Below are 120,164 nucleotides of genomic sequence, written 5' to 3' on the forward strand. Positions count from 1 at the left end.
GGAATCAGAAAATCCATGTTTACATTTGCCCAGATGTCTATAAGGCGGCCATATTGGAATTTCCAAAATGGCCACCGTAAAATGTAGGTTTTGTAATATCTCGGCTTCTAAATGAGCTAGAACATTGATTTTAACTTCTAAACCTACATTTTCAGGATCAAGGAATCCAATGGTGGTAGTTACAAAGCTTCTACATTTTACATTAACCCTTCGATGCATGAGTGGGTCGAAAATTACTGTAGTCATGCAGGTTCACTTTATACTTTCGTCGGATTTTCTTGGGGATTTGCAATACTATACATTTTTGGAAAGGATATTGTATAAGGATTCAGAAAATCCATGTTTCCATTTGCCCGGGTGAATTTTCAAAATGTCCGCCGAAAATGTAGGTTTTGTAATATTTCGGCTTCTAAATGAGCTAGAACATTGATTTGAACTGCTAAACCCACATTTTCAGGGTCAATGAATCCAATGGTGCCAACAAAAACGAGGTAGAACTCACCAAAGTGCATGTTAACATAACTTTTATTGAGGACTTAACAGATAATTGACATTAACGGATTGGCAACTGACATCAACTTCAGTATCATGACCACAGAAAATAAGTAACCTTCTTCATTAGACTATTATGTGATAGATTATGTGAATGTATACACATCTATACACCATCATCATCACTTTCATCCATCACGGCATAGGAATCATCGTCATTCTGGCACTGGCTACTGCACTGACACATGTCAGTACAGGCTAAGTCTTTAGCTCTGCAGGAACATCTTCCAGAAGAACAGTTCGTTTTACATCTGCATTGGACCATCTCAATGATGGCCTTCGGGGCTGGGAGGACCTCTCTGGTTGTTGGCTTCATGCCATCTGAATCTTCGAAGTACCCATTGTGCAGGGGGTCCAGCTGCGGATCTTGCAGAGCAATGGCTGCCTGTGCCCATACCCTGGTTTGTACATGGACCCTCAAGATATGCTGCTTCAGAGCTCCATGTGTTGGAGGGAGCTTGTCACTCTCTGCCCTGTGTTTACAGAAGAGATGCCATCGCAGTTCAGGGATTGTCTTGATGTTGATACCCTTGGGTGAGTAGGCTGCACATACAAAGGAAGCCAGTGTGGACAGCATTCCTTCTGTCACTTCTGCTTCATCCAAAAGCATCTGAAAACCATTGATAATGTCTTCATCTGCTTTGAGATAGATCTGCAGCCAGGTTGCCTTGCCTATACGGGAGAACCTCCCTGTGTTGTCGGCCCCAGTGAATGCATGGAAAGCTGGCAAAGCCTTTGCTCTTTCTTTTCCTAGAGCGCGCCACAGTGGTTCAATCTGCACAACACCAGAGGCCATCGAAATCAATGTGTTCTTCAGCAAGAGATCATAGTTTGCTGTGACTAGCACTAGAACGTCTGTATCTGGTGAGAAGAACATCAACTCTGCATCAGCTGGGTTCCGGTGTGTTGCCAGCACAGCTTGGTGGATCAGCAGTGTCTGCTTCTTCATGGTTATTTCCTTCAAAGAGTAGGTCTTTGTTGCTTCTAGTGTGCCCAGAAGCTGACGTGATGATCAGCTTGGAGGATCCCCTGTTGTATTCTAGCATTTTGGCTGCAAGATAGTCAGTCAGATCGGCCTTTGTTTGGTCATGAGAGAGGAACCTGCTCAGTGGGATGTGTTTGATGTTGGTGTCATCTCTGACTTGGTATTGGATAGCTTTTCCTTGTCTTCGTTTATCTCTGGTTGCACTCTTCAGAGAATCTGTCCTGTATGTGTCGAATACAAGGATTATTTCATCATAATCTCGTGTTAGTGACATCAGTCTGTCATTGAAGCAGCCACTCAGATCCTTGACTGTCACTACAGTGGCTAGTTTTGTGCTCAGCCTCTGCACAAGCACCATGCCATCCACCAGTGCTATCTTTCGAATTGGCTGATCAGTAGATGTGGGGTCTGTGAATCCTCTATCCATTGCATCCTGGTGGGTAGTACTTCGAGCTTGAGGAAGCTGAGGATCTTCATGGGGCATATCTTCTCTTGTCAATTTCTCAAGGAGATGGATTAACTTGGACTTGTCATAGCATGGCAGGATTGTTCCATCAGGAGCGAACAATGCCCTTGGTGTCAGAGTGAATCATAGTTTCCTATGGCCTCTTTCTGGTTGATGTCTCGGTTTGACCTGGCAAGTACCATCAGCCTTGCAAACAGGTCCTTGGTCTCCTTCAAATCCACAGTATTGTCTCTGAGTTTCACTGTAATCTTCTTGTTCCCAGACAGGAACATCTTATTGTTCTCTTTTTTTACAGGGGCCCAGAGGCTGACATCTCCATTGATCCGCACTGACACATAGTCTTCATACAACTTCTGGCCAGTGACATCAGCATTCAAGATATGTGGTACATACTCATCTGGGATGTAGGCATGCGTGATTACATTGTGCAGCCTGTCACCTTCAGTAGTAAAGGGGTTTCCATGACTGAGTATGGCTGCCTTGATCTTGTCGATTGTACCATGTGCCCTCTTGACTGCACTTGGCCCAAGCTCATGGTGCTGCGTGGTTCTGTCAGCTTCCATGTCAAATTGACTCTTGAACTCTTTCGACAGATGTGAAAGTTCTGGTGTGACCAAGAAAAATCTCTGCCTGGCATTGGCATTGTTAGAGATGCCAATAATCCCAGAGCGAATCTTCATCAGCTTGTTCAGATGTTCGCATGCGTGGTCTGCCCCAACAGACACAAAGGGAATGACACTCTTGGTGACTGATATATTACCTGCCCGTAGTTCCTCCCAGGTCTGAGGGTGATTGAGCCTCAAGTCATGCATGTCTGCAATGTATCTTGGCCAGAGTCTTTTGTACTTAATGCGATCCATTGCAAAGAACAGCTTGCTCAGTGCTTCTCCAGCCTGCAGATGGAGTTCAAGGTCAGCATTCCGAGTTGCTGCTACGAAGAACAGGATTGTTTGTAGGTAGCTCATCATGGCCTTGAACATTGCATGCCTGGATTTTTGTTCCTCCCATTCTTGGAATGCTGTGATGAATTTAGCAGTGGTCAAGGCTTCCATGAGGGTGCTGTTGACTTGCTTCACAGATTCAGCCTTGATGTCTATACCTACCGAGCAGGCAGCTTCTACTCCCTCTGTTGTCTTCAGGCACACATGTTTCAGTTGTGGGTTGTCCTTGAAGAATTCCTCTAGAGCCATTTCATAGAGTGCTACATATGAGTAGATGTGGGCATGGAGAGCTCGCTTGTAGTGTGTGCATTTCAGGATTTGCCTTGTTGTGGCAGGACCATACACATCTGCTTCCATCCAGGCATCATCTAAAGGCACCAAGAGCTCTGAGGGAAGCCATGACGACATGCAGCTCACCCAGTTGTGGACCACACATATAGTAGGCTATGTGTGGTCCACAACAAATATTAGGAGAATATCTGAAGAGAAGTCTGAAGAACAAGGCCATTGGTATAGGGTGTGGCCTTGCACCTTTGAGGGCGGGGCTCGCATCAGATTATAATTGTATTGGCCTTTTGTATTGGCCTTTTGCTGAATTTATAGATATTTTACATGTATATATGATAATGATTTATTATAGACTATTTGATGAAAGATAATCAAATCTATTTGTTTTTGTATACTTAAAAAGAAATCATGCATTTTGCATTTCTCCCAGTAATTTTCGACCCACTCATGCATCGAAGGGTTAATGTAAAATGTAGAAGCTTTGTAACTACCACCATTGGATTCCTTGATCCTGAAAATGTAGGTTTAGAAGTTCAAATCAATGTTCTAGCTCATTTAGAAGCCGAGATATTACAAAACCTACATTTTACGGTGGCCATTTTGGAAATTCCAATATGGCTGCCTTATAGACATCTGGGCAAATGTAAACATGGATTTTCTGATTCCTTATACAATTCCCTTTCCAAAAAGTATAGTATTGCAAATCCCCAAGAAAATCCGACGAAAGTATATAGTGAACCTGACTAACAAGACCACTGTTTGATTGAAGCCTGTTGATCAAAGGCCGTGTGACAAGACCAGCTCATCTTGAAAATCTGGGCCAACAGTTTAGATATAAAAACGATGTTCAATAGCCTATTCAATAGTTTTAGAAGGCTATAGCCAAAGTTGCCTTTTACGCACCGCGTAGCCTATATTTTCCGCACTGTGTTTAGCCTATATTAAATAGTCGAATTGTTTTTTCAGCCTGTTATTCGTTTGAACTTTCAGCCTGTTAATAAATATGTGTCGTTAATTCAGTATTTAACTTCTTGAATTCATATTTATTTAGGCTATGCTAATTAAAAACACAAATGTTATGGACATCTAATTTAATTCTCTGCTTATTTATTAATATATTGCTGACGCAGTTTTTTTATTTTGACGTGGCATTGATCCATTGTTCTATTGAAGCCCATTACCACCATCCTCACCAGTCTTCTGCCCATAATGTCTATCAGGGCTTTCACCTCGTCATTCGCCCACGTCTGTCCACGAGACATGTTTACCGTGTGCTTGTTTTGCAGTGAAAAACAACTGCTGTGTTTGTTTTTTTCCTTCTACCCAAGATGCACAGTTTATCAGCCTATATTTGGTCCGCGTTTGGTCCGATGAAGCGAACCGAGACCTACGTTTTCAGGCGGACCAGAGTTCGCGTGTTTGGTCCGCACCAGAGTTCGACTGAGCATTCACACCACCCCAAAAAAAGCGGACTATCCGAGAAAACGAACTAAACAGCTCTGGGCCCTGTTTCTTGTACGTGGTTCAACTAAGTCGATCAAGATGTCATTATCCAGCTTCAGTTAACCCGATGTTTGAAGCCGGGATTTTCCTGTTTCACAAAGGTGGATTCAGTCTCGTTAACTCAAGCCAGACTTGCGACTCAGGCTAAATGCGCGCGGCCGTTTTAGGTGAAAAGCCAGCACGTATCGATGGCAGAGATCCTGATTCTCAACGGCATTGATTGATTAATTGATTTAAGACTTTATTGACAGATTGCAATACGGCTCAATCGCCTCGCCGACAAGTTAAATGCGTTATCTATAGGCTAATTCTAAGTCCCTCATTACCTCAATCAATCAGATTATATTTCTTTAAACTTGCCTGCTGGATTGAATAATCAAATGAGATCTTGCTAGCGAAAATAATTAGTTAACTGTTATACAGAATTACGATACGGCTCTCTTACCCATTGATTGATGTATAGTCAATCTTTAACTTATTTCCAATGTGGTCTAACGGGTTGTTCTTTTGACTTTCACACGGACGACCGGGGTTCGAGACCCTAGTCGTCTCCTACTTTTTGCAATATAGGAATAATTCAATTTGGTGCACGTTGAGAGCTATATAAAGAATGCCATCCTCAATGCATGTAGATTTATAATATTTTAACTTAAAACCAGGCTACTTTGGCGTATAATCATTAATATTATATTCAAAAAAATCATATTGGAAACACCGGGATTTGAACCCCGGTCGCTGGGTTGGCAGGCTTGAGCACTACCGCTGGGCCACTGGGCCAGATGGGATAAATTCATTGTTTATACATTAATGAACGAGAGACCCGTGTTTAGAATATCCTTTGTTTTGAATGAAGTGTACATCGCACGAGCGAGCGCCACCGTCGCCACGGTATATATAACGTGCATTATTTAGGACAAAGTGAATTTAGTATCAGCATTTTGGGTCTATTTTACATTTCAAAAGCCCCCTCTGGAAGAATGGAGCACAAGAACGTAATTCAGAATGGTATAATGCAGATCGTAGACTGTGGGAATAGTTTCAGGAAACGGGCCGTCACTTCTTTGCGGGGGCGTGGCGATGGTTCAGGCTAAGTTGAACTTGAACTCTGCTTTCGACCAGGCTCAAACTTTTGGATATGTTGTCATGGTGATTTGGAAAATCCACGTACATGAAACCGGAAAGTCCGGCTAACCCAGTTATCCAGTTAAAGTTATCCGGCTAACTCAGTTATCCAGGTACAAGAAACAGGGCCCAGGTGTGAAAGCACCCTTATACTACTTTAGATTGTATATTGTATCTTTACTTACTTACTTTTTTTTACTTACTTTTTACTTACTTTCTTACTTACTTTTTTTTACTGTATGAAGCACACTCTCAGGGGCTCATACAGAACCAAGCATTTCACCGTAAAGTACGTGTATTTTATTGTGATATTTAATAAACAAACTTGAAACTTGAAAAGGGTAATCCTATTTTGACGGAATGACAACACAGTGCCATCTAGTACTAGTACTTTCCTTTCATTAAAGGGGCACCTCACCAAAAAACAATGCTTATTTATTTTGCACATAATCTCACACACATACAAAAACTCTGAACAGTTTTGCACACATTCATTTAGTTTGACAGCTATTGAGAGTAAATTAGTTTGAATATGGTCACCAGTGATGTCATCGGGAACATTGAATCCTTGTTTTGTGTTAATTACAGCTCAATTAAATGATAAGGTAGTCTCTACAAGACAAGTTAGTGTTATTTTCTCATCTACACCATTTCATGGATGTGTGTGAGATTATGTGCAAAATAAATCAGCATTGTCTTTTGGTGAAGTGCCCCTTTATCTATCATCTTTCCCAACATTGCTGGTTTGAAACAATTGTTTGGGGGGCTTTAGCTTATACCCAGAAACATTTACTACCATATTATTGGTAATATAGGCTCTGCCTATACTGTATCTACCTAACTACTACATCATATTAGATTTGTGAAGGAAGGATAAAAGGCTCTGGAATTAAACACATTCAATGTTTCCTATAGATTGGTATTAGGGTGTGAGTTGATGTGCAGAAATAAGAGGCAGCATTCAACACTGTCCATACATATCCCTTGAAGAGGAAACCTTATGACACCTGACCTTCAAATGTCTTTGTTTCATTATGTCTTCTTAGCACAGTGTTGAATGCTGCCTCTAATATGATATATATACACTGTCCTTGATAAAAAATTAACTATTTGGGGCCCAAGACTGACCCCTGTGGGACACCACAGTTATATATCGTATAGCATCGCGTCCCGCTCTGAGCCTTACGAGATACTCATATCTCCTGTGATACCTAATGTATCTCCCACGAACAAAAACACATGCACCCCACCTGTATGGGGCCCCGCCCCTTATGGTGGCCACCGCCCATATAACCATGACCCTGGTCATGAAACACCCTTCCTCTATTTTCGTCCCAGCGTGTTGGATGCGTGCACCATACGAGCTAGCGGAATGAAAAGATTAAGGAAGATTAATAATGTTGGAAGCTTACCGGAGGTTGCTGGCCCCTGGCATCTTCGACGCATGTTTTCGGCGACACGACAGGCCTGTGATGTTCCTCGTTTGATGACTGCACATCGAGGTTCAGCTGTACAAGGCTGGCTGTCGGGCCAGCTTGTACTCAGGTAGGCCCTGTGTCTTCAGGCATGGGTATTAGTGTTAGTAATGCTGGTTTGTGTTGTTAACACAACCTTGTTGTGTGTTGGCGCCAGGGGCAAGATGGTTTGGTGAACGTTCTCTGCAGGGAACGGTTTCCAAGCTGTCTTGGGCGTGCTGCTAAAACATCTAAAGCTATGCTAACATGCTATCGCTACTGCCGCATGCTATCACTACTGCTAATTGCTATGCTGTTTTAATGTCTCCGCCGTGAGATGTTGTCACTCTCCCGCCTCTTGCCCGGTTCATCAATGAAGGTCAGTCGGTAGCTGTTGTGGGGTTTTGAGTTCTATTTACCTTTTTCGGGTAAATGGGTTGACAACGGGGTAGGTCGTGGCTAGGTTCTAGCCAGGTATTACCTTGTGTTCCGGCGGGGTTTGTTGAACGGTGTTCCCATCTGGGTTGGCGTCGGGTAGTGGGGCTATGGGTCCAGCCGACATGGTAAACATGTTGCGTGTCTGTGCACAGGCAATTGTTGTCTTGGGTTCCACATTGCCTGGCGTTAGGCTGCAGTAGTATAAGGGCAGGGCCGCTTGGGAGAAATGTGAGGCCCTGTGCGTTTTTAGACGCGAGGGCCCCCATCTCCTGGGGCGGCCCTGTGTAGGGGGCTATTGTTTCATTTTGTCACTCTGCTATGAGAAGGTCTGTCTTGCTACAGCTTTCTCTCCTCTCAAACCATTCATACTGACGGTCAATCGGTATACTGGGGGAGTAGTGCGGGGGGGGGGCTTTGTTTACCTTTTTTGGTAAATGGGCTAAACTAGGGCTGGTGTTCTGTTGTGAATATTTTGAATGAAGACGGGTCTGGTCCGTCTCACCTTAAACTTTGTGTGTATGGGTTTGCTCATTCTACAGTTTTTGTGGTTTAGCTCTTTTATTCATTTAACCTTTTCATGGTCCACACCACAGTGGAGGGTGCTGTTTGCAATCACCACTGGTGCTCCATGTTAACGTCAGTCCTTTGTTTTTGATATATTGAAACAATGCCCCGCCCGGCCGACACCATGGGTCGGCCTGGCGAGTGGCTGGTGGGCTGTTAAGGCTTGTACCGCCACGGTATGGAATTGGCAACGATTAGAACTGTGTTCGAATTGGTGTTTTTTCTATTACAGAAATGGTGTCTGGTGGAGGGGCCTTGAGGGCCGGCCGACGTCGACACATCGCGCACGGTGTTGGTAAACCACTCCGTCGAGGATGTTGACGTTATTAGCTTTGACCCAGCCGCAAGCTATAACCGCTCAGGGTTCCCCTCTCCGCAGGGGATTTTGGTCTTCTGCTGGAGCGCGGGCGGTATTGTCCTAGGCCCTACACCGCCTCACACCGCGCAGCCAGAAGAAGAGAGAGCACGGCCTCGTCAGCGGCGATGACGGGGCCCTCGACAGGCGGCCATGTTTCCCCCGCCAGTGGTGCCCTGGTTGGAGAATCGACAGGGTATCGCGAGGCCGACAGTCTTGGCGGCCGAGGGATCGGCCATTTTGGGTGATTTCGGTGTTGGTAAACCACTCCGTCGTCATTTTGCCGCGAGCAGCCCGCTCCCCGTTCAATCCTCTCTCTGGTATCCCCAGAAGCGGGGCTCTGAGCGTTCTCCTTTGGCTGCGGGCCGCGAACCTTCATTGAAGCGTATGCGGCCCCATTCTTCGCTTCTCATGGAGACAGGGGCTGACACCCAGTTGATGGCTGAGCCTGGGTCTGTCCGTGAGAATGTTGTGCTGTCAAGCGGCTCCCACACCTTGAACTGTGTTGGTTGAGCCTGGTGTTACGTCTGTCAACTTAAGTGTTGTCAGCAGGGGGGCTCGAAACCTTTTGAGGCACACAGTGCGGGCTTCCCCGGCCTCGCCTTCGCCAGGCCAGGTATCATGTTGGTGCTCCCACTCCTGGAATATTGGCAAGTGGTCGCAGCTCACATGGTTTGGGGTGGTAGTGATATCACTGCAGGGCTACGGTGTGTAGGAACCCATGGGGGCCTTACACCTTGCATGTCCGGCTGCAGAACGACTCCTTCAGCATGTTCTGGAGGGGTGTTCAGTGGGGGGGCTTTTTTGATCGGAAGCCCCCCGTATCAGACAGGCCCTTTTTCTGTCGGGGTTCCCCCTTGGGTGCGATTGCCTCGTGGGTGGTGTCAGGGTCAGGTGTTCCGACACGGAACGCGCTCCTCGCACGATTCCAGGGTTGTCTTCGCACAGCGGGGGGGACCGGGCCAACTATCTACAGTTCCTGGCGGACCTGCGCCACGTGACGGCGGGTGCGTTGGGAGTGTCGTCACATATGACTACGGCAGTACCATATGTCGAGGTAGATGGAGAGAATGGTGAGGCGGGGACTTGTGTTTACACAACCCCACCCGTTTTCAGGTTTGGTACAGACCCTGTTGTCGGGGTCTCCAGCAGGGACAGCTCTGGTCGACGAGATCCAATCTCTGTGGACGAAGCAAGCCATCGTCGTGGCGTTCTCCTCCCGGTGTTCTCTGCCCGAGAAGTCGGGAGGGAGGGGTGTAAGACCCAGGCTGGACCTGTCCCATGGGAAGGTTCAGCATTTTTTGGATCGTCTCCTACCTGTTGAACACTGTCAGGTGGGGGTCTGGTTCTCCTCCATAGACCTGTAGGATGCGTATGCGCATCCCCGATCTTCCATCCTAGGGCTTACCTACGCTTCCTTTGCAGGGTTAGCGTATGAGTACCAGAGGCTGCCGTTCGGTTTTCTCTGGCTCCCCGCATCTTCACCAAGTGCGTGGAGGCCGCACTGGGGCCTCTGCGTCATCCGGGGTTACGGAGTGTTCTGCCCTGATGATGTTCTGGTCCTTCGCGGTCAAGGTGGATCGTCAGGTCTCGTACCAGGCAGGTCTCTACCAGCCTGGGGTTGCTGTACACTGGATGTAGAGTATTCCTCTTCCCAGTCAACGGTTGGAGGGCTATGGGCATCCATCTCGGAGCGTGTTGTCAACACGCTCGGGAGGTTCCGTCCTAGGATGGTTACGGCGCTGTCTCACGTCGCGTTTTCACCGACGCCTCCCTCGCTGGTGATGCGTCGGGCCAACGCAGTAGGGGGCAGCTGGCAAACCATGCTGCCCGGTCTGCGCTACGTTCAATGTGTTGGTGTTGAAAGCGGTCCTTCTGGTCCACAAATGGTGTTGATCAGGACGGACGATACGACGTCAGTGTCGTGTATCGACAGACAGGGAGGAGTACGCTCCCCCTGTCTGCACCAGGCGGCGGGCGGCTGGCTATGGGCGTCCTCCATCTGCGCGGCCTAAGGGCTCCCCACATCCCCGGCAGGGAGAATGTGGGTGCAGGTGTACTGTCGCGGGGCGGCCCTCATCCTGACGGGTGAGGATTGCGTCTGGACATGGCCAGGCAGGTCTGGGACCGATGCCGTGCCGCCAGGGATTCTTCCCCATACATCTGTTAGGTCAGTTGTTGGGACGGGTACGTTGAGGGGCGCAGGTTCTTGATCCTGATGGTGTTACCATCTGGACTGCACATGCTCCCTCCACTGTCGCGCTTACGCGGGCAGATGACGTATGTTCCAAGTGTGGTGTAAGGCGGGGGGCCTGGACTCAGTCTCCTGCCCCCTGGTTGCTGTCCTTAGTTACCTCCAGTCTCTCCTTGATAGACTGTCGGCTTCGACGGTGAGGGTATATGCAGCAGCTATATCCTCCTATCATGAGGGGTTTGAGGGGATGTCTTGTTCAGCCACCCTCTTGTGAAGCGTTTCCTGCTTGGCGCTCGACGCGTTAAGCCGGTGCAACGCTCCTTGGCTCCGACTTGGGATCTTCAATTGGTCCTCGGTCGGTTGTCCTTGGCCCCGTTTGAGCCGCTCGAGCGGGCGCCGTTGGGACAGCTGTCCTTCAGGACCGCGTTCCTTCTGGCTGTCACTTCCGCTAAACGCGTAGGTGAGCTCTGTGCTCTCTCGGTACATCCAGAGTGCCTGTCTTTTCGGACCGATTGCGGTGTCACTCTGCGACCTAATCCTGCTTTCGTGCCTGAGAATATCCGGAGTTCCTTCCGCTCCCGGGATATTGTGGTTCAGGCGTTTCGTCCTCCTCCTCACACTGGTGAGTTAGATGCGGGCCTTCACCTGTCATGTCCAGTCCGTGCTTGGGGATTTACCTCAGCCGTACTCAGGATTTCAGGGTTACCGACCAGCTTTTTGTCTGTTACGGTGGGGCTCGTGCTGGTAAGGCACTGTCGGAGCAGCGCCTGTCCCATTGGTTGTGCGAGGGTGTTACCCTCTGCTACACGCTGGCTGGGCAGGATCCCCCTGGGGGCGTCAGGGCGCACTCCACTCGTGGGGTGGCTGCCTCTGCCGCTCTCCTGGGTGGGGCCTCGGTGGAGGCCATCTGTGCTGCAGCTTCATGGTCCTCCCCGGGCTCCTTTGTAAGGTTTTTCCTCATGGACATGACCGGGGGTTCTGTCTCCCAGGCGGTTCTGGGGTCTGTGGCCTTTCCTGCTTCCCGTCCTTTGGTCGGGTAGCAGGAGTGTATGGGTATGGGCCGCAGTGTGTTGAGTCACACGTGGTTCCGCCTGTACGGTGTGTTCAAGGGGTTCTGGCTCCCTCTTGTTCGCATTCAGGTGGAGTTGACTGCGCCCCCCCTTCGTTAGGAAGGATGGGGTGACAGGGCTCCCCGCACCCCTTGATGTGGGCTTACGGGTCCTCAGGGGGTACATCTGTCGGGTCTCGCGCCCGCTCTTCCCCATTATCTCGTAAGGCTCAGAGCGGGACGCGATGCTATACGATATATAACGATAGGTTATGTAGATAACCTAGTTATATTAGTATAGGCTAAGCGTCCCGCTCTGCGCGCCCTGAGTTCCCTCTTGAGGGATCTTTTCCTGGGACGGGTTTTGGCGAGGAAGGGTGTTTCATGACCAGGGTCATGGTTATATGGGCGGTGGCCACCATAAGGGGCGGGGCCCCATACAGGTGGGGTGCATGTGTTTTTGTTCGTGGGAGATACATTAGGTATCACAGGAGATATGAGTATCTCGTAAGGCTCAGAGCGGGACGCTTAGCCTATACTAATATAACTAGGTTATCTACATAACCTATCGGTAATGTTGAGACACATTGAATTTTAGTGTATGATGATCCATTTGAACAAATTGCTGCCTGTTTTCAATATAGCTTTTCAGCCAATCGAAAGCCACCCCTCTGACCATATTTTTCATTTTATTTTAGTAGTATCTCATGGTCAATCATATCAAATGCTTTTTTTTAGGTTAATAAATATTCCCACTGCATATTTTTGTTATCAATACAACCAGTTAATTCCTCTACTAACTCCATTAACGCCATAGAATAGATGTTGATCTGGTAGATATAAAACCAGTCATTTAGTTATTATTTTTAATTAAATTGTACAGCCTTGCAACAAAAGGTTTGCAAGAACTGAGAACGTAGATACAGGTCTGTAGTTATTAAAATAATGTTTGTCATCGGCTTTATATAATGTTGTCACTTTGAAACAAGTCTTCTCCATTTCTGTTGTTACCATGGCAACAGATGATTGCAGGATGAGAGACAAGACCTCAACACACCATCACTGTAAGTCAAAGTGACTTTATAAACATCCATTTTCACCAGGAGACTATTTGTTTATTTGTCACTGTGTCTGTTTCAGACCCAAGGCCAAGGGAGAGCTAGCTTGCGTAGTGTTCCATGGGTCTGACATGTCAGGCTATAATAATAAACTGGACTTTTTTGAAGAAGTCTTTATTCATCATGCAGTGACACACACAGGAACACACAACATTTTTGGGTCAACGATGAAATTAAGTCTCTGCGCTTGACCCATCCCGTCGTCCTTCCCCCCAAGGGCAGCCGGGAGCAGATAGGGGCTGCGGCGTGGGGCCGCAACCCGAGGACCAATCCAAGTGCTCCTGTCCGCGTCTATACTTCCCACAAGCAAGTTGTCCTTTTGCGCAATCTGATTGGCCACTGACGTTTCTGGTCATGTGACATGTGCGCCCAATCGTGTGACGGCAAGTTCTTTGGACGGTTAAGCTTAGGCGCTCTTTCGAAGTTGGTTAAGGTTAGAGTTTGTCTTAGAGCATGGCGATAGAACGTCAGCCCTGATTCCAAACTCTAACCTTAACCAACTGCGAAAGAGTCGCCTAAGCTTAACCAGTGATAAACTAGGCGTTAGGTCGTTTGCAGGCTGTTCGACGCGGAAATGGGCTAAGACACTGCTCGTCATGCGATTGGGCGCACATGTCACATGACCAGAAACGTGCGTGGCCAATCAGAGCGCAAAACGGGAACGCGGAAGGACAACTTGCTTGTGGGAAGTATAGACGCCTCCTGTCTATCTTCATCAGGGAACGCGACAGCGTTAGTGATCTGTTGTGCATGTTTTTCCATTGGGTTTATCTTATCGGGAGGGGAAACCCTTGAGAGCACGGGGAGAAAATACAAACTCCACACTGAAAGGCCTGGGAGATACCCCACCTGGGTACCTGGGAACACGGAAACCTGGTCCCCAAGCGGGAATCGAACCCTGGACCTTCTAGCTGTGAGCCGACAGTGTTAACCACTACACCACCATGCCGCCTACAAAGATGGGTATTCTGTCTCGACCCAGTGAATTTATTTTTTCTTCAACAATAAAAAGGAATATGATTTTGTGTAAGATGGATATTACACAAATTAATCTAAGACAACATTTCTGTATTTTCTTTCTATTGGAATTCATGGGATCTGCTTGTAACAGATTTAATCATGAATTTTGCTGACCATTTTGTACTGTAATCTTCATACAATGTTCAGGTATCCTACATTGTTTTTTAATTGAACTTGTTTTCTAACTCACTCATGAAGTTACATCGTTGAAACTATAAAACATAGCGTGTGTCGTTTAAATGAAAAATATATTGCAAATGGGGTTTTATTCAATAACAAAACAGCTCTTGTCATTTGTGTTTGAAGATTTTATGTTATAATGTCCATTTGAACAACAGCAAATTGTGTACAGAGAACACGTTAAAACACTTTTTTAACCCTAATATTTGATAGGTAAACTAATAGACTACAACAATACTACTTTTAACAATAACCTTTTAACCTTTATTCTTGCTCAAAATGTTGCGTCGACTGACACTAAAGTTCGGGCTGTGGCTGGTCCCCTAGCAGATTTTGAAGGAGGTGAGTTGGAAGTCTCCTATGATTCGGATGTAACTGATGACATCCATATCATCACGGTTGGGGAACTGGACTTCCTGTTCATCAGGAAGCTCCACCTCAAACATGTCTCCAGTCAGCTTCACAACAATCTTGAAAGACAAAAACATGTTTACAGCATTACTTTGTTGTTGTTGTTGTTGTTGTTTTTAATATATTTCCAGTACTCTCACCACCAATACTGTATGCCGCCATTAAACCCTTTGATCACACCTGTGAGATTTCATTCAACATTCTAATGACAATGTCACATTATTTTTTTTTATTTTTTCTAAATCTGTTTATTGACTATTTCTTAATGTACATACTTTATAAAAAAATCTAAAGAAAATGAAACATATACACCCACAAAACTGAATTCTGAGGAAACACTAGAAAAAAACTCAAATAAAATCATATATCTGCTGTTCCCATATGGCTATGATACAATACATGGGCAGCAGACTGAGGTAATGAGGATGGACACAACCCTTACAAAAAGGTATGGCGGTAGTTTGATGTTATCATCTGTATATGTATACACTACAGTATATAATAAATAATTTGCTGTGTTGCTGCCATGGTAAAAGTTATCCATGGTACCAATTTCCCTCCTAAATAAGTCCATAAGTATTGTCCAATTTAAACCATGATACCAATAGTAATATCATAGGGACTATTTTCTTCAGTAGGAACATGGGTTGGGAAATGAGTCAAAATCAACTGATAGATTGAATCGAATAAGCATTTAGAAATAGGCTGCTATACTATCAGCACTTTTAGAATTTTCAATAATTTTATTCCAGACAAAACTGTCCCCATGTGTCCTCTCTGCCTACATCCACCATCCCTTGTTTCGTGTCCAGTCTCTCACCTTGACTTCGGAGCCCCTGTGTAGAGTGTTGTGGGTCTCCCTTTTCTCACTGCCCCAGCAACCACCAGTCAGTGAGTTGCACACGAGCACCGCTCCGTCTGTGTCGTCATTGAAACGGGGGTTAAAGTGCAGTGCCAGGTCATCAGCACTGCAGCCCAGGTCAATCTGGAACCTGGATGGATTGAAGATTAACACTTTTAAAGCTTTGTGGACAGGCGACCTATGTAGTACTTGAAATGAAGAATAGTATACGTAGGTTATGTACAGCATCCAAACTGAAATTACTGAATTCCTATGTTGATTTACCCATGACACCAGCAATGTAATTATATGAGTTCTCAGAACAGGTATGCCTACTGTATATTGAAAGTAATTTTAACCTCTCAGCATCATGCAGAATCAGTCCCTTCACTTTCAGCTGGTCTCCAGCTCTCAGTGTCACATTCTTCAACTCAAGTTGCTGAAAAACATACAATACAGGCCAGGGTTCATTCAGAGTTAACCATAATAATTTGGTGTCTTATTACTGGATCTTCTAAATTACAGTGAAACAATAACATCATGCCTTTCCGGTATTTTACCTGCTCTACCACTGCAATTTTTTTTGGCATTTTCTTGCAAGGCCTCTACTGTCGGAGGAGAACATCTACACAGAGTAGACTCAAACAATATAAGATACAATAATGAGAGCAACACTGAATCAACCAACATACCATATTTATGTTGAGTGTTGTGTTGGGGAATAGACCTGGATCTGGTTGGAGTTAGATGGTCTGGAATCAGATTTTTAAAGGAATCATTAAATGGTTAATGGTTGAACATGATCATTATTGAGTAACTCGTTGAATACAGTGACAAGCTGATAATGCAGTTTGTCTGATGGCTGCTGCACTGAGGAAGCATTAAACTGATTAGACTTATTTGGCCTATACCAGATTAATCAACACTGTGGCTAAACAATATGGTTTTGATTGATTGAAAACTTTATTAACAGATTGCAGAATGGGTACAATACAGTACAGCTCAATACACACAATTGTTAAGGGGATGCAGACCAGAGAAAGACTTTCGTCTTGTTTACATCAGGGTCCCCCATTTTCAATTCTTACTAGTTAATACAGAATATCAAATATCAAAATGATGTGATGTCGGATTTTATGAACCAGGTTGTTTTGGATCGGTGGATCTCTCGGTTTGCCTCATCAAGAGTAGAAACCCATTGGTTTCTGCAAATAACTTCCGTCTGGCGGTAATGCACCAAAACGTTTGTGCCAACCGCCAATAAAAAACAGAAGAAGAATAACTTCCGTCAAGTCGCCGGAAGTGACGAATGAAAGTAAACACAAGCGCTGTCAAATGATTCAGATATGAAACGTTTGCGAATAAAATAAATGTTTTCAAAAAGATAAACTTTGTTATTCAAGAGACATGAGGATAACGGTTGTGTATTCTATTCTACAATAAAGGTAAGTGGTTGACTCTTTATTAAACCGCTGTCACTATCTAAATGCACCTGTTTTTAGCCAATTAGTTAATATAAGGAGCTAACGTTGGCTATTCTCTTGCTAGCTCTCAAACGTCAGCATATGGATATCTTGACGATAATCAGCGAAATACTAGCGAGTTTTAAGTTATTTGACTTTGGCACACAAATCCATGCTTGCATTCTCTAGCTATTAATGTTACGTCTTTATTTGCTTTTTTGCTGGGTAACGTTTGCTGTCTCACTGGAAGTTACCAGCTGTTACCCATCTCCAGCTGCAGCTTCCTCCCCCCTCCCAGTCCTCAGTACTGACTGCCCAGACAAAAAAAAATCAAGTTAGCGCAGCTGAGGCCATGTTAGCCGTAGCTGGTTTAATAGCTGAGTTACAAATACATGAGCATCTTCCCGCACCGTTCTCAGGCAAATGACATGCTCAGCTGTATCCAACTCAATACCGTTTATCACCCACACAGGGACAGGACTGACACGGGCCTGTAATGTTCACAGACATGGACTATGAGTTGGAGGAGGACAAACTGTAAGTTTCCAACCAGCTTCCTATTTTATAATGCTATTCCTCTTCAAGTGTCCTTGTTTTGAAGAGGGTTTGCACTTTTTTCACCATTTACCACCATTTACCAACGACTAACGCTAGGAGCTTATATGACAAGCTAAAAGCAATTGGTTTTGATAGTTTATCAGTGAGCTGGATGCAATCCTACCTGGAGGGGAGAGAACAGATGGTGGAGGTAAACTAAACGGTACCCCAAACTCAGCAAGGCCGACGGCTTCTCAGTTACAGTGGGTGACAATATTGTCACAAGGAAAGATGAAATTACATACCTAGGTTCCATCCTAGAGGCTAATCTTTCCTGTGACAAAATGGCATCCAATGTAATAAAAAAAGTCAACCAACGAACTAGATTCTTGTACCGGATCTCCTCTCTGGTAAACAAGAATACCCTGAAGACTCTGGCAGGAGCACTCATCCAAGGGTACTACGACTATGCTTGCACCTCATGTTACCAAAAGCACCTCAAAGGCGCTAAAACAAAATTACAAACATCACAAAACAAACTGGTCAGAGACTACTGCTTGACTCCTAGAACCCACCTCACCCCTGCCCACTTTGACAACCTAGAATGGCTTAGAGTAGACGACAGAGTACAGCAACTTGCAATGGGCCTGGTCTACAAGATACACTACACGACTAAGGTACCCATGTACATGTCAAAATACTTCCCAAAGGTCAGTGAATACCACGACCACAACACCAGAGGGAGTTCCACAAATCATGTTAAACCCAGATTCGGCTCAAACAAGGGACTAAACACGTTTTGCAATTATGCCACATCAATGTGGAACGCCCTACCCACAGCTGTAAAGGAATGTGAATCACTACCCACTTTTAAAAACCACTCAAGGAGCACCTACGGGAGACTGCAATTCGAAACTGGCCCCTGTAAATGTCCTAACTCAACCCCCTCCAATGTAAATGTCCTATGTATGATAATGCAATGTACAGTCACCCCCCCACCCCACCCACCCAACCAACTCCTATGTACTGTTCCCCGCCGCCCACCCACCCCCACCCACCCCACCTCATCCAATGTAAAGTTTCTTCGTCAATGTACTGTTTTTTAAACTCTTTGTATCACAAACAGTACTGTATTTCTAAATCTGCTATGTCATAAATGTATAAGATGTAGCAGTACTGTCTATCTGTATGTCATGGATGTCATATGTTATGATGAATTGAAAATGGGGGACCCTGATGTAGTCTCTCTGGTCTGCATCCCCTTAACAATTGTGTGTATTGAGCTACTGTATTGTACCCATTCTGCAATCTGTTAATAACATTTTCAATCAATCAATGGCAATACAATCTCAAATATCTTCCTGTAATGTCTTCAACTTTACAGCTTTCTTTGTGTGGACCATTATAAAACGGACACAAAAGCCGTTGTGTGGAGATACACCATTGTGGAAGTTGACTCCTGAAAACAGGTGTATATTGTCAAGTGATGATTTCACAATATTCCCACACCAACAGGGGGATACCCACAGTCCCAGGGACAGTGACTCTGAAGAAAGATGCTCAGAACCTGATAGGAATCAGCATCGGCGGTGGGGCTCAGTATTGCCCCTGTCTTTATATTGTACAGGTAGGTTAATGGGGCAATTCACCAAAGATTGATACAATATTGATTTATTTTGCCGATAATCTTACACATCCAAAAACTCAATACATTGTCTTATAGGGACTGCTACCTTATAATTTCATAGAGCTGTACGTTTTTTTTTATAAGTGTCCCTTTAATCCTCTAATCACTGCATTTGATTTCATCAGGGTTTATCAGCCTCTATGTATAGGTAATCCATCACATATTTTACTTCATTAAATGTAATTAAAATGTCATAACAAGTGTCATCCTATTATGTGTGCCATATATTTGCAATTAGTTTGATATGTGTATAAATGCACATTTGATTGAGTTAGGAAAAACATCCGTTTTCAGCTCATCTCTTGTCATCATTAGGACCTCCAGTATCAGTGGGTGTCATTGCTACCTGTTTGAGTGTGGTCTCTCGTTATCTTCCAGGTCTTTGACAACACCCCTGCAGCTCTGGATGGAACTCTGGCCGCGGGAGATGAAATCACAGGGGTCAATGGCAAACCTGTGAAGGGAAAAACCAAGGTGGAGGTGGCCAAGATGATACAAGCTGTCCAGGTACAGTCATCTGGCAACGAATCACAGTCGCCGCCACTCATTCAGTCACTCACTTGGACAATACTGGGCTACACCAGGCTAATTCAATGGATAGACCCTATAGTATGGTAGTATAGTGTGGGGGGTGACGGTAGCTCAGGGGGTAGCGTGGTCATCTAGTAATTGGAAGGTTCCCGGTTTGATTCCAGTTCCTCCCGGCAAGCATGTCAAAGTGTCCTTGAGCAAGACACTTAACCCCCTTAACTTCTCCTGATGAGCTGTGTGAATGTGTGAGTGAATGTGAGGAATAAGCTGTAAAGCGCTTTTTTTAAGTCCATTTACCAAAGAATATATAAATTCAGTCCATTTTCCATAGTACACAACCTCGTTTAGGCTCATAAGCCGACTTTCAAGTGCATGAAACTAAAATAAAGTCGATCATGCAAGTTACTGTATTAAGTTAATTTTAGCAATGCAAGTCAATTATTACACTGAAATTATTAATGCCCAGGAAAATAATAAAATGTTACTCACGGTTGAATGCGGTAAGTACAGAGTAGTATATGTCCCCAGGTTTTATTATTTATTTAAATTAATCGCGAGGCTACAGCATGTGAATTTGGGTGCAATCCCACTGCCAGACAGTGAAGGAAAGGGACTTTGCCGAGCCAGAGAGATCTGGACAACAGACTGCAGCATGTGGGGTAACGTCACTATTGCAGAGTGACTGTGTTGTTTTTGGGATCCATTGTGAACACACAGGAAGTTGCATGACTCCCTCCATAGTGGATTAAAGAGAGGGTCCACCGTGGGAATTAAAGGATTACATTGGGTTAGGGGGTAGGATTAGGTTGTTTCCCCGGACACTGCAAAGACTGCACTTGCAGTTCAGTTTCATAGTAGAGTGGTTGTCAAGTTTGCAAATAAAATTATTATATAATTTAGTGTTCTTTAAATGATTTGCTTTCTGTGTAGAACACTTCCAATAGTACTTGAGAATTTCATCTTTCAGCAATTGAAATTATTTATAAGATGGACGGTGTGCTATTAACAAACTAGGGATGCACGATATATCGGTACTGGCCGGTATCAGTGATTTATTTTTCATTAATTTGTATCGGTCCAATGAGCAAAACTGGGCAGATATATATCGGCAAATATATATTGGCTGGTGATGTTTTTATTGATTGCATTGGTCCGATGAGTAAAACTGGGCCGATGTGAACAACTGATGATTATTTGTGTTTCTTTTTTTTAATTCAGCATGTACGAAATCAAAGAAATAGAAATGGTATGGATATCATAGAAATTTGTTATTTATTTACACAGATCATATCGACATCCGATATATGGGTTATCGACTTAACAGAAATGTTAATATCGGTGCATCCCTAACAAAAACGTATTGGGACAGCGACACAGTCACATACATTATGTATAACGTTTGGTGTCAAGTTGTATGCGTTTGTTGAATATTGACCTTGTGCTCCATCCCCAACTTGGAAGGATGTTTGCTTGCTCACCCGAAGGGTTAACTGGATTTCACTCAAGAACCAGACCGAGAGTCAAGAATGACCTTCTTTCTCCATTTATTGATATTCAAAGGTTTTTTGCATTCCTTCCTACTTCAGCCAATTTGCCAGTAGATGGTCTTTATATGGTTCTACTATTTGCATTTGGCAATTAGCAATTTAGGTAAAAAACCTTGGCACAAAAACACAGAAAAATACAAGAAATAAAATACACATTGGAAGTTGAAGTTAATTAACACTTTCAGAGCCCAAGCTTAATCTTGATTTACCGGTTGAATGCCCACCATCCACTTCAATGTTAGCGTTAATAAAGCCTAATCTATGTTTTAAATTATGGCTAGGGATGGGAATCGAAAACAGGTTCCCGTTGTTATTCAATAGATTAAATTAGTTTAAGAATAAAAAAATAAATACATTTTAAGAGAATCTCAAATACATTATTTTATTTAAGTGTAGGCTATAGTTAATGTTTTATTTTTTTACAGTTTTTGTATTTTTCTGACATGGGGGCTCAACAATAAATGACAATCAGAAATGTCAAGTTGCATGTTGTTATTCTAACCAGCTTAGTTCTGTTGCATTTTCCAATTTATTTAAATTATAAATTGACCAGGTATCGATAAGGGAATCGATAAAGAATCGAATCGATAAGCAGAATCGATAATGGAATCGTATCGATAAAATCCTATCAATTCCCATCCCTAATTATGGCTGTGTCTAATCTGCCAGTCGCTTATCAATGACTCGTTTTCCAGTCAACATTGTTGAAGCGGATTGTTTTTTTATCGGTTCATTTTAGTTTTATAGCATTTTGAAAAGCCCTCGTTTAAGGAAAATAAAAAGATTCCATGATAAACGCCCTGTACTGGAATATTCTAGAATACAAACTGTAATTTTTCGGCCTATTTATGAATCGTTTTCTAATAAACGCTAGATTATCGATAGTATATGTGTACGTATATGCACGCTGGGGCCGCAAGCTGAAAATCGATTCTCTGATTTCCTCAAAGCGATCGCACACACACAGGGCAAACGCTGAGATCTCAGCGAATACAACTCTGATTATCCCAAGACTGGTCAAATAGATTCCTTACCTCAGATCAGATGTTCTCCAAAAAGATCATTCCAATTCCTGATCGCCATTCCAAAAATCGATCACTACTGTCTACTATCGATTGGCTACTGTGAATATATATTCCAGGCTGATTCCCGTCACACGATCACTTCCATGTTGAGCAGACGGCTTGCCACAGCTCAGGGAGCCAGCTGGCCCTGCCTCTACATATCACTGATCCCAGGTCAGTCCTTAGGCTATGGTTAGACTAGTGTATTCCTGGCGTTTTTTTATACGTTTTTGACGACGTTTGATGTCCTATCTACACAGAAATGCGTTTTTTTTTGCGTTTTTTTGTGGATACGGCTGAAACGCAAAATTGTGTTTGCGTTTGGAGATACGCAAAAAAAACGCTTCGACAACAGCGTGTAGTCAGCACGGAGCAGTTGTTGCGAAAACGCCCATGCGCAGTAGATACCATCTGCGTGCCCTTCCGATGACAACAGTGTGTGTGTTTGGGACAGAGGCAGAGCTCCGTGTCCCAAATAGCTTCAGCTACCATGTGTTGTCAAGTTATTGTTATAAGGACCCCAGTCCAAGCTACAACAGTCTGCATTCCCTTAACAATTGTTTGTATTGAGCCGTATTGTATTGTACCCATATGCAATATGTTAAATAAAGTTTACATCCATTCATTCTGCTAGCATTACCGATTGCATGAGCAGCTGGCTAACGTGAGCTATCAGGATTCAGACCCCGTTAGCTCAGAGTTCCTCTTTCAACTTAACAAGCATTAAACAAAATGGCCCAGTCATCTATTCACCTTTGTTTAATACACACAGCGTTGTCTCTAATGTTATCTAACTACTGATAGCTTGCGATATCATCAGTTTTGATGCTGGCTAAGTAGCGTGAGCTAACGTTAGCTTCTAGCCACAATGCTATATTGTTATAATGGCATACTCCATTGACGTTAGCATGCAGCTAACAATGCTACCGAGCGTTTTTTAGACTAAACTATCCGCTCTTGGTGGTCACTTGTGTTGATGTTAGTTTTGTTTCATCAACAAATGACAGGCAGAACACACAGTGAATGTATCCGTTTTGTTTATTGCACTTTTATTAGGCTTTGCTGAAAAATTATTGCTGCATTGAGTGCATCTTGCATTGCAAGATGGTGGCGCGGCATAGGCGCCTGCCTTATTGACATTTTCTTTGCTGGAGCTTCCACCAGGAAGTGTATTGGCACATTCGTTCTGATTGGTTGAAATTGCCTTCATGTTTGCCACCTACTGCCACCTACTGCTTTGGCAGTGTACTACATCAGTGTGCTCGGCTGACAAAAACGGAAAAAAACCGAAAGTGTGACTCGAGGCGCATGACGTCGCGGCGATACGTATAAGAAAACAATACGAAATGATACGAAAGGTGTAACCTCAGCCTAAGCGACTGACGTGCAGTTTTCAGGGATAGACGATGGGGGGCGCTTTTTTCCATTCTGAGCTGCTGGAGGAGCTGGTGTACCAACGGGAGACTCGGTTGATGAAATATGAATTCAGATTGCTAATAAAAAAACGATAATTGTCGTCGTGGGCATTCAGGGGGGGGGCTGATAAAACGTCATTTGACGTTTTGGGCATTGAAAGTGTTAACCTACTCCACCATTATGCATTATACCACTCTAAAATCTATGCAATGTACAAAGATAATTACTCTCTTGTGACTACTTTAAATGTGGGCTAGTGAGGCTAGTAATGTAACACACTTTAATGTGGGCTAGTAATGTAACATACTTTAAAGTAAACACTTAAACCATACATAAATACATTCCCAACTTAACACTTAAACCATACATAAATACATCCCCATATATACACACACATATCCTTACCGGCTGCCTATGCGGGTTGTTAGCAAAACATGCACAGTCCATGGAGAATGTCTGCAGACTGAATCTGCTAAAAGCAGTACTACCAGCTGCTGCTGATTGAGTCCTGATTGGGGTGGCAGTCAGTGAGAGTTAATTGGTTACCAATCAGCCCGTGTGAGAGCTGCAGTTTGCCCTGACGGTGTGTTAGTGTTTGTGTGTGTGAGAGAGGGAGGGAGGGGGGGGGGGGATGCCATGACTGGGTCATGTGTGGGTTCAGGAGGTTGGGAGATCTAGTTTGACATGACACCTCCCACTTGATCTCTCCATGGACCATTGGGGAGATTGCCAGCTTCAAAAGGCAAACTTGGTGGTTCTTGATCAAGTTAAGTTGGAAGTTGGAACTTTTCTCTTTTGCCAGTAGGGGTCTGGTGGCTTGTTTTTTGGTCTTCTTCGAAGGCCTGCACTCGGAGGCCCGCAGAAGGCCTGCACTCTGCTACCACAAACCAACAGCCCAGATTCTTGGTCCTTGTAGACTACTAGCTTTTCTGTAGTGGTGCTTGGGAAGGTTGTGCCCTCTTGCACAGCAAGGAAAATGTCTTTTAAGGCATCCTCTTGTTCTCTTCCCGAGATGACTCCTGCTGGTGAGACAGCCTCCCACTTTGGGCTGTCCACGGCCCTTGGACTTTGTCTAATGAACTTTTTCGCTGCCCTCCAGGTCCATGCGACAGTTGGGTTGGTCTCCTTTTTTCTGCTTGGACCTGGTTCTGATTGTTTTGGTTCTTGCTCCTTTGCCTTGGCCCTTGTCAGCACAGCAACAAATGCCTTCCTTTGCAGCTCATTGATGCTTTCCCTGGCAGTGGTTGCTAGCTCTTTGGCTGATCTGATTGGCCAATCATTCTCTGGCAAACTCAAGAACTTTGGCCCATTTTGCCACTGAGTCTTCAACTAGGTCTTGGGGGCCGGGTCTTCTGGTGATTACATCAGTAGTGTTTTGCGGACCAGGAATCTACCACCATTCCTGGGTGCTTGTATTGCTTTGGATCTCCCCGATCCTATTGGCAAAGAGTTTGATAGCCATAGCTTCCTCGTTCTCTGCGTGTGAGGGGGTTTGGTGTCTGGGTTCTGATTTGCTTTTGCAGGGGGTCTTGGCCAAGTCGCATCTTTTGCTTTCTCTTCGAGAAATTGATTGCAGACATGACGTGTAGCTTGTCTTCCTCTACTATGTAACCCAGGCCAAGTGCCTTGTTGTCGTCACTGCACATTTGTTTTGGCAAGACTATGGTTTTCTCCAACTTGTCGTTGCACTCCTTCCTCCCACTTTGCCTAGAGAAGACCCAAGGTTTGAGCTTGAAACCTCCAGCTTTCAGGATCCGCTCCATATTCTCTGATGGTTTCCAGCTGGTCAAGGTTGTTGTGGGATGTGAGAATGTTATCAATGTAGCTATCATGGAGTACATGACGTTCCTCAAGATTTGTGGTTGAAGTCCTTGACTCCTGGATGTCACCTTTGGTTGGTGGGAGTTGCTCTGGGATCTTTCTGGTGAGCTCCTCATACTTTACAGCGGCCGCTCTCATTGACCTTGCAAAGTGTTTTGGACATGTGGGCTGACATGGTGAGCTCCTCAAAGAGATCAGGATGAGTTCCTCCGATCATCTTTCCCAGTGGTCCATCCCACAGCACGAGGTCTCTGACAACTCTGATCCTCTGAGGTGCTAGTCGACCTTCCCTGTGGCTGATGAGAAGATCTATGTCAAGTCAAGTCAAGAGTTTTATTTGTCACGGCATACAAGTATACAATGAACTGGGTCTTTTGAGTTCTTCCAGGGATATGTCTGGAAAGAGTTTCTGCAGTCTCTTGGGGGTCACACTTGTGGACATCTGCAATGCTGTCTAATCCATAACAAACCAATCGGTGTGCTCTCCGAGTGCCTTTTGGAGTGCTCACTTGGATCTTGAAAAGGTACCGCTTTGTCTCCACTTGAACTCTCATCCCCCCGACTCCATGGATGATGAGGGTGATCTCTTCACTTCTGAGATTCAGTTCGCTTGCAGCCTTGTGGGTTATATAATTGGTGTCTGAAGCTAGATCAATTAATGCTCCAATCTTCTGTCCAGCATTTGCAGTGACCTCAAGAAGCATCATCATAACTGGATGCTCTTGTAATCCACTCTTCACTAGAAGGCCTGGCTGCTCATTGGCAGCCTTTGTTACCATGTTTGAAAAGGCATCTCGACACTGCTTGGCCAGTTCTGGTGACAGCTTGTTGAAGAACTCCTTGCTTGTCTGTATACGTCTTCCTGCTTTTCCCTTCGTCTGAACAAACCGTGCTCCTCTGACCTGCACTGCTCCTCCTTCTCTCAGCATTAGGACACTGACAGTAATGATGCTCAGGAGTGTGCTCCTCCTTGCAGATGTGGTTTGAACACAGTAAGCCAGGCTTGCAGTATGAACGGTTATCATGAACCTCGAGACACCTCTTGCATGCTCCCAGCTTTCTTACTGCATTATTTTTATCTGCCAACTTGAGCGCTCGAAACTGGTTGCAAAAGTATAGCTTCCTCTTATAGGCGAGTCAATCTATGAAAAAAAAAAGCACTTAACCCAAAAAAAATTGATACAAAAGGTTTTTCGATGGATTCCGATAGTATTGGGCGTGCTAAATAACATACTAAAAGTCGACCAATCGACCCCCCCGAAAGCCGCCATTTCCAAGATGGCGTCCCAGATGGCGGTGGAGATATTAAAATGGCTATATCTCAAATTGAGAATATGGTGCAAAGGATTTCTCAACTGATTCTGGTACCTCTGGGCAAAAATCTAGGAAAATACACCTTCCAGAAAGGCTTAATTTTCAAGATGGCGTCCAAAATGGCGGCAGACCAAGCTTAACATGGCTATATATCTCAATAGAAAAAAATATATAACTATGATTTTTCACTTGATTCTGGTACCTCTAGACATGCTTGTGAACATACTAAAAATCTAGGAAAATACACCTTCCGGAAAGGCATCATTTTCAAGATGGCGTCCAAACTGGCGCCCAGGAGCTTAAAATGAACAAATACAAATAGCTTACTAAAAAAGGTGTTTGCACTCTCCAGCTCTCAAGCTAGCATAGTTGAAGCCTTATTTTTGACCATTATAGTTGTTATAGTTAGAGGTGTTTGCACTCTCCAGCTCCCAAACTACCATCGTTGAAGCCTTCTTTTTCTATCAGTTTGTAACAAGATGGTTGATCTGCTTTGGGAGTTATCGTTCAATTTCAAACAGCCTGCACCTGGTTGGCAGGGGATGATGCACATTATTCATAAGGGAGATGAACATCCAGGGCAGTCTTCAGTGAGATACTTACCAATGATAGACATGTACTCCGGAGACAAAACATGCATTCTGTCAACACTGGAGTTCATTTGTGGTCTGGCATCCAAACACCACCCAGTAGTTACATTTGACCAACCCCTATATTGGAAAGCAGCAGAGATAATCCTAGATTCACCACAGTGCAGTCACCTCAAGTCCTTTGTCCTGCTCCTAGGAGGATTTCACACATTTATGAATTTGCTAGGAGCAATTGGTACACTGATGGACGGTACAGGACTTAAGGACATTCTAGGGGTAGTCTATGGGGAGAACTCAGTAGCCCATATGATGACAGGCAAATCAGTTCAGAGAGCATTCCGTGGCCATCTTCTGGTTGACAAATGTCTTAACCGCATGATAATATCAGAAATGGTAGATGATAGTCATGAATTTGCAGCAATGGTTGAACAGTCTGAAGCAATGTATACCTCAATAGTTAAGGGTGAAATGCCATTGGAAACAGTGTTCACATCAGAGACCCTCATTACAATAAATGAAGAGCTGGGAAAAAGGAAGATGGAACTGTGTGCTAGATCCAAAACTAGTCAGTTGTGGCTAAATTACCAACACATGTTAGAAGTTGCTAGGTCACTGATAACAGCAGATCGCACAGGTTCCTGGCTTTTGCACCTACGCGCTGTTTCTGAATGCATGCCGATATTCGCTGCGGCTGGGCATTACAATTACTTGAAATCGGCACACTTTTATGTCCAAGAGATGAGTCAGCTTCACATCAACCACCCAGATGTCTTCAGACAATTTGAAAAGGGTTTTCATGTTATCCGTCGCAGCAGCCAATCATGGGCAGGCCTCAGCTCAGATCTTGTAATCGAAACAACATTGATCAGGTCATTGAAGACTACAGGAGGGATGACACATGGAAGTGGAATGACCGACAATCAGAGATCCCTTTGGACAATGTCAAAGGGCATAACATCAGAGTATAACACCGCAATGCAGGAGTTCTCAAACCAGACATACACAACATCAGAACAGCACAAGGATTCAACAGAGGCAAGGATGAAAAGGGATGCTGCTGACCTGGAGAAGATCACTTCAAAACTTGCTATATGTTCACCTTTCTCTCCAGACTCTTTAAGGAATGTTGTTACAGGTGTTGTCGCTGAGGATGGAGTGAACGTGCATGATTATGACTCTGTTGGACGCAACATCATGCACAAAATTATCGGACAGCCGGCATTCACATTTTCATTTAGTAGAAAGGATAAAGCCATAACCCTTGGACAAAAATCGTCTATCAAGGTTGCTCCTGATCGAATCATTGATTCTGCACTTCTTTTTCAACATTTCCTTATTGTCTCCCAAACTGGAGAGCTGTCATTGGAGGAGGTTATGCGTTACGAACTCAGTCCTTTCCCTCCTGCCCTCTTTGAAGCCGGAAACGTCTTCCGCAAAGCTGATAAACCACAACTAGCGCACGCGATCTGTGATCATGCAAGTGATGCAATCCTAGATTCTGTACCAGAAACGGAGCATTATGTTTTTGATGGTGGTTCACTCCTTCACAGAATACAATGGAAGCACGGACAAAGCTATGGTAAAATTGCACAGTCATATGCAGACTTCACCATCCAACATTATTGCTCAGCTACAACCATTGTGTTTGATGGCTATGAGGATGGGCCATCCATTAAAGACAACACACATCAAAGAAGAGGAAACAATATTCATCCCATTGTCAACTTCACTGCTGAGACAGAGTTCTCAGGTAAGAAGGAGGAGTTCCTGTCAAGAGATCTGAATAAACAGAAACTGATCCACATGATAAGTGATGAACTGAAAGAACGGGATTGCACTGTGGTCAATTCACTTGGAGATGCTGATGTAGACATAGTAAGGGCCGCAGTGGGATCATCTCTTCTTCACACCACAACGCTGATTGGAGAAGATACTGATCTCCTCGTCTTACTTCTTTACTATGCACAGAGAGATAGCAAGGGCCTTTATTTCAGATCAGACAAGTCGAAAGCTGATGGCAGTTTTAAAGTGTACGCCATAAACCATTTGAAAGAAGTACTCGGACAGGATGTGTGTTCTCAGTTGCTGTTCATCCATGCTGTGACTGGCTGTGACACAACTTCCCGGATCTTCGGAGTTGGCAAAAAGACAGCATTCCAAAAACTTGTAAAAGGGGATCCTGTCCTTCAGGCTTGTGCCAATGCATTCACTGTACCAAACCAGACAAATGAATGAATGAATGAAAACTTTATTTAACAGATTGCAGAATGGGTACAATACAGTACGGCTCAATACATACAATTGTTAAGGGGATGCAGACCTGAGAAAGACGTTTGTCTTGTTTCCATCAGGGTCCCCCATTTTCAATTCATATAGACATATATGACATACATGACATACAGATAGTCAGTACTGCTACATCTATACATTTATGACATACCAGATTTGCAAATACAGTACTGTTTGTGATACAGAAGGAGTCAAGAAAAGGGAGTATATACATTTGACGTAGAAACTGTACATTGGAGGAGGTTGGGTGGGGGGGGTTGGGTACATTGGGATATTGACAACCATACTGGGTAATTTACATTGGAGGTGGTTGGGGGGGGGGGGGGGGCCGGGGGGCACACTGTATAAACAAGTAACACTGTACATTGAGGGGGGGGGGGGGAGGAGACACTGTACAAACAAACACAAATGTACATTGAACTATTGACAACCATACTAGGTAAATGACTGTACATTGGAGGGGGTTGGGTTAGGATATTTACAGGGGCCAGTGTTGAATTGCAGTCTCCCGTAGGTGTCCCTTGAGAGAGGTTTTGAAAGTGGGTAGTGATCCACATTCCTTTACAGCTTTGGGTAGGGCGTTCCACATTGATGTGGCATAATTGCGAAACGTGTTTAGTCCCTTATTTGAGCCGAATCTGGGTTTAACATGATTTGTGGAGCTCCCTCTGGTGTTGTGATCGTGGTATTCACTGACCTTTGGGAAGTATTTTGACATGTACATGGGTACCTTGGTCGTGTAGTGTATCTTGTAGACCAGGCCCATTGCAAGTTGTTGTACTCTGTCGTCTACTCTAAGCCATCCTACTCTAAGCCATCACAACAGATGTGATCGATGACCTTGGGTGCCAAGCAATGGCTGTCTTTTTTGGTGGAAAGTGCACAGATTCGCTTGCAAAAATGAGATAGAACATTTTCAGCAAGAAGGTTGTCTCAGCTTCATCAACGGTAACGCCTGAACGTCTACCACCAACTGAATCTGCTACCAAATTCCACTGTCGTAGAGCATACTACCAGGTCATGGTCTGGATGGGAACAGATGATTGTATAGATGCTCTAGACTGGGGCTGGAACCTGCAGGACAATAGATTTGTCCCACTCATGTCAACAATGAATGCTGCTCCAGACAGTCTCTTGAAGGTCATTCATTGTAACTGTACCACTGCCAGCAAGACACTTCGCTGCTCATGCAGAAAATATGGACTACCTTGTACTACTGTCTGTGGACCATGTCAACTTCATGAATGTGACAATCCACATAACAAGTTTCTCCCAGAGGATCCTGAAGATGATGATGAGTAGGCCTAAAGACCACAATAAGTGGGTCATTTATTTTGTGTTCAACACCAAAGCCAGCTTTCTAGGTTGAATATAATAATAACCAATTTTAATTTTAGCCAAAATAAGCTACAGGCAGCCATTTTGATGATGCAAATGATGCATTCCTAGCAGATATATTTAGCTAGATATTTTGCTCGTTATTAATGTATAGAGGTGCCAGAATCAGTTTATAAATCCTTTAGAAATGTTTTCCCATTTGAGATACAGGCATTCTAAGCTCCCAGTCGTCATTTTGGACACCATTTTGAAAATTAAGCCTCTTCGGAAGGTGTATTTCCCTAAAACTTTAGTATGTTCCTAAGTATGTCTAGGGGTACTTGGGGTACCAGAATCAAATGACAAAATCATTTATATAATTTTTATATTGACATATATATATAGCCATTTTAAGCTTGGCCAGCCGCAATTTTGGACGCCATCTTGAAAATGAAGCCTTTCTGGAAGGTGTATTTTCCTAGATTTTTAGTATGTTAGTGAGCATGCCCAGAGGTACCAGAATCGGTTGAGAAATCCTTTGCACCATTTTCTTAATTTGAGATATAGCCATTTTAATCGCCCCGGCGCCATCTGGGGACGCCATCTTGGAAATGACGGCTTTTGGAGGGGTCGATTTTGGTCGACTTTTAGTATGTTATTTAGCATGCCCAATACTACCAGAATCCATTGAAAAACCTTTTGTATCAATTTTTTTGGGGTTAAACCATATATTGACTCGCCTATTATGCTTTCCATCTCCACAGACTGCACCCTTGGTCGTTGTCTGACTTGGTAGATCTTGTTCTGGCAAACCTTGGCTCAGCCCTGGTCTCCTTTCTACTTGGCTCTTCATCCCTCAGTTGCTCGAGCTGCTCATATATGCTCTATGAGGAATGCCAAGAGACTGTCAAACCGATTGGCTGGTGCCACAGCATTTCTCCCGTCAGCGACATAGACAAGCCACTCCTTTATTAGAGAATCTGGTGGCTGGTGCCACAGCATTTCTCCCGTCAGCGACATAGACAAGCCACTCCTTTATTAGAGAATCTGGGAGTTTTCCTTCAATGGATTTTGTTACCAGTGGATTCTTGATAGCACCTGTATTGCCAAGGTCACTCCAACTATTTTCCGTGGCTGATGACTTCTGACAGCTGGTATTCTCTAACTCCTCCACTATTTCAATGGCAATTGCCGTTTGGTTGCCATAGCGGTTTCCTAGGACACGGAAGATATCATCTGCGGTGTTGTAGGTGCTGAGGCGGAAGTCCCTCATGATCTTGTCGTCTAGACTGTCGAGTAACTGGACCTTTTTCACCTCCTGTTGGCTCATCCTGCCTCTGGAGTGCTTCCCAATCCTTTTGAACATGCAATGAATACAAACAAACAATAACAAAAACAAAACACAACTCAATCTACATGTTCGAAAAGGAGTAGGAAGAAGTATACACTTATTTAATCCTACCCCTTTTCCACTACTCAAATTAGTGTACTATTTTAAAACATAAAAAAGAAAAAAAAATATATATATGCAAAACAAAAAAAAACTATATGTAAAACATGAAAAATAAAATAAAAATGTAAACACCCGTGAATATCAAGTCCCTTCCTCATCCCTGTACCTTGTGAACATCATTTCCTTATACATCAGTTTGAATTGTCTCATGTTTGGCCATTTCTTTAGCACCACATTTAGACTGTTCCACAGTTTCACTCCACATATCGAGATGCAGTGTCTTCTCATGGTAGTGCGTACATTTAGCACTTTTAAATTGTGTTCTCCTCTCAGATTATAACCCCCCTCCCTATCAAAGAACAATTCTTGGAAGTGCATGACTTTTTGCTTTATATATTAATTGTGCCGTTTTAAATTCCACAAGATCATTTAACTTCAATGTCTTTGACTCCAAAAACAATATGTTAGTGTGATCACGATAACCTGCAATGTGAACTATCCTTATGGCCCTTTTTTGGAGTATAAAAAGTGGTTGTAGTGTAGACTTATAATTGTTTCCCCAGACTTCAGCACAGTAATTTAAATATGGTAAAACTAGTGAACAGTAGAGAATGTAGAGTGATCTTCTATCCAGAATGTGCTTTACTTTACTCATGACTGAAATGCTTCGTGAGAGTTTAGATTGGACATGTTTTATGTGAGGTTTCCAACAGATTTTATAGTCTATTATTACACCTAGGAATTTATTTTCATAAACTCTTTTAATAATCACATTTATTTTAACTTGTACCCAAGTTAATCTACAGTATCCAATCTACAGTTTCCAAACAACAATTTTAGTTTTGCTCAAGTTCAATGATAATTTGTTTCTATCAAACCATTCCTTCAATTTCTTCATTTCAGATGTGATGACCTCTAAAAGCTGCTGGACATTCTCACCAGAAAAAAAAATTGGTGTCATCCGCAAATAAAATACATTTAAATATATTGGATACTTTACATATCTCGTTAATGTACAAGATGAACAGTTTTGGACCCAACACTGACCCCTGGGGGACACCACAAGCAATGTCCAAACATTCAGATTCATAATCTCTCATTGTCACAAATTGTTGTCTTTTATTTAGATAGCTTCGCACCCAGTCCAATACTACCCCAAGTCCAATACTACCCCCCTGATCCCATATCTCTCCAATTTCCTGATTAATATATCATGATTAATAGTATCAAATGCTTTTTTTAGGTCAATGAATACTCCAGCTACATGTTTTTTTTTTTATCTATGGAATTTGTGATTTTTTTCAATGAGTTCTATTAATGCTAGTGATGTTGACCGGTGTGTTCCGAATCCATACTGGCTATCGGTGAGTAAATTATGTTTATCAATGAATTTATCTAATCTGTTGAGTTTTTCTAATATTTTTGAAAACTGAGGAAGTAGAGAAACAGGCCTATAATTTGTGAAGTGGTGTTTATCTCCAGTCTTACAGGGGTATGACTTTTGCTATTTTCATTTTATTCGGAAATCGACCAGTTTTGAATGATAAATTGCAGATGTGCGTGAGTGGTTTTGAAATCCCACTAATGAAATGTTTTACTATTTTCATATCTATTTCATTACTGTCTGTAGATGTCTTGTTTTTACATGTATTAGTAGTTTCTATAATTTCATTTATCTACCGCTTCCAGAAACATTGAACTAGGATTTCTTTCAATATAATTGTCTTTTATGTCTTCAGGAGTCACTGGATCTGGGATTTTTTCCCGCTAATTCTGGTCCAATATTTACAAAAAATCTATCAAAGTTGTTAACACTTTGATCGCCATGGGTTAAATTCATAATTTACCATCCCTCGCCATCTCTATTTGTCTATGGAGCAGTTCCCCTTCTTTGCAGGGCTATAACTTTTTAAATTCTATTGCTAAATTGCCATTATTATGGCCCATTCAATGTCCTATATGTATTGTTCAGGGTGTAGCAACGTTAAACTTTTTCATTCACATTATTCATACTAAAATATGGTCTAAAGTATAAGTGTTTTTATCGTTTTCTGCAGCTTTCTTCAGAACGTGATTTATAGCCCTAAATGCATTATATTGATGATCAAATACAGTTTGGTAGGAATCTGTGCGAGATCAAAAATGTCAACTGGATGTGCTTCTAGGAGTTACTACATATCATCTGATGATGACCGGATGGGCGGGGGATCGTTTATAATTCCGTGGGCAGCGTTAGATGATTCATCCAGAGTGGGTCATATGTTCATCATAGCAGTTTATATGGAACACGTTAGAATATAACGCTGAATCTTACCGTGGCTTCCTCGCGCCGCTGGCAGATGAGCGTGGAACAGAATTTTTTCTATTATGGGATGGAGAAATGCCCGATCCATTTCCAGGTTTTATAATAGTATATACGTCCAAATCATGTTGTTTTTTCGAGTTATTTGCACCGATCGATGTCCACTGTATCAAGACGGAGTCTCTCTAACGATAGCGAGTGCCCGGACCACATATGGATGAGCACTACCGGTTCAAAGGCTCATTTCCGGTTGGCGATCTGCCGATCGGCCACCAGATGGCGCTCTTGAACCGCTAGAGAGTTGAGTGGAGCTTTGCAGTGTGTCTCAGGGCTCCGGAAAGGAAATATGATTTCGATGACAGATTTTTGAAATATTGACATCAAAGACTAGTTACGGCGTCTTCGGCAGAATAAGCATGGCTAGGAATGACATGTAAACTCGTCCACGGCGATCAGTGTTAACCACATCATCCATATTGCTAATAGTTTGATCATTTTCCATAAAATACTGAGGATAGTTTATTTGTCTTGATCCATTCCTGATAATACCATTTAATCTTCCAAACACCTTTAATATTATATTTGTTGTTATCTAATATTATGATCCTTCTTACATCTTCTCATAATATTAGTCAACTTATTTTTATATCTTATATTTATTTTCTGCCTCTTTAGTTCTATGTTTTATAAATTCTCTATAGTGTATTTTTCTTTTTACATGCATTCTGTAATCCCCTTGTGATCCATGGGCTGTCTGAGTGTTTATGTTTACTGCTATATTCTTTTATTAGACAATGTTTGTGATATAATAAGTTAAATATAGATAAGAATGTTTCATATGCTTTATCAGTGTCTTCCTCTTTATATACTATCTCCCAATTTTGTAGTAGCAAATCATTTTTGAAAGCATTCATTGATTCTTCAGTCCTTACTCATTTAAATTGTAGTTTATTGTCCTGCTTGTTTTCTGTGTAGTTGTCATAAACTGTAAAAACTGGTAAATGGTCGCTGATGTCATTTATTAGTAATCCACTCACTGTATTGTTTTCTATAATGTTCGTAAATATATTGTCTATCAGAGTGGCACAATGGGATGTGATTCGGCTGGGTCTTGTGACTTTTGGATAAAGGCTCAAACTATACAATGTGTTGATGAATTCCGCAGTAATTTTATGTTTGTTTGGATTTAAAAGATCAATGTTAAAATCCCCACAGATGAAAATAGCCTTTTGATTATTGTTTATATACATTTCTTCCACCCAGTCCTTAAACTTCAATATTTGAACCTGGTGCTCTATATATATACAGCTCACAATTATATTTATTTTTTTCTACACATTTCTATTGTTATACATTCTAATAAATTATCAATCACATTTGTCATTCTTTCTACAATCTTATAATTCAAGTTATTATCCACATACACAGCCACTCCTTCCTCCACCTATAGAAGTCTCGTTTATTTCCAGTGAACCTGGGAAGGGCTGTTGGCTTCAACCTGATGGCTGGCATTGGGTGTGTGTGTGTGGTGATGGTGCCGGCGTCCTCTCTGCCTCCTCTATTGCACTGGCCTGTATGATGTTGGCCATTTTGGCAACCAATCTGATGACGTGGAGTTTGAGATGCTTTAGGCGATTCTGAAAATGAAGCTGCCCATCTGAAGGGATCCATCGCTTCCACCGAACATAGGCCTCTTCTGCCGTCTTTACCAGTCCCTCTAGGTGCTTGAGTGTGAAGTTGTATGCCTCCTGTTTGCAGTCAGGTTTTATGTTCTCAGCGTGTTCACACCCATTTTCTGCTGCCTGTAGCACTGTGGACATTTCAGTGTCCCCAAAGTTGGCCCATAGTGTCTTCTTAATCAGGTTTGACTCACATTCATTTGCAGTCTTATCTAGGTCAGCTTTTTGCTGCTCTGACACTGCTCTGACAGCCCAGACTTCCCCTTCAATTCTGTAATGAATGCGGATGTCAACTCGTCATTGATTTCCAAGATTATATTGGCTCCTGCTGTGAGTTCATTGAAAGTGTCCTTGAGCTCCCCTTCAGACATGTCCTCATGGGTCCTGGCGATGCGGTTGGCCAGACGAGAGAACACACTTTTTGTAATTGTTCTCTCTCCCTTGATATCCTCAACAGACTTCTCCTCAATCTCAGACATGTTTGCTTTGGGGTGCGAGTTGAATTAAATTGTATTGATTTTCCAGGGTTTGGGGTTGTCCTTCTTTCCTGCTTTTCCAGTTCCCCGGCCCCCAGTTTTTTTACTGTCAAGTTGTATGCGTTTGTTGAATATTGACCTTGTGCTCTATCCCCAACTTGGAAGGATGTTTGCTTGCTCACCCGAGAGAACCAGACCGAGAGTCAAGAATGACCTTCTTGGCGGGTTCCGGTTCCGGGTCGGAAGGATGTGAACGTCTTTGAGCCACGCTGCCACTCCCGTACTTTTATTTTACTTTAAAAAGCCTATTTTTTTTTTATTAAGATAATTGAACCACTAATATACATCATCCGTATCTCTGCCTGCATTATTCGACCCAAAAGAATAACGAACATGTTGACTGCGCGAGTCTTGAGAAGCGAGACCGCCCCCGTGGATGGGGCTACCATGGCTAAGCTAATGGAAGAACTCAAACAGGCCTTCACCAGAGTTCAGAATGGAGTTCAGAGCGTTTACTGCCTCGCTCGAGTCTAGACTTGACTGCTTCCAACAGGAGATCGCAGACCACACCCAACGCCTGACCTCCGTGGAGGGCGGCCTGGATATGTGGTCGGATAGGATGGTGGAGCTGGAGGCCAGATGCACAGCTCAGGATGTAGTCATTGACAAGCTAAAAAACAAGCTAATTGATGTTGAATCACGCAGTCGGCGTTCTAACATACGCATCCTAGGCCTGGACGAATCCCTACACAGCAACCGTCCTAGTGTCTTTTTCGCAGAGGTCCTGGTGGAAATCATGGGGAAAGATATCCTCGCTACACCACCGGAGCTTGACCGATGCCACAGGACGCTAACACCCAAACCAGCGCCAGGCTCCAGGCCTAGGGCCGTAATCGCCCGCTTACATCACTACAAGATTAAAGAGACTATTATCCTGGAAGCTCGCAAAAGGAGAGGGAATCTGACATACAGAGGGAAACCAGTCTCGATCTTCGAAGAGTATCCCCCCGAGGTGGTCGAGCAACGATCACAATATCGAGATGTCATGGGGCCCCTGTACAAGCGTGGATTTAAACCGTCGCTCGAGTTCCCAGCGAAGCTTATTATCCGAGCCAAGGATGGCACGAGGATGCATCTACCATCGCCCAAGGACGCCGTGGACTTCCTGAGGACCCGGCCCAGAGAGACCCCGACACCGGCTTCACCAGGGTGAGACGCGGACCTGCTACGCATCCTGCTACGGCTATCACACAGAGAGGGGTTGCATTTAATATTTTATTACATATGTGATTATGGATGAATACTTGACGTTAGGCTTCGCCTGGAAGATTATCTCTTTCTTTTCTCTCGCTATCTGACGTAAGGGGAGGAGGGGGACAATTCTGTTGTATATGACTGTACTGTTGCATGACTATAGCCGCGGGCTAGGATGCTAACTGCTAACGTTCCGTTTCGGAAGGAGCGGGACCTATTCTATTTTGTTTCGGATATCTCTGCCACGCTTATAACTCTTACGCGCTATACCAGCTCCCGGCCATGTTTTTGTTCATTGCCACCGGGATGCGTTTACGTCGAACGAACTGGGATCTCGTGGCTGCGCCAACCGGGCCGCGGCTATTCGACTCCCAACCAGTTCATGCGACCCGCATGGCTCCCATCAATGTTTTACTGCTGACAATGTGCTCGCTGGAGCGGAAGACAGCCCCCTGCACAGCGCCCTCCTCTGGCGGGGAGGCCTAACTGTATAGGGTCAAACCAGCATCAGGGGAGATAACAGACTCACGGACAGGGTATCGCCCCCTCCCGGCCTGGTGGATGTACTGCACGCCTGTTTTGTCGCAACATGCCTGGCAGATACACCCCCCCCCTTTTTACCAATTCTCCACTTGCACAATCTCAAAGTAGCCATTTCCGGCTGACTTCCGGTTGCCAATGGCACTTCCTGTCCCATCCAAATACATTGGTTTTAGCTACTTTTCTCCCCTTATTTAAACAACTTTGTCGTCACAGAGAGGCAATGAAACGTTTGTATTATTATAGTATAGAATGTATTTAATAAGCAAACGTTTGTCAGCAGGGTTTTTGGGCTGTATTTCATGTAAAAACGTTTACTGTTAGTTTCCTTGCTCAGCCAGCATTAGCTAACAGAAGCTAGTGGTTAAACAGGCCGGATTAGCTTTGAGCTAACTATCTTTCCCGACCCATGTATTCATTCCATTCTAAACATAACGTTAGTTTACAAAACATGACACGTCTATATAACGTTGAGGAACAAATTATATAGACGGGTAATGTTTTGAACAACTAACGTTACGTTTAGAATGGAATGCATCGGCAAAGATCCGTTAGCTCAAAGCTATTCCGGACAGTTTATCAACTTCCTGTCATTTAGAAATATGATTTATAGTGAAAATCATTACCAAAACGTCCGGAAAAACCTAACGGGAGCATTATAGACGGTCATACAAATGTACAAATGATATAAGGTGGCAAGAAATGCACTATAAACAATACTTTGCGGCGTCGTTTCTTGCGCTAGCCTCTTGTTAGCCAGCATTAGCCTTAATAGCTTTGAGCTAAGGATCTTTGCCGATGCATAAAGTATTGTTTATAGTGCATTTCTTGCCACCTTATAGCATTTGTACATTTGTATGACCGTCTATAATGCTCCCGTGAGGTTTTTCCGGACGTTTTGGTAATGATTTTCACTATAAAATCATATTTCTAAATGACAGGAAGTTGATAAACTGGCCGGAATAGCTTTGAGCTAACTATCTTTCCCGACCCATGTATTCATTCCATTCTAAACATAACGTTAGTTTACAAAACATGACCTGTCTATATAACGTTGAGGAACAAATTATATAGACGGGTAATGTTTTGAACAACTAACGTTACGTTTAGAATGGAATGAATACATGGGTCGGGAAAGATAGTTAGCTCAAAGCTATTCCGGCCAGTTTATCAACTTCCTGTCATTTAGAAATATGATTTTATAGTGAAAATCATTACCAAAACGTCCGGAAAAACCTCACGGGAGCATTATAGACGGTCATACAAATGTACAAATGCTATAAGGTGGCAAGAAATGCACTATAAACAATACTTTATGCATCGGCAAAGATCCTTAGCTCAAAGCTATTAAGTCTAATGCTGGCTAACAAGAGGCTAGCGCAAGAAACGACGCCGCAAAGTATTGTTTATAGTGCATTTCTTGCCACCTTATAGCATTTGTACATTTGTATGACAGTCTATAATGCTCCCGTTAGGTTTTTCCGGACGTTTTGGTAATGATTTTCACTATAAATCATATTTCTAAATGACAGGAAGTTGATAAACTGGCCGGAATAGCTTTGAGCTAACGGATCTTTGCCGATGCATTCCATTCTAAACGTAACGTTAGTTGTTCAAAACATTACCCGTCTATATAATTTGTTCCTCAACGTTATATAGACGGGTCATGTTTTGTAAACTAACGTTATGTTTAGAATGGAATGAATACATGGGTCGGGAAAGATAGTTAGCTCAAAGCTAATCCGGCCTGTTTAACCACTAGCTTCTGTTAGCTAATGCTGGCTGAGCAAGGAAACTAACAGTAAACGTTTTTACATGAAATACAGCCCAAAAACCCTGCTGACAAACGTTTGCTTATTAAATACATTCTATACTATAATAATACAAACGTTTCATTGCCTCTCTGTGATGACAAAGTTGTTTAAATAAGGGGAGAAAAGTAGCTAAAACCAATGTATTTGGATGGGACAGGAAGTGCCATTGGCAACCGGAAGTCAGCCGGAAATGGCTACTTTGAGATTGTGCAAGTGGAGAATTAGCAATTTAGGTAAAAAACCTTGGAACAAAAACAGAAAAATACAAGAAATAAAATACACATTGGAAGTTTAAGTTAATTAACCTACTCCACCATTATGCATCATACTACTCTAAAATCTATGCAATGTACAAAGATAATTACTCTTGTGACTACTTTAAATGTGGGCTAGTGAGGCTAGTGTGGGCTAGTAATGTAACACTTTAATGTGGGCTAGTAATGTAACATACTTTAAAGTAAACACTTAAACCATACATAAATACATTCCCAACTTAACACTTAAACCATACATAAATACATCCCCATATATACACACTAGGGATGTCCGATATTATCGGCCGATATCGGCGTTAAATGTGATATCGGAAAATATCTATCTTTTTTTTTTTACATTTCTATAACCTTTATTTACCCAGGCAAGCAAGTAAGAACAAATTCAGATTTTATTTATTGTCAAAAGTATGCATAATGTTGTGTTAATTCCACAACAAGAGATATGTAATGTTAATTACCTGAAATTATTCAATTTTTGGGGGGGGGGGGGGGGGGGGGGGGGAACCCTGCATATATCTGTATCGGTTGATATCGGTATTGGAAATTAACAGTTGGACAATATCGGTATATCGGTATCGGTAAAAAAGCCAATATTGAGCATCCCTAATACACACAAATATCCTTACCGGCTGCCTATGCGGGTTGTGAGCAAAACAACATGCACAGTCCATGGAGAATGTCTTCTTCTTCTTCTTCGTGTACTTTCCGGCAGACTGGACACCTTCCGGCGTATTGCTGCCTAACAGATTTATCCGCTCACAAGTTCTCTTCTCCTTCTACTCTACCGCCATCTACTGGAATCCTTCCTCCCCCACATTGTCCAATGATGTGCAGCTAACACTGCTTCCTCCTGACTGACTCCCCCTCTGTGACACATGCTTCGCCCCCCGTGGCCTGACTCTGTCCTACTCGCTCACTCACACCCCCCTTCCCTAACGCTACCTGATCAGCCACCCTGTTTAACTCCGTCAAAACATCCTCCACTGTCAACCCCTCCATACCCAAGTGTCCCACTGCTGCTAAAACTATCAACCTAGTCCTCTCTGTCCTACTACTAACCGCCGCTGTCGTATTCACTACTCCTGCCACAAAGGCCACCATACCTAACTTCTCCCTAAACACCCTCTCTTTCTTCGCCTGAACTTCCTCTACCACCCGATGCCCTATCCCAAAACCCTGCCCCCTACCTTGCTTTCCCTGACCCTCCTGCACTATCCTTACTGCCAACTGCCCTTCCCTAATCCCCTGTCCCTTGTCTTGCTGTCCCTGTCCTACCTTCCTAGCTGCCTCCGCATATGAAATTCTACCTTCCCTTCGCACCTGCTGGACCATTACCTCTACCTTCATCGCCTCACAACCCCAATACGCTACACTATGCTTCCCACCACAACTACAACACTTTGGCTCCACTCCCAGCTCACACTCCCCATACTTATGTTCCCCACTACACCTACCACATCTCTGTCCCTTCCTACACCACTTAGCTACATGACCAAACTCCTGGCACCTATAACACCTCAACGGATTTGGCACAAACTCCCTAACCCTATATGCCAAATACCCTAAAAACACCACTCTCGGACTAACCTCACCCTCAAACTGAATAACTATGGTCCCTGTCTCCTCCTTCTCTGCCCCTCTCTTCATCCTCTCTACACTCTTAACTTTCCCATTGCGTTTGTCACTCCTCAAATCCCCTAACAGCTGATCCATACTAACCTTAATTGGAATTCCCCCAACCACCCCCTTGCACCCACTATCCCTTTTCTCCCCTACTATCCCTACTTCACAGACCTCCACTTCCCCAATGCTCTTCATTTCCCTTGCCCTCTCTACCTGCACTACACTTACACACGCTATAAACAAGTTCCCATCCCCCAACACCTTCCCGTACCTTACCTCACCCAACTGCGCTTTAATGAGCTTCGACAGCTGGTTCGGCTCTATATCCCCAACTCCATTTCCTCCCTCAAAACGCACCACTACATTCAACCCTCCAAAACCCTTTCCTCCACCCTCATCCTCTGACCCACTCAAGCTATCTCCCCTCTCTTTCTTCCTCTTACTCCCCTTCCCCTCACTTACCCTACTCTTCTTCTCCACCTTCGTCCACCCTTCTCCCCCACTCTCCTCCCCACTACACTCCATACTGCCACCACCCGTCCCCTTCCCTTCGTCATGACCCTTCTCATCCCTATCGCTGTCGACCTCGCCCAACTCACTCCATTTACTACCATCATGATCCTCCCAATACCCTGGGCAGCCGTCCGCAGGCCGGGGCCACCAATTGCGAGGTTTTCGCTGTTCCCGATCCTTCACAACTACACTGGTCGCCTCCCACCACCGACTACTACCCTCACACATGTCTTCGCTGCACAGTTCCGACGGAGGCAGACGCCGCCACTTGGCGCACCTCTCGAAATCAATCCTCCCACATGAACAAGCCATACTGTCCCTGGCATCAAGCCGCGTTTCACTTCAGTTCGCTCTACCGCCCCCTCCATGCGGCACTGTCCTCTACACACCTTCTGTTCTGATGAACGCTACTAGTCCTCCAGACTGAATCTGCTAAAAGCCAGACCAGCTTCTGCTGATTGAGTCCTGATTGGTGTGGCAGTCAGTGAGAGTTAATTGGTTACCAATCAGCCCGTGTGAGAGCTGCAGTTTGCCCTGACAGTGTGTTAGTGTTTGTGTGTGTATGTGTGTCTGTGAGAGAGGGAGGGGGGGGGTGCCATGACTGGGTCATGTGTGGGTTCAGGAGGTTGGGAGATCTAGTTTGACTTGACATTACTATACCCTCTATATTAATGTAGCTCTTGCTTAAATTTCTTCTGTTACTGCAGGGAGAAGCAACAATCCATTACAACAAACTGCAGGCGGACCCCAAACAGGGGAAGTCTCTGGATATAGGTAACTGCTCTACTCTCTCACTCAGAATAGAGATGCAGAATGGGGCGGCTGGGTAGCGCAGTGGAGAATGCACTTGCCTACCACCGCAGAGACTGGGATCGAATCCAGCTACCTCCGGCTTGGTCAGTCGTCCCTACTAACACAATTGGCAGTGTTAGCGGGTGGGAAGCCGGCGGTTCCTACTGGTTGGTCGGGCGCCAGCAGGGAGGGGATCGGGGGGAAATAGCATGAACCTCCGCACGCGCTACATTCCCCCAGTGAGAGTCCTCGCTGTCAGGTGAAAAGAAGCGGCTGGCTGACTCCACATGTATCGGAGGAGGCATGTGGTAGTTCTACACCCTCCCTAGGCCGACAGTGGGCAATGCGCGCAACGACCAGGAAGGGAATTGGCATAACGACAAAAATTGGGATGGGAGAAACAAAAAATATATTTGCATAAGAACAAACGTCTGCTCTATACTGTTTGTTACTAATTCATTAATTGTTTCCTGATTTATAGTTATAAAGACTTAATTAAAGCCTTGATCTTGTTTAGACCATATATTGTAAATGTGGGGTAAATTCACATGCATTCATTTTGATTTGTAGATAAGAAATAAGCCTTTTGGAACATTCTAATTAAGAATATAGTTTTCTTTTCAATGTTTACATCACCAGCATAAAGAGTAATCATTACAAAATGAAAACCATCCACAGAGCTTTTAGAAAGGTGCAGAATACAAGTATTCTATCATCAAAAATTATTCATTAATGAATTTGTCATTTAAATGCACCTGATTGGATGAATGACATGGTGCTCTCGTCCCAACATCTAATGGCTGAATGTTATCTATAGCACCTTTAACCTGTTGTCTGGTGTTAGTAGTTGTATGTAAAGTGCTCAACTAGAGACTGAAAACATGTTTCCATTCCTATTTTTTTACCACTATTTTGTAGATTTTTGCTAAATAGATTCCAGATTGGGTGTTTAATGAAAGTCATTCCAACTATTCCTCTATGGTGTGATGTGTGTCTTCAGTGCTGAAGAAGGTGAAACACCGCCTGGCGGAGAACATGAGCTCAGGCACAGCAGATCATTAACCTCTGGTGTTGTGATGTCATGTGTGACTCTTCCTCCGTGGTGTTGTGATGTGTGTCTTCAGTGCTGAAGAAGGTGAAACACCGCCTGGTGGAGAACATGAGCTCAGGCACAGCAGATGCCCTCGGACTCAGTAGAGCCATTCTGTGCAACGGTAATACTGTCTCAATCAACATGTTGTTTTATTGATACAATTTGTTTTTGTATTATTTATACCTAGATAGAAGGGGGGTTGTTGTGAAAACTGCCAGAGGGAGAGTCTATGAGAGTCTATGAGAACCATCTGTCCTCATAATGCTGTTACCCTGTGCTGCTTACTTATATACTTAACCCTTGCACTACCACACTACAGAAGGTTAACCCTTTACTATCACACTACAGACGGTAATCGTCTGTAGTGTGATAGTAAAGGGTTAACCTTCTGTAGTGTGGTAGTGCAAGGGTTAACCCTTTTGTCGCGTGGCAGTGAAAGGGTTAAATAGTATGCGTTTGTGTTTACAGATGGGCTGGTGAAGAGACTGGAGGAGCTGGAGAAAACGGCAGAGCTCTACAAAGGCAAGTTGATAAATTAAGAATTGGATGAAAAGACCAGGATGGGTCAGTGGTGTCATAAAATCTCCAACATGGCTTCCTGCTTTACCACTGGGAGAAAAACATGGCTTCCCTCTTTCCACTGGAGACAAACATGGCTTCCCTCTTTACCACTCTTTACCACTGGGAGACAAACATGGATTCCCTCTTTACCACTGGGAGACAAACATGGCTTCCCTCTTTACCACTGGGAGACAAGTCAGATTGTGCGGTCAGAAGTCTTATTGTCGGCCAGTGCTAAGCTTCTCCCGCGAGATTGTGTCCGCTTATCATTCTACAACAACAACTGTGTCAAATGGATGTAACTTAGCCTATGCTTTATTTAGTTGTTAATACGCCATTACTGAAACATTAATTGTCATGTTGAATATTATCTGATGTCCTTATTAAATATTACAGGGGATGGTGTCCTGACTTTCTGTGTTTCCTTGCAGGGCTGATGGAGCACACAAAGAGACTGCTCAGGGCCTTCTTTGAGCTCTCTCAAACTCACAGAGGTGAGTTACAACACTCTTAATTAGCAATCATTTGAGTACCAATACATTGGATGCTTTAACCAAAATGATAGAACTCCTCCTGTCTTAACAATGGATTTACACAACAATCTTTAGATAATGAAATATGATAACATCAGTCATCTAAAAACCTACAAAGATATTGGGTCTCATTCCCCAATATTTTCCAAAGAGTTTTCTTGGAAGACTTATCTTGAAACCGACTGAGACGGAATCAATGACAAGTTCACTCGGAGTCCTCAACACGCTGGCAGTGTTAATTTTGTCAACTAAAATGATGACGAAAGATGTTCGTCAACGAAGGTTTTTTTCATGACGACAACGAGACGTGACGTCATGTTATCGAAGACCATGTGACGCTAACGTTACTAAATAGTTAATTAAATATCGTTGACCACAACTGAGGACACAAATGTCATTTACAAAAACCAGGACGAAATTTCTCTTCATGTATGTTGATATTGTTGACTAAAACAAGACGAGACAAAATAATTATAACTTTTCTTAATGCCATTGTCCCGAGTAGAGCAGTGTGACGGGGAGCTCTGTTATTAGCATTAGCTGAAGAGCTATTTGAAAAGCTAGTTTTAGCTTAACGTTACCTTGGCTAAAGTTGGGACTATTCATAATCCAGCTGCAGACCTGCAAGCAAAGTACAGCAAGTTGGCAAAGGAGTATTCCAAGGTAAATCGCTTTTTCACCAGTAACGTTACATTGTTTGTATTTCCATCTAGCTCGCGTTAACTAGTGGCTAACCTAGCTCACGCTAACGTGGTCACTGATCGACCTCTCGCACACAATTAATGACATAATGCAGACAGCCATACCGGTGACAATGTTTAGCTTTTAGTGCCAAATGATAAGAGTCTGAGGCGGAGTCTCAAAAGAGAATGTTGAATATTTATTTTGCATTAAAAATCACAACAGAGCCTCTGCTACTACAGTAGCTAACCTAAACGGAGCCGACTGGATAGGAGGAAGTGCAACGACAATAAATACGCAATTTAAATCAGAATATGTTCCATGTTGACTATTTCTCACTTCTGACGAGTTTTTTTCCATTAACTAAAAATAGACAAAAATGTCATCCGTTTTCATTGACTAAATCTAGACTAAAACAAAAAAGGCAAAATTTTGACAAAAACTGACTTAGACTAAAATGCTCAGACATTTAGTTGACTAAAACTGACTAAACGAAAAATAAATGAACATGACTAAATATGATAAACGAAAAAGGAGCACTTGACACATGACTAAGACTAAAACTAAAATGAAAATAGCTGCCAAAATTAACAATGCACGCTGGTAAATTATGTCTTAAGTGTCTCAAACGTTCGCACATGAGATATCTGCGTTGGGGAATGGCACCATGTCTCAAATGCGAATGCGTCTTCAGGTCATTTGCATACAAAACAACGCCTCCAGAGCTCATTATAAGGCAACTAATGATGCAGCCGTGGGAAAATGGATGCGGAAGCGTTTTGCGACCCATCGAAATTAGATTAGATTAATTGTATTGTCATCATAGTACAGCTCGGGCACCTGCCGCAGCGCACACGCATGCACGCGCTCAGTACTGTATAGCCTACGCGCGTAATGAATGAACGCAGTATAGGCTTATTATTCCATTAAAGACTTGTTTCATTAGGATTTAGTAGATACTATATATATGCTCTGCCCTACGTACAGTATAAGTACAGACTTATAGTGTACGTAGGGCAGAGCATATAGTATCTACTAAATCCTAATGAAACAAGTAATTATAATAATATAAGCCTATATACTGTTCATTTATTAGACACGTAGGCTATACAGGCGCACACAAGACTTATGGAATATTAATGCAGTCTATTTCCACACGATTAGCTTTAGTTCTTATTTATTTATTTATCCACTGTCATTTCAGTGTTGGTGTATAGGCTATATAGTGTATTTCAATATAAGTTTAATTGATTAATGATATATTCGAAGGAATGCAGGTTTATAGCTATATCAAACAAAGGTCTGTCCCATTGTATACCACTCAATGGGGATATATTGCATGTTGACCTGCATTCTTTCAAATGTATATAATTAATCATTAAAACAGATATGTAACAAATAAGATACAAATTCCACAGAAGGCATTAAATAATAATTATTTTCAATCATTTCACAATAATTGCATAATTGTGTTTGAATATCTGAGTAATTAAAGTAATTATACATTTGTCCAAAATAGCTGGTTCAGATATGGTTAATCCAGCTGCCCTGTGATCAGATGAATCCATATTATTTATTTTTCCGACATCAAATGCGTAATTTCTTATCGTACAAATATTGTCATATTTATTTTAATTATGATTAAGTAATTAATTCCAAGGAGGCCTGTAGCGTTGACATGAAGGAATCACTATGAGGACAGTCTGTCAAGTTAATAAAATTTTCAATTAGTCAATCAATCATAAGTGTGCTCCTCAGCACTCTTAAATCTGCTCTCAGCCACGGTAAAATCCGATCTCAGGAAAATTTGGGGAATCGCGCTACCAGCCCTAATATGTCTTAAATGGGCAGAAATCTGCCTAAGAGGAAAATTTTGGTCATAAATCCGTTCGGGAATGAGACCCATTGTGTAATGAATGTATGTTCGATTCATTCAGACCACTAGGGACAACACACAATTCATCTAGCTATTAGAAATATATACCATCAAGCAGGTCAGGCTAATAGCTAGGATCTTGATTGTTTCTAGAATAATTATTTGTCTTTAATGCCCAACTGATTGGCACCTGATTTGTCTCTCATTCCTCCATTGTTCGGGGACGTGTTCTCTGTCACTGATTGTGTCTCTCATCCCTCCATTGTTCGGGGACGTGTTCTCTGTCACTGATTGTGTCTCTCATTCCTCCATCGTTCAGGGACGTGTTCTCTGTCACTGATTGTGTCTCTCATCCCTCCATTGTTCAGGGACGTGTTCTCTGTCACTGATTGTGTCTCTCATTCCTCCATCGTTCAGGGACGTGTTCTCTGTCACTGATTGTGTCTCTCATTCCTCCATCGTTCAGGGACGTGTTCTCTGTCACTGATAGTGTCTCTCATTCCTCCATCGTTCAGGGACGTGTTCTCTGTTATTGATTATGTCTCATTCCTCCAGTATTCGGGGACGTGTTCTCTGTTATTGATTATGTCTCATTCCTCCAGTATTCGGGGACGTGTTCTCTGTTATTGGTTATGTCTCATTCCTCCAGCCTTCGGGACGTGTTCTCTGTTATTGATTATGTCTCATTCCTCCAGCCTTCGGGACGTGTTCTCTGTTATTGATTATGTCTCATTCCTCTAGTATTCGGGGACGTGTTCTCTGTTATTGATTATGTCGCATTCCTCCAGTATTCGGCGATGTGTTCTCTGTTATTGATTATGTCTCATTCCTCCAGCCTTCGGGGACGTGTTCTCTGTTATTGGTTATGTCTCATTCCTCCAGCCTTCGGGGACGTGTTCTCTGTTATTGATTATGTCTCATTCCTCCAGGCTTTGGGGACGTGTTCTCTGTTATTGATTATGTCTCATTCCTCCAGCCTTTCGGGACGTGTTCTCTGTTATTGATTATGTCTCGTTCCTCCAGCATTCGGCGACGTGTTCTCTGTGATTGGAGTCAGAGAGCCCCAGGCTGCAGCCAGTGAGGCCTTTGTGAAGTTCGCTGAGGCTCATCGCAACATAGAGAAATACGGCATTCAGTTACTGAAAACCATCAAGCCTGTGAGTACAGGACTCAGCGCTACTTTGGAAAATGTACATTTTGTGGCATACATTTACATAAACATAACCTTAACATATAATTGTGTCTCACTCAAGTATTGGAATGCACTCCACTGATCACTACTAGTGGCTGATATTTGGCATATACCAGAGATACCAGACTAAAAGTGGCGATCAGGAATTGGAATAATCTTTTTGGAGAACATCTGATCTGAGGTAAGGAATCTATTTTACCAGTCTTGGGATAATCAGAGCTATTTTCACCTATATATCAGCGTGTGCTGTGTGTGTGCGATCAGGAAATAAGAGAATCGATTTTTCAGCCCGCTTCTATAGGGTGCATAAGTACACATATACTATCGATGATCTAGCGTTTATTTGAAAACGATTCATAAATAGGCCGAAAAATTTCAACGTGTTTTGTGTATTCCAGTAAAGGGCGTTTATCACAGAATCTTTATTTTTTTCTGAAACTTTAAAAAAAACTAGCGTTTTTTCCTTCCTTTGGAACGAGAACTCGGGGAGTAGCCATAGTCGTTAGACGGAAGTTGAATATTGAATTGAAGGGAGTATGGTCTGATGCAGATGGTCGGATAACTATAGCTAAGATTTTACACAAGAACAGAAAAATAGCGCTGGTAGCGGTATACGCCCCAAATTTATACGAAGTTAGTTTCTTCACTACACTTACCAGAGCAATGTTAGACCTTCCCGAATACTCATTTATAATCGGTGCGGATTTTAATGCCATTTGGAACCCAAGGATGGACAAATCAAACCCCTCCTTTTCCAATGAACAAAAAAATGCATCTAATGCATTAAAGGATTGGTCGAAGATTACAGGTGTAAATGACTTATGGCGATCACTCAACCCCATGACCCGGAAGTACTCTTGTCGATCTGCGAGACATAATACATTATCCAGAATAGATTACGTTTTCACAACCCCGAGACTATTTGATAACTACGATGTGGAAATGATACCCAATGCATTGTCTGATCACTGTTATTTACTCTTAAAAGGAACATTTGGTATACTATCATCCCGAGCCCCAAGATGGCGATTTAACACAATGCTGCTTAATAACAAGGAATTCATTACACAAATCAAAGAAGCTCTTACGGTATTCCTACGGATAAATGCGAATTCGGTGCAGGACCCCAGAATATTATGGATGTCGACAAAGGGAATGATCAAGGATTTCACTGATAGCTTTTCCTCCCAAATACGCAAGAATCGATGCTCAAAACTGGCTGAACTGGAAACACTTTACTCAACATTATTTAATTCTTTGCAATACAACAACTCGGTTCAACTGGAAAATCAAGTCAATATACTAAAAAAAGAGATTAACGCCATATACAGACAACAATCTGAATTGCAAATACGTAGCACAAGACAACAGCAGTACTCCCAAGGTTCCAAACCAAGTCACCTATTAGCCATGCGACTAAGAGTCAACGCAAAATTTGCAGATATAACTACCATTAGAGCACAACAAGGACTTGTTACAGAACCCAAAGAAATAAACACGACATTCAAAGAATTTTACTCCAACTTATACAAATCAGAAACGACCTTCGATCAAAACAAAATGGACACGTATCTTAATCAAATTAACCTCCCTAAACTTTCAGAGGATGACGCTAAACAGTTAGAAACACCGATCACACTAGATGAACTTAGGGAGGCCATATCTGAAATGCAAAGTGGAAGGGCCCCTGGAAGAGACGGTATCCCACCAGAAATGTACCTCTCTTGTTGGGACATAATTGGACCCTTATTACTAAATATGATTTTATACTCAGTCAAGGAGGGGAACTTCCATAAGTGACAATATTGCACTCATAACAGTCCTCCTCAAAAAAGACAAAGACCCCACCGAGTGCGGTAGTTACAGACCTTTAAGCCTCCTCGGAACCGATATCAAACTGTACTCTAAGGTATTAGCCATCAGACTACAAAAGCATATGACGTCTTTAATTCATCCGGACCAAACAGGCTTCATAAGAGGCCGCCTGATCACTGATAACGTAAGACGATTACTACACGTACTAGATGCTAACAAGGAAGACAACACACCTAAGGCGATGCTGTCCCTGGATGCAATGAAAGCTTTTGACAGGTTGGAATGGTCGTATCTATGGGCAGTATTAGAAAGGATGGGGTTAGGAAAAGGATTCATTGATATGATTAAAGTATTATACAAAGACCCATCGGCCATGATTACAACAGGTACAATCACCTCTGAAATCTTTCCAGTAACACGGTCTTCCAGACAGGGTTGCCCCCTTAGTCCCGGACTATTCGATCTATCATTAGAGCCTTTAGCACAATATATAAGACAATCCCAATCCATAGAACCAATCGTAATCAAGGGCACACAACACAAAATTAGTTTATATGCGGACGACGTAATACTGTTCATGCAAAACCCCAACACCGCACTGCCTCATCTTCTCAAGTTGATTGAGGACTTTGGAGATTTATCGGGATTTAGGATAAATTGGCCGAAGTCGGCCTTCCTCCCACTTAACGCCCCTGCAAAAAGAAATATAACCCTCCCAGAAGAGATACCGATGGTAAAACACTTTAGATGTTTGGGAGTTGAAATATTCCCTACCATAAGCCAAACGGTGAAGCACAATTACATAAAAATCCAAAACAAAATCAAATACGACCTTGTCAGGTGGTCAAAACTTAAAAACTCAGTACAAGCACGGATATCAATAATTAAGATGGACGTCCTACCTAGAATCAACTTCTTCAGCTCAATGCTACCGTTACCCCCTCCAAAGGGTTACTGGAAAGAATTACACTCCTCCACATACAAATTTATTTGGAATAACAAACCACCACGTATAAAAAGATCCACCGCACAGAGAAACAAAGCAGACGGTGGTATGGCATTTCCAGATTTCCACCACTATTTTAAGGCATACACTTTAAGACCACTGACAACATGGTTTGATCCCCAAGCATCAGTATCCTGGAGAAATTTAGAAGAAAATATAGTAGCTCCACATAGGCTGAAGGACATAGTGTACACCAAATGATCAATTAAGCAATGCGAACGGAAATTTGGCCCCATAATCACTCATGCAATCCGGATATGGCGTGAAACACAAAAAAAAGACTATCCCACATAAATGGCATAATCATACTCCCTTATTCAATAACAATGCACTCTTGATTGGAAAACAACCTATAAGATTCCCTAGATGGGAAAAGCAAGGCATACACACATTAGGAGACGTTTTCAACAAACAGGGTTTTTGTAGTTTTGATGAGATATGCAAAAAATTTAATCTCACCAAGTCCTCATATTATTTTTACGCACAGTTATTGGCATGTTTGAAGGCTCACGGTGTTCCATTAAGGATACCAATTGTACACCACAGATACCACAAATGCTTCTATGAAAGAGAGACATCGAGAGGTTTTGTTTCAGATTTTTTTCATCAATTACTAACGGCCTCGTATGAAACCCTACATCTAGACTCAGTCTGGAGGAGGGATATACCAGACCTGGAGATAGACTTTGACTGGCAAGAAGCCTGGGCAAATGTACGCCTTGCATCAAGGAACCCGGACCATCAACAAATCAATCTTAACTATATTCACAGGACATACTTAACTCCTATAAGACTGAACAAAATGGGTCTTAAACAAGACTCCAAATGCTCCTTATGTACAAATGGGGACGAAGGGACATTTATGCACATGTACTGGGACTGCCCACCAGTTAAGATATTTTGGAAAGAAGTGACCCAGCAATTGTCAAATCTCTTAACTCTGGATATACCTGTACACCCCTCTGTATTACTGCTGAATGATGTCTTTGAGCATGCAGTACCTCCACAGCTAAAGAGATTGGTTTTATCCGGTATCACAGTGGCTAAAAAGCTGATAGCATCACGATGGTTTCAACCGGAAAAAATGTGCCGTAAGGTCTGGATTCTTACATATCTCGATGTGATTTATCAAGAAATATCAACAGCTAGAATTTTGGGTCTCAATGAATCCAAAATGGCAATGTGGTTAGAAGTGGTGGAGAGAATAAAAGCCAGCATATAATGGTAGTGTCTGGTTAGGAACAAATTATAATGGTTGGATTATCCAATGGGGGGTCCGGGAGAGGGGGGTACGAGCTGGAGCACATGTGTATTTGTATATCCTATTGTGTGTTGTCATGTTTGTTTATGTGTTTGTTTAAAAAATAATAAAAAAATAAAATACAAAAAAAAAAAAACAAGCGTTTTTCAAAATAGTATCAAACGGAAATGAACCGATTATATATAAAAAAAAATCCGTTTTGACAATGTTGACTGCAAACAAGTCATTGATAAGCGACGGCCATATTAGACACATACTGTAGCCATCATATAGTTTATGCGTTCGCAAATATGAGAGCTCTGTCATTGAATATAGCGGTGGCACGCAACAGGGTTCCTAGGCACCGCATGGCTGGCACGGAAAGTGTTAACGAACGGTCTAAGGCCCTGTTTAGATAGAAACGCTAGCAGGTGAAGCCGCAAAAAAAAAAAATCGGATGTGCCTTTCGTTTATACGGAAACTGCGTTTTTACGGGGTGAAACCGCAAAAAAGTGAGACTACCTTCCAGGGTGGAATTCCTAGAAACGATAAACCTTTGCGCTATCATCTAAACCAGGGGTCAGCAACCTTTTTGACATGGAGTGCCTGTTTGAAATATAGTTGTAACTAGTGTGCCTCAACAATATTCCATGCATCATAATTTTTTTTCTTCTCATAATCAGGTATTTCTAATGATAATTTTTACATTATTACATCATTATTGTTATTATTAACAATATTATTATGATGGTTGTATCAACCCTAAATCTGAGTTGGGGGGGGGGGGGGGGAATGCAATGCAGACAAACAGCTGCATACAGTGCGACCATTTCACTCACATTTGCCCATACATTTTTGGACACATCACACACCATCAGTGTGTGTACTGTACGTGTGCTGTCATAGCTCCACCTACAGGCCTAATGGAGAACACCAGGAGAACACCAGGATGTGAATGGAGGGTGAATGTGAGGTATATCGTGTAAATAAGTTTTGATTGATCGCAAGACTACACTGTAAAAATAATAATAATAAGTTACCAGAACTTAAAAATATTGAGTTCAGTTACTGCGCATTAAGGTTTTCAGTTTTCAATCCATAATAAGTTAACAGAAAAATAAGTACACAACCACATTATTTCAACCTAATAAAACTATGTTTATTGTCATTGTTTTAAGAACACAAGTTGACTTGGTAATACTCACATTTTGAGTAAAAAAAATGGCTTTTAACATGTGCAATGTTCAATGAAATAGAAAAATAAATAATAAAATGTGTTGATTAATCCCACTGGTCACAATGGTGACCGTAATAATGTTTGTTATAAGGCTCTGCAAATATTTCCAGCTAAATTGAAATAATAAACAAATAAAGGGTCTCAATTAAATATGTGGTAGTAAAAAGAACCTGTGGGAGGATTTCAACAAGATAAATGCGACAACAGTGCAAAATATTTCATTATAATATTTAAAAAAAAAAAAAAATCATTTTTACTGCTACCCCCTGTGCCTATACAAATGCCCCCGCGTGCCTATGCAGGCACGCGTGCCTAGGGTTGCCTACCCCTGATCTAAACTGTCAAACCGCATGAAACGATGACGAAAGGGTTGTCAAGGCTCTCGTCGCGCGTACTGCTTACATCACAGGCATGCGCCAGTAGCCTAGAAGCGTAAACAAAGCATGTCTGATTCTATCCATGGCGATCACCTGAAGGCTACATTGGCAGTACTTTTAAATACACAAGAATCTGTCCCGCGGCGTGACTGGACCCACTGTCTGTGAGTGACTCTGCTTTGGTCCAATCGTTCTGTTCAGACTCTCTCCGTCTAAACGTAGCCTAAGTCTATACTGCCCTGCCCTGCAGAAGCTAACCGCAGTAACAAATTTTTTTGTTATAAGTGAAATTGAAATTGAGTTCAATCTTGCTCTGTTTTTGAGAAGAAATTGTATAAAGGATTACAGTGACTACAAAATCACTGGATAGAACTTTAAAGGCATTTTTCTCGGTTTCACTGTTTGCATAGTTACTGCGGTTGGCAGTATACTGTTTAGTAAAAGTAATGGATCTGATCGTACCGGCTGATGCTTAAAGTTTAGGCCGTTAAAAAGTGGTATTGCTGCATCCTGATTTAGGATAACATTATATCTCTACAACTAGTGACATCCCAGACTAATATCCCAACACCCACTAATCCCTGTACTTACTTTACTGTATCTCTTTCCACAGATGCTCCATGACCTGAACACATACCTTCACAAGGCCATACCAGACACCAAGCTCACCATCCGCAAGTACCTGGATGTCAAGTTTGAATATCTAGTAAGGCTACATATTGGACATTTGGACAGTGGGAAGGGATACCAGAAACTGTATTTTGTGTTTACTGCAGAGTGGAGGGACTGGGAGACCCATGTTACTGACCAAACACTCTATATTAGTGATGGCTGTCGGAATGTAGAGCTACTTAACAGTAATCAATTTTTAGAGGCCCTCAAAGACCTATATACGTGTTGAAATGGACTAAGATATGTCAACTTTAAAGCCTATTGTTCTAAAGATTGTAGGTTAGGAGTGCTGTATACATTAATTGTTAAAAAAAACAGCATAGGTTGGATATATCTTCAGGTGATGTATCACATTTACAAAACAATTGGTTTTATAACTGCAAATATACAGTCTGTACAAAAACAAACGTCAAAACAGACATGGGTTCAATTGTTGATGGGTGGAATGACTCAATCATCTGTCCTCTGTGTGTTTTCAGTCATACTGCCTGAAAGTGAAGGAGATGGATGATGAAGAGTACAGCTGTATTGTAAGTACTCACCTCTAGGGCTGTGCGATATGGACAAAATCCAATTTATAGCTAATCTCAATAACAATATATATCACGATATAGTACGTTTTCTGTAAATTCAATAAAACATTTGTCTATACAAAATATCCACACACACAGAAAACATTGCTCACCTGAGTATCTCTTTCTACCATAGCTTTCACTTGTCTTGCACAAAACCAATCATTTCCACAGATTTTATTTCAGAGTAGGTATGATGAATTAGCAATAATCTACTTGATAAAGTAAAATTGGATTCAAGTGAATAATACCAAGGCTAAATATTGGGTCCTCCTCTAATGGTCCACGAAAGCAGATTGATGCATTTTAAAACATGGTGCAGGTGTAGAATAGATGATGCACTGTGCTTTGCTTGAAAAGTTGAGACATTTGTATTGCTGCACGCAGTGATTTGGGGTGCACTTGATTTGTATCACAGGCCAGCTCTTCTGTATCGGAGTCTTGCAGGGAGTTTCGTTCTGTGTCACGCTGCTCCCTGTTTGTTTGTTTGTTATTCCAGCACATGTGAGCGGGGTCGGGAATTAAGTAAAATATTGACGTAAAGACAATAGCGATAAAAATGATAGACGGAAATATTGAATGAATTAATGAATGCCCTAGTCACCTATGCTACTATACATGAAACTAGAACGGCAGGCGCAACACCTGCACTACAGCACACGACGACCTGTAGCCCCGCCCTCTAGTCATGATGAATATTAAGGACAATACCAAGTACACTAAGGAGACTTATGTTAATATAGTCTAGTCCGAGTAGACCTCGTGTCAATCTTCCTTGTGTCCCTTATTTGGATATCTTATCTTGCTTGTGTCCCACAGTCAGACATCTTGTTGGTGTCTCCACCTAGTGTCCCTCAGTCAGACATCTTGTGTATCCACCTAGTGTCCCACAGTCAGACATCTTGTGTCTCAACCTAGTGTCCCTCAGTCAGACATCTTGTTGGTGTCTCCACCTAGTGTCCCTCAGTCAGACATCTTGTGTCTCCACTAGGGCTGACCTTCGAAGCTTTTTTTGGCAATCGAAGCTTCGGGGCCGAGCTTCGATTTTAATTTGAAGCTTAAAAAAATATATATATATTATAATATATTTTTTATTATTATTTCTTTTTTATCTTATGTTGTGGGACTTGTACAGCACTTTGGTAAACTTTGTTGTTTTTAAATGTGCTCTATAAATAAAGTGGATTGGATTAATTAATTAAGTAGCCCCTTTCGTGACTGTGACGCAGCCAACAAGGTTTCACTCGGCTGCGCTCCCTGGGTGCAGTGGGGCTGCTCTCACAGCCAACGACATGACATTACATAATTATGTTGCAACCTTCGTCTATCAAGCAAACAATTATATTATATTTAATTTATAATTTATAATTATATCGGACAATGCACCTACAAAAGATGATTACAATTAAATTAGCCAACTTGGTAACACATTAGTCATAGCAGCATAGGCATAGCCTTATTAATGTTTTGTGTGGCGTCGCCGTCGTGTACTCCAAGGGATATTTTTTTTTATGTTCGAAGCTCATGCCATCGAACGAAGCTTCGAAGTATTTAAGACAGCCCTAGTCTCCACCTAGTGTCCCTCAGTCAGACATCTTGTTGGTGTCTCCACCTAGTGTCCCTCAGTCAGACATCTTGTGTCTCCACCTAGTGTCTTAGTCAGACATCTTGTTGGTGTCTCCACCTAGTGTCCCTCAGTCAGACATCTTGTTGGTGTCTCCACCTAGTGTCCCACAGTCAGACATCTTGTTTGTGTCTCCACCTAGTGTCCCACAGTCAGACATCTTGTTTGTGTCTCCACCTAGTGTCCCTCAGTCAGACATCTTGTGTCTCCACCTAGTGTCCCACAGTCAGACATCTTGTTTGTGTCTCCACCTAGTGTCCCTCAGTCAGACATCTCGTGTCTCCACCTAGTGTCCCTCAGTCAGACATCTTATTTGTGTCTCCACCTAGTGTCCCACAGTCAGACATCTTGTGTCTCCACCTAGTGTCCCTCAGTCAGACATCTTATTTGTGTCTCCACCTAGTGTCCCACAGTCAGACATCTTGTTTGTGTCTCCACCTAGTGTCCCTCAGTCAGACATCTTAGCAGTCGCCATTCTGGTCCTTGGCACTTTATATTGGTACACAAATATATCTTTGACAGAGTTCAATTTTTTAACATATTTATTTTAATTTGTACTGGTCCTTGGCTAACTCAACCTGTCCAAATGGTTTGAGCCAAATTGGATTTGAAATGTGCTAGTTATTGCCGTCACGGATGGAGATTGATTGCAAGGCCTGCGTTGCCCACATGTGCTTTTGTGCGAGTGAAATAAAAAATAAACACGCTGATCATAATATCACACATAAATCAAATCAAATGTATTTGTAAGGCCCGACAACACTCGTTAATGTTCCCATGGGCCGGACACGTCTTCTTTAAACAAGTCAAGAAGAAACTTCACAATAAATCAAAAACCAAGAGAAAAAACACCAGAAAATCCAAAATAGAATGTAAAATGAATAAATAAAATGAATGCAACACTCCCAGACATACCCCACGCGAAGGTAAGGAAAAACTCACTAAAAACCTAGCAATAGGAAAAAAGGCAATGTGGAGGGGAGAAACCTTAGAAGGGCCGTTCAAGGGGGATCTCCCTTCTTAGATGTCTGTGATAGTAGTGTTGCTATAAAACAGGCGAAACAGTTGATAAGCATGTACATATACATGTAATGAAACACGAATAAGTACATGTAATAGCAACTGAACATTTTGAAAGATTGAAAATAGAGCTGATGGCTGATCCATTTGAGGTATGGGGGTGGCGTAGAGAGGGTCGCATCCTCCCGGTCATCATCACGGGACGTCCACTCACAGGGAGACAGGGACAGGCGTTAGACAGTTTGCGTGATTGTGATAGGCGGACATAGCAATAGATACATGTGGTAAGCATATATGTGAATAGAATAGATATATGTAGTAAGCATAATGTGAATAGAATAGAAGTACTTAAAGGAAAACTCCAACATTTTGGGAAATTCACTTATTTAACATCTTCCCTCGAGTTAGACAAGAAGATACATACCTTTTTTGTCTCTCTGCATGCATTGGGCTTAGGGAACGCCTGGACCGTTAGCCTAGCTTAGCTTCATCACTGGAAGTGGGGCAGACATCTAGCCTAGTTCACTACAGTCAGGAAATATACTCTAAATACAAAACGTTCCTGTAAACATGTTGTGACCTGTGTTAGGGCTGGGCGATATAACGATAACGATAAATATCGCGATATATTTTAATAATCGATATCGAAGACTCGTGTGACTGGGAGACTTGTGTGACTTGGAGACTTGTGTGACTGGGAGACTTGTGTGACTGGGAGACTTGTGTGAGTGCGAGACTTGTGTGACTGGGAGACTTGTGTGACTTGGAGACTTGTGTGACTGGGAGACTCGTGTGACTGGGAGACTCATGTGACTTGTATGACTTGGAGACTTGTGTGACTGGGAGACTCGTGTGACTGGGAGACTTGTGTCACTGGGAGACTTGTGTGACTTGTGTGTCTGGGAGACTTGTGTGACTGGGAGACTCGTGTGACTGGGAGACTTGTGTCACTGGGAGACTTGTGTGACTGGGAGACTTGTGTGACTGGGAGACTTGTGTGACTGGGAGACTCGTGTGACTTGGATACTTGTGTGACTGGGAGACTCGTGTGACTGGGACACTTGTGTGACTTGGAGACTTGTCTGACTGGGATACTTGTGTGACTGGGAGACTCGTGTGACTTGTGTGACTTGACAGACTTGTGTGACTGGGAGACTCGTGTGACTGGGAGAGAGACGAAAAAGGTATGTATCTTGTCTAACTCCAGGGAAGATGTTAAATAAGCTCATTTTACACAAGTCACACGAGTCTCCAAGTCACATAAGTCTCCCAGTCACACAAGTCTCCCAGTCACACAAGTCACATGAGTCTCCCAGTCACACAAGTCTTCCAGTCACACAAGTCTCCAAGTCACACGAGTCTCCCAGTCACACAAGTCTCCCAGTCACACAAGTCTCCCAGTCACACAAGTCTCCCAGTCACACAAGTCTCCCAGTCACACAAGTCTCCCAGTCACACAAGTCACACGAGTCTCCCAGTCACTCAAGTCTTCCAGTCACACACGTTTCCCAGTCACACAAGTCACCCAGACACACAAGTCTCAAAGTCACATGAGTCTCCCAGTCACACGAGTTTCCCAGTCACACAAGTGACTTGGAGACTTGTGTGACTGGGAGACTTGTGTGACTGGGAGACTTGTGTGACTGGGAGACTTGTGTGACTGGGAGACTTGTGTGTCTGGGAGACTTGTGTGACTGGGAGACTCGTGTGACTTGGAGACTTGTGTGACTGGGAGACTTGTGAGACTCATGTGACTGGGAGACTTGTGTGTCTGGGAGACTTGTGTGACTGGGAGACTTGTGTGACTGGGAGACTCGTGTGACTGGGAGACTCGTGTGACTTGTGTGACTGAGAGATGTGGTAAATACACAGGTCACAACATGTTTACAGGAACGTTTGGGAGTTGTATTTTCATTGTATTTGGAGTATATTTCCTGACTGTAGTGAACTAGGCTAGATGTCTGCCCCACTTCCAGTGATGAAGCTAAGCTAGGCTAACGGTCCAGGCGTTCCCTAAGCCCAATGCATGCAGAGAGACGAAAAAGGTATGTATCTTCTTGTCTAACTCCAGGGAAGATGTTAAATAAGCTAATTTCCCAAAATGTTGGAGTTTTCCTTTAACCCAGCAATGAACTCGATGTCTAAACCACAGGCAGGTCGGACAGAAGACGGTATGAAGCTGATCCATGGCCTCGGTGGTGCACATAACCAATGTGGGGGTAGAACAGTCACTGCAATCTTGGACAACACCCGGAGACATCCACCACCTTGGTCAACACTACGAGACAACCACTCAGATAGATGGGGAGATGGGGACAGGGGTTAGAGAGTTCTCATGTTTGTAGTGGGCGGAGATGGAGCAATAAATACATGTAGTGAGCATTATATGCATACATGGTGACAGTAGAATCAAAGTACATAAGAAAATTGTGAAATACAGTAATGGATAGGACTAAGAACTACTGCAAGCGTATGTATACAGGATGAGATACAAGACAATGGCTCAGGGCCATATGCCCCGGGGGGCAGGAGAAACCACTCAGAATTGGTCAGGGCAGAGCAGGTAAGGTTCAGTGCTGCAAGCCAGACAGAATGAAGCTGTTCCATGGGACCGGTTGGTGCTCATGTCCAGTATGAGGTAGAAGGTCACTGGAATGTCTATATTGATAAATTCACTCAGAGACAGAGACGGGGGTTAAAAAAAATCTCCCATGTCTGCGGAAAAGCAGACATGGGAGCAAATAGACATCCCTACTAAACTAGACAGATTAATCTAAGGGTCAGTCCCCGATCAGGTGAGATCAGGGTAGAGCCATATGAAATCCGTTTTATTATTTTCCAAATTCCATTTAATTTTTTCCCGTTTTTTCTGTTTTAATATTTCAGAATTCTGTATTTTGCTTTTTATGCTCATTTTACCATCAGAAATGGTGTCTAATAAGTGGGAATGAATAAATGTCCACAATTGAATAAGATATAACAGTCCATTTAATGTTTTTAAGTGCTGCAATTCAGAAATACAGTTCAATTTTACACAATATTTTTCAAATAATATTGTGACAAAATAAAAATACACATTTCAAGTGTAAACAATAGATACAGCTAGCTACTACTGACATTATCACAATGACAATGTCAGTAGCCTAGCTATATCTATTATATTGTGATGAAATATAGTAATGCATAATTTAGGCACCTTTAGTTTATTTCGTTTATAAAGGACAGTGTATAATGACAATCGTTTGCATTAAACAAATAGATGGGTGCACTAGATTTAGCTAGAAGCTATCATTTCCATCTATAGTCCTATGTAGTGTAACGTTACATAGCTATTTAAGTTTATTTAGTTTATAAAGGACAGTGTGTAATGACAATCGTTTGCATTAAACAAATGGATGGGTACACCAGATTTAGCTAGAAGCTATCATTTCCATCTATAGTCCTATGTACTGTAACGTTACATAGCTATTTAAGTTTATTTAGTTTATAAAGGACAGTGTGTAATGACAATCGTTTGCATTAAACAAATGGATGGGTACACCAGATTTAGCTCGAAGCTATCATTTCCATCTATTAGTCCTATGTCCTAATGTTACATAGCTATTTTATCACAATAGTGTCGCACGTGTTTTTGCGGGTCCAGTCCACGGAACGTTGACAGAATTTGCAAAACACCTTATCGCCGGAGGCATAAAAGTCATTAGGATACTGTTCTGCTCGGAATTGAGGGCTTATTGCGGAATTTCTTAGCTTCTTGACAATGTTAACATCAAAGCAGCCAGACTCTTGAGCACTGCTGCGTGTTGTGTGTAACCCGCTCTAGCGTCCCCGCCTCCCTGGTCATGTTTGCTTTGCACCAAACGTTCCACCCAAAAACTGAATTTCAGTCCAGATTAGGCCAAATTCTGCAATATTCCACGTTTTGCAGTTGATTCCATTTTTATTGGTCAATTCCGTGATTCTGTCCTCGATTCCGTGAACGCGGATTTCATATGGCTCTAGATCAGGGTAGGTTGAAAGAGAGAGAGAGAAAAGATGGGTCTTAAGCAAGGATTTAAAAGCTTGAAATGAACATGTTCCTTGTTGAAAACGGTTGTTGCTTCCTATAATCTCAGTTTACTGATGGATGTGCATCTGTAGCAACGCATCACACGTGTCCTCTTGTTCACACAGTTGTACGATGCTTCCAGTGGTGAGTGTAGTTAGGGCTGGGCGATAAAACGATAACGATAATTATCGTGATATATTTTAATAATCGATATCGATTGATAATAGAAAATAATATCAATACAAAAAAAAGATTTTAAATTAAAAATATTTAAAATAAGAAAAAGAAAATGTGTGTGTGACCTGCAACAGGGCAAGTAATGGCTTTGCTTGTCCAAATGACAATACTGACCAAATTGAGATTTCTTTTTCTCTTGTCCATTTATTTTGTTTGCTTTCTAATTTAAAATACAGTTTGAAACCGTCTGTACACAGTAGGCTATGTGTGTTAGCAGAGCTAGTCTTCAGTCGCGAGTCACATGCATATTTTGTCCAACAAAAAAGCGCCAAAAGATAGAAAAGAAACTAGCAGAGCCAGAACTATTCAACTCCCCTGGAGCCACAGCCAGCAGAGAAGCCTGTTTACTTTCGCTTTCAAACCAGCTGCAGCCTGAGAACTGTAGTGTGAGGGGCTGTAACACTAAAGATGGCGGCAACGACAAAGAATTGCTGCAAAATAAACATACATTATGTTGTTAAAAAAAGAAGGAAAAAAAAGTTATAACAATATCGATAATTATAGATATTGAGTGATATGATATCGATATCGTGATATAATTTTTGGCCATATCGCCCAAGTGTAGTGTTCATGTTCCTTTCTTGTTCACACAGTTGTACGATGCTTCCAGTGGTGAGTGTAGTGTTCATGTTACCCTCTTGTTCACACAGTTGTACGATGCTTCCAGTGGTGAGTGTAGTGTTCATGTTACCCCTGCAGGCCATCGGAGAGCCCATGTATCGCGTCAGCACCGGCAACTACGAGTACCGCCTGGTGCTGCGGTGTCGACAGGAAGCCCGCGCCCGCTTCGCCAAGATGAGGAAGGACGTGCTGGAGAAGATAGAGCTCCTGGACCAGAAACATGGTCTGCCTTTTTCCTTTTTGTCTTTCTGTTTGAGTCTCTCTCTCTATAATCTGTGTCTCCGATACATTTCAACTGACATTCTCAAGTATTTCAGAGAGAATGTCAAATATTTTCTTTTTTTTTATCCACTTTTTCTCACATTTTTTTTCTATATTTTCTCACATCCCAATTTCTTATCATCCAATTCAACCCTCCCCTGTCACGAACGCTGTTTCTTGCCTCCCACAAGCCGGCTGCAATGTGGACTAAGTCATACATAGCACAAGTCCCCTCCGGTACTTGAGGTAACAGCAGTCGCATCTTTTCACCTGCGCAGCTCGATCTCTCAGTGGCGAGGAGTAACGCGTGGGAGGCTCACGCTGCCCCCGACACTTCCTGATTCTACTGCGCAGGCGCACCAACCGACCTGTAGGAGTCGCTGTCCACAACGCCCGATCCCCACCCATCAGTTTCATTCTCACCCCCTAATACGGCCAATGTGTATTAGTATGAACGACCAGCTAAACTGAAAGCAATGTGGAGCGCTGGGCTCGAACAGGCGAGCCCAGCGTCTCCGCGGCGAGCGCCTTGCCCACTACGCCACGTAGCCGCCCAAATATTTTCTTATGTGATGAATTTTTAAATGACAAAATGTTGCGTCTCAATTCACAACGTCAAAAAAACGAACGAACATCTCCGAGACTGACATAGTTAGGCTGTGATTAATGTTTATGCCACAGGAGCAACACACACATGGCGGCAACAATTAAACTACTTGCTAAAATTATTTAATGTGATGTAAGTAACATTGTAATTTACTGCATTTTGATGTGAAATGTGAGTTTAAAGGTGTTTTAAATGAATCATGAATCGTGCTGTGAGTTGTTGCCATGATAACTAAGGACTCTGTGGTAGAAACCAGTGGATGGCGCATGTGTAGAAGCTGATCTAACGGAACGTACTGTAGACCAATCTCGGTCACTCTCTTTGTCTGGGAACGCCCAAAACCAAATTCGGTCACGCCCCATTTTGCGCGACATCCAGGCTTTTTTTTACTGTCAGCGTTTGGGAATTTCATGTTGACAGGTAGGTGAAGTGAAATTATACTTATTTTAGAATATATATATCAAATTTCATGAGTATTCATCTATATTTAATCATCTAAAGACTATTAGATATGAACGTATGTACCAGTAAAAAGTGGGAATCTCTAGAATGTGTTTTGGGCGACGGTTTTTCAAGTGCGGGTAGCCTCTCCAATCAACTTAACGTTATACACTGCCTTTCTGTTGTCAGTAGATGGCAGCATTGGTTTAAAAGGTGAAAATGTTATGACAAAATGACTACAAATCCCAAGACCTTTATCGCCTAGTTCACAGGTCAGCACCGGAGTAAAGGTGAGGAAAACGTGATCTGAACACAGGAGCGTTAAACTATTAATGTGACCTGAATATAGTGACCGAGAATGGTCACCTAATTATCTTAACAGATTCAGATTCAGATTCCTTTATTTAGCCATTTGTGTAAAACACATTGGTAATTGTTGCAGCAATACAGTGTATGCATTTCCTTTCTTTTTTCACAGAAAACAACACCAACAGACAAGAAACGAAACAGTGCAGTGGGGGATTAATCAATAAATACATATATATATATAAAGTGAAGAGTGCAGGGATCCAGTACGGACCAGTGCAGTGCAGTCAGTGTCATTGTGCCAGTGTCACTTGGAGGCAGAGGGGGGGGGGGGGTACCGAGGGGGGGGGGGGGGGGGGACCTGAGGCATTGATCAGCCTGGCGGCTGAGGGGAAGAAGCTCAGTCTGTGTCGAGCTTTCACAGCCTTTGGGATCCTCAGCCTTCTCCCAGAGGGGAGCAGGGTGAAGAGGCTGTGACCGGGGTGGGATGGGTCGGCCATGATCTTCCTCGCCCTCTTCAGCGCCCTGGAGTCGTGCAGGGACCTGAGGGAGGGCAGGGGACAGCCGATCACAAAAGTGCATCATTAGCATTATGTTTGTTGTCTAAAGGGGAACATAATGGTACAATTTAAGATTGTAATGTTATCCGCATATAAAGGACAAATAAAACATCGTTAATTTGTAAGAAACCTCAATGAAAACGGTGCAGGGTAAGTTATATTCGCTATTGTTATGAAAATGTGATAGAATCCTATAAAAATGTGGACGAATTTGGTCACTGTGACGTTAAGTGGGGGGAAAAAGGCATTTTCTAGCGTAAAATTGTCCTTTTACCTGTGACTTGAAAGAAAAAGAACGATACGTATGAGGAATTCTTAGATACGGTTGACTCTCCATTGAAAGAGATTGGGTTCAAGTCTTGCTAGTCTTGCTAGTCCACATTATCAAGATGGCGGCAGAATGCTACTCGGCAACCTTTGTTCAGAATTTTTACCATAAACAACCTTACATAATTATACATCTTCTTTGCAAACACATGCATGTCCAATATACAGGTAGCAAACCATCGACGGTCAACGATAAATGTTGACAACAATGTCAGTGTTATCAGTGACCAGACTAAATTACTTGTCACTAGATTATGTACTGTACTGTATACTGTACCATATGAAAACCCATCTCTCTCATTGTCCTCCTCACATCCATCCCCCCCACCCTGCACTCCCTCTCTCCAGTCCAGGACATCGTGTTCCAGCTGCAGCGCTTCGTGTCGGGCATGTCGCGGTACTACGACGAGTGCTACGCCGTCCTGAAGGAGGCCGACGTCTTCCCCATCGAGGTGGACCTCTCCCGCACCATGATCAACTACGGCAGCCAGTCCCACTCTTACATAGAAGACGAGGATGAGGAGGAAGGAGGAGGAGGAGAGGAGGAGGATGAGGGAGGGAGCAGTGCAGGGATACAAGCGGAGAACGGTGCTGAGAAGCTGATTGATGATGAATGAGAGAAGGTGTAGTGTGGTGGGTTGTCCTGTAAGAGGGTAAGGCTACCCCTCTAGCAAAGCGTTAACTAATAACACTTGATCTCAATCAATATGCACTCGTCAAGCAATGATCTTCAGATTGAGCATGGCGGTTGACATGTTTAACATGGTCAAACACTGGAGTCGCTATACTACTGTAATATTGCCTCATTGGAATATTTTTTCTCAGTACATCTCATTGCTTTATGTTCCACAGAATTACATAAACTCCGTGTTTCCTCTACATTCATTCTAGGGAATTAACAAAACGTTAGAATCCAGCTCAATCATAGGCTCAGTACTTAGAAGTAGTGCCGTAATCATGATCAAGTTTCCAAATATGAACAGTTGTCTTGCTGCAGCCTGCATTAGAACCAAAACTAAATGCAACAGGGATGGACGTGGAACCAAAGCAAAAAATCACACCCCCTGCCACCACTGCTACAAAAACAATTACAGAGGAAGACACAGTCATTATATTTTATTATAGTAACTGCTGTATGCTGCTCAGTAACTACAGAAAATAGTTAGTTCCACTTCCTGATTTATTTCATGAGGAAGCACTTGTTATTTTCAAGTCTGGCCACCTTCAGTGCATGTCACTGCAAAATGAGTGCAAATGTGAGATTCAAAGATTGGTGACTATATTAATGCAATGTCTGTGTGGGGCACTGGCATATCAGTGTAGGGCTGTGTGTGTGGGTGCGTGGGTGTTGTATGTTTGAATGGGTTGTGCCTTCTTTGGTCTAATTTGAATGGTATCTTGGTCTGGGCTGAGACCTCCTGAGAACTTGAGTAGATGTGTTGTTAGAGAGAGAGAGAGAGAGAGAGAGAGAGAGAGAGAGAGAGAGAGAGTGGTTTTGTTACATGCTACAGTTACACCTCAGGGGTATTTCATGAAGCAGGATTACACAGCCAGCCAGATGACTTCCCAAAAAATATAAATGAATAACTTATGATATTTAGTTAATAATCAACATTAACGTGTTGACTGAATGTGACTTAATCGCATTCCCTAACATTCAAGTTTAGCTCTACAGAATCCATTCCAAAATATTAAGATAAAGTTAAATATATATATTTTTTATAGTTATCTGGTTAAAGGCATACTAAGTAGTTAGATATCACACTAGATATCACTATACCATCAAAACGAATGCTGATGCTGACAAATGCAAACAAATGCTGTACCACCGAACATAGTTCAGATTAGTGATTTAGTTATTCATAGTTCAAACTGTCAAGGCATTGCAGATCAAATATGACCTAAGATCCAGCAATCATCTGGATCAAACTTGGCACTAAAGATTTCATCAGAAACACAGGTTCAACTTTAGGTTAAAAAAAGATAACCTAACCCTGCTTTGTGAAATACTCCCCAGTTCTTTTGTCTAAAGGCTGGCTAATATTAAGGTCTATAGATTATTCAGTTAAACCAAACAATCAAAATGTTGTTAACACTGGAGGTTACGCATCTTTTGGACCAGCACTGGGACCTAGAATAATAAGTAGGGGGTGGGTCACAGGCCCAATGTTCTAATCTAGAATAATAAGAAGAGGATGGGTCACAGGCCCAACTTTCTAAACTAGAATAACAATAAGAGGATGGGTCACAGACCCAATGTTCTAAACTAGAATAAGAAGAAGAGGATAGGTTACAGGCCCAACGTTCTAATCTAGAATAATAAGAAGAGGATGGGTCACAGGCCCAATATTCTAAACTAGAATAATAAGAAGAGGATGGGTCACAGGCCCAATATTCTAAACTAGAATAATAAAAAGAGAATAGGTCACAGCCCCAACATTCTCAGGGTAGCTGGTCAGCACTAGGAGACGACACTACTTACATGGCATTTATCTCCCAGTGATAAAGGGGAAGCCATTTTCCACCATTTCCTCATTCATCTTTTTATAATTCTAGACTGGAACTAGTTATTTTTGGACAGTGTGTTAATACTCAACCTAGGTCTAACGTTGGTCCCCATTTCAGCCCATACCGTTTGTTTTAGTTTATTTTAGTCCAGGGAATGTGACTCAACTGTAATAACTTGTAATTTAAAAACATTGGTTAATATTCTGTCCTGCTGAACACGGCCTTCGTCCTCTGTGATCACAGATTATGAGACTCAAACAGTGACAGTGTAGGTAGTGTTTATAAAGGGAAAGAGTGGGATGATTTTGAGAGAAGCTGCTTTTGGCATTTGACCAAATTAGGATTATGTTCATTCTAAGCCCTAATGTTACAATATTTTTAACATTTCCAATGAAAATATGATGCTTTTTGTTACTTTTGTGAATATATAAGAGTTTTAACGATCAGTGGAAAAATGAATGTGTGACTTGTGTGTTTGATGTGCATATCACTTTCTCTAGCTATTTTGAAGGGCATTACCTTTCTCACAAATGTGACAGTTTCACAATATGTAATTTTTATATTTACACACTGTTGTCCTTATGTCATCATTTTCTTTGGGGGTGAGGGTGAGGGGGTGGTTAGGGTCATATTGTCTCTCTGTATTGACTTGGGATCGGTTAATACATTTTTTTCCTAAGGGTGAATATTAGAATCTGGTGTTTGAAAACTGATCCTAGATCATCATTTGGGGGCAGTGTCACTTCAGATCAACTCACAGTATGAGTTGATTAATTCTAAAGTAATTCCTATTTTGCAGTAGAGGGATATGATTTTTCTTTAACTAACTGGAATGTATGTAATAAAATAAATTGATATTATGTTATTTATTTTAGTTTATACAGCTCGGTTCATATTAGGCAATATGATTTGGTAAACCTATTTTATTTTATAACCACAAAGTGTACCTTACATTCTCTATCCATGTCTCTTTTCTTTATGCTTAGCATGTTAAAAAATGAGTTGTGAGCCTATTTCAGAACATTGAAGAAAAAAAACATGCCTCATTCAAAACTATATTTATCAGAATTCATGAAGGCTAAGCCACTTTATCAAGGTAATAACTACTTAATTATTGTCTCTTACGTTATGTGTGGTTCAATCGTGTGTTGGGATATATTATAGCTAACCTGTTATTTTATGCTAATTTGTTTGTGTTACATTATTATGCCTGTCTTGGCCACTGAATATTACACTGACTTGAATGTGTGTAATATATTGGAGGAAAACTCATTAAATCAATTCTGAAAAATAAATGTCTTAATAGCAATGTATCTGACTGCTATTTGATTGTTCTTATGTTACATTATCATAATCATCTAGCTGCTGTTACATTGTTCTTATGTTACATTATTGTAATTATAGCTGCTGTTACGTTGTTCTTATGTCACATTATCATAATACCAAAGTCTGTTCGATTGGGAATATTTTTATTACACTATTATATCATATAAATTAGCCCAATGAGAGAATGTATAAGAATGACTATTCTGTTCATAGGTCTCACACTCTTCACTGCCCCACCTACAGTATTGACGATTATGGAATAACTAAATCTCCTCAAATGGGGGTCCCTGACCCTGAGACAACATCTTATCAAATGGTTGCCGGCGGCCTGATATCAATTGGGGGTGCACCGAAAAGGTTAAGAACCACTCTAATGTAATTAAAAAAAAGTCAACCAACGAACTAGATTCTTGTACCGGATCTCCTCTCTGGTAAACAAGAATACCCTGAAGACTCTGGCAGGAGCACTCATTCAAGGTACTACGACTATGCTTGCACCTCATGGTACCAAAGCACCTCAAAGGCGCTAAAAAAAACAAAATTACAAACATCACAAAACAAACTGGTCAGACTACTGCTTGACCTTACTCCTGGAACCCACCTCACCCCTGCCCACTTTGACAACCTAGGATGGCTTAGAGTAGATGACGGAGTACAGCAACTTGCAATGGGCCTGGTCTGCAAGATACACTACACGACCAAGGTACCCATGTACATGTCAAAATACTTCCCAAAGGTCAGTGAATACCACGACCACAACACCAGAGGGAGCTCCACAAATCATGTTAAACCCAGATTCGGCTCAAACAAGGGACTAAACACGTTTTGCAATTATGCCACATCAATGTGGAACGCCCTACCCACAGCTGTAAAGGAATGTGAATCACTACCCACTTTTAAAACCACTCTCAAGGAGCACCTACGGGAGACTGCAATTCGAAACTGGTCCCTGTAAATGTCCTAACCCAACCCCCTCCAATGTACAGTAAATGTCCTAACCCAGTAATACACGAGACCCTCTTCTTGGGACCAAATAAGGTTTTGTCGATAATCTAATGTACAGTTACCCCGCCTACCCATCCCCCACCCACCTCCAATGTACAGTTCCCACCTACCCAACCCCCACCTCCAATGTAGTTTCTTCGTCAAATGTATATTATACTTTTTTTTTTTTTTTTTTTTACTCTTTTTGTATCACAAACAGTACTGTATTTGTAAATCTGGTATGTCATAAATGTATAGATGTAGCAGTACTGTCTATCTGTATTTGATTGATTGATTGAAAATCTTATTAACAGATTGCAGAATGGGTACAATACAGTACGGCTCAATACACACCAGAGAAAGACTTTTGTCTTGTTTACATCAGGGTCCCCCATTTTCAATTCACAGTGAATTGATTTTTTTTTCAATTGTTATGAATTGGCGGTCAGCCCCCATTAAGTCGCATGCGCCCCAGTGGCCTAATGGATAAGGCACTGGCCTCCTAAGCCAGGGATTGTGGGTTCGAGTCCCATCTGGGGTGGCTCCTTTTTCGCTACGCGTGGCGGAGACTTAATAAACAACATTCACTCTCTTACCACCAATCACAGCGACAAATCTGGCGTTTGGTTTTTGTTCGTCTCCTGAAGAAACCCCGGCGGCAAAGTAACCAATCAGGAGCCGCTTCGCACAATTTCCACCAATAAGAAACGTGAGGATTCCTTGGTACTTTCTGTACTGTGTTTTTGTCTGAGCTTCCCGGCTGTTTGTACTGTCTTCCTCTTCTCTGCCTGCACGTCTGCTTCTGAACGAACGTTTTTTCTAACCTCTTAACAAAATATGTTTATTGAGAAGAGGTTGTGTCTCTTTGTTTTATTCAATGTGGCTGCGACCTTCGCAGCTGCTGACAGTAAGTAACGTTAACGTTAGACCAGCTTGCTAACTAAACGACATTTCTGTCGCAAATCTTTTCCTGATTGTATTTCAAGTAGCGGTCATTAGTCTGCACTTACAAGAAAAGAAGCATGTCGATGGATACAAATGTGCTTTAACTTTTATTTGTTATGATCTTAGCTGTAACCAATGTCTATACTCCACTCCAGTAGTAACAGACACACGGCTCCACTAGAGTAATACTTGTGGCGTAAGTACTAAGTAATATCGTCTGCTAGTCAGTCCAAGTCACGTGTCCAGGGTTGTCACTGTCTGTAAATAACCGTCCATGACTATTACATACATGATCTATTCCACATAACTACAAGGGCAAACCATGTTATTTGGCCTTACGTTTATCATTGTGATTGACTCTTTGCAGAGATGACAGCAGCCACTGTATATTGGGATCCTAGACTCAAGTCTGTGATATTGAAAGAGGGCGTGCTGGAGAAAGAAGGGGACGCGTATGGGTACCTCAATGACACCCTCTCCAGCACGGGCTGGGGTGTCCTGGAGATCCGTGCAGGATACGGGGAGACCCCGGTGGATGACGAAGTGACCTTCTTCCTGGCTGGGTACCTTGAAGGCTTCCTCTCCGCCCAGTAAGTGTATTCAGTATTCATACTATAGTCAAGTCAAGTGTTCCTTTATTAACACCCTGTTGAGGAAATTCAATAATAACAATAATGATAATAATAGAATGGTATGGTCAAGGCCAGATTAAAAGACTTCAGAGGCGCCTGGGCCAGATTCTTGTGGAGGCCCCCCCACACACACATACATGTGCACGCACGCACAGTGGCGTTTTTATATGTCACTTTAAAAAATATATAGAATATTTAGAAGTGGTGGGCTCTGAGGGCCAAGCTAAAGGGACTTTGATCACCCCTGCCCACTTTGACAACCTAGGATGGCTTAGAGTAGACGACAGAGTACAGCAACTTGCAATGGGCCTGGTCTGCAAGATACACTACACGACCAAGGTACCCATGTACATGTCAAAATACTTCCCAAAGGTCAGTGAATACCACGACCACAACACCAGAGGGAGCTCCACAAATCATGTTAAACCCAGATTCGGCTCAAACAAGGGACTAAACACGTTTTGCAATTATGCCACATCAATGTGGAACGCCCTACCCACAGCTGTAAAGGAATGTGAATCACTACCCACTTTTAAAACCACTCTCAAGAAGCACCTACGGGAGACTGCAATTCGAAACTGGCCCCTACAAATGTCCTAACCCAGTTGTACAGTAAAGACCAAGTATGGCTTTGTCAGTATTCCAATGTACAGTGTACAGTGTGTGTCCCCCCCTACCCAACCCCCCCCCCCACCTCCAATGTACAGACTCACCCACTCAACCCCACCCCACCTACCCAACCTCCTCCAATGTACAGTTTCTATGTATATACACTCTTTTTCTGGACACTTTTTGTATCACAAAGTACTGTATTTGCAAATCTGGTATGTCATAGATGTAGCAGTACTGTCTATCTGTATGTCGTGTGTGTCATATGATGAATTGAAAATGGGGGACCCTGATGTAAACAAGACGAAAGTCTTTTTCTGGTCTCCATCCCCAACACTTTGAGCGCCACTCACGGCTAATCTCGGGTTTACGATTGTGACGTTGAAAGCCACGTCACGGCTATTCTCGGAATTATTATTATTATAATTTTTTTTAGCGATCTGAAATCATATTGCATCACGCGAGCCTACCGTTGGAGATCCAGGGGCCGCCGGCGATCAGATGTGAAAAAAGTGCCCCCTATCGTCTCCCAGATGGTAAATCACCCTTTTGGAATGGACTCAATGAAAATGGATGGGGGAAAAAAATATTCCAGTCCACATTTTCCAGTCCACTGATGCAGCCGGAGTTACCAGAGTTCATTCTGGAGCCTCTGAGCCGCGGCGATCATGGGTTATACTGTACACACGTTGGATCAATATATACTTATCGATTTTTTCGAATGGTGATCAGGAATTGGAATATACCATTTGGATACCATCTGATGTCAGATAAGGAATCTATGTTATCAGTGTTAGGATAATCAGACTCGTTTTCATGGATATATAAGCGTTTCCACTATATGTGATATGGCTGTTTCACTGTAAAAGCCATGAGGAAATAATAGCAGCGATTATCAGCGCACGGCACGAGCGTGCGTGCGCACACATATACTATCGACCATCTAGCGTTTATTTGAAAAGATTCATAAATAGACCGACAAATGATAACGTTCTGGAATATTCCAGTAAAAGGCGATTATCATGGAATGTGTTGTTTTTTCTTCGAAACCGAGTGGTTTTCAAAATGCTATAAAAAGGAAATGAAGCAATAAAAACACAATCTGCTTTGCCAATGTTGACTGGAAAATGATTCTTTGATAAGCGATGGGCAGATTAGACACATAGCATAATTTAAAACATAGATTAGGCGATATTAACGTTACATGGGCCGTGGACCGTGGCATCAACGGGGTAAAAAGGAAAACACGGCCCGGCACTGAAAGTGTTAACAATTGTATGTATTGAGCTGTACTGTACTGTACCCATTCTGCAATCTGTTAATAAACTTTTCAATCAATCATGAAATGGGCCCTGGAGCGCGGCGCTACCCCCCCCCTCCTGCACCCAACGGTAAATAGCCACACACAGTCCACACAGACAGCTTCAATCGCGGGAGAAAGAAATATCAGATCAACGCAAGATTGGATATATAGAGTCCTTACCTGGTCTCTGATGTAATGCAAAAAAAGAATCCGGCGGGCGGGGTCAGTTGTCCAAGCCATCCCTACAAGCGCGTGTTTTGCCGGAGTGTTTAGGACCCGCCCCCACGCCGCAGCTCGGTAGAGAAAAGAAACGACACTGTTTCTAATGGAGTGCAATAGCGGCCGAGCCGCCGAAGGCGTTAGAGGGCGGTATAAGACCGTCTGCAATCTCAGACACACTCAGAACAGTATGCACAAGGTGCCCCGCTGAATTATGAATGGCAATAGCGAATAAAAGAAATACCATGAGAAAAACGTAGATCTACTGTACGTTTCCGGCACTCAACCGTCGGGCGACAGAAACGTAGTTCTATGTTAACGGCACCCAAAGGGTTAATGTTCTGTGAAACGGTCAGACCAGCATTTTGTAGACCACCAAAATGTCAATGCCACATTTCAAAATGCCACCTTTTTGCTTCTCTGTGTGAAAAGGGCTATAGTAGTAGCACACTGCACCAGAGTCTGTGCAGTGTTTAGTATTCCATAACATCATCATCATCATCATCATCACGAGAGACATCTTGGTAGGTAAACTACAGGTGGTTGTATATTCAAACAACAGGTGATCGTAGTTAAATGGCAATTGGAGCCAATGAGCTGTGTTTATGGCATTGTGCCATTTCCGTAGAAGATGCATAAGTACATTCACATTCTATTACTTAGCAGCACAAACGACAATCGGTATCATTGGAGAGCACTGCATGCAATGTACTGTAAAGCTGTCACATCCCATAATAGAAGTTTGATACTATTTCTAACAGGTAGGGTTGATAGAATATAAAGCAGGGTAGTTGTTTCAAGCTTTGAGCTCAGTGTAATTGTATTGCTGTCATTTCTCCCAACAGGCAGATGATTGACCACTATGCCAACATGTATCCTCAACTGATCCGTGACCCACATGTCTTAGGCCCGGTTAAGAGTTTTATGAAGTGAGTGAAATCTCTTTTTCCTCAGAGAGAGTAACCTGGCTTACACTGTGACTTGTTGACAGGGTACAGAAAGAGCATCTAAACCCTTTACCATCATCAAAACATCAATTTTTCTGTTTCCAGGAAGCAGGACACGTGGACCAGGGAGCAGGTGAAACTGAACAGGAGCTCAGATCCTCTGTGGAAACACACTGGGTTCATAGTGGCTCAGATAGATGGACTCCAGGCAGGAGTAGCACACTGGGCCAAGAAACAAGGGAAAGAGGTGTGTTAGTCTATTTAATGGAGTCTTAAATGATTGGTTCTAAAATGCAACCGATTCCAATAGGATTGCAGCCGGTCTTAGGGGGCTTTCACACCCGGGCTTGGATCCGAGTACACTTGACCCCAAAGGCCAGTTAGTTTGGTTAGTGTGAACACTGTACTCAGATCAACAAACAGTATTGAAAAGGTGGTCTCAAGTACGGTTCATGTGTACTCGAGGTACGGTTCACCATTGAACTCGAGTGTACTCGGGTTACGGAACAACATTATGATTGTGAAAGCTTGCCAGTGGGGGAGTGGAGAGAGAGAGGGGCGGGGGGCAATTGCACTCAGGCACGGTATGAAGCAGTCGTACCTAATGTGAAAACACCCTTAAAGGATTTTCCTGCTGGACAAAGTCATTCCAAATCAAAAAGGAAATGACAGCACCCTGCCCTGGTCCTCATCTTCAGTGAGTAGTGTAAAGGTTTGCTTGGTGACTGACCGTTGGTTAATCTAGTTTTCTTTCCCCACAGCCCCTGTCCCTGTTTGATGTCCAGTTCCTGAATGCAGTGGGAGACCTGTTGGATCTGATCCCGGCTCTTGTCCCCAGCTCCAATCCCCCCCTCAGAGACATCAAACTGCCAGGGATGGGCCACTGCTCCGCTCTCATCAAGGTCAGAGGTTATGCTTTTATCCACGGTCCTTCATCTGTGGAAGGCCAATATGAAATGTGTGATGCAGTTGGTGAAATAACCTCTATCTGAGAAAGTGCCCACAGACCCGTCTCACACCAGGGCGTTGCGTAACTGTTGGTCTCTAAAAGTGGAAGCTATCTAGCGGCTGTTTGGCAACATGCACAGCAGCACTTTTTGTGTAGCCGTATCTTTAGTGTAGTATGAAACAGCACTCATTCAGCCATAGACATATCCCCCCCGACACACCACAAACCGCCTAGGCCAGTCCTTCATGCCACCAGGCTCCACAACGTGATGCTGACTGCTGACTGCTGCCTGCTGACTGCTGACTGCTGACTGCTGACTGCTGACTGCTGACTGCTGACTGCTGACTGCTGACTGCTGACTGCTGACTGCTGACTGCTGCCTGCTGACTGCTGACTGCTGCCTGCTGACTGCTGACTGCTGCCTGCTGACTGCTGAAGGCTGACTGCTGACTGCTGCTAACCGCAGGAGAACCTGAGAACTGTTAGGACTATCTGACGTTTAATACTCAACACTGCATGGACTCTGGTGCACTGTGTGCTACTACGCTATGTACCGTGTATATTATCATCACTATTATTACTGCCATTCCACTATTATTACTGTGTTATTACTATGTTCTACTACAGTATGTAGCCATGTGTAATATGTTCTACTCCATGCTATTGTTACTATAATCTTTTCTGCCTGTACCCCCCCCCCCCCATCCCATGCTGCTATGACACCTGCATTAACCCCAAAGGAATTAATTAAGGAACACTTGACTTGATTTGACTAGCACTTTGCTTGTGGGTGTGTGATAGAAAGCATTGTCACATTTCAGAATTTCACTCGGAGACCCTCTTGACTCTTGAATTCTGACCCTAAGATGGCTGATTGTAAGAGGTTGTACAACAACACAGTATGTAGTGTGTATTCAATTGCTATTCCAGTAGTACTCAAATGAAGATGATCTGAAAGTACCTTTAGAATTAACAGATTTTTGTTATAGAAATGTAATGGCTCTGCTTTTCCCTGTCTCCCTGCTCAGATGCTGCCAGGCTTTGAGAACCTACTATTTGCCCATTCCAGCTGGTACACCTATGCTGCCACCATGCGCATCTATAAGCATTGGGACTTCCATGTCGCCGACCCCCACACAGCCACCGGCACCATGTCTTTCAGCAGCTACCCTGGTGACTGAGTTAACCCTGACCCCTAACCCCTAACCCTAACCCACCCAGACTGTCTTGATCACATTGGTCCTCATTCTCGAACGGACATACGTAAAATTTACCAAGGATTCCCTTCGTAACTCGATTTACGTACTTATTCGGCATTCTCGAAAGGCTTGGGGCTAGATCCATGGTGCAATTAGCACCGTGCAATCCATTCTTTGTGGATCTAGCCCTTGGTATTGTAAATTCTTTGTGGGATTTACGTAGGATTTACGTACTCGAAAAGGCAGTTGCAAGTCGGACAGACCGGTGTGCGCTCGTGGTTTCAACGGCTTTCTCTGGGGCAAGTCATTGGGGATTGACGATACTACAGACATCCGTGGAATGAAATTATTAAAAATGATAATTAATACCACAATATTTGTATAATTACATTTTGCATTTATAGTCCTGACTCAATGAGGCATCGTGAGCATTACACACACACTGCAAACTAAATAATTAATAACTAGACCGATCGCCACAGATATAGCTGCTGTACTGTATAGTGGAATATACTGTATTAATATGCCATATACTGTCTTCTTTTCTTTTTATCCACTTTTTCTCCTTATTTTCTATTTTTCTCCCATCCCAATTTTGTTTTTCCAATTCTCCCCTCCCCTGTCTTGAACGTTGCTAGACTATGCCTCCCACTGGTCGGCTGTAGTGAGGATAGAAGCCTTGCATCACGTGTCCCCTCCGGTACACGAGTAGGCAGCCTGTCGCATCTTTTCACCGCAACAGCTCGAACTCTCAGCGGCGAGGAGTAACGCGTGGGAGGCTCACGCTGCCCCCGATACTTCCTGTTTCCGCCGTACCGGCGTCACCCAACCGACCTGTAGGAGTCGCTGTCCACAACGTCCAATCCCCACCCACCTGCTTTCCCACCCTCTAACACTGCCAATTGTGTTAGTATGACGGCCGGCCAAGCCGGTAGCAACGCCGAGAGCTGGGCTCAATACCAGCATATCCTGCGTTAGTGGCGAGCGCCTTTCCCACTGCGCCACCTAGCCGCCATATACTGTCTTCTTTTCTATGATATTATTTATTGTTGGTTTGATATTCCTTCCATTGCTAAACTAAATAAATGCGTCAGTGAGGCAGCCTCAGCGCACGAGCACACACACACACACACACACACACGTACTGTATATATATGTGCGAAATTAATCGTTCCAGCAGTAGCCCTCTATTATTCTAATGACTTGTTTTATTATAGTATTATAGTATTATAGTAGTACGTCCTACTGTAGAACATGACATATTAGCATGACATCTCATTGTAATGTCAATAATGAAAGACTGCGCGATTAGCTCTTGACAAGCGTATGAAATATTTACCAAGATACGTACCAAGGCATGAGGACCATTGTCTTTCAACAGCTACCCTCAGGGGTAAGACCGTCAGGGCTTTATTTAGGGATGCACCGATAACCCATACTGGTGGTAGTGGATATCAAATAAGACAAGATGAAGTAAGATAAATGTTAATGTCCTCAAGGGGGAAATTGTCTTGGGCAAAGTGCTCCACAGGGTTAAAAACAGTAGGATACACAAAACAATACAAAAGAACAATAGGGTGCGGCTAAGTGGCGCAGTGGGCAAGGTGCTCACCACTAACGCAGGAGATGCTGGGTTTGAGCCCAGCTCTCGCCGTTGCTTCCGGCTTGGCTGGTCGTTCATACTAATACAATTGGCAGTATTAGGGGGTGGGAAAGCCGGTGGGTGGGGATCGGACGTTGTGGACAGCGACTCCTACAGGTCGGTTGGTGCGCCTGTACAGCAGAATCAGGAAACAACTGAGGCAGCGTGAGCCTCCCACGCGTTACTCCTCGTCGCTCAGAGATCGCACTGTTCAGGTGAAAAGATGCGACGGCTGCCTCCTCGTGTATTGATTGATTGATTGAAAACTTTATTAACAGATTGCAGAATGGGTACAGTACAGCTCAATACATACAATTGTTAAGGGGATGCAGACCAGAGAAGGACTTTCGTCTTGTTTACATCAGGGTCCCCCATTTTCAATTCATCATAACATATATGACACACACGACATACAGATAAGACAGTACTGCTACATCTATACATTTATGACATACCAGATTTGCAAATACAGTACTGTTTGTGATACAAAAAGAGTCCAGAAAAGAGAGTATATACATTTGACATAGAAACTGTACATTGGAGGAGGTTGGGTAGGTGGGGTGGGTTTGGGTGGGGGGGGGGGGGACTCTGTACATTGGAGGTGGTTGGGTGGGGGGGGGGGTTGGGTAGGAGGGGTGGGTCGGGGACACTGTACAAGCAAAACTGTACATTGGAATATTGACAACCATTCTTGGTAATTTACTGTACATTGGAGGGGGTTGGGTTAGGACATTTACAGGGGCCAGTTTCGAATTGCAGTCTCTCGTACCGGAGGGGACACGTGATGCAAGGCTTCGTCCACATTGCAGCCGACCAGTGGGAGGCATGGTCTAACAACGTTCGAGACAGGGGAGGGTAGAATTGGGTAATACAAAATTGGGATGGGAGAAAAATAGAAAATGGGGAGAAAAAGTAGATCCAAAAAAAAATAAGAACAATAGGTGGGTTTCTTGATTGTAAACATACCATGTTCGAGTTGCCTCCCAACCAGTGCTGATCTGCGGCACAAAAAAAGTACAATGGCGCTCTATGGAGAAATCATGGCACTCCTCTGTTTAAAAATTGTTGTCAGCATGGCTCCGAGTGTGACTCTTTCATATAGTTAGCTTGGGCATGGATTGATTGCTTAGTTCTAATAAATGCAAATATATTATAGTTTGCCCTGTTGTTCTGACCAGGATTATGTTCCTTTCTGCCCCGTGGATGTGCGTGCCTAGTGCCTACGGTGCACACAAAGTAGATTTCAGTGAGCCTCAGTCAGCTTGTACAGACAGGAGCTTGGCCCCACTGACTTTGCATTGTTTTGTGGCTAAGTATCCAGAGCTAGTATGAGGAATAGCATGGATTGTGCTGAGAAAGGACTCTACCAATCAACATCATTGTTGGTAAGCAAGAAATAGGACTAGGGTTCAGAAGAATCTGAACTATCCCTTTAAAATAGGGTATTGATAGGGCGGCTATGTGGCGTAGTGGGCAAGGCGCTCGCCACGAAATCTGGAGACGCTGGGCTCGCCTGTTCGAGCCCAGCGCTCCACATTTGCTTTCAGTTTAGCTGGTCGTCCGTACTAATACACATTGGCCGTATTAGGGGGTGGGAAACTGAAGGGTGGGGATCGGGCGTTGTGGACAGCGACTCCTACAGGTCGGTTGGTGCGCCTGCGCAGTAGAATCAGGAAGTGTCGGGGGCAGCGTGAGCCTCCCACGCGTTACTCCTCGCCACTGAGAGATCGAGCTGTGCAGGTGAAAAGATGCGACTGCTGTTACCTCAAGTACCGGAGGGGACTTGTGCTATGTATGACTTAGTCCACATTGCAGCCGGCTTGTGGGAGGCAAGAAACAGCGTTCGTGACAGGGGAGGGTTGAATTGGATGATACGAAATTGGGATGGGAGAAAATATAGAAAATGGGAGAAAAAGTGGATCAAAAACAAAAAATAGGGTATTGGTATCGGGAGACTTCTGACATGTCAGAAATCTAAGCAAAGCCACTCGACTTTCTGGATTTTTGACACATATTAACCCATTCTCCGCCATTCACGTGTTAAGGCGGGTTTCTCCGCCATGCGTTGTCTGCCAATAACTCCGTAAGGCGTTTTTAGATCAATATTTCATATTTCCCTCACAGAGCCTTGTCTGATGCTGTGGGACTCGGCACAACTCTGCAACGCTTCAATACCGCCACCTGGTGGCCGATCGGCGAGTTGCCAAACCGGAAGTGCCCATTGTAGCTGGGTCCGTCCCCTATTTTCGTCCGGCCACTCGGTGATCGTCCCGGGGCTCAATACAGACACCGTCGATATGGATCTTTGCCATAACTCAATAATCAACATGATTTGGACGTGTATTAGTAATATACAAACCGGAAATGGATCGCATCGATCAACATCCCATAATTGGGATCTGTTTGCTCCACTCTCATCGCCCAACGGTACGAGGAGACTGACGTGAGTTTCAGCGTTTTTTCTTTATCATTTTCGATACAAACTGCTCTGATCAATATATCACCCATACTACATAAATCATTTAACGTCGGTCATTGAATTATAAACGACCCCCCCCCCCCCCGTTCACCCGCAGATGACCAGTCATGACGTTTAGGACCATGTACAGTTGAAATTTTTAATATAACGTTGATCGGTATCAAACTGCATTTGATCATCTAATATATGCATTTATGCCTATATCTCACGTTCTATGAAATACTGCAGAAAACGATAAAAACATATTTATACTCTAGACGGTATTTTAGTATGAATGTGTGAATGAAAAAGTAAAACGTTCCTACATCCTGAACGATAGATAATTGATGTTGAATGGGCCATAGTAATGTCAATTTAGCAATACAATTTAAAAAGTTATAGCCCTGCAAAGAAGGTGAACATCTCCATAGACAAATAGCGCTGGCAGAGGATGGATATAAGCCCGGCAGAGAATGGGTTAACTAAGATGTTGGATATCTCTAAGGGAGAAAATTAATCGTATCTCAAATAATATTTGTCTAATGACGTCAAACGAATGGTCTAAGTCTGTACTGTTCACTTAAAATTGGTATTGCTACGTCCCTAGCCTCATTATTATTATATTATAACAGCCAACATCTCAGGTTTTTGATGATAATGGGATTTGTGGAATAAACTAGGGATGTCCATCAGGGTTTGTCTCTTCTCTCTTCTAAGAACATTTTGGATTATTACCATGAGGTAACTGAGAATCTTCTGGGAGATTGTAAACTGACTATGATTCAAACAGTGCTCACATGGCTATGGATTTGCATGCTGTCTTGTTTCATCATTTTCCGTTAAAGGAAAACTCCAACATTTTGGGAAATTAGCTTATTTGCCATCTACCCTGGAGTTAGACAAGAAGATACATACCTTTTTCTTCTCTGTGCATGCAGTGTTAATTTTAACTAAAATGATGACGAAAGATGTTCGTCAACAAAGGTTTTTTTCATGACAACAACGAGACGTGACGTCACGTTATTGAAGACCATGTCACGCTAACGAGACTAAATAGTTTATTAAATATCGTTGACCACAACTGAGGACACAAAAATGTAATTTACAAAAACCAGGACGAAATTTCTCTTCATGTATGTTGATATTGTTGACTAAAACAAGACGAGACAAAATAATTATAACTTTTCTTAATGCCATCGTCCCGAGTAGAGCAGTGTGACGGGAGCTCTGTTATTAGCATTAGCTGAAGAGCTATTTGAAAAGCTAGTTTTAGCTTTAACATTACCTTGGCTAAAGTTGGGACTATTCATAATCCAGCTGGAGACCTGCAAGCAAAGTACAGCAAGTTGGCAAAGGAGTATTCCAAGGTAAATCACTTTTTCACCAGTAACGTTACATTGTTTCCATCTAGCTCACGCTAACTGGCTAACCTAGCTCACGCTAATGTGGCTAACTGATCGACCTCTCGCACACAATTAATGACATGTTGCGGACAGCCATACCGGTGACAATGTTTAGCTTTTAGTGCCAAATGATAAGAGTCTGAGGCGGAGTCTCAAAAGAGAATGTTGAATATTTATTGTGCATTAAAAATCACAACAGAGCCTCTGCTACTACAGTAGCTAACCTAAACTGAGCCTTCTGGAAGCAAGTGCAACAAAGGTATAATGTCTGTGTGGAACCAATGTGCCAACAACCTTTCCGTGGGTGAAGCATAGTTGTCATTTAATGATACTAATACTAATCTATACAATCACCTGTTGTTGAATAAATACCATTACTTTCTAGTTATTACTAAAAAACAGTATATATAAAACAGCTGTAAAAAAAGAAAAGAAAAAAAAAGTTTTATAATTTATATAATATAATTTCTTTTTTTTAGTACATTAACTAAAAATAGACAAAAATGTCATACGTTTTCGTCGACAAAATCTTGACTAAAACAAAAAAGACAAAATTGAGACAAAAACTGACTAAGACTAAAATGCTCAGACATTTAGTTGACTAAAACGGACTAAACGAAAAATAAATGAAGATGAAGATCAAATGAAAATAGCTGCCAAAATTAACACTGTGTGCATGCAGTAGGAGTAGGAAGACGATGAAAAAAAAAATTACCAATAGGACAAAACGACCCCAGTGGTTTATTTCATGCCATTAGGGTTAGGGTTACCCAGACAGAAAGATTAGGAGAAGGTAAAATCTCATCCCTGTGCCCGTGCCCACCCCAACACTTGCTCAGTGTTGGGGAACAGTCCCCTAACCTAACCCTAACCCCAACCCTAACACAAATGGGAATATAAGGGGTTACAATTCGGAAATCTTTGGAATCTTTGATAGATATGTTGAATTAGGTTCATAGTGGTATTCATAAAAAAATTATTGGAACGAAATATTACAAATTACGTTTTTTTATGACCTTGAACGTGATGCAATCTTTTCATGCACTGATGTGCCAACTCTGTCAGTTACCTAACAAGGCAGAAGGGTTAAAAGAGTCATGTCAAATACAGAAGTTGTGTCTCATCAGCTCATCGACCAACACCCATCTGACTCTCTCTCTCTCTCTCTCTCTCTCTCTCTCTCTCTCTCTCTCTCTCTCTCTCTCTCTCTCTCTCTCTCTCTCTCTCTCTCTCTTAGGTTTCCTGGTGTCTCTAGATGACTTCTACCTGTTGGGCAGTGGTCTAATGCTGACCCAGACCACCAACAATGTCTTTAACACCTCTCTCTTTGCCCACATCACCCCCCAAAGCCTGCTGGCCTGGCAGAGGGTGAGGCTGGCAAACAGCCTGGCACATACGGGCGAGGATTGGGCCAAAACCTTCTCCATGCACAACTCTGGTGAGTAGAGGACAACGGCAAATAGAGTAGTAGAGGTGAAGAGAAAATATTGTAGCGGAGTAGAGAATAGAAAATAGTGTAGTAGAGTAGAAGAGTAAAGGAGAACAGAAAATAGATGAATAGAGCAGAATATAGAATAGTATAGTAGGGTAGAATAGAAAATAGTATAGTATAGTAGAGTAGTAGAGTAGAGCAGAATAGAAAATAGTATAGTAGGGCCAGTATGTAGCCAATAATCCTCTCCTTGCACAAGTTGGAGCAAAGTGTACAATTATAGGCAAGCTTGAAATAAGGCTTTTTGTGACAGTGAGTTTTCCATTTTTGAAGGCTCGTCCACCGCTTACCTCAGCAGTGCATGTGTGCCACACAACGTCTTGCTTTTCATTTAGTCACCCATGTTAACAGGTTAGAGCAGCCACACAGTGACCATGTTAACAGGTTAGAGCAGCCACACAGTGACCATGTTAACAGGTTAGAGCAGCTACACAGTGACCATGTTAACAGGTTAGAGCAGCCACACAGTGACCATGTTAACAGGTTAGAGCAGCTACACAGTGACCATGTTAACAGGTTAGAGCAGCTACACAGTGACCATGTTAACAGGTTAGAGCAGCTACACAGTGACCATGTTAACAGGTTAGAGCAGCTACACAGTGACCATGTTAACAGGTTAGAACAGCCACACAGTGACCATGTTAACAGGTTAGAGCAGCCACACAGTGACCATGTTAACAGGTTAGAGCAGCCACACAGTGACCATGTTAACAGGTTAGAACAGTGACCATGTTAACAGGTTAGAGCAGCCACACAGTGACCATGTTAACAGGTTAGAACAGCCACACAGTGACCATGTTAACAGGTTAGAGCAGCCACACAGTGACCATGTTAACATGTTAGAACAGTGACCATGTTAACTGGTTAGAGCAGCCACACAGTGACCATGTTAACAGGTTAGAACAGTGACCATGTTAACAGGTTAGAGCAGTGACCATGTTAACAGGTTAGAGCAGCTACACAGTGACCATGTTAACAGGTTAGAGCAGCTACACAGTGACCATGTTAACAGGTTAGAGCAGCTACACAGTGACCATGTTAACAGGTTAGAGCAGCTACACAGTGACCATGTTAACAGGTTAGAGCAGCTACACAGTGACCATGTTAACAGGTTAGAGCAGCTACACAGTGACCATGTTAACAGGTTAGAGCAGCTACACAGTGACCATGTTAACAGATCAGAGCAGCTACACAGTGACCATGTTAACAGGTTAGAGCAGCTACATAGCCCATGTTAACAGGTCAGAGCAGCTACACAGCCCATGTTAACAGGTCAGAGCAGCTACACAGTGACCATGTTAACAGGTTAGAGCAGCTACACAGTGACCATGTTAACAGATTAGAGAAGCTACACAGCCCATGTTAACAGGTCAGAGCAGCTACACAGCCCATGTTAACAGGTCAGAGCAGCTACACAGTGACCATGTTAACAGGTCAGAGCAGCTACATAGTGGCCATGTTAACAGGTCAGAGCAGCTACATAGTGACCATGTTAACAGGTTAGAGCAGCTACACAGTGACCATGTTAACAGGTTAGAGCAGCTACACAGTGACCATGTTAACAGGTCAGAGCAGCTACACAGTGACCATGTTAACAGATTAGAGAAGCTACACAGCCCATGTTAACAGGTCAGAGCAGCTACACAGCCCATGTTAACTCTTTAATTGCCAAACCCAAGATAAGTTGGGTTAACTCGACATGTGTTGGCTGCCAGACCCGAGATATCTCGGGTTTTGGTCATTTATTCTTTTATTCAATATTTTTATTCATTATTCATCCAGGGACCTTGGTGTTACCATAGGGAATGAGTCTGAGATCGCCAAAGTGCAATACCGGCCACATCCAGCTAGGCGGCGATATCAAGCACCCTTTGAAACCTTATATCTTGGCCTGTGCAACGGTCAAATGTCACCGGGTGCAGTTTTCTGGGTCGGGCCAGTCGAGCAGTTCTCCCGGTTCCATTAAAGCGCATCAAATATCCCTGATCCATATGTTGTGGTGGGTTATGCCGTGGCCCAAATGGACATCGGATGTACCAGATGGCGATCAAACAATTGGAATATTATTTTTGGAATACTCCCGATCACAGGTCCCGATCTGACGTAAATTTTAGCTTGATCGTGCAATGCTTTTATACCGATCGAGCTGATTTTTTGTTTTTAGTGTTCAATACGAATGCCATTACTGGCAATCAAATAATCAGAAACGACCCCCCCTCCTTTCATGCATTCATGATGGAACACAATACCTATTATATAGATTTGATTTGGGAATAGTAGCGTGTCCAGGCAAGAAACGGCAACGATTATAGTAGGATTCATATGAGGCTATAACACAGCCTTTCGGGAATGACCCCAGACCACTCTAAAACCATACTTGTATTCACCACGGTATAACACGGGAACGTATGGATGAAAAAAATTATTCTTTTTCACATACTGAACGATAGATAGTTGATGTCAAATGGGCCATAGTATTGTATCCATAGCTATAATATAGAATACAGTTATAGCTCTACAAACAAGGTGACGCACTCCTATCTTTTAAAGCGTGGCATTGCTACGACGGGCCCGTCTAATAGCTGGCGCTGAATGAGTTAACAGGTTAGAGCAGCTACACAGTGACCATGTTAACAGGTTAGAGCAGCTACACAGTGACCATGTTAACAGGTTAGAGCAGCTACACAGCCCATGTTATACAGCAGCAGCTTGTCATCCTAGAGATTCTGTGTCAAACCTATTTTTTTGCGTGAGATGTGAGGTACTCAATAGACAGTGAAATTGCTCTGTCGATAACGCTGTCTGTGTGGACAGCATCACACTGAAGTTCAGCGAGGCAGCAGTTCAGCGAGGCAGCAGTTCAGCGAGGCAGCCGTTGTGCTGGCGGTGTGGGTCGGCAGGTCAAACCTATCATGTTGCCATGTTGCATATTCATAGATCCTTTCATTCTCAATGAGAGTAAATTGTAAATTGTAGAGATGCTGCTAAGCCATTTTCAGTAGTTTATTGAACAGTTGGTTGGAAAAAACACATTTATAATTTTATACAAATTGCATTTCTTCTTTCCCGCTCCTTTTCATCTGTCTGTCTGTTTGTTTCTTTCCTCAGGCACTTATAACAACCAGTACATGGTGGTGGACAGGAGCAAAGTGAAGCTGGGCCACAGCGTTGAGGACGGCGCTCTGACCGTGGTGGAGCAGATCCCTGGGCTGGTGGAGTACTCAGACCAGAGCCAGGCCTTGCGCAGTGGTAAGAGACTCAGACCAGAGCCAGGCCCTGCTCAGTGGTAAGAGACTCAGACCAGAGCCAGGCCCTGCTCAGTGGTAAGTACTTAGACCAGAGCCAGGCCCTGTGCAGTGGTAAGTACTTAGACCAGAGCCAGGCCCTGCTCAGTGGTAACTAAGTACTTAGACCAGAGCCAGGCCCTGCTCAGTGGTAAGTACTTAGACCAGAGCCAGGCCCTGCTCAGTGGTAAGTACTTAGACCAGAGCCAGGCCCTGCTCAGTGGTAAGAGACTCAGACCAGAGCCAGGCCCTGCTCAGTGGTAAGAGACTTAGACCAGAGCCAGGCCCTGCTCAGTGGTAAGTACTTAGACCAGAGCCAGGCCCTGCTCAGTGGTAAGTACTTAGACCAGAGCCCTGCTCAGTGGTAAGTACTTAGACCAGAGCCAGGCCCTGCTCAGTGGTAAGAGACTCAGACCAATACCAGGCCCTGCTCAGTGGTAAGTACTCAGACCAGAGCCAGGCCCTGCTCAGTGGTAAGTACTTAGACCAGAGCCAGGCCCTGCTCAGTGGTAAGAGACTCAGACCAGAGCCAGGCCCTGCTCAGTGGTAAGAGACTCAGACCAGAGCCAGGCCCTGCTCAGTGGTAAGAGACTCAGACCAGAGCCAGGCCCTGTGCAGTGGTAAGTACTTAGACCAGAGCCAGGCCCTGCTCAGTGGTAAGTACTTAGACCAGAGCCAGGCCCTGCTCAGTGGTAAGTACTTAGACCAGAGCCAGGCCCTGCTCAGTGGTAAGAGACTCAGACCAGAGCCAGGCCCTGCTCAGTGGTAAGTACTCAGACCAGAGCCAGGCCCTGTGCAGTGGTAAGAGACTCAGACCAGAGCCAGGCCCTGCTCAGTGGTAAGAGACTCAGACCAGAACCAGGCCCTGCTCAGTGGTAAGTACTCAGACCAGAGCCAGGCCCTGCTCAGGCTGCGGTTAGACTGACTGATGTTTTCGTTTAGTTTTCAGATGAGTTTAGCTTTTCCAGGTCGCAACGTAGCGGTAGGCGAGTCACACTTTCGTTTTGTCACCTGAGCACAGTGATGTAGTACACTGCCAAAGCAGTAGGTGGCAGTAGGTGGCGAACATGAAGGCAATTTTCAACCAATCAGAACTTGAATGTGCCAATACACTTCCTGCAAAGAAAATGTCAACAAGCCGCCATCTTTAAATGCCTATTTACCCAATGCAGCACTTATTTTTCAGCAAAAGTGTAATAAAAGTGCAATAAACAAAACGGATACATTCACTGTGTGTTCTGCCTCTCATTTGTTGATGAAACAAAACTAACATCAACACAAGTGACCACCAAGAGCGGATAGTTTAGTCTCAAAAAAGATCTGCGATGTTGTTAGCTACATTGTTAGCTACATGCTAACGTGAATGGAATATGCCAGTATAACAGTATAGCATTGTGGCTAGCAGCTAACATTTAGCTCACGTTAACCAGCCAGCACCAAACTGATGATATCGGGAGCTATCAGTAGCTAGATAACATTAGAGACAACGCCTTGTGTATTAAACAAAAGTGAATAGATGACTGGGCCATTTTGTTTAATGCTTGTTAAGATTGAAAGAGGAGCTTGAGCTAACAGGGTCTGATAGCTAACGCTAGCTCACGTTAGCCAGCTGCTCATGCAATTGGTAATGCTAGCAGAATGAATGGATGTAAACTTTATTTAACATATCGCAGAATGGGTACAATACAATACGGCTCAATACAAACAATTCACTTTAACTGCCACACACGAGATATCTCGGGTTTATTTTTATGTGGTTCACGTGATTTCTCGGAATTATTATAATTTTTCTTTTTTAGCGATCTGAAATCATATTGCATCACGCGAGCCTACCCGAGTATACACGAGCTCCGCCGGAGAGCATATGTGGAAAAAAGCGCCCCCTATCGTCTTTCAGATGACATAAGGGATTTTGGAATGGACTCAATGAAAATGGATGGGGAAAAAAATCCGGTACTCCACATTTTCCAGTTCACTGATCCAGCCGGGGTTACCACAGTTCATTCTGGAGACTCTGAGACCCGCTGATCATGGAGTTCTACTGTATCGCGTTGGATCCATACACTTATCGATTTTTCCGAATGGTGATCAGGAATTGGAATATACCAGTTGGATACCATCTGATGTCAGGTAAGGACTCTATGTTATCAGTGTTAGGATAATCAGACTAATTTTGATGAAGTTATAAGCTGTTTTGTGAAATGGACTCTTTCGGTTTCACTGTAAAAGTCCGAGAGGAAATCAACGCGGCGATTATCCGTGCGCGGCCCGAATGTGCTTGCGTGCACGTATAATATTGATCATCTAGCGTTTATTTGAAAACGATTCATAAAAAGGCCGACGAATATCAACGTTGTGGAATATTCCAGTAAAAGACGATTTTCATAGAATGGTCCAGAATGGGCTGTTTTTTATCTGAAAACTGGTGCTTTTCTAAATGCTCTAAAACGGAAATGACGCGATAAAAAAACCAATCTGCCTCCACAGCACTGACTGGAAAATAGTCTTTGATAATGCGATGGGCAGATTAGACACATAGCCATAATTTAAAACATAGATTAGGCGATATTAACGTTAACATTGGCGCCGATGGTGGCATTCAGGGGGTAAAAAGGAAAACCCGGCGTGGCACTCAAAGTGTTAAGGGAATGCAGACTGTTGTAGCTTGGACTGGGGTCCTTGTAACAATAACTTGACAACACATGGTAGCTGCAGTTATAGCTCTGTTGTCACCGGACATTGGTGAGAGCACGCAGATGTGGGTATCTACTGCGCAGGGACGTGCACAGGACTTTAGAGGGGCAGGTGCTCAAAGGCTGAAAAGGGCACTACACTTGTGCGTATATATTAAGCGAGCGCGATTTTCAAGTGCCCTTTTCGGGCGGGGGGCCCCCTTTTTATGCTTTTTGGGGGGTTTTGGTGATCAAATATTGAACTATAATAATCAGTGCAGGAGCTCACTTATCCTTGAAAGACACTTTTATCACTGACTTAAAAGGCCCATACATCTCCATAAATGTTCAGGGGGGAGGGAATAAGTGCTTACCCTACAGACCCCAAGAAGTGCTGTATATTCTGTATTGTTTAATATAAATGCATTTTTTATTCCAATCCCGATTTGTATTTGAGATTCCCAAATCCCATCGGACTTGACTTCTTTGTGTCCCTCAATGAGTGTAATACCAGCATTCAACAGCGGTTTCTATCATGATCATCATCACCACCCACGCTGTAACTGAGGGGTTACAAAACCCTGACTGTATTAAAGATTGTGATATATTAAACCACTGCTAGTTATGTACTTTAATTACTGGCCAAACAGTACATCAAATATTGATGGTGAACACTCACAAGAACACGGCATTGACACAGAAATTCTATTGGAGGGTAATTTATTATTATTAGGCAACGTTAGGTTACAGATTGAGAATTAGGGTCGCGCTTGTATGGCGAAGAATATACGTAAAGTCAGTCAAGAGCATAAGTCACTAAGAATAGTAGGAATCCTATGATGGGTCTAAGCTGACGCCACCTGTTGTATAGTAGCAATTATATAGGGCAACACCGGTACCAACTGGAGACAATGGGTTCCCTCCGGGGTGTAAGGCATGGAGGGTAGAGGAATGTTCGGGTACTCCGTCTGAGTCAACGAGGAATAAAGAGGCTCCAGGTACAGGAGTCGGTGCTTGTACTCCCTTGATCAGCAGACAAAAGCAATAGTTGTAATCCAAGATGCTCGACAGCATTGACGACAGCTAGCCAGCCCCTTCCACGAGGCAGGCCCGAGTGGTAATCCTCACGAGGTTAAATCCCAAACGATAGTGGAAATCAACGGTGCTCTTCTCCGGTAGTCACGGTCCCAAAGCAATATAATCCAACCAGGAATGGTTCTGCAATCGCCGATTCCGATTCTCCTGTGCACTATACTTCACATTAAACTAGGTCGAACTTGACGTTACTTCACTAAACTCTGACACTTTTACTATTCTATTCGCACATGTTCTAAACGCACGGTTGCTCACTTCAATGTTACCGAACTTGTCACACTGCTGCTTTAGACGAACTGAATGAACCACTGCTGGGCACACCTGCACCAGCATATATACTTAAGTGGCAATCTAGTACCAAACCTCAGTTCTTGTCTGGTATCACTACACTGCCTCTGGGCATGTTCTGACATGCCTGAAACTCGCCCATTGCACCTGTCTGAGTGCGAGACTGCCTGGAGCCTTCGTCAGGGGGCATTATTCATAGGGAAAGTGAATGTTACTATGATTTACACGCAGGCTTAAAGGGATATACCGTGTATATATAAAATAATATACAAAGTATATAAAACAATAAATGCAGATTCTCAACTTTAATCTGGCCCTTCACAACAGCCGCCTCCTAATTAGTCCGCACCTAATTAGTTAAGGGAGACAGATTAATAGTCCAGTCAACTGCTCAATCTCTGTTGTGAGGAGTAAGGCAATCTACAAAGTCAGTGGGTCATGATCGTCATCAGGGGAGTCAGGGAGCCTCGGCAACTCTATCAGCCTCGCCACGGGTCGGGTGTAAGTCCGCCCTTGGACAATAACTTCTGCCGCTCTGACCTTCCCGTCAGCACCAGTGATCACTTTGCTTACGCGGCCGGCCGGCCACATAGCTCGGGGTAGTGACTGGTCTATGATCATAACGACTGTGTCCACTTTTAAGTTGTCCCTGTCCTTGACCCGCTTCTGACGGGCTGGAAGGGATGGTAGGGAGCTTAGGAGGAAACGGGCCTTAGACTGGTTGATCTGTGCTTGGCTGTGTCTCCACATCCTCCGTCTGTTCCTCTTGTTCGGTCTGTACCCCGTCTGAGGAGGGGCCGGTTCCGGCCGCCCCATCAAGAAGTCGTTTGGGGTGCTGGGTTCGAGGTCAGCTACGTCGCTTGGAGCGCAGCTGAGGGGGGTGGAGTTCGGAACTCCCTCTTCTTGGGCCCACGGTTCTCTCACAGGCCTCTCGTCTAATGTCAATAGCCTCTCAACTGGCTGTACGAGAGAGTGGCCTGTGTCGCTCACCTTTGTGTGCAGGCAGCGTGTAGACGTGGGTTGACTGTCAAGTCTGTAGAGGGGGCCCTGGAGCGTCCACCCCAGTCGGGTCTGAACCGCGACTGGGCATCCTTTGGGTCCGATGTGGGCCGCCTCAATTGGGAGAATGAGGTCCGCGTGGTCGGAGCCTATGAGCAGGGTCGGTGTGGCGCCGTCGATAAGCGGTATAGGTAGTCTGCGTAGGTGCGCGTACTTCGCCATCAGCTGTGGGATAGGGTAGTTGTACCGTGACAGGCCTATGTCGTGGCTGGTGAAGGCGGTAGTGATGCTATACTGCTTCTCTGGTTGCTCGACCGCTGCTATCGTGAAGGAGACATTTTCACCCTTTATGGTCTTCCGGTCTCTTCTAATGGTACGGATTGTCATTGTTTCTTTGGCACCCCGCAGGCCCAACTGGGCTGCGGCGGAAGCGAGGAGGAGAGTCTTTTCAGACCCATCGTCTAGGACGGCGTAAGTGTCCAGGACCTTGTCCTCGTAACTCAGGAGCACTCTGACCACTTTGATGAGCACTCGGGGGGTCCCGCTATGCTTGGGGTCTATGTGGAGCACTCCTGTTGGTCGGTTGCCTTGTTTTGCTAATCTTCGCTGGTGGGCCCCGCACAGTGATGCGCGGTGAGCGGCGCCCGCCTGGTCTGCCTCACGCCACTGATCAACTTGGACGGGGTTCAGTGTCTTGTATTCGTCGCACTGTGCCAGCCAGTGTCCGCCGTCGCAGTAGGTACAGACGATCTCCCATTCCTCTCTGGCGGGGGAGTTGTGACTCGGCGGTGGTGGCGCCGACTCGGGGTAGTACGGGTGGCACTGTCGGTCCCCGTGTCTGCTGCGACAGTCGGGACACCAGGGGGTGGTTTCAGGACTGGTCTGTGGTGACACCGCCTCGGCCTGATACATCACCGTGACGGGCCTACTTGGTTGTCCTGGCGGACGCTTGTTGCTGTCGTGCAGGACCTCCAGGTGGGCACCGTCGCACTTGCTGCATCTTTTCTTTAGGCGGCACTCAGCTGCCATATGGCTGCGTGCGCAGCGGAAGCAGCGGCGGTTTACTTTGATCCACTGACTCACCTCGTCAGCGGTCAGCCTCTTGAAGGTGTCACATTGAGACAGCCAATGTTCATTTTCACAGTACTGACAGACAGCCTTCCACTTCTCCTTGACGTGGGTGTTGTGGCTCGTCTGCCGTGGCTCAACCTCGGCTTGGTGCATAACTGTCACGGACCGGCGGTTGTCATTGAACCTCCGCGGTCCATCTCTAGGGCTAGAGTCACTCCACACGAATGTGTCCAGTCGTAGACTGCTGACCTCCCTGGCGAGGAAATCAGCTAGGTCTAGGAGGGATGCTTCTGGGCCGTTGGGGTCACGGTGGTCTCTCTGCAGCCGAAAACGCTCTTGACGGGCTGGAGGGAGCTTCTCCAGTATCCGCTCCACGTTAGAATTTGCATACAGTTCATGTCTCCCCTTCTCCTTTTGGGACCCCAGCATCCCCACGAGGGATTGTACCTTGATAGAGAGGTCATCCAGTGCTCTATTGTCTTTGGCTGGGGGGAGGCGGTCGATATCTCGTATTTCTTGGATCACGTAATCCCATATGCGTCCATAGCGCTGGTCGAGGGCCACCAGAGCCGCGGAGTATGGGGTGCTTGAGTTGGAATATGCCAGCGCTATGTTATGCGCTCTGGGCACCTTGAGATGCTTGAGGAGGATGGCATATTTGTACGACTCGTCGGGGACATCGGACATCATAGTCTCCAAACACATGCGTAATTCCGTGTACTGTGCTCTGTCCTCGCGCGTAAAGTCTGGGAACGTCGGTGTGCCAAGGTAAGACGCCATGGATGGCTGGGACACCGATGAGCGTAGGGGGAGAGGCCTCCTGGGCGAGTCTCCCCGTACGTGGGGTAGTGGGTTAGTGCTGGGTGGGTACCAGAGGCCGGGCCCCCAGGTGCTGCTCCTCGGTGCCGACTGTGTATTAAACTCAACCTTGGTTTGGGTCGGGGGTTCGTAACGCAGTGGCTCGGGGCTGGGGTCGGGGCTGTACTGGGCCTCCTGGTCCAAGATGGGTTCGTGCTGGTGGGCTTGACATCCCTCCTCTTCCTCCGCTAGGTCCTGGAGTCTTCTAGTTAGTTTCTCGGCGACGTAGGCGGGATCTTCCCGTTGGCTGGGTCCCGTATAGACTGGTTGCGGAGGGGGCTCGGCGACGTAGGCAGGTTCTTCCTGCTGGCTGGGTCCCGTGTAGATGTGTTGGGGAGGGGAAGGTGCCCTCGACCCGTGTCGTGATGATCTCCGGGAGCTCCGGGTGGAGGAGTGAGGGGTCACCCTCTGGAGTAGTTGCTCCACCATCTGCGCCTGCAGCCGGTCTCTTTCCATCTCGCGCTGTGCATTGGCGGTGTCGCGCTGTGCATCGCGTTGCGCGTGGGCGGCGTCGCGCTGCATGTTTTCTTCAGCCTGGAGGCGCCTCTCTTCCAGTCTGATGGTCTCGCGCTCGTTCTGTTGTTGCGCTTGGAGACGTTCTCTTTGTAGTGCAGAATGTTCGCGCTCACTCTGTTGTTGCGCTTGGCGGCGCTCTCGTTCCGCTGCAGAGTGTTCGCGCTCGCTAAGGGCTTGTGCTTGGAGTTGGTCGCGCTCACCCTGGAGTCGGTCTCTTTCGGTTGAAGCTGTCAGCGTGGCGATCAAGGCTTGCGCCAGTCTCTGGTCAGCCTCGCTGGGGGATGACACTGGTGGAGGTGATCGAGCGCCGACAGGGCTTGGTGGAGACCTGTTCTCTTGGCGCGCTCCGAGGTCTATCTCCTGGGCGCGGTTCTCTTCCCGTGGTTGCGCACCGAGGGCTGTCTCGGGTGCGCGCTCTTGGGTTGGTTGTGCACCGGGGTCTATCCCTGGAGCGCTTTCTTTATCCTGGAGCGCTCCGGGGTCTATCCCGGTGACGCTGTCTGGAGGTATAGTCACGTCATGTCCCGCTTGGTCCCCCCCGTGAGCTAAGTCAGTTTTGTTTGAACCCTCTGGGGTCTCTACTGGCGGGGCCGCCAAGTCGATAGGAGTGGGCATGCTTAAACTATCCGTTTTATTCGTATTTAACGTCCGTTTAGATAAGCTAGGGGGTAGAACGAAAGCGAATTTCTCCAGATATGGAGGTGGCTGACGTTTGCGCTGCGGGCGTTCTAGCTTGGGGGAGCCGCTTGGGGAGTGTTCACTGCTGGCCATGGTTAATATTATATTAAATATTACACTGATACCCTCCGGCTCGAAGGACCAATTGTAACTGAGGGGTTACAAAACCCTGACTGTATTAAAGATTGTGATATATTAAACCACTGCTAGTTATGTACTTTAATTACTGGCCAAACAGTACATCAAATATTGATGATGAACACTCACAAGAACACGGCATTGACACAGAAATTCTATTGGAGGGTAATTTATTATTATTAGGCAACGTTAGGTTACAGTTTGAGAATTAGGGTCGCGCTTGTATGGCGAAGAATATACGTAAAGTCAGTCAAGAGCATAAGTCACTAAGAATAGTAGGAATCCTATGATGGGTCTAAGCTGACGCCACCTGTTGTATAGTAGCAATTATATAGGGCAACACCGGTACCAACTGGAGACAATGGGTTCCCTCCGGGGTGTAAGGCCTGGAGGGTAGAGGAATGTTCGGGTACTCCGTCTGAGTCAACGAGGAATAAAGAGTCTCCAGGTACAGGAGTCGGTGCTTGTACTCCCTTGATCAGCAGACAAAAGCAATAGTTGTAATCCAAGATGCTCGACAGCATTGACGACAGCTAGCCAGCCCCTTCCACGAGGCAGGCCCGAGTGGTAATCCTCATGAGGTTAAATCCCAAACGATAGTGGAAATCAACGGTGCTCTTCTCCGGTAGTCACGGTCCCAAAGCAATATAATCCAACCAGGAATGGTTCTGCAATCGCCGATGCCGATTCTCCTGTGCACTATACTTCACATTAAACTAGGTCGAACTTGACGTTACTTCACTAAACTCTGACACTTTTACTATTCTATTCGCACATGTTCTAAACGCACGGTTGCTCACTTCAATGTTACCGAACTTGTCACACTGCTGCTTTAGACGAACTGAAAGAACCACTGCTGGGCACACCTGCACCAGCATATATACTTAAGTGGCAATCTAGTACCAAACCTCAGTTCTTGTCTGGTATCACTACACTGCCTCTGGGCATGTTCTGACATGCCTGAAACTCGCCCATTGCACCTGTCTGAGTGCGAGACTGCCTGGAGCCTTCGTCAGGGGGCATTATTCATAGGGAAAGTGAATGTTACTATGATTTACACGCAGGCTTAAAGGGATATACCGTGTATATATAAAATAATATACAAAGTATATAAAACAATAAATGCAGATTCTCAACTTTAATCTGGCCCTTCACAACACACGCTATGCATAAAATATATAGGTCCGCGGAGAGGCATGCCGAGGAGGCCGTGCAAACTGCAATGGAATATGGGGCATCTCTCTCTTTACCTAATATTTTGATTCTATCCTGACATTTTTCAGTTGGAAGGGCAGTCTATATGCGTAACAGTAAAAGAAAAAAAAAAAAAAAAATTAAGGGCACTTTTTTGATGAGGCTCAAAAAGGCAGGTGCTCAGGCACCCCTTGGCCTCTATGTGTGCACGTGCCTGCTACTGCGCATGGGCGTTGAGCAACAACGGCTCCGCGCAGATTACACGACACGTTGTCGGCAAGTTTTTGGCGTTATTCCAAAACGGAAACACAATTTAGCGTTTTCAGTAGGGCCAAAACGTTTCCTGCCAAAACGGCATTTCTATCTAATAGGGACAGCAAATGTATTCAAAAACCTATTCAAACGAGCACAAAAACAGTGTGTGTAACAAGGGCCTCAGTGGTAAGAGACTCAGATCAGAGCCAGGCCCTGCTCAGTGGTAAGTACTTAGACCAGAGCCAGGCCCTGCTCAGTGGTAAGAGACTCAGACCAGAGCCAGGCCCTGCTCAGTGGTAAGTACTTCGACCAGAGCCAGGCCCTGCTCAGTGGTAAGTACTTAGACCAGAGCCAGGCCCTGTGCAGTGGTAAGAGACTCAGACCAGAGCCAGGCCCTGCTCAGTGGTAAGTACTTAGACCAGAGCCAGGCCCTGTGCAGTGGCAAGTACATAGACCAGAGCCAGGCCCTGTGCAGTGGTAAGTATTTAGACCAGAGCCAGGCCCTGTGCAGTGGTAAGTACTTAGACCAGAGCCAGGCCCTGTGCAGTAGTAAGTGGAGCACTCAGACCAGAGCCAGGCCCATTACACATGAGTAATGAGTAAAAATTTAAAATCTGATTTGTTGATTTTTGTCTAGGATTTGAAGGGTCAAAGTTTACTTGAATTTGCAGTGGGGATTCCCCTGAGTGGAAGTGTTGAGAAGAAGTCACAGAGGGCACGGCACGTTAGAGGACCTATGACACTGTGTGTCCTTGCTAAGAAAATAGCCACATCGCCATTTGAATGATAGCAGTGCTGAGGCTGAACAAGTCTTCCCTGACAACGTCTAATATCACTATCAATGAATGTTGTTGTTTACATGTATCCCCTCCCTACTTCCCATTTTCCCACGTGGAATGCACCTGATTGGATAAATGACTGGTGCTCTAGTGAGGCATCTAGTGGCTGAATGTCATCTATAGCACCTTTCATTTCTTCTTTAGCCTTCTTTCCTCCTTCTCTCTCATGTCTTCCGTCTTATTGTCCCTCAGGTCACTGGCCGTCCTATAACATCCCCTTCCACAGGAGGGTCTACATGCTGAGTGGCTATGAGAAGATGCGTGAGGACTATGGAGATGACTTCTCCTATGACCTCTGTCCCCGAGCCAAGATCTTCCGCCGTGACCAAGGTGGCGTGAAGGACCTGGACTCCCTCAAGTACATCATGAGATTCAACGGTTTGTATTTCTGCTCCTTTTTGTCAGTAGTACTCTTAAATGGATAGGTCAGACTTTTGGACGTTAAGTGGTATGAAATACTTGTTATTAGTATAGTTGATGCAATGCCATTAGCTTACTCACTGTGTCCTGTGGTCAGAGTTCTGGCCCGGTTCCGAGTCTGGCTCATCACAGTAACGTTAGTACAACTGCAAGGCACTGTGAATCCTGTTTATTTTTAGTAGCTCAAAAGTCATGGAAATAATAGCTTATCACAGTAACGTTATAGCAAAGCTAATGCTAACCGTATCACAACTCATGGAAGATAATGTTAACCGTATTGGCTATTTGGTGATTTGGAGGAGAGGGAGCGAAAGGGCTCATTCTCTGGCTCGCCTAGGACATCGATCGATCTATGTGAGAATGTGTGTGAATTTCACTCTATGCTGTAACAGTAATGGAAGACATGAAAATTAAAATCTGAATCTGTAGTTTAGTTTATCTGCAAACTACATCCTGCAGCCATGTACTGGTGTCATATACGTCAGAGCTAGGTAGCTATAACCAACCGTCATGCTAACCATCTGCTGGAGCCTAGCATGCCAATATTATAGGAAATGCGCTTAGTAGCTTTCTACTGAAAGCACAGAGAGGAAATTGGTATCTATCTTCTTCTCTGACTGGAGAAGATGGTAAGCACTTTTCCCACAATGTTGGCGTGTTCCTTTAACAAAAAATATTTTCTAAATAAACGAACCTAGCTAGCGGTTAGTTGTGTTCTTGGGAAATGTAGTCCATAAAATATAGAACTTCCTAATCACAGCCTTAAATTAATATACGATTATCAGTTGTATTTGTTTTACAACATACAAAAAAAACAGTTGCTATAGGGAAAATTATTTTCCCTGAATCACATTTGCACAAGGGGGGCGGGACTAGTGGAATATCATCTCTGTTTATTTCACCAGTGGATTATTGTTTGTTTATCAGACTACAAAAAGGATCCATACTCCAAGGGCGACCCCTGCAAAACCATCTGTTGTCGTAACGACCTGAAGACAAAAAAACCTTCAGCAGGAGGGTGCTATGACACTAAGGTAGGACCCTTTATAACGAGGTCACACTGGTTGAAAATAATTATAATATATATATATATATATATATATATATATATATATATATATATATATATATATATATATATATATATACTTTAAGCTTCTCACTTATCACTACTGTCAGATGAAAATCGAATTTGTGTTCAAACAGAATTACATTTTCAGGGGATTGATTTTCCCATTGATTTCTATGCATTTTCTGATGGGTGTCAATTGGTTTTAGGTTTATGGGGCTTTACTTACTTATTCACATTAGCTGCAACCTTTTTGCGATAGGTCACACCCATTGCCACACCCCCTAGAGCAAAAACTGAGGCCACTAGACTCAGAGTGGGGACCAACTGACTGACCGACCAACAGACGGAGTTACAGAGCTGCTAGTCGCAGCTAAAAAAAAAAAAAAAAACACAAAGTGTAATTGTGCAGTGTTTTTCTCCTCCTTTAACACATGTCCTTCTGTCTCCTACATCTATCCCCTCAAGGTAACAGACTTCCACATGGCTGAGCAGCTCCGCGCGGAGGCCGTGAACGGGCCGACAACACAGGGAGGCCTCCCTCCATTTTCCTGGGACAAGTTCAACAGCACCGCCCACCAGGGCCTGCCCCGCTTCTACAACTTCACCTTCGTCAGCATGCAGCCCAGCCTCTTCATGCCCTGAGGCAGGGGTGGGGGTGTGTGTGTGCGCGTGTGCGTGTGTGTGTTTAAGAGTTGCAGGAGGAAGGAAGGTGAAGAGATAGTTGGGTCTCATTCACCAATGGACTTAAGACAAAAGTTAAGAGCAAATTTCATCGTAGCTCCACTTAAGACCTTTTCGGGCAGATTTTGGGATTCACGAACGGTCCCTTCTCTGGGATTCGCTCGTAGCTAAGAGCAGGATTTAGGAGCGCTGAAGAGCAGTCGTAAGTCGGACAGACTGGTATGCGCTGTGTTTATTTGGGAGAATTCATGGTGATTGTGTTCACGTCGATTCTACAGACATCCATGGAATTAAATAATCATAATATTAATAAATACAACAATATTTGTATGATAAAAAATTATGTTTTACATTTACAGTCATGCCTCAATGACGCATCGTGATGTCCAAAAATAAATAAAAGCACTACACCAACACTACAAATGACAGTGGATAGATAAATAAATAAGAACTAAACCCAATTGTGTGGATATAGCTATAGTGGAATAGACTGTATTAATATTCCATATTTATACTGTCTTGTTGCACGCTCCTGGCCACCTGCCTCAGTGCATGCACACGCACACACACGCGCATACTATATAGCCTACGTGCGTAATGAATGAACAGTAGGCTTATATTATTCGAATGACTTGTTTTATTAGGAGATCGCAGATACTGTATGCGCTGCCCTATAGTAGTAAAGGCTTCCGCAGACGTCCGTGTCACGCACCGGTGTCACACAAGGCTGCTCGGCATGTTGGTTGAAATCGACCTGCATTAAATGTACAGCATGAGTCAATGAACTAGCATGATAAATGTAGGAAATTGGTATGCAGTGGTACGCTTGACTATGAAACCTCAAACGACTGCGGACATGCCGCGCGGAGTCTGGTCCGCTCACAGTACGCCCGACTCTGTGGGAGCCTTTACTACTATAGGGCAGCGCATACAGTATCTCCTCTAACAAGATATTAGAGTAATATAAGCCTACTGTTCATTCATTACGCACGTGTGTGTGTGTGCACTGAGGCAGGTGGCCAGGAGCGTGCAACAAGACGGTATAAATATGGAATATTAATACAATATTCCACTATAGCTATAGTGTGCTGTATGATGACAATACATTTGAATCTAATCTAATTTTGATCCGTCGCAAATCGATTCCGCATACCTGTTGAATACGGGGGTCAGCACATCACAGATGCAAGGCTGACCCCTCGCTTCCGTTTTGCACACGGCCCTGGTCTTATAAGGAGCTGGCAGGGCGTGTCTGTATGCAAATTCAGGTGTATGAGAACACGCTTCCAGTTTGAGAATGAGTGACCTACTTCATTCAGGGGATCGCAGCTGCGATTATTTTGAGAGAACTTAAGAGAACATCTCCACGCGTTGATGAATCCGGGGGTAACTGTCGTAGGTTTTCTCTTACGAACTTCCAATGAGGTTGTCGTAAGAGGAAACTTATGACAATGTTGGTGAATGAGGTCCAATGTTCATCCAAGGAGAACGTCAAATGTGCAATTTGTTGTTTTTCTTTTTCTCGTATGACATCGGGTTAAAATCAAAAGCAAAACTAGGGAGATTTTAAAGACCTTTTTTTAATCCTTAAATCCTCGGATGTTAAGGCGTTCTTTTTAGAAATCGAAGCTTTGCAGATGATGTTGGATCCTGAAGAGATGCGTCTCCGTGGCAAAGTGACAATAATTTTTTTATGATGGTAGTTTAATGACTATCTGCCTCAGGGAAGAAGTTAATGATCAAAGTCAGAGCTTTTCTGTGCAGTTTGCCTTGGATATTAAGAATGATCTTAGCCATGTTTTCATAAACACTGAATCACACAACCCCTTGTGTTTTGAACCAAATGCTGTGTCAAATCCTTTAGTTTTTAGTTTTTAATCCCAAATTCAAGATGGCCTTCTCCAGGTCATTGTTTTTAAATTATTTGTCATAATTCTATGAACATAAATAGAGCATGCAAGCCAATGGTATTGTTTTATTGTTAAATTACTACAATTCTCAGGGCTGTTGATGCAGTCATGTTTGCCATGACAAATGGATATATTGTAAAATATGTGCAAAATGTATGTGATTGAACGTTTTTTTTATGTATGTTCTTTTATGCAATGTTGCACTTTCACAACGTAATTTCCTATGCTTGAACATAAACATGTTGTAATGGTCCACAAACACTCATGTCTGTTGATTTTGCACGTGTAAATCTTCATGTTTTATTTAGTTTGTTCGTTTTTTTTTTTTGTCCATTAATGATTCCTAATTAATCTTTAATACATTAATTTGAATTAATTAAAGAAGTAATCTAAGAAGTTTAAGAGAGTGCCCAAAGATTATGATGGATTTTGCATCTCTGGAGTCAGATATTTTCAGTGGAGTTCAGTTATATTATCATACTGGCCAATCGCGTCTCGCTCTTCGCCATTATGAGATATCTCTTATCTCCTAGCACCTACTGTGCTCACGAACAAACAATTGCACTCACATGCACATGACCAGGCCACGCCCCCGCGGTCTACTATATGACGCCGGACATGGTCACACTCTACCTTCCTCTTTTTTTGTTTCCAACACGGACGTTGCAGTGCACTCCGTGAACTAGTTATGAAACGCAGGGAGAAATTACACAATGTTGGATTTTCGCCGTAGGTTCACCAGCCCCTGGAATCTTCTCGGCACATCCTAACAGCGCATGGGGCCTGTCCTGGGGTTCCTCATCTCGTGACAGCGGATCGAGGGAAATCGTGCGACGGTTAGCAGTCGAGCTATGTCGCGCACAGGTAGGCCTGCGTTGTCAGGCATTCATACTAGCATGAGTAATACTGCTGGTTGTCCCGTGAGACAGCCGTGTGATGTATTGGCGCGAGGGGCAGGATATTTGGGAAAACATGGTCGTCATGACTCTGTTTTGGGTGTTTACCCAACTATCCTAGTGCGCACGGCTAATGCTAATGCTACAATGCTGGGTCTCCGTTCTTTGTTCCCCGCCGAGGGCTGTCTTTACTAAAAGGTCTTCCCTCCTCTTAACCATTCATGCTGACGGTCAATCGGTGTCTAATGTTGGGGGTTTAACGGGGGCTTGTTTACCATTTTCATGGGTGCATGGGCTGAGGCTCAGGGCTGGTGTGCTTTTTGTGAATATGAATTGTGTGCGGGACTGGTGTTTTCTCTGGTCTGCATCCCCTTAACAATTGTGTGTATGGGCTAGCCCATTTTGCAGTGCGTTAGTAGAGTTTTCGTTCATTTATTCATTTACCCCTTCATGGGTGCACACCACAGTGGAGGTTGCTGCATGCCTACTAGTGAGGCAGTGCTTCACTAGTAGTAGTCTTTTGTCTGCAGCCACCACTGGTGCTCCGTGCTTGTGAAGCAGGTGGCATCAGTCCTTTGCCTCTGACATGGTGGAACGGTGTCCTGCCCGGCCGACGCCATGAGGCGAGTCGGCCCGGCAGGTGGCTGGTGGGCTGTTAAAGCCTATACCGCCGCGGTATAGAATTAACAGCGACTAGCAACATTGTTCGAATTGCTGTTTTTGGTTGGATCAGTCTCCCCTTGAGGAGGAGAGAAGGTTTTTCCCTCCTCAGGGCTCCCCTCTCTGCAGAGGGACTTTGGTCTTTCCGCAGGAGCGCGGGCGGTATTTGACCTAGGCCCCACACCGCCTCACACCGCGCAGCCAGAGGTGAGGGCGCGGCCTCGCCAGCAGCTGTGGCGAGGCCCCCAACCAGCGGCCATGTTTCCCCCGCCTGAGGTACCCTGGACACAAAGACAACAGGTGATCACAAGGCCGACAGCCTTGGCGGCCGAGGGATCGGCTACATTAGATGAGCACGCCATAAAAAACCGTTGCCGTCTAGCTGTGTCTAGCTCGCTCTCCGGTCACCCCCCCCCCCCCAACACCAGCGGGATACGGGCTCTGATTTGTTCCCTTTGGCTGCGGGCCACGTGCCTTCAGTGAATCACGAGCGGCCCCACGTTTCGCTTCTCATGGGGACAGGGGCTGACACCCAGTTGCTGGCTAGGCCTGGGTCTGTCCGTGAGAATGCTGTGCTGTCAAGCGTCTCCCACGCCACATGTTCTGCGTCTGTGTTTGGTGAGCCTGGTATTGTGTCTGTCAACGACGAAGGTTGTCAGCGGGGGAATTCGAGGCCCAGGGGGTCGCAGAGCGAGTTTACCCAGCCCCGCCCTCGCCAGGCCGGGTATCACGTTAGTGCCTCCCACGGCCGGAAGATGGTCAGTCAGGCGCGCGTGATTTCGGTGGTAGTAATATCACTGCAGGGCTACGGTGTGTAGGAACCCACCCTATCGGGCAGTGTGGGGACCTCACGCCTTGCATGTCCAGCTGTGGAACAGTTCCTCAGCAATCCATGCCGGGGAGGTGTTCAGTGGGGGAGCTTTTGTCACCCAGTGTGATGTCAGCTTCCCCCGTATCAAACCGGCCCTTTCTGTCGGGGTCCCCCCTTGGGTGCGATTGCCTCGTTGGTAGTGTCAGGGTGAGATAACCCAGCTCCATGAGACGCCCTGCTCGCGCAGTTGGCGAGTCCAGGGTTGGCAACGCACAGCGGGTGGGACCGGGCCGCCTATCTATGGTTCCTGGCGGACCAGTGCCAAGTGGCGGCGGGTGCGCTTGGGATTATCATCACATATGGCTACAGCAGTGCCATATGTCGAGGTGGATGGAGAGAACGCTGAGGCGGGGACTTGTGTTGCAGTTTGCACAACCCCACCCTCCGTTTTCAGGTTTGGTACAGACTCTATTGTCAGGGTCAACAGCAGTGACAGCTCTGGCCGACGAGATCCGATCTCTGTTGGCGAAGCAAGCCATCGTCGTGGTCCCAAAGGAGGACGCGATGCGTGGCGTTTCCTCCCGGTATTCTCTGGTGCCCGAGAAATCGGGGGGGGCGGCTGTCAGACCCATACTGGACCTGTCCCATGGAAGGTTCAGAATGTTGACCGTCTCCCACCTGTTAGACGCTGTCAGGTGGGGGACTGGTTCACCTCCATAGACCTGTAGGATGCGTATTCGCATCCCGATCTTCCATCCTAGGGCTTACCTACGCTTCCTTTGCAGGGCTTAGCGTACGGGTACCAGAGGCTGCCGTTCGGCTACTCTCGCTGGGGCCGTCGTCGTCGGGGGTTACGAATTGTATTCTGCCCTGGACGACGTTCTGGTCCTTGGCCGGTCAGAGTAGATCGCCAGGTCTCATACCAGGCAGGTGGTGTCTCACCAGCCTGGGTTTTGCTGTAGACTGGAAGTAGAGTTCTCCTCTTCCCAGTCAACGGGTGGAGTACTTGGGCTTTTGATAAGCTCAAGGTCTATATGGGCATCCCTCTCGGAGCGGTGGCGAGTGGTTGGTTCTCGGCGTGCTCGGGAGGTTCCGTCCTAGGACGGTTACGGCGCTATCCGTGATGCGCCTGCTGCTGGAGTCCCTCTTGGCCTCTTCATGAGGAGGATACAGAGGTGGTTTTTTCCAGTATGGAAATGGACCCGGTGTGAGACATGTGGAAGCGGCTGAAGGTTCCCATGTCAGTACTGGGGGACCTCGTCTTCTGGGGAGGGTCTGGTGCCCTCATCTGCGGGGTCCCCGTGAGCCGCAGGCTGTCACACATCACGGTCTTCACCGACGCCTCCCTCATGGGATGGGGGGGGGGACGTGTCGGCAAGACCATGCTGCCCGGTCTGCGCTACATTCAATGTGTTGGAATTGAAGGCAGTCCTTCTGGTCCTCAAACGGCTCGACCACCTTGTGGTGGGCAAGCATGTTTTGGTCAGGACGGACAACACGACGTCAGCGGTGTATATTGTCAAGACAGGGAGGAGTGCGCTCCCCCCGTCTGCACCGGGCGGCGGTCGGGCTCTGGCTATGGGTGTTCTCCATCTGCTCTGCCTGAGGGCTCTCCACATCCCCGGCAGGGAGAATGTGGGTGCAGGTGTGATGTCGCGGGCGGTCCTCACCCTGACGAGTGGGGACTACGTCCAGACAGTCAGGCAGGTCTGGGACCGATTCCGTGGCCGTCCGTGATTCTGTACGCATTCCCCCCCTTACACCTGATAGCTCAGCTGTTGGGGCAAGTACGTCGGGAGCGCGGGACTTGGTCCTGGTCGCGCCGGGCCGGGGCTCAGCTGTGTGGTCCCCGGCCCTGATTCAGCTCTTGGTGGCCCCGCCGTGGCCTGTTCCGTGGTCACCGCGGGCCCTCTCTCAGGCACGCGGAACTCTGTTCTGCCTCCTGTTCTGGGGCAGCCTCTAGGCTTGGCTGCTGACAGTGTGAATCTGGTGGGGATGAGTCTTGACTATTCTGTGGTTAACGCTATCCGGTACGCGCGCGCTCCGTCCTCTACCGTGGCTTACGCTGGGGAGTGGCGTATGGTCGAGTGTGGGGGCGGAACATTGTTTAGCCACCCTCTCGTGGAACATTCCTGCTTGGCGCTCGGCGTCTCAAGCCTGTGGAACGTTCTCTGTCTCCGAGTGGGACCTCCAACTGGCCCCGTTTGAGCCTCTTGAGCAGGCGCCATTGGATCTGCTGTCTTTGAAGACCGCGTTCTTTTTGACCATCACCTCCGCTAAATGCGTGGGTGAGCTGTGTGCTCTCTCGTGCGGCCTGAGTGCCTGTCTATTCGGCTGATAGCGGTGCGACTCTGAGGCCTAATCCAGTCTTCGTGCCAAAGAATATCAGGAGCTCTTTCGCTCCAGGGATATTGTGGTTCAGGCGTTCGTCCACCTCCTCACGCTAGTGAGTTGGAGGCGGGCCTTCACCTGTCGTGTCCTGTCCATGCACTGGGGGTTTACCTCAGGACTCGGGCTCTCAGGGATTCCGTTCAACTGTTTGTTTGTTACGGTGGCCCTTGCGCGGGTGAGGCGCTGTCCAATTAGGGGGGGCCTCGGTGGAGGACATCTGTGCTGCGGCCTCCTGCTCCTCCCCGGGTCCCTTCGTTAAGTTTTACCTCGTGGACATGACTGGGGGTTCTGTCTCCGAGGCGGTTCTGAGGTCTGGGACCTCTCCTGCGTCCCGCCATTTGGTGGGCTAGCAGGGGTGTGTAGGTGTGTGCCACGGGGTGATGTGTCACACGTGGTCCCGCCTGTGCTGTGCGTTTTTCAGGGGTCTCCGGTTCCCCCTTTTTCGCACTTTGGTGGAGTTGACTGCCTCCCCCCCTTTGTTAGGACGGGCGGGTGGACATGACTCCCCTCCTCCCTGGTTGGGGCTTACGGGCCCTCAGGGGGTACACTTGTCAGGCCACGCGTCTGCTCTGCCCCATATCTCATAATGGCGAAGAGCGAGACGCGATTGGCCAGTATGATAATATAACGAAAGGTTATCCTATAACCTAGTTATATGAATACTGGCTGAGCGTCTCGCTCTTAGCGCCCTGAGGTCCCTTGGTTGGGTTTTCAGGGTTGGAAACTTTTTTCTGAGGAAGGTAGAGTGTGACCATGTCCGGCGTCATATAGTAGACCGCAGGGGCGTGGCCTGGTCACGTGCATGTGAGTGCAATTGTTTGTTCGTGAGCACAGTAGGTGCTAGGAGATAAGAGATATTTCATAATGGCGAAGAGCGAGACGCTCAGCCAGTATTCATATAACTAGGTTATAGGATAACCTTTCGTTCATAGTTCAGTGAAGCCACCCATCCACGTGAACGCTTCTGGGTGTTTCTAAAGAAAGAAAATCTCTCATGAACAGAGTTCTACAGTATTGAGAAGAAGAACCAATAAGAAACCGTTTATTTTGTACATTATCTAACTTTAACACGAACCTAAACTAACGTTACAACTAACCTAAAGTTAGTTTAGGTTCGTGTTAACGTTAGATAATGTACAAAATAAACGTTTTCCGCTGCTATAAACGTCGCACTTTTATTTTGAAAACCCCAGAAAGGAAGTAATTTTATTTGCTTTAGTGACCATCCGGTTCTGTGTTAGCTCCGGTTAGCTACGTGCAGTAGTTAGTATTATATTATTAATACCAGCCATTGGATTACTGTTTTCTAAATTGGGGAGGCTTTTAATCATCAAGGTAAGAGGATTTTAAGTCATGGTATCCATAAACTTCAATCGGTTCGGATCCTTTGAATTAATGAGAATGTCCACAAACGCGGCTTCACGTAGAAATCACTGACTGCGCGCAGAGACGAGTGCTTAGGCAAAAAATTGTTCCGAGTATATTTGCTTAGAAAACGTAATTGTCTAATTCAATTATTTTTTTATTTCTCCACGTGGTAAATACACAGGTCACAACATGTTTACATGAACGTTTTGGAGTGTATTTGGTGACTGTATACACTGTAAGGGAACATAAGGCTATTGTCCTCCCCCACTTCCAGTGATGAAGCTAAGCTACGCTAACGGAGCGACCATTCCCAAAGCTATATGCACGCACAGAGACAAAAAAGGTATGTATCTTCTTGTCTAACTCCAGGGAAGATGTTAAATAAACTAATTTCCCAAAATGTTGGAGTTTTCCTTTAAGGTTAGAGTTTGTCTTAGAGCAGGGCGATAGAACACCAGCCCTGATTCCAAACTCTAACATTAACCAACTTCGAAAGAGTCGCCTAAGCTTAACCAGTGATAAACTAGACGTTAGGTAGTTTGCTGCGGTTCGAGGCGGAAATGGGCGCGTCACGCGATTTGGCGCACATGTCACATGACCAGAAACGCCAGTGGCCAATCAGATCGCGCGGAACTGTAAATCCGTTAGGATAAGAATAGACACCCCCGGTGGGCGGTCGTTAGTGGTTAACATACCTCTGTATTCGTTCGATACACTACACAGCCGTACGGTACGGTACACACTGAAACGGTTCGGTACGGATATGTGATGTGTACCTTTACACCCCTACTTATAGACAGGGTCAATTTTCAGAAAATCATAACCCTGAAGGCATTTCGTGTTTATTTTTGGTACACAACATTTCTAGGGGTATTAAGGGGTGCTGAATCCAAATCTGTTGTATACCAAGCTCAAAATTTTCAAATAAGGCCTCAAAATTGAGAAATCCAACATGGCCGCCAGCGCCAGGCTGAAATCTATTTAAGTGCATATCTTTTTGACTAAACAAGGTAGAAACATGAATGAAATGTGTTTTTATATGTTTGCATACATGATGAATTTAAAATCATATCCTAATTTTAGATCAGTTGTAAAAATGTTGCGTGAAACTCATATTTATAGCAGAAACTGGTCGTTATTGATGCATAACTCATCAACCAAATAAGAAAGAAAAGCAGGATGATCCCAGGTCATGGATTTATTCATCAAACTATTTTCTCTTGAATTTTTTATCAACATGCCATTTATGCAAATTAGATAGTCATTAATATGCGTAGTAGCTTAGGTACAGTAATTTATTGTCAGTCATCAATCGTATTCAGGCAGGTGTCACAGGTGTCTTGCAGTTGCATGATTCATCCAATGCCACTTTTCCTGAATAGAATAGAATAGATTCTAATATAATAAAATTAAAATATTATTTTACCATATCAATATAAGTGAATGTTCAAGTTTCTTTATTAGTGTTGTCATACAGCATACAGAATACATTGCATGAAATGTTTCTTTCTGTGTTGCTCCTGAGAGTGTGCTAGATAATAACAAGATAGTATTAAATAAGTATAATAAGTATAAAATAGAAAGTCAAGAAGTCAAGTACGTAAACAAGTGTAAACAACAAAATTGTTCAGTGTATCTATATATACAGTATGTACAGCTGGTACACAAATGGTGAGGTATAGCTTAGCTTGTGGTGCCGCCTTGTAGTGGTGAGGTGCAATAAGGAATGAGAATGATGTGCAATTTCCTTACCAATAATATAAATATAAAGTGTAAAGTGTGTCTAAAGTGGTAAAGTGGGTGCTACAGTGTGTTGTTTATTTAAGTGAGTGTATGTGCGCTGTGGGTGTGTTGATGGTTTGCTTATTGTTCATTGTTCATTCATTGAGCATCCTGATGGCCTGGGGATAGAAGCTCCTTCTGAGTCTCTCTGTGCTCTCCATGAGACTCCGGTATCGCTTGCCTGACAGCAGCAGTTCAAAGAGGCAGTTGTTTGAGTGGCTGGAGTCTTTGATTATTCTCTTAGCCTTGCCCATGCACCGCTTGTTGTAAATGTCTTGGAGAGTGGGAAGCCCACCTTCAATTGTGCGTTCGGCTGAACGGGCCACTCTCTGTAGTCTGCTGCGGTCTTGTGCAGTGCTATTCCCAAACCAGGAGGTGATATTGCCAGTCAGGATGCTCTCTATTGTGCATGAGTAGAAGTTCTTGAGGATCTTCTGACTCACGCTGAACTTCCTTAAGCGCCTAAGGAAGTAGAGGCGTTGTCGTGCCTTCTTGATAACACTGTCAATGTGTGTGGTCCATGTCAAGTCCTCGGATATGCTGAGGGGGCTGTAGTCCCTGACCCCCGACCTCCTAAAGTCCACAATCATCTCCTTTGTTTTGCTGACGTTCAGGGAGAGGCTGTTCTCTTGACACCATCCCGCTAGAACCTTAACCTCTTCCAGGTAGGCCCTCTCGTCGTTTGCAGAGATCAGGCCCACCACTACTGTGTCGTCAGGAAATTTGATGATTGTGTTGTTGTTCCGCTGTGCCACACAGTCATGTGTGTACAGGGAGTGGAGGAGGGGACTCAGGACACAGCCCTGGGGGGCCCCTATGTTGAGAGTGATGGATGAGGATGTGCAGTTGCCTGCTCTCACCACCTGGGGTCTGCCCGTCAGGAAGTCCAAGACCCACTGGCAGAGGTCATAGTTCAAGCCCAGGTCCCTGAGCTTGGCTATGAGTTTGGAGGGGATTATGGTATTGAATGCTGAGCTGTAGTCGATCAATAGCATTCTCACATAGTTCCCCTGCCTCTTGTCCAGGTGTGATGCTGCTGTGTGCAGCACATGGGCTATGGCGTCCTCCGTGGACCTGTTGGGGCGGTATGCAAATTGCAGGGGGTCCAGGTTGATGGGGAGGGAGGAACAGATGTAGCCCTTCACTAGCTTCTCAAAGCACTTCATGGCTATGGAGGTGAGAGCTACAGGGCGGTAGTCGTTGAGGCAAGCAGGCTTGGATTTTTTGGGTACAGGGATAATGGTGGACTTCTTCAGACAGGTGGGGATGACAGCCTGTTCTAAGGACAGGTTAAATATGTCAGTGAATACCGGGGCCAGTTGGTCGGCACAGACTTTTAGGACGCGGCTGAGGATACCGTCCGGTCCTGCTGCCTTCCTGATATTCACTTTCTTAAACGTCCTCCTCACCTCATGTTCTGTTATGCTGAACACTGAGTCTCCATCAGCAGCGCCCCCCCCTCCATTGCAGTGGTTTGTAGGCTGGTGCTGTTATTCCCAGCCTCAAACCTCGCATAGAAGGTATTGAGATCATTTGCCAGTTGGATGTCACTGTTCAGTTTGAGGGAGGTGCCTTTGTAATCTGTCATCGTTCTGAGGCCCTGCCACATAGCTCTAGAGTCAGCCTGTTCATATTGAAGTTCAATTTTATCCCTGTAGCGCCTTTTTGCTTCTATTACTGTCCTCCTAACATTGTATCTCGCCACCTTGTGGTCATTCATGTTGCCTGTCACAAGCCTGGCATTGTATGCTGAGGTGCGCGCTTTCAGAGCCTCACGGACGGATTTGTCTACCCAGGGCTTTTGGTTTGGGTAAACTCTAATTGTGGTAGAGGGGATTGTTTCTTCTACCAAAGTACAAACAAAGTCCAGCACTGTTTCCGTGTAGTCATTAATATTATCTGTGTTATCGCGGAATTATTGAGTCTGTACATTCTAGTGCCGCTTGGAGCGTCTCCTCCGACGCCACCGTCCAGCGCTTCACCTCTCGCGATACTACAGGAATGCGCTTGAGACTTTGTTTATACTGCGGTACAAGAAAGATGGTGTCGTGATCTGACTTGCCGAAAGGACTGGCAGCATGTGATTTGTACCCGCTCTTAAATTGCGAGTAGCAATGGTCTAAAATATTCCCGCCTCTGGTAGAACAAGTCACATGCTGGTAGACGTTTGGCAGCACTTTTCTCAGATTGTGCCTGTTTTGATGGATTGGTCATGGTATCTGTCAAAGACGACATCTACCCTCTGGTATTTTGCTCCCATCTTCAACACGGTGTCAGTGAACTTGTTGGCATAGTCACCAAATGTTGTAGTGTCGGGTGGCTTTCCGAGTGCCATTACCAGAGCTTGGCCATCAATGACCAGGCAGCTAGGTCCCTGAAGGGTAAGATCTGCAGGGGTTTTAACTTGTTTCGTCAGTATTATTTGCTAACACAGACTTGTTGGTGGAATGTAGACTCCCGATAGTTGTGGCCAGAGATGGCGGGATGGGCATGAACTCATGCTGGAGGATATTGTCAAGGTCTACCTTACGACCTGCTCTGTAAGCTGTGATGAGCATTTGTAGAATCTGCCTGTCCACTTTGATGGTGTTTTGCTTGTTCTTGGAAAGTTGCACAACTTCATACAAAGAGGCAAATGTCTTGGCTTTGTTCTTTCGAATGGGTGATTTCAGGTTCAGGTGCTGGTCACTATCTGGAGGTTCACACAAACGTTTGTCCACAAACATGTTCAGTTGTGCCTGTCCAAGGTGTTCTGCGCCAAGTATGGATTCTTGAATCTCCGGTGTGACTACGTCCTTGTTGATGTATGTAAGAAAACTTACAAAAGCACATTTAATTCAGGTTTGTACCTTGGGTAGTCATCCTTAACTCATTAAGCCCCACCATTTATTTTTAGAAAATTCGCCTAAAACAGCATGCTTACATTAAAAATGCTTATATATCCAGATTTATAAGAGCTACTTTCATAAACTTGGTACCTGAAGAAAGCTAAGACTTGGGGGATTCTAATGTTGGTGTCCAACACTGTACAGGTATTACCAAATTGCTGTAGTATTCCTGCAAACACTGAAGAAATGTAATTTTTTTTATCCTCACCTATACAAAGATTACAGTTAGACAGTCAAAAACACCCTGTTACTCATGGTTGCACCCCAGCTATATTCCTACTTTCTTCCTCCATAGGTGCAGATGTTCTGTGCAAAGTTTCATGTCAGTAGAATAAAAACTGTGGGTTTAGCACCTGTTTTTGTGGAGAGAGGGCCTGGTGCTGGCGGCCATGTTGGATTTCTCAATTTTGAGGCCTTATTTGACATTTTTGAGCTTGGTATACAGCATATTTGGATTCAGCACCCCTTAATACCCCTAGAAATGTTGTGTACCGAAAATAAACACGAAATGCCTTCAGCACTTTATACAAGCACATTTTCTGAAATTCTGCCTAGTCTATTGGTCATTTTTGTGTGATTTCCAAAGTCCTTCCAAACCAGCCCCATTTCTCTCTCTCTCTCTCTCGCTCTCTCTCTCTCACTATGCCTCAACACCCACCAACCCACATCTCTCTCTCTCTCTCTCTCTCTCTCATATGATTCTTTGGTTTCACCACCATATTATGACTGTGGGTCTCAAACATCAGCCTGGTGGTTTGAGACTGCAGTAGGGGTTCCAGAGCACCAGATGGGACAAACTTCTTGTCACCTGCATCCGCACACAGCCCAGAGTTCATCCTAGACCTCAGCCCAGAGCTCATCCTAGACCTCAGCCCAGAGTTCATCCTAGACCTCAGCCCAGAGCTCATCCTAGACCTCAGCCCAGAGTTCATCCTAGACCTCAGCCCAGAGCTCATCCTAGACCTCAGCCCAGAGTTCATCCTAGACCTCAGCCCAGAGTTCATCCTAGACCTCAGCCCAGAGCTCATCCTAGATCTCAGCCCAGAGTTCATCCTAGACCTCAGCCCAGAGCTCATCCTAGACCTCAGCCCAGAGTTCATCCTAGACCTCAGCCCAGAGTTCATCCTAGACCTCAGCCCAGAGCTCATCCTAGACCTCAGCCCAAACCGCAGGTGACAGGTGAGTCCTGCAGAACTGCTTATCGTTGTTGTTGCTGCTGTTGTTGTTGTCTTGGTTCTGCTCTACACTCATGTCTGTGGATTTTGTGCTTGTAAATCTTCGTGTTTTATTTAGTTTGTAAAAATGTTTGTCCATTAACTCATTGAACGCCAAAAACAAGTATACTCGTTTTTGTCTCCCATGTGTTTGTAACCCAGGTTTCAGATCCATAACTAACAGTTATGAACATAAATAGTTAATGCTACTGTGTTTAACCTCTTAAGCTCGATGAGACCGGTACCGGTCCCAAAATGACATCACGTCATAAATCAATCTCTCCAGACTGTTTGACAAAAGTATTGTTTTATTTTTCAAACGTATTCAAGTATAAACATCATAACCATGTCACAACAGCAGTTATAATGTATATATTTTTTTGTATTTTATTTTTTTGTATTTTATTTTTTAAACAAACGTATAAACAAACATGACAACACACGATAAGATATACAAGCATTATTAACAGTGCACATCCAAAGAAATCACCATTTAGTTAAATGTCTTATACAGGATATAACCCTAATACCTGCTATCTAATACCCTACACACATATTATGCTCTAGCTCGTACCCCCCCCCCTCCCGGACCCCCCATTGGATAATCCATCCATTATCCCTCGCTCCTAACCAGACACTACCATTATATGCTAGCTTTTATTCTCTCCACCACTTCTAACCACATTGTCATTTTGGATTCATTGAGACCCAAAATTCTTGCTGTAGATATTTCTTGATAAATCACATCAAGATATGTAATAATCCAGACCTTTCGGCACATTTTTTCCGGTTGGAACCATCGTGATGCTATCAGCTTTTTAGCCACTGTGATACCCGATAAAACCAATCTCTTTAGCTGTGGATGTACTGCACACTCAAAAAGTTATAATGTATATTATACATTATTTATTTATTATATAGATAGATTTAACTTTTCGTTTAGCTGTTGTTTAGTTCGCGAAAGTCGACCATTTTGGAAAGATTGAACGCCAGGAATTGTAGTTTATTTAGCGGCCATTTTGAAGAGGACACTGAGAGCTTTCGATGAGCGTTGGAATTTATCCGAACAACACTTCCCAAAGGCCTCTGGGGTTTCAAGCAAATTAATTCTGTATGAATTTCTTTTATATCTCTTATTACTCGGGATAATAAACCACAAAACTTAACGTTATTGGCATATATTGAAGCGCAGTTCAAGGCTCTATCCACGGGCTGTCAGGCTGCTCAACGACCAACATCAACTTGCCCCCCCCGCATCCCACCCCCCCTGCACCCAACCCCCGGTGACATAACTCCCTCTTCCACATTACAACAATAACTGTGAACCGGACTTGCATTGCTGCACTATACACTATTTCATCCTTTGCAAGTCAATGCCCCCCCCCCCTCCTTCCATTAACTCACTGGACTATCACTGAAATATTTATATTTATTAAATTATTTGCACTAGCACTAAATGCACTTGGGACAATGATGGTATGTTATATATTGATACTTTATTACTATTATTATTGACATTATTATTTTGCACATGCTATATCTTATGTTTGTATGCCAGTGGTGATGTTCCTAACAAATTTTCGTTGTACCAACAATGACAAATAAAGATCTATTCTATTCTATTCTATCTAGGGAGGGGATACTGTATGCACACAACATGTAAACAACAACATTCATTATGGACCCACAAAATATTTTTAAATGATAAATTCTATAATATCTTGGGGGGAAAGCAATACTTTTATTCCACACCTTTCTAAAAGCTCTGTGGATGTATTCTTTTTACTTTACATACACGAGATATATAGCACCTTTAAGTATATAATTCTGTTAAGATTTTATTATAAAATGAATATTAAAGAATGGCAATGAAACTGTTTTGGCTGCTTTGAACTTTAAGTACACTTAGAGTAATTCACACACATATGTAAGTAGTACAATACAATACAAAAATCACTTAATCTGAACATATATAGAATATAATATATTTTGAGTAATTACGAAAACTATTCTCTGATCTCTGATATAACATGGCAAGAAATCTGGTTTGGTATATGCTACTCTCTTTACAATAGCTATTTACTGTACATGGTAAATAATTTTGTCTAAAATCAACAGGCAGTCTCTACAGGCACTGTCTCTGTCTAAAAGTAAATGACACTGTAAATAAAAAGGTAAAAGTACTGCATGATACATTCAACATATTTCCTAATTCCTGGGATTCTCCCACTGGTAGTTGTTACTGGAGGAGGGGCAAAGGTTTCTATGCAGGTCCGCCTTTTAACCACTGGGGGGCGCACTCATACTCAAATTCATACAGCTAATGTAGACACTTGATTGATTGATTGATTGAACATTTTATTAACAGATTGCAGAATGGGTACAATACAGTACAGCTCAATACACACAATTGTTAAGGGGATGCAGACCAGAGAAATACTTTCGTCTTGTCAGTCTCATCAAGCCAGCAGTGTCACTCACCTACAAGGAAACAACTCCTGTTCTACAACTGACTGTTCTATTTTATTCACATAATATGCTTACTTCATATATACCTACCACATCAGTGGAGGTTTCTCTATGACAACACGTGAAACACAAATTCACTCATAATTCATAATTATTATTAATTTACATATACCTATATATAAAAAAAAAAAAAAAAAAAACTATATATATATATTTTTTTTTAATTATTATTATTATTATTTTTTATTATAAATGTTTTCCTCTGTAAAAAAAATGCCAGTGAATTTTTTTTTCTTCAAAAATGGCCAAAATTGACAGCTCTGAGCAGGCCTGCACTGCAGTATTGCCTGCAGTAATTATTCGTGAAGAAAACTTCACAGGTGTGACCCATTGTTAAATAAATAATAAATAACAGCGAATCAAAATAGGCTATTAACTTCATCTAAGAACGGTCTGTGCAGTTAAACTCTTGCCATTGAATGGAGGATTGATTGATTGACAGCCCTTGACATCCAATAAACGGAGGTTGAATATGATTGGCAGCCTTGCAAATCCAATCAGAGATTTCTGCATTGCAAAGTCAAAATGGGTCCAGCTGCATGTGAGGAGGATAGGTTTAGCTCGGGCCAATCTCAAGTTTCTCAAGTTTCTTTATTAGTTGTCATACAGAAGTACAGAATACTTTTATACAAAATGTAACATAAAGAAGCATTTTGTATAAAAGTATTCTGTACTTCTGTATGACAACTAATAAAGAAACTTGAGAAACTTGAGATTGGCCCGAGCTAAACCTATCCTCCTCACATGCAGCTGGACCCATTTTGACTATGTGAAAGTTGAGACTATGAGAAAGTTGTTGTTTAGTAGTTAGTAAGCTGTACAGCTATAACAAGTCAGGCTAAATTAAACTTTGCGCCAACATTAGGACCGAAGTATAAACCAGCAACTGAGCAACATGAAGAAGTGGATTTATGCATCTGGATCAGAAAAAACGTTGTGGATGTAAGTAAGTAGGCTACAGTGCTTGTATGCTAACAGTAGCTAGGCAGCTTAGCCTACATCACAATGATAATCACCAAGCTAACTTACTGTACACACTGTAGGGCTGGGCAATTAATTGAAACAGAATCGCGATATCGATTCATAGACCTATGCAATCTAATTTCTAAGTTATGACTATTTTCTTTTATTAAAAAAAAAACGTTTTTTTTTTTTTTTTTTTTTTTTTATTATTATTTTATCTGGGTTGAACATGATTTGTGGAACTCCCTCTGGTGTTGTGGTCGTGGTATTCACTGACCTTTGGGAAGTATTTCGACATGCACATGGATATCTTAGTGGTGTAGTGTATCTTGTAGACCAGGCCCATTGCAAGTTGCTGTACTCTGTCGTCTACTCTAAGCCATCCTAGGTTGTCAAAGTGGACAGGGGTGAGGTGGGTTTTAGGAGTAAGGTCAAGCAGTAGTCTGACCAGTTTGTTTTGTGATGTTTGTAATCTTGTTTTTAGTGCCTTTGAGGTGCTTTGGTACCATGAGGTGCAAGCATAGTCGTAGTACCCTTGAATGAGTGCTCCTGTTAGAGTCTTCAAGGTATTCTTGTTTACCAGAGAGGAGATCCGGTACAGGAATCTAGTTCGTTGGTTGACTTAGTTTTATTACATTGGATCCCATTTTGTCACAGGAAAGATTTGCCTCTATAGGATGGAACCCAGGTAGGTAATTTCATCTTTCCTTTTAAGATAAGATAAGATATTCCTTTATTGATCCCCTTGGGGAAATTCAGGCATCATAGCAGCATGGGGGAAGGGGGGGGGGGGGGTACAGGTAGTGAAAACAACACAAGCAGTGTAAACAAATAGGTCAATATAATTTACTATCTAACTAACTGAAATATACATTATTCATTATTCACAGTATCACAGTATCCACATAAGGTGCAGTATGCATAAGGTAGTGTTATTGTCCTACTTGGGTTCCTATTAGTTCTAGGTCGATGTCTGGCAGCAGTCGCTGCCCACTGTTGTGGAGCCTGATGGCCACTGGTATGAAGGACTGTCCGAGGCGGTTAGTTGAGTGTCGGGGGGGTATGAGTCTGTGGCTTCCTTGTCACCTTCACCTAATATGTTTTGATCTGGTCAGGTGCGCTGTCACCTAAAATGTTTTGATCTGATCAGGTGCGCTGTCACCTAATATGATTTCATCTGGTCAGGTGCGCTGTCACCTAATATGTTTTCATCTGGTCAGGTGCGCTGTCACCTAATATGTTTTCATCTGGTCAGGTCCGCTGTCACCTAATGTTAATATGTTTTCATCTGTGTCCACTGACCACTGACACACAGTGGGGGATGTTTTAAAAATATTATTTAATATATAATATAATATAATAATTTGTGCTTCACCTAAAAATTTGGTCAGC

General features: G+C 43.9%; 3 protein-coding genes across 3 annotated transcripts; 2 read left to right on the forward strand and 1 right to left on the reverse strand.

The window, feature by feature from the left end:
• Positions 1 to 14,551: 14,551 nt before the first annotated feature.
• Positions 14,552 to 16,235, reverse strand: LOC311240786 (galectin-2-like; the record flags this gene model as incomplete). The annotated part of the gene is made up of 4 exons (XM_084329373.1): positions 16,173 to 16,235; positions 15,840 to 15,919; positions 15,460 to 15,631; positions 14,552 to 14,698 (listed from the first exon to the last, which is right to left on the reverse strand). Exons 1-4 carry the CDS (start codon positions 16,173 to 16,175, stop codon positions 14,552 to 14,554), a joined length of 402 nt encoding a protein of 133 aa, XP_084185499.1. The 5' UTR covers positions 16,176 to 16,235.
• A 549-nt stretch (positions 16,236 to 16,784) lies between these two features.
• pick1 (protein interacting with prkca 1) lies at positions 16,785 to 70,501 on the forward strand. The gene is made up of 13 exons (XM_084328663.1): positions 16,785 to 16,925; positions 17,416 to 17,480; positions 18,996 to 19,107; positions 19,546 to 19,674; positions 43,693 to 43,759; positions 44,902 to 44,991; positions 45,339 to 45,392; positions 45,863 to 45,925; positions 49,545 to 49,678; positions 56,002 to 56,094; positions 56,540 to 56,590; positions 64,261 to 64,405; positions 67,033 to 70,501. The coding sequence occupies exons 2-13, from the start codon at positions 17,440 to 17,442 to the stop codon at positions 67,299 to 67,301; spliced, it is 1,248 nt and encodes a 415-aa protein (XP_084184789.1). The 5' UTR covers positions 16,785 to 16,925; positions 17,416 to 17,439; the 3' UTR covers positions 67,302 to 70,501.
• A 1,769-nt stretch (positions 70,502 to 72,270) lies between these two features.
• On the forward strand, positions 72,271 to 103,520 carry plbd1a (phospholipase B domain containing 1a). Its single transcript, XM_084328547.1, has 11 exons — positions 72,271 to 72,409; positions 72,815 to 73,037; positions 76,056 to 76,139; positions 76,263 to 76,404; positions 76,919 to 77,059; positions 78,135 to 78,279; positions 85,046 to 85,246; positions 88,409 to 88,549; positions 99,380 to 99,565; positions 100,535 to 100,641; positions 101,145 to 103,520. The coding sequence occupies exons 1-11, from the start codon at positions 72,340 to 72,342 to the stop codon at positions 101,319 to 101,321; spliced, it is 1,617 nt and encodes a 538-aa protein (XP_084184673.1). The 5' UTR covers positions 72,271 to 72,339; the 3' UTR covers positions 101,322 to 103,520.
• The last annotated feature ends 16,644 nt before the right edge of the window (positions 103,521 to 120,164 follow it).

Source organism: Notolepis coatsorum (assembly GCF_963971535.1).
Source record: "Notolepis coatsorum genome assembly, chromosome: 14".
Lineage (NCBI taxonomy): Eukaryota > Metazoa > Chordata > Actinopteri > Aulopiformes > Paralepididae > Notolepis > Notolepis coatsorum.

Excerpts from the sequence above, each read along its gene's own strand:
- plbd1a (XM_084328547.1), top strand. The coding sequence starts at position 72,340 with ATGTTTATTGAGAAGAGGTTGTGTCTCTTTGTTTTATTCAATGTGGCT. Across the intron at positions 76,140-76,262 it reads CCGGTTAAGAGTTTTATGAA|GAAGCAGGACACGTGGACCA; the intron begins GTGAGTGAAATC and ends TTCTGTTTCCAG. Across the intron at positions 76,405-76,918 it reads CCAAGAAACAAGGGAAAGAG|CCCCTGTCCCTGTTTGATGT; the intron begins GTGTGTTAGTCT and ends CTTTCCCCACAG.
- pick1 (XM_084328663.1), top strand. The coding sequence starts at position 17,440 with ATGTTCACAGACATGGACTATGAGTTGGAGGAGGACAAACT. Across the intron at positions 19,675-43,692 it reads AGATGATACAAGCTGTCCAG|GGAGAAGCAACAATCCATTA; the intron begins GTACAGTCATCT and ends CTGTTACTGCAG. Across the intron at positions 64,406-67,032 it reads GCTCCTGGACCAGAAACATG|TCCAGGACATCGTGTTCCAG; the intron begins GTCTGCCTTTTT and ends CCCTCTCTCCAG.